This window comes from Musa acuminata, chromosome BXJ3-7 (assembly GCF_036884655.1).
Source record: "Musa acuminata AAA Group cultivar baxijiao chromosome BXJ3-7, Cavendish_Baxijiao_AAA, whole genome shotgun sequence".
Lineage (NCBI taxonomy): Eukaryota > Viridiplantae > Streptophyta > Magnoliopsida > Zingiberales > Musaceae > Musa > Musa acuminata.
The window spans coordinates 41805637-41946632 of NC_088355.1; the positions used below are offsets into that span (position 1 = coordinate 41805637).

At 38.2% G+C, this 140996-nt stretch overlaps 14 protein-coding genes across 42 annotated transcripts in view; 8 read left to right on the top strand and 6 right to left on the bottom strand.

The window, feature by feature from the left end:
* Positions 1–1090: 1090 nt before the first annotated feature.
* Positions 1091–16304, bottom strand: LOC135643649 (formin-like protein 5). The gene is made up of 18 exons (XM_065160875.1): positions 15924–16304; positions 14633–15336; positions 14341–14562; positions 10938–14260; positions 10705–10831; positions 8643–8714; positions 7812–7910; positions 7662–7703; positions 7146–7226; positions 7020–7070; positions 6857–6938; positions 6610–6704; positions 5989–6060; positions 5793–5909; positions 3429–3497; positions 3274–3340; positions 1885–2027; positions 1091–1792 (listed from the first exon to the last, which is right to left on the bottom strand). The coding sequence occupies exons 1-18, from the start codon at positions 15994–15996 to the stop codon at positions 1703–1705; spliced, it is 5529 nt and encodes a 1842-aa protein (XP_065016947.1). The 5' UTR covers positions 15997–16304; the 3' UTR covers positions 1091–1702.
* A 3983-nt stretch (positions 16305–20287) lies between these two features.
* Positions 20288–27239, top strand: LOC103992905 (uncharacterized). Its single transcript, XM_009412805.3, has 10 exons — positions 20288–20598; positions 22627–22983; positions 23385–23468; positions 23551–23826; positions 24518–24653; positions 24765–24927; positions 25041–25169; positions 25254–25448; positions 25812–25934; positions 26992–27239. The coding sequence occupies exons 2-10, from the start codon at positions 22650–22652 to the stop codon at positions 27118–27120; spliced, it is 1569 nt and encodes a 522-aa protein (XP_009411080.2). The 5' UTR covers positions 20288–20598; positions 22627–22649; the 3' UTR covers positions 27121–27239.
* An 852-nt stretch (positions 27240–28091) lies between these two features.
* LOC103992906 (protein IMPAIRED IN BABA-INDUCED STERILITY 1) lies at positions 28092–38175 on the bottom strand. Of its 2 annotated transcripts, XR_001979144.2 has the most exons (10): positions 37370–38175; positions 35457–35741; positions 35017–35334; positions 32443–32670; positions 30574–30671; positions 30066–30177; positions 29417–29941; positions 29208–29337; positions 28403–28616; positions 28092–28323 (listed from the first exon to the last, which is right to left on the bottom strand). XR_001979144.2 is itself a non-coding variant. In XM_009412806.3 (9 exons), the coding sequence occupies exons 1-9, from the start codon at positions 37736–37738 to the stop codon at positions 28597–28599; spliced, it is 2085 nt and encodes a 694-aa protein (XP_009411081.2). In that variant the 5' UTR covers positions 37739–38175; the 3' UTR covers positions 28092–28596. The 2 variants fall into 2 exon arrangements, 1 of the variants encoding a protein (XP_009411081.2); XM_009412806.3 differs by having other exon boundaries at positions 28092–28616.
* A 2873-nt stretch (positions 38176–41048) lies between these two features.
* On the bottom strand, positions 41049–49335 carry LOC135642104 (probable WRKY transcription factor 3). The gene is made up of 4 exons (XM_065157961.1): positions 48765–49335; positions 45649–46349; positions 45428–45568; positions 41049–41606 (listed from the first exon to the last, which is right to left on the bottom strand). Exons 1-4 carry the CDS (start codon positions 49260–49262, stop codon positions 41429–41431), a joined length of 1518 nt encoding a protein of 505 aa, XP_065014033.1. The 5' UTR covers positions 49263–49335; the 3' UTR covers positions 41049–41428.
* A 530-nt stretch (positions 49336–49865) lies between these two features.
* LOC135580894 (pentatricopeptide repeat-containing protein At4g21300-like) lies at positions 49866–55412 on the bottom strand. 8 transcript variants are annotated; one of them, XM_065157956.1, is made up of 5 exons: positions 54873–55412; positions 51752–54675; positions 50347–50606; positions 50220–50274; positions 49866–50146 (listed from the first exon to the last, which is right to left on the bottom strand). In XM_065157956.1, exon 2 carries the CDS (start codon positions 54590–54592, stop codon positions 52157–52159), a length of 2436 nt encoding a protein of 811 aa, XP_065014028.1. In that variant the 5' UTR covers positions 54593–54675; positions 54873–55412; the 3' UTR covers positions 49866–50146; positions 50220–50274; positions 50347–50606; positions 51752–52156. The 8 variants fall into 8 exon arrangements, with proteins under 8 accessions (XP_065014028.1, XP_065014032.1, XP_065014026.1 ...); XM_065157960.1 differs by lacking the exon at positions 50220–50274; XM_065157954.1 differs by having other exon boundaries at positions 49866–50274.
* A 3811-nt stretch (positions 55413–59223) lies between these two features.
* LOC135642121 (uncharacterized) lies at positions 59224–64754 on the top strand. Its single transcript, XM_065157990.1, has 6 exons — positions 59224–59928; positions 60184–60322; positions 60811–60872; positions 61389–61527; positions 62325–62514; positions 63565–64754. Exons 1-5 carry the CDS (start codon positions 59339–59341, stop codon positions 62457–62459), a joined length of 1065 nt encoding a protein of 354 aa, XP_065014062.1. The 5' UTR covers positions 59224–59338; the 3' UTR covers positions 62460–62514; positions 63565–64754.
* Positions 64755–65792: 1038 nt separating this feature from the next.
* Positions 65793–66493, top strand: LOC103992910 (nodulin-related protein 1). Its single transcript, XM_009412816.3, has one exon. The coding sequence runs from the start codon at positions 65915–65917 to the stop codon at positions 66326–66328; it is 414 nt and encodes a 137-aa protein (XP_009411091.2). The 5' UTR covers positions 65793–65914; the 3' UTR covers positions 66329–66493.
* Positions 66494–66645: 152 nt separating this feature from the next.
* On the top strand, positions 66646–69510 carry LOC103992911 (uncharacterized). 4 transcript variants are annotated; one of them, XM_018828742.2, is made up of 3 exons: positions 66646–67125; positions 67367–67462; positions 68207–69510. In XM_018828742.2, exon 3 carries the CDS (start codon positions 68324–68326, stop codon positions 69128–69130), a length of 807 nt encoding a protein of 268 aa, XP_018684287.2. In that variant the 5' UTR covers positions 66646–67125; positions 67367–67462; positions 68207–68323; the 3' UTR covers positions 69131–69510. The 4 variants fall into 4 exon arrangements, with proteins under 4 accessions (XP_018684287.2, XP_009411093.2, XP_009411094.2 ...); XM_009412818.3 differs by having other exon boundaries at positions 68286–69510; XM_009412819.3 differs by lacking the exon at positions 67367–67462.
* An 854-nt stretch (positions 69511–70364) lies between these two features.
* LOC135580903 (uncharacterized) lies at positions 70365–75102 on the top strand. Of its 8 annotated transcripts, none has more exons than XM_065159754.1 (3): positions 70366–70639; positions 70706–70976; positions 73015–75102. In XM_065159754.1, exon 3 carries the CDS (start codon positions 73075–73077, stop codon positions 74926–74928), a length of 1854 nt encoding a protein of 617 aa, XP_065015826.1. In that variant the 5' UTR covers positions 70366–70639; positions 70706–70976; positions 73015–73074; the 3' UTR covers positions 74929–75102. The 8 variants fall into 8 exon arrangements, with proteins under 8 accessions (XP_065015828.1, XP_065015826.1, XP_065015829.1 ...); XM_065159757.1 differs by having other exon boundaries at positions 70713–70976; XM_065159759.1 differs by having other exon boundaries at positions 70366–70615.
* Positions 75103–76367: 1265 nt separating this feature from the next.
* Positions 76368–102999, top strand: LOC135642444 (uncharacterized). 2 transcript variants are annotated; one of them, XM_065158599.1, is made up of 27 exons: positions 76368–76847; positions 76947–77303; positions 81179–81311; positions 82795–82970; positions 83881–83954; positions 85657–85692; positions 85821–85911; positions 86446–86505; positions 89872–90100; positions 90422–90618; positions 91739–91840; positions 92181–92291; positions 92592–92657; positions 92767–92865; positions 92980–93070; positions 93179–93255; positions 93380–93550; positions 93637–93741; positions 98085–98399; positions 99054–99238; positions 99314–99416; positions 99531–99676; positions 101105–101184; positions 101269–101435; positions 101990–102113; positions 102474–102699; positions 102776–102999. In XM_065158599.1, the coding sequence occupies exons 1-25, from the start codon at positions 76548–76550 to the stop codon at positions 102071–102073; spliced, it is 3555 nt and encodes a 1184-aa protein (XP_065014671.1). In that variant the 5' UTR covers positions 76368–76547; the 3' UTR covers positions 102074–102113; positions 102474–102699; positions 102776–102999. The 2 variants fall into 2 exon arrangements, with proteins under 2 accessions (XP_065014671.1, XP_065014672.1); XM_065158600.1 differs by having other exon boundaries at positions 102484–102699.
* Positions 103000–109479: 6480 nt separating this feature from the next.
* Positions 109480–117815, bottom strand: LOC135580912 (uncharacterized). 9 transcript variants are annotated; one of them, XM_065158385.1, is made up of 9 exons: positions 117729–117815; positions 117023–117107; positions 116789–116872; positions 116572–116674; positions 115746–116334; positions 114190–114325; positions 113935–114102; positions 113622–113732; positions 109480–110196 (listed from the first exon to the last, which is right to left on the bottom strand). In XM_065158385.1, the coding sequence occupies exons 3-9, from the start codon at positions 116807–116809 to the stop codon at positions 109975–109977; spliced, it is 1350 nt and encodes a 449-aa protein (XP_065014457.1). In that variant the 5' UTR covers positions 116810–116872; positions 117023–117107; positions 117729–117815; the 3' UTR covers positions 109480–109974. The 9 variants fall into 9 exon arrangements, with proteins under 9 accessions (XP_065014457.1, XP_065014459.1, XP_065014461.1 ...); XM_065158387.1 differs by having other exon boundaries at positions 117051–117107; positions 117587–117804; XM_065158389.1 differs by having other exon boundaries at positions 109480–110124; positions 117587–117804.
* An 8104-nt stretch (positions 117816–125919) lies between these two features.
* LOC135643358 (UDP-glucose 6-dehydrogenase 4-like) lies at positions 125920–128688 on the bottom strand. Its single transcript, XM_065160196.1, has 2 exons — positions 128531–128688; positions 125920–127622 (listed from the first exon to the last, which is right to left on the bottom strand). Exon 2 carries the CDS (start codon positions 127614–127616, stop codon positions 126174–126176), a length of 1443 nt encoding a protein of 480 aa, XP_065016268.1. The 5' UTR covers positions 127617–127622; positions 128531–128688; the 3' UTR covers positions 125920–126173.
* A 4236-nt stretch (positions 128689–132924) lies between these two features.
* LOC135643212 (microtubule-destabilizing protein 60-like) lies at positions 132925–138752 on the top strand. Its single transcript, XM_065159914.1, has 9 exons — positions 132925–133798; positions 133915–133963; positions 134104–134181; positions 135514–135633; positions 137015–137113; positions 137654–137713; positions 137805–137899; positions 138311–138376; positions 138580–138752. Exons 1-9 carry the CDS (start codon positions 133002–133004, stop codon positions 138599–138601), a joined length of 1386 nt encoding a protein of 461 aa, XP_065015986.1. The 5' UTR covers positions 132925–133001; the 3' UTR covers positions 138602–138752.
* A 525-nt stretch (positions 138753–139277) lies between these two features.
* Positions 139278–140996, top strand: part of LOC103992921 (biotin carboxyl carrier protein of acetyl-CoA carboxylase 1, chloroplastic) — a 3427-nt gene continuing 1708 nt past the window's right edge. Inside the window, exons 1-3 of one of the 2 annotated variants that reach the window (XM_065158810.1) lie at positions 139278–139596; positions 140388–140435; positions 140518–140684. In XM_065158810.1, coding sequence (XP_065014882.1) covers positions 139435–139596; positions 140388–140435; positions 140518–140684 — 377 coding nt within the window. In that variant the 5' untranslated portion in view covers positions 139278–139434. The remainder of the gene's footprint in view (positions 139597–140387; positions 140436–140517; positions 140685–140996) is intronic. The other variant, XM_065158809.1, reaches the window with a different exon arrangement.

Genomic DNA, 140996 nt, shown 5'->3' on the forward strand with positions numbered 1-140996 from the left:
TGCAACCCAAAGCCTCTCCCTCACCCTCTCTCTCTCCGCAGCGTCCCGTTGTCTGAAACCTAACACAATAACATCACCTCTCTCTTATAAGTGCCTTTCAGGATATGGAAATGTGAGTGGAGGGTACTGGTGGCAGAGAGAGAGAGAGAGACAGTGGCCATCATTACCTCCTGCAACTGTTACCGACTCATGCCCGAGGAACAGTGATACGTTGAAGTAACCGCTCAGCGAGAAACAACAGCTTCTTCACAGCCCAGCAGCTGACACACCTCCTCTGCTCTTCTGCTGCGTTCTTGAGACGGTTTGAGGGCAGAGGTACAGTGACCACTCGAGCCGTGCCTTCTGGACCGCCCGCTTTGTCCCTGTCCCAGCCTTTTCCTCGCCTGTACCGTGCGGGGGAATTATTCATCTTGCAGGCTGCCTTTGAAGGTCGCCGCAGAAAGTAAAGCTTGCTGGGCTCGCTTTGATGAAGCATGTGAAACAGTACGTGGCAAAAGGGCAGAGGGTGGTGGTGGAAGGGATGTGTCGCACGGCATGCCAAGTACGACGACAACGACATGTCCATCACACGCATGCACGTAAGTGAGCTTTGCATGTGTAGTTCTTTGGGCTCGGTCCGTGAAGTTTTCGATGATCTGCTTGAAATGGTTCGTCGGACTATGGCCATATTATTCGTATGAATCAGTGACTCTTCCTGTCAAGAAAAAAATCCTGTGCTCTCCTGAGAAGCAAATACAATAGTAGGAATCAAATGCGAAAGCAAAGTTTAAATTTACCTTCGTTTTCTTCATCTAAAGACTCCTTGTGTTCCTGCTTGGTAAGAGAAGAAAAAAGAAGACCACGAAGTGCTTCATAATTCCCTGAACTTGGAAGTATTCTTCTGTAGGCAAAAGAGATTACAGATTCTTTGTTTTCACATTCACTACTCTCGAAGCAGAAAAAATGTTGTACACAGTGGAAGAGGCCCACCTTGTTTGTTGATCTGTAGCTTCTTTGTACACCGATCAACAGATGTAGCTGCCATCGGAGTTCTGTGCTTCAGGCAGAAGAACAAATTTACTGATGATGACAATACATAGTCACATGCATCTTAGTCAGGAAAACTGGGCTCCATTAGAACCAATCTGATTAAAATTGGGCTCTACACAAATATTTACTTTCAGATCCCTTCTTACACACCTAGTTCATAATTTCTGAAGCCTGGCGGTACCCAAGCCACTGCAAGTGAGAAAATGGTAAGCGTGGGAACAAGAATCACACAAGTTCTCAAAAAGAAAAAATGGGGGGGTGGGGGGTTAAAAAAACCGAAAGAAAAGAAAAAAGGAGAAGGAATCAAATGAACCAAGGGGTTAGGTCTGTACAAGAATTAGAATACATAATCTGGGGATGCTTGACCGGTCAGGGTAATTGATCGATCTGACCTCTAATCTCCAAGTCACCTGTTGGCATGTAAGATCAGCAAAAAGCTGAAAGGCTTGCGGATGACATAGAGGTCAAGTTTACCACGATGGAGTAATCACTATTGTGACTCAGTACCACGACTTCAGTCCGAGGCTTGAACCAGTGTCTTTCATGCTTGAAGCAGTGCCTGGTTGCAGCACCATCTTCCTCCCAATCTGAACGGGGATCTTGCGTGGTGGTAATGCACAGATCCCCAGGAAGGTAGCACATGAGATGTAAGCCAAAATGAGGAAACTAGATATCATCTAACATCTTTTTCACGCCTGTTTGTATACTCGGTTCTCGTCTTTGCTTCCAGCAGCTGCTGGCTCAAGCTTGTTTCCTTTGAATCCTGTTGAAAAATAATTGGTAGCAGGGTGAGGAAATAGTGGACCACTCACTACGAACCACAGGAATCTCGAATGCAAATGGTCAAGCACCAACATTTTTACTACTTGGTGTTGAAGCTTTAGACTTTTCCATCTCTCTCTCCTTCTCAGCTTTCTTCTTCTCAAGCTCAGCTTGCTTGCAATTCTCCTGATGTGCCCGTCGGAACATCAAGACAAAGTTCAAAAGTGTAGAGATGACTGCATTAATAATCATCTGAATATCACTTTAACTTGGAAAGGAAAGGCACATAAAGAACTTGAGTAATAAGTGGATATATTTGTTTGCAAACACAATGCAAATTGTGAAATGGCACAAATATATTAAGATTGAGTAGAGCTGATCGCAAAAGAGCCAACTTAGCTAGGCACACACCATCATTATGGAAAGAAAAGAATCAAGCATGCCAAATTATAATCAACATAAGATTCTTGTCACATTGTATATTTCTTATTAATGTCATTTCCCATGAAATGGAAGTCCAAGGATATTCTCACTACCTCAAACTCATGTTTGGCTGCTATGTCAGAACAGCTTATACATAATATTTCACTGATATATCACAAACTTCTTTAATAACTTAGCCTTGTTGTAACTTTACTCTTGTTTTATTCTTGGTGAAAGTGTAGAGTTTTAAGGAATTTGATACATACACTTAGTTCTCACATGACTATTTTTTATTGTGAGACAGTCAGATCTAAGAAACCATGTTATATAACAACAAACCTGTGAAGTTCCAACTCTTTGGGGTCAACTACAAGGATTTTTAGCCGTCATTTACATCTTTAAAGAGTCGTGTCTTTAGTTTTTAGAGTCTTTAAATTTTATTTGTAGTTACTTTTTAAAGGTTTCTCTGTCTTCTCATAACACTAATAGTCAAGGAACCATTTTATACCTTTCTGAAAACAACAACCCTTGATATACCTTCCTAAATTTCCAAAGATCTGGGAAATTCCTAGAAAAAGTAGAAATGCCAAAATTTTTTTGGGAGGATCAACTTTCATCCCAAAAGGCATTGATAAGCAATGAGGCAGTAATGAAAACTTAAGCAAATGACCAATGAAAACACAACTTTGACGAATGAACCAATGAAAAGACAACTCTTAAATTCAATTCTGCACAGAAAAAAAAAGGCATCACCGGTCACCGCTAGACTGTCAGACAACACATAAAAGTTAAAAATAATTGGTAAATCAACAATATATTCAAGGAATATTGATGGCCTTTGGCTATTACAATTATCATGATGTTGGAGATGCAATCCCACAATTTGCCTAAACATACCAGCACAAATGTAGAAGAGGATAAACCTACTATTTTAGAGATTTAACATGCATCAGAAGAAGGTATTATGAACATAGATCATGCAAATAGGTTTCGATGCTTTAAAAAGAAAGATTGGAGCCTTTTATATAATGGAACTTATTCAGTAAGAAACTAGAAGACCTTGTTCAAAAGGGCAACGTGCAGGATCTTCACCAAAATATATGGCAAGGGCATCAGCATTTTTACCCTGTCAACACTCAAATATGTAAGATACATGACATGGTACACATTGAAGATCAGTCATATATGTTGTTAGCGACTAGCTGGCAACCCACCACTTCTTTATAGAGTGTCGTTAGTGATTGCACATCAGCTCCAGCGACAACAACAAACTCCTTCAAGGTCTACTCAATCAAAAGGGCAACGAGTTACAACAAAATTTGACAAACATGAAAATCCGGTCCAATCAGGAAAAGACATGGGAAATAAGCAACCAACCTTCATAAATCAGACTCAAATTTAATAATGACTTATCACTATTGTCATCATGTATATAAAGCATACAGTTTAGCTGGATATATATAAAAGCAAAATAAAGTTAGCTGTTTGATAAGCTAAAACGTGAGCAATGAATGATTTTTGACATGTGTTGCTTGAGTGATAAATGCAACAATGGATATGAAATAAGGTACCATTAAGCACTACTTAAAGAGAAATGCTAATTGGTCAAATTAAAGCCAAAAACAATAAATTTGATTCCAACTAGTAGGCTACTTGGGCAATTCTCAGCATTCTGTCTCTATCAAGTGCTATAACATTTAAGCAAAACAACAGAACATTGCATTATAGATCTATCAAGGGCCACAACCTTCCTTCAAAAATATATATCTTTGTGATTAATAGAGAAGTCTTCTGTTCTTCACGTCGTAGGCATCTCTAACATGAATTGCCATACAGTAGCCTTGCTGCAAGTATGGGTGCAGAGCTTTTTAACCATAGCAGTTATCTCATTCTTCAATAAGGCTCGCTGTCAGAAATCACATTCTCCTCGCACTTGGGAGCTCATGTTCCCATGTTTTATTTCATTCCCAGTGAGAGTTCTTTTCACCATTCCCTTGGAATATCAATTCACTATTTGTCACCTAGGGGTATCTAGCCTTGCAAGATGGCCCACTGCAAGTCTCAACAGATTCCATGTGCCCCATGCTAGCTAATCTGATCAGATCTAGCCATTAATGTTGGCCTAGTTGATTTTTTTTTATTTTCTGTTCAATGTTGTATATATGGTCTCCCAGTTGTGCCTTGGCATGCTGTTGGTAAACTGGCACATGCCAAGTGTTAGACAGCATTGCACCAGGCAAGGGTGACATGGCCCCTGCACGAGACTAAACCATTTGAAGCATCACCATTTAAAGTACAATTCAACATTCTTAGTGGCATACTAGATTATCAGTTCCATAAATCTAATGCAAATAATAAAGCACCTCTCAAGGACAAAATTTAGTAACCATTTGACTTAGTCCATAGTAGCTATAGATCAGCCTAATAGGCTTGGCAGCCTTGGTGTGAGGCCAAAAATAAACATGTAGAATTCATTTATTGGCTACTAATCCCACTAATTCTCACACGAAATAAAACAAAAATCTGTTTCATAGCTGAAGGCACAAGATACAACCATCACAGAACATGTTAAAGGTGCAAAAGAGGACAACATATAACTAGTGAACCTTTACAGATATAAATGACTTTCCAGATTTAAAATAGTTCCGCCTAAACTCCACAAATCAATCAAAGAAGCAATATTTACCAAACTGAAATACTCAACTCTCTACTTCATTTTATTTAAGATCACTAACTTAAGACAAGATTGGACCACATATCTCCCAAGTATTCCAGACCAGTTGCATGGATCCTGTTTTACCATCAAGCTTATATATGGCCACATGATTTCATGTCTCATTATCTTTTCCTATCTATACTACCAAGATACTTAACATCCTTGTGACTGTTGCCACTTCCAACTCTCTCGCTCCACCTTAGTTGTCCAAAAACATGGTCTCAAACAAGCATGCCAGAGCAATTTTAATAATTTCCAACCATTTTGTCTTCAATCGCTCCTCAGCTGGCACTGATTCCATTCATATACTTGTATCCGACTCCCCAACATGCATTTATAAATGAATTCTTCGAATCGGAGAAAAGAACCAATTACTAATGAAAAACTTTGCAGTCTAAACATGAGCAGCAAAGTAACATTAGAACTTGGCTCTGACCATCAATAGTCAATCCTCCATTTGATAGCATAACAAATTTTTACTTCTCCAATGTATCATATTACACAAAATATTTTCCTTCTCATGATGGACTATTCTTCCTGATATGCCAGTTCATCTGTTGCACCGATCAACAGAAAATTTGACTGCAGATCTGCATACACATCTAACAGAAAATCAATATGCCCAACATGCTCAAATAAATGGAAATATTATTCAGATGGCATGTGCATGTGCACTGAGATGTGGACAAGCATTCACACATGAGTTCTGTAATTAAAAGCAGAAAATTATAGAATTATTTCAGGGAGTAAAATTTTAAAAACGACAGTAGGTATTTGACGTTTTAAATGCTTATGAACAATTTTGCAAAATATACAACATAACTAAAATTATTAAATGATGATGATTTGAAGGATGCCATACTTTACGGAAAATTTCAGAGACAGGGCCATCCTTTTCAGATGCATTCAGCTCCAACTCAACCTTCTCCAGACCCTTGACAATGGCTTGCATTTCTTCAGCCAAGGATTTTAATTGTATCTGTATATAGCAACTTTTGGTCAAAGGTATTCTCTCATGCTGCAACTCACCAACAACAACGGAAAAAGCAAAGTAGAACCTTTGATGCAGCTTCCAAGCTAGTAAGGTCCTCATAAAAATCCAGAAGATGTGGAGATCTCAAAGCAAGCACCTGATTTCATAAAAAGAAGTTTTCTGACAAACTAAAAGAATTTAAATTCACTTTGACAGGATGAAAAATATGATCACAAAATAAGGACAACAGAACCAAAGCCAAAGGTTTCTGACAGTGTTATATCATTTACTGATTTATGTTTATGTAACCTCCATTCATTTACCAGCAACCCAAGCCATGCAAAATTAAACTTGTGGTTAAGTATTTTAAATCAATCAGTGGCCGTGATATTTTTCAATAATAGTCTTAAGTCTTAACTACTAGTCTAGATAATGGAAAGAAACATTAGCAAGGCCTTCCATTTATGGAGATAAACTAGCATGCATATCTATCTTAACATATTCAAAAGAAGGCATCTGCAGTATCATCGCAGAAGAAAATATTACAATATAGACATTTTCCTTAATAATAATAAAGCAGCAAAATAAAAATTAGATATGAACAGTCAGTGGGTATCTTCAATAAAATTGAAAGCATGTCCAATCATACAAAAAGCAAGAACAATGCTAACAAAATGAAAAATACTTAAGAAATCATGTGCTGTACCTTGCACAAATAGTGCATAAGCGTCATTTTGTTATTAGTAGCACGGGTATCAGTAAGTTTAAGAATACTGTCCAAACGAAAGCCAATTGCTGAGCCTGCAAGTTAAACCAAAACGTTGCTTTAAATGAAGGTATATTAGAGAATGGATTTTAGTTTTTTGCTTTTTATAGTTGCACAGACTCTTAGTATCTCAAACCAACCACAAATATACAAGAAACAGATAACTTCCGATGTACATGAAAGATACCTCTTGCAGTTCCTTGATTTAAGGTATTACCAAGGAAAAGAATTTTCTTCATGATTTCTTTCAATTTGATAGAGTTGCGAATCTAACAAGCCAATTGTCATAAAGGTTAGTGCCAAAATCATATAAATCAAGAAGCAAATGCATTGAACTCCTCAAGACACACCTGTTCACAAGCAGAGTCTATGGTGTTCAGACTCTTTCTAAGATCAGAAACCTGGAAAAGGTGGGGAAATGGGATCCTTATCCATCAAGTTACTTAACAACAAAAACAAAATAGATAAAGTACAACCTGAGAGACGAACTGAATCTTGAAAGAAAAAACTCTTAATTTAGATTCCACTCGCGGAACTTTCATCAACTCCAAGAAATACTGCACCATGAAAATTTCAAAATGAATAATTTTTATGACATAATTTGCAAAGAAAGATTCAACAAGCATTGGATAAAATATTTGGATAAACAATAATACTAAACAGCATTACCCTGGTCGGAATCCAGTTAATATGATGCCTCTTCTCCTAAATGCTACAGCTAATCTATAATTAGCCTTAATCTAAACTGAGTTAATCAGTCATTACAAATTTGTATAATTTTGGAGACATAATACAACATTTTTTCATAAGTTTATGTTAATCTTTAAAGTTTAAACTAATAGAGATTAGGGAGAATATTATTTCATCCATATGATAATCAGAATTTAGTTTCTACACAGAAGATGTTTGGAACTTTACTACATAAGTGGGACTATAGTTAACTTTGTGTGAAAATACACCAAGACCAAACTGACAGCAGCCGGGTACTTTACCTGCTCACACTTTCCAAGTTTTTCCTTGTCACCGGTATAGCCCTACCAACCAAAACCAGAAAAAAAACTAAATAAAACATAAGAACCTAAATTGAAGGAGCAAAGAAAATATCTTAAGAAAATTGTGAATGGAATAATTGTAACATGCACCTTGAGAAGCTCCATTTCCTCTTTGGTTGGACAAAACTTAATGAGATTTTCTACTTGGTCAACATCTAAAATGGAATCATCCAATGCTAAAGCAGCACTCTGAGGTAACAGCTATAACATTAGGGTCACTTCCAAATCAATACAACCGATATGTTGAATATTTGTGCCTAGCTTGTTGACGGAAATCATGATAAAAGACAATAACTCAGTTTTTTATGCAAGCTTGTAAGAATGGATGATGTATGCCAGCATAAATAGTGCATGTATTTAGCTACTGAGTAGCATTTTTTACAAAAAAATGCATTAATATGAGCTCGAATCTGTACTGAAGAACATTTCTCTGCTTGCAATTTGCAACAAATTCATTATGTAAGAAATACTTGCTGTTGAACATTTATTACTGCACGGAATAAATTACTTTTTATCGGGAGATGGTAACAGATTTCAGTACCTACTGAAACAAAAAAGTAAAATTTGACCTATAAAATTCTCTGCAACCTTCTTTCTTTATCCCCTAAGACTAAAAGGTAGAACAAATTTCCATTAAATACTAATCGCATAAAGCCCATATATTAATGTTATATCAAAGATAAAGTACCAAAGTACATTTCATGCTTAGTGTGGTCAACAATTAATACATACAGACCCAGTGTAACCTTGAGTTAAGCTCTTGTCCAAAATGCATAATCAGATGTCTTGTGGTTAGAAGTAATGGATGGAAAATAATCAAGAGCAAGAGTGGTGCATCATGAAATTTGTATCAACAATATATTAAAAGAGCAAAAAAGGCAAAATAAATAAACATAACATAAGACTCCACCTTTAACGTACCATCAAATCAGGAAGTGGCATCTTGACTTTTGTCAGCATGATTTCAGTATTGTTGGCGCGCCTTAATTCAATCTATAAACAAAGTCGATACAAAGAGCTCATTAATTAAAAGATAAACAGAAGAAGAAATGTATGCGAGTGGCCTGAAATCACTGAACAAGCTCTCAATTTGTACTGTAATCAAGTCCAGAACATCAATTGGCCTAAGATAATGGCAAGGTCTAATTTTAGTTAGTTATGTTAAGCCAAGTTTTGACAAACAGAGAGGACTGATACGTATCACCCAATAAATACCACACATGGCCCATTGTCCAATTTTGGACCGTCCACATGTGATACAGGGTGTACTGCATGGTTTTCCTTTTATCCCAAAAGAGACCCCTGATGCCTCTCTCTCTCTCTCTCATCCACATGTGATTCTCCTCGTGTGCCTGCTGTTGCGCAACTTGCATTCATATGCTGAGATAATCCCAAACAATGCCTAACGCACTTGCTGACAAGCTAAGCCCCTATCATGTGCCAGAAATATATGTATGAATCATTTAAAGAACTCAGGAAAAGTATCACATTGAATACTTATCCTTATATCAGATCCATCTCCATGGAAGAATAGTGCTGCATATTTCACCAAGAAACTGCCATCATACCCATAATTTATTAATAAAAGTGAGAATTTGGTATAAGAAAGAAATATTTTACTTAACACAAAGATTTAGAACCAAAAACTTTGTGGTTGTGTCCTTTGTTTATAATCAGACAGTAGAATTACAAAGTTCAAGCAACAGTGGCAAATTACTAACACAGAACATATATCATAGTTGACAAAAGATTGACACCTAAAAGATTAGGCCATTTGCAATTTCTACCTGTATTTTGCTCATGACAACGCCTAAATTTTGGACAAGCACTATAAGATTCAAGAGTTTGGCAAATAGTCGCCAAGGTCATTAAACCCCCAACCAAAACCCCCAAATGAAAATCCAGGTCTCATGTATTGGTTCACTGGTCTTGTTCATCCCACATAGCAATCTTAGGGGTATCCATCAAGAAAAAAGAAGAGGAAGAGAAGCAGGGGGTGGATGTGTCTACAGCCCCTGTCCAGTTGAAAAGAAATAAGGAGAAGAGGACAACACAAGACCATGAGTCTGGCATAATCAGACTCCATGCCCTCTATCACTGCCCTTCTGCATCAATTTTCACAGTGACATGATGCATGGAAGGAAACATGTTTCACTCTCTCATCACAGATTCCTTTGCTGTGAGGAGTTACAAGATCTGAATCCCATAGGTCATGTGCAGCTCTTCTGATTATACTATTTGATGAGAAGAAAAAGGAGCATAAGAGAAGAGTAGAAGAGTGAATGAAGAGGAGAGGAGAGATGAAGAAGACAAAAGGAGAAAAAAGAGAAACAAAAATATTTTCAAAATAGCATTAAAAATAGATAATCCTGTTTTTGGTTTTGAAATATATATATATATATATATATATATATATATATATTACAATTAACATATATAAAAATGGACAAACAACTGAAAGCAAACCCAACCTAAAATGCTGACCCAATTAACACCCACCCTGATCCTATAAACCTGCACAGCTATCAGACCATATAACTAAACCGTGTACCATAGTAGACCATGACCCAAATAACTATTGTTTGACACTAAAAACTTGATTTACCAGTTCCTCTTTCTTTCTGCTCATAATACAACCAACATGCAGTGTTTACCAAATTCCTATGGCATTACCTAGTGAGTCAACAAGGTATCAGATCTAGAGCAAATTTTGCAAGGTAGAGGTCTCAGGTTCAAGTCCCATGGCATAAACATCATCTTTATTAAATCCTTTTCTTTGTCGACTTGATTTCATCCCACTTCTCCCATTTGTCTCCATGTGCCCCAATGAATTGATGCTTCTTTTTTTGTGTATGTTTAGATGGAGAAGCATTACAGTGGACAACGACAAGTTGAACAAGCAACTGAAAAACTATAAATGAACAATGAAAAACTTTCCGTCTCTTAAAGTGTAATATTCAGGTTTCAGATAACAGTGACTTACTAAGTGAACTTTATCAGATTTTGATCCAAGAGATTTGCGACGCCCGTCAGATTTAGAGCTATCATCTTTTTTAGGGACCACTGCAGAGAAGAGGCTTTCAAGTTCTGACACATCAAATTCTGAAGCACTGCATATATATGATTAAATAGAATGAGGAAGAATATCCAAAATAAAAGCAACTATAGAAAAGATGAATGTTACAAGAAAAATATAAAACTTGTGCACTTAAATACCTTAAAGCATCACCAGATCTCTGTAGTTCAGCCCATAAGCTTCCTTGAACAGCTCTTGTTACTTTCACCCAATGCAGCGGCTTCAACAATGACCTACGCGGTGCCAAATTTGATGAATTTAAGGCTGCAGAACGTGTAAGTCCACGTCCTCTTGCCCCATTTGGCGATAATCCTCTAGCGTCAGCTTGAGAACTGGATGGAGGAGGTGGTGGAGCACCAGGTGCTCTAGGTGGGGCTGGTGGAGGAGGTGTACGTGCTCCAGGAGGAGGCGGTGGAGGAGGTGTACGTCCTCCAGGAGGAGGCGGTGGCGGAGGGGCACTACCACGTGGACCTGGAGGAGGGGGTGGAGGAGGAGCACTACCACGTGGACCTGGAGGAGGGGGTGGAAGTGGGACATTACCTCGTGACCCAGGAGGAGGCGGTGGAGGAGGGGCACCACCACGTAGAACTGGAGGAGGCGGTGGTGGTGGGGCATTGACTCGTGAGCCAGGAGGAGGTGGAGGACCTGGCGGAGGTGGTGGAGGAGGAGCACCACTACGTGGGCCAAGATGCAGTGGTGGAGGTGGTGGAGGAGGAGCACCACTACATGGACCAGGTACAGGAGGAGGAGGAGGAGGTGGTGGTGGAGGTGTTGTACCACCATATAGGCCAGGAGGAGGAGGTGGTGGAGGGGGTGGAGATGGAGTTCCACGAACTGAAGGAGGTGGTGAGGTGGTGGCACCATTGGGAAACTTTGATGAACTTGAGTAAGGCATAGGAGGTGGTGGTGGAGGAGGAGGTACTGATGGAGGACTTTTAACAGAAGCCCTTGGCAATGGAGGAGGTGGAGGAGGAGGAGGAACCAATGGTTTTCCTCCGCGATTTGGTGGCAGTGATGGCGGTGGTGGTGGAGGAGGGGCACATGATGTATTTCTCATAGGAGGTGGTGGTGGAGGTGGAGGTGAGCTTCTAACTGAAGTTCCTAAAAACATGATAGAAGGTGGTGACAGAGGAGGGGGAGGAGGTGGTGGTGGTGGTGACAATGGTGAAGAATCAGTGGATGTTCTTGCTGTCATAGGTTGAGAAGGAGGAATTTTAGACACTAAACCTTCGAGCCGTGGAGGAAGAGGAGGCGGTGGAGGGGGACCTCTACTAGATGCTCCTGAGGGCAAAGATGGTGGTGGCATGGATGGAGGTGAGGAAGGTGATGCATACAAGTCAATTTTATTGCGTGGAGGAGGTGGTGGCGGAGGTGGAGGAGGTGGTGGAGGAGCCTTTACAGTGGCTTTGGTTTGTGAAGCTGAAGTTTGGGAAGGCTGCAGAAATGAACTATATAAGACTCCAGATGAGGAAGGTGGTGGTGGTGGTGGTGGTGGGGCTGGCGGGGTTGGTGGTAATAAATGATGTGTGGAGTAAGCAGATGTGGCTTTAGCTCCTCCGATCTTCAACGGTGGTGGTGGTGGTGCAGGAGGAGGGTTAAAATGGCCATTAGCAAAATATGAACTTGTTGGAGTACTAATAGAAAGGGGTGGAGGTGGGGGTGGGGGTGGGGGTGGGGGTGGGGTGGGGGTATTATGAGCTTGCAACTTAGGAGGGGTTGAATGCTCGCCACAAGCAGGTGGAGGTACCACCAAAGCAGATAGAGGTGCTTCCTCAATTGGAGATAACACATGACATATAGAAGATTGAACTGACAACTGCAGGGAAGATGCAGCTTTATCTGCACAAGCTGGAGTTTCAGACACCACTGCAACTTTACCACTTATATAACCTTGATAAGCTGCAGAAATGGCTAGAGCAGCTGGTGCACTGTTATACCTGGATGGAGGGTGAGAAGGCAAATGCACTGAAGTAGCATCAGAGTCTTTTCCTGGTGAGATCCACCTAGCAACTGTCTTTGCCTGTCTCGAGCTTTGTTGATCTGCTGCAGATTCCTGCTGTTTAACCATTGTCTTAGATACTAGGGAATCAGGTCGTTTTGTGCCTGATGATGGTTTCTCTGGCATGGTATACGAAGATATTTCTAGAGTCTGCTTCTCTTCACCATTTCCAAATTTCTGATTGAGAATTTTGGGCTGTGTCTTGCTTTGAGCAACAACTTTGTCTGGCTCCCTTTTGCACTCCAGTTTAACTTCTTGTGATATACCCTGGTTTCCTTGATTGTGACCCTTGTCAAGCAGAGTTTTCCTGGTAGTAATATTCTCTTGATTGAACCTTGACTTTATTTTTTCAGGTCTGTTGTCAGCATCATGTGTCGAAGTCAAAATTTGTGTCTTGCAAGTCTTGGTACATGAGGTCATTGTCTTCTCAGAGGCCAGGCCAGATGCATCTTGCTCAATATTGTATGTTTCAGCTATATTCTTCTCTTCAACATCAAGTGCAATAATGTCCTTCACTTCATGTTGAGAGTTGCTGACCTCTACTATATTCTTCTCCTCACAAGTAACTGTGTAATCCATATACTCTTTGCTGATAATCTTGCCAGTACTACTGCAAGCAATGGGAGGAAATTTGGTCATTGTTTCTTCTGTCACACCTGGAATTCTCAATGCACTTTCACTATAATGTTCGACTTTATCTTGATAGGTGCTACTGTGGGTCTCTCTTTCAGGAAGATGTTTGGCCAGACTGGGAATTTCACCAATATAATTAGATCTTGTTTCAGAAATGTTCTCTGAGCCATGTTTATAGTCACCATTTTCCCATTTTCTTTCAGTTGTATCTGGAGCTTCTGTATCAACAAAATTATGTGTCATATTCACCAAACCTGTAACAGTCTCAGTCTCCTGCTTAAGATTGTTAATCTTCATTAGATCGTTTTCTTCACCCAGTGAAGTAGCAGTTCCTTTTTTGTCCTGTTGCAATGTGCTGCATTCTATCATTTTCTTCTCTTCGATCTGAACCATACATTCTGAAGTGACTGATTTCACCATTACAAATTCATCATCATGCTCACATTTGTCAGATTCAGAACTAGTCTTAGCTGGACCATGCATGCTACAGGTTTCTATCATGATATATTTGCCATCTGTTTCTGTCAACTTTTGGGAAACCCTTGTCTCTGAATCCTCTTCAGCTTTGCTTGTCTCAAACCTACTCCTTGCTTCACCAGTCAAATTACAGATTTCCACTATTGAACTCCCATCATCAACGGATGTTGCATTTCTAAATGTAGTAGCTTCAGTATCTCGATTCACATTTTGCCAGTCAGCATTGGTAAATATCTCTTCAGCCTCAAAAAACTCCTCTGTCTCTGTGAAAGCACCTTCTGTTTCATCACCATCTTCAATCAGCGATTCCGTGCTTGAATCAGATTCAAAAGCATCAAATTCTGAAAATATTACCTGGTTCATGCATAACGTGTGTTTAAATTCAAAATCCTGCGAGGTAGAAATGGACAAACTAGGGAAAAATAGGCACCTACCTCAGCTTTGAAATCTCTAGAAAAATGAACCTTCGTATTCCACACAACGTCAATTTCCTCACGAGACAGCATCAGAATATTAGATTGGATAAAGGCTGTATTGAACATAACCCTGAACATTATCTCCTCATGTTCCAGATCTTTATCCAGATGGATGCATTCAACAACTACATCTCCTTGCACACGACAACGAGTATTTAATTTTACTGGTGCAGCCTCCGCCTGCAGTGAGAGTCCAACACCCAGTAAATTCGAAGAGCAATGTCGTTGAGATGGAAGAAATGAGTATTACCTGTTTGTAGTGCCGAACATGCTTCTTGGTCTTAGGTGTTGCAAAAAGAATCTTCGCGTTCCTACTATTGGGAACCAATGGGTCTTGACCATAAATGCGAATCATCGGCCTGCAACCTCCTTCTCCATCAAAATTAGGTATGACCCTAAGAATCAAGCGATTCAAAATTAGGGGCATATCTTTTGGAGGCCATTCTGGTGCATTTCCTCCTCTAGATATGTACTGAAGATATCTTTGGTGAGATGGTTGTGGGTTTAAGGGCGACAAAACATGGAGTAGCTCCTTAGGGGCTTGTTTATACACCATTTCAAGAGTCTTTTGCTCACCAGTGTACTGTTTTCTATAAAGAAGTAAGCCAGCAAGCATGAAGGCTAGCATGGGCCAGCCTCCTCTCTCACAGTGCATCAACAACACATTTTGTTGCCCTTCCAATGACAGCCAGCTCTCACTCGACTTCAAGAAGTGGTGGATCATCTCCAAAGGAAGCAAAGGACATCCTTCATACTGTAGGGGATAGTCCATGACCGTCATACCATACTCAGTTAAAATATCTGAAATTTGGCTCCTTTGATCCCCCTCTCTAAAATTAAATACCATGAAGGAAGCATCTGGAAAATAATCCTGCAGTTGAGAGACTATGCCATTCATGTAGACCTTGTAGGCATCTTCACCAAGAGTTTCCGTTGAGAAGCAGCAGTCGAACACTACAACACAGCCATTCAAAAATCTCAGCACGTATTCATAAAGATAAAAAAAAATACACTTCGAAACTTTGATCTTTTCGAAAGAGTAATCAAGAAACTGAAGAGAAGGGTGTATAACAAGATAAAAAGGATTGAGAAGGCCACGCTAATTGCAAAACCAACATAAGACTATAACGCCCAAAAGGAAATCCAGTACTAACTAAAAAAACTTTGGAGTTTGATATTTCAATGACTTTGCAGCATTTTGTTTTCTAAGATCAAATTAGTAAGTTTTATCAATTTAAAAATCCTCTAGAGTACGATGGCTAAAAGCGCAGTACATTTTAATTCTCCGGAATGATTCAACTGTCTTCAAGAGCTTCTGCCTTTGCCGAGGGGAAAGAAGTAGCTGAAGAGTATTACGCCCAAAACGTCCGACAATCAGCCATATCAAACAAATTCAAGAACCGAATGCTAATCGAAATCTCAAATTGTGAAGCAAACCCGCCAGATTCCTCAAATTACCCCTCAAAAACCAATCAACCCGCAAAACCCACTAATTTCCTAAAGATGAATTATACTTTTAGGTCAAGGGAAAGAGGATATACCATAGACTCTTTCCGAAATCTCCAACAGCCGATCCGGCGGCTTCCGGTAGAAGAGCCTCCTGAACAACGCCATCCGCCGGCGCTGCCACCGGCAGCCAACGCTGCTCCCCCCGTCGGATCCAAACCCGAGACCTCGACCACCAACCGATCAATTCAATCGCCCGCTCCACCTCACCGCGACCGGAAATCCGATCGCGGCCGCGAGCTACCCCTCCGATCGAGCAGCTCTTCCAGGGGCGAGATCGTTGTCGAGATCGGTCGATCGCGAGGGTTTCGCCCTCACCACTACAGGGAAAAGCGAGAACAAAGAATAATCAGAGACCGACTCCTTTGGGTTTTCTTCCGCCCCCTTTTCTTTTTCGTTTTTTACTGTTTTGAAGACGGACGAAGCTGCAGTTGTAGTCTGGGAGGGGAACGGGGTTTTGTGCCGTAGCTCGGCGTCACGGGACGAGTGGTAGATGAATGGTCAGGATCCGCGTCGACGGCGCATCGGACGGTGGATATCGCGGTTGAGTTGGGAACTTCCCGACGTAGGAGACTGCGACGGACACGTGCCGGTGAGTTAGCGAAAAATAAAAAGGCCCTTCGGACAAGTCGACCATTAGATTATGCGGAGTGATGTACTGCGGGCGTAAAAGTCGGCCAAACGAATCATGCGCTGTCTTAACGGGTCTTTATTTAGACGGTAGCGGATCGGATTATTTAATCACGATTGATCTTCGCACATCGATGAATCCTTATTATGTACACGTTTATTCTGATTGGATCATGCCGTGCGCATCTTCCATTAGAGGAAACCGCCCCCGGCAAATCATGATCCGGTCATCAAGATTTATCCATCCCAACAAGGAACTGTGTGTGTCGCTCAGACTGGTTGAATCACCCGTGAAGGATTCCGCAGGTGGTGTACGCCCCGGTGGAGGGCCACGTGAACGTGGTCACACATCACGCTCGACAACTTTGCCATCGGTGATACGGTAATGCTATACTCGACGGAGGATACTTACGTGGGAACCGTCCTTGTCATTCATCGGATGACTTGGACCGTCTCCAAAACATGATGGCTCACGCATCACGTCAGACGTGGCCACGTCATCATCCCCTTTACAAAACCCGGGGTGACTCACCCCTGCTTGGAAGGGAACTATAACGATCATTTATTTGTGGGTGCTGAAGGGGACAAGTCTTCTTTGTCGAAGGCAACAACGCCACACATCATGAGATATCAGAGTGCGCGCCAAACCATCATAGATGTCGAGAACTGAATCATTTCGGTCGCCAAATGTTGTATTGTGGGACGATCATAAATGGTTTCACCACAAGTATTTTGATGTAGCAATGCTTTAGGAATCGTGCTCCGTGAATCTCAATCCCCAACCGTTCACATCAGAAGTCTGTTGTGAGTCGTATCCAACATGTGCTCACATCATGCCGCGATCTCTTTTAGGTGGGAAGACATGATCGCCTTGTTCCTGAGTCGATGACAAGTGGCCATATGCACGTGATAAAGTTGCAGGAACCGCTAAAGATCGATATTGCCGTTCTTCTGCTTTCTTCATGGAGATGGGAGCTCATCGCGTCTGATGTTGCTTTGAGATTCGCGAATCATGAACTTGATCTATGTCTGCGAATTTTAAAGCTTATCCGTCGGAGGCCAAACAAAATCATTTACGGGGTGCGTGTTAGGGGGATATGGGCCTTAACTGGGATGGGCTGCTTTGGGGGTTCACCAAAGCCGACACTAGTCAGATTAGAGCCTTTTATTGCCCAAAGATTTGTTGACTTGTAGTCAATAAATTTCTAATTAGGGAAAAAAAATATATCATAGAAATGTGAGAAGATTCAATTGAAGTATTGATCTCATTATCCTGCAAGTCACATGGTTTTGTGAAAAGGAAGAGGCCAATGGCGCCAAGTACGGAAGCAGCATTACGTTTGGGAAAGCAGACAATGGTTCTTGTCGAGGTAGCAACAGGGGATATTCCCTACAATTTTGAATCGCCAGGCTCGATTTCATTTCACTTGTTTCAGAATGCAGCCTTGATTTCAATGCCATGATGACGATAAACTAATGCACGATGGCTAGGGAAGTTTGAATAGGAACAGGTGGTGGCAAGTGCAAGAAAACAACAGTATGTTACAAGCAACAACTGGATGCATTCAATGTTGCCAATGAATTGCCACCACAGCCATTGACTCATTCCAAGTGTACTTGAAAGCAGGCGAGAGAGAGAGAGAGAGAGAGCTTAGTTATATGGCTGATGCCAGGGAATTGAAGGTGTCCTCCATGTGTATCCTTGTGCTCCCAAAGAAGCCAGCACGATGGGCATTGGAGTTGGTAAGCACTTTGATTGGCTGGTTGGATTTGCTGACCATAGTTCTCACTCTGCAAACCATTGGCTGAAAGCAATCATAGGGATATACGTCAAGTTTTCATCTTCACAGTTCCTTCTGTTCAGCTTTTTTTTTTTGCATGATTTTTGACATTCATGCGTGCTATGATCACGATTTTTCATGAATAATGCAAGTGATGAGACCATCCTAATCGAGAGATTTAAAGTTATATGAAGTTAATATGGTGAACTGAGTTCTTTGTACTTGCTAAAAATTAAATAGTCATTATTAGGTATGCAGGGAGAAGTCTGCTCATCTATCCTCATACCGACGACTGTAGCAGAAGTCTTTTTGTACTAAGCAATAGTGCTTATTGGTTTTGTCCATCAACCTAACACCACTATTCCTGACAGTTCCAAATCAAAGACATGGATGAGACATGAACTGATGAGCAAGTTAGGTAGAAGGAATTCCACAGGTGACTCACTGTAAATGGCATATATCATTTGACTACTGGTTAGCTGCAAGACACTCACTCATTTGTGCATCTAAGCTGCTATCAGATGTCAAGATTAGTAGTCAGCACAGCTCACTCATAGCTTAGATTTGCATTGCCAATGGTTTAGTGGCATTGAGCTATCTGCCCAGCTCATCATCAAACCAATGATAGCCCATAATCAAATTAGGCAATGCAGGTGAGGACTTAGCTACTTCTCACAAAATTGTGGTTTTAGGTGGCTTTGATTCCCACTGCCACTACCACCACAAGGCAAGTGGCCCTATGTCATTGAATTCAGCCAGTCCCAATTATTGAACCACCTTTAGAATGCTGTCCTCAGCTCTTTTCTTCACTATTAGCCACTGCTTTATGGGCGGTTTTAGGAGAATCATGCATCAGTGTCTTTGCATGATCAGCTTTACCTTTTCATAAGCAGAATCAATGATATGTTTAAGGTGACCTGCTCGGATAGTGATCCTGTAACAATGGTTTTTGGCTCTGATAGACTTCCTACCATATAATTTGACGTCCTTCAGATATACCAACAGATATCCTATCTGCATCACCTCCTTTTACTTTTCTCTTCTGAGCCAATTATGTTCAATCTTGATACTTGCAAGTCTCATCTCCAACACATGATCATGAAGCCATGTTCTGGCATTGAGAGTGGAAGAGGCCATGAGCCCATGTTTCACTATTCTGACGTAAAAAGGAGCTCCTTTACATGGAGTCGCAGCTGGTGGTGCCTGTGGTCATTTCATGTCCTAGTTCATCATGGAAACCAGGAACGCGAGGACCAAGTCGCTGTCTTACTACAAAGTCATTGCAAAGCCACCAGGAACTATTCATTCCCAGACATCAATGACAGGGACGAGCCAACAGACGAGGAGGGCAAGGGAAAGCGAAGTGCGGGGAGAGCTAAAGATAACAAAAAGGCAACCCCCAAGCGTGCAGCCATCTCCATCCAACGAAGAAAACGAAGTGGTAACAGACAAGAGAGGAGCCGACAGAGGACCACCCAACACAATAACACAGCCATGAAAGGAAGCTGAGCCTTTGAAGTGAGCCGGAGAAAATAAAATTCTAGTGCACCAGACTCCGATCAATGAGACATTGTTTCCGAAACTACAGGCATCACAACAAGTAAATGCACACGGTTCACGCGACATGTGAAGGAGAAAAAGATTTAATGTCATGTAAAAATGCTTATGAACTATTTGTTTTATGATTTTGAGTCTCGTGAAGAATGCATAGTTTACGAATCTTTCGACACCGATATGTAAAATAGCTTTTATATTGGCCTTTTGCATTTGGTTGTACAGAAAGTATCATTAATTTCTTTGTTTTTTGGGCGAAATTATGGCTTTTATGACGTGAATGTATACATAAAATGCATGTATCAAAAACATATACGATGATTCGATGTATGTAAACATCCATTCATTTGACGGAGGGAGGAAGACGATGCATCGAAGAAAGGACACGGACCACGTCACCTTGTTCTTTGTTGGTTTCTGGGTTTCTGCATCTCCCGTTGCACGTGTGGAGAGAGACTTGGGAGTTGGACGCCTGCAAGCTTTGCTCGAGCGATGCTGCGAGCTATAAATAGATGAAGAAGAAGCGGAGCCATTCTCTTCTCCCGTCTCCTCTCCTCGTCGCCCGGAGTTGCAGAAAGGGAACATCTTTCTGGAACTTCTGCCACCTCTGTGAATCTTACAGTGTATCTAGATTGATGTAGTTTCGTGTTACGGGAGCATATCTGTATCGCACGTCTCTGGATCGTGCTTCGTCTCCGTCAAATGTGTTGTGGATGTTAGAAGGCTTCAAACCAGCGCCTCACAGGTATCTCCCTCTATCACTTCGCCTCTGCCTCTAGTATGTGCTACTTGAGTCGAGAGATCATATTCCCCTGTTTTTTGGGGCTAAAATATGTCTTGTCGGTAGCTGGGATGTGAGTTGTTTATGGTTCGAACCTCGTCGTTGGATTAAGAGCAGAAGCTAAAAATGACAAATTTCGGGGAGAGCAACCATCAAAATCATCTTTTTTTTTTTTTTTGTGGGCGAAACATTGGCTACCCCGTGGCCTCCAGCTGTGTTTGTCTCTCGAGGGATTGTTCATATTTTTTTCGATCGACAATATACTATTCCCTTCATCTTTTTAAGTCTCATTGTGCGGTCTAATCAATTAAATGCTTTTATGTCCTTCGTGGGTTGTGGTCATTATTTGATGCTTACATTTGTCGTTCCTTAATCTCGTTGACATTATTTTCCGACCCTCGTTTTTTTTTTCCTTCTTCCTGCGAAGAAGCATTTCATTTTTCTGGGTTACGTTAATTTCTATTTTATCTGTCTTAAAACTATAATTCTCCTTCTCTTCATATGGAGTCTTGTTGCGTTTCTTGTGCTAATCTTCTTTTTCTTTTCAAGTCAAAGTCTTTCCACTTTGCTCTAGTTGTTGTGTGTGATTCTGATGTACTTGTTTGTCTCGTGCTTGAGAGTTCTTTAATAATTAGTTCCAGACCGCTTCTCTTTCGCCATGAGGCAATAACTGGTGGAACAACTGCTTTATTTGGCTTTCTCATATTGTAATTTAGTCCTTTTTTCTCTTTTGTTGAAACAGCCATAAGCTTTGCTTTATAAACCCACCAAGTGAGGTAAGAAGTTCTTGGAGTTAACACGCTTTATTTGTAAAAACTAAAACAGTGTTCGATCTTTCTTGAATAATCGGAATATGATTTTGTTGCCATGTGGTGACAAACCAAATCATCATTTTCTTTGCTAAAGTTTCTTTCTCTTTTTTAACTTCCCATTCTTGAAATTTCAATGTTGGAACAGTTTGGTTGCATTTGGAGTTACGTGCAGTGAAACAATGCATTAAACCAGGTTAATCACGCAGTTATGTTATAACTTTATGTGAAGAAAAAATCACATACAAATAGTAGTAACATAGTACTACCAGCTCAAGATCTAAAATCAGAAAAGAAGAAACCAAGACAATAATAAAAGAAAGACTATATTGAACTTCTCATGATACTTATAAGATCTTAATTCCAACTCTAGACTTGATTCCTTTAGATTTGGATCCTCTGAACCTAGGTACTGTAGACCTGAGTGTTTTACACTGCTAGATACCATCCCTTACACTAGGATAAAAATATCTCAATTGATCATATTGATTTATTTGATTCTATGAAAATTCTACCACCTCATCTAAAAAGGTTGTCTAAAACTGTTATCGACTGTTTTACAAGACGAAGCCTCTTAAAAGCTCTCCATAACTTTAATTTTCACACTTTCATGTAAAAGGACAAAGAAACACAACCTGGCAGCCCCTTGATGTTGCCTGATTGGGTTTTCTCCATTAATTGAAGTTTGTTATGCTAGTTAGCTTTCTAAAAATCTGGGTAAATCTCCTTTCCTTTTACTACTGAAAGAGATCTTGAATCTTCTACTGTTTTTTTTTTTAAATTTGGTTTTTGTTTTTTCCTTTTTTTTTTTTGTCTCTTGATTCGAAGTGACAAAGTAGCTTTGACACATTGAAGTGCCTGCTGTTGAAGATATTTATGGCTTAGGTTACAAAATTTGAAACTATATTTGAATGGACCAACAGAATTCTATGGCATTTGTTGTACAACTAACCTTTTGCAAAGAAAATATTTAAGATTTTTAAAAATAATGATCAGTTATTAGTAACTTGTCTGCAGATGATTCAACTCTCAATTTAAAATTGGCTGGTTTTCATCCTATCGCCCTTAAAGCATATTCATATGACTTTTAGTTTTGGTCTCTCTCTCTTGCAGTTTGTATAGTATATCTTGAGGTTCTCATATAAAATTTGAATATTTCTTAAGGCTTCTTCCTTGGTATCAGGCACCCTATATTTGAGTGATATCATGGGCGCATGTGTATCAAAATCAAGAAATAGATCCGGATCTCTGAAGTACTCTCTTCGATCCAGAAAATGCTTTCTTCAATCCAAAAAATGCTTTCTTCGTTCCAGAAAATGCTCTCTTCGATCCAGAAAATGCCATGGAAAGATTTTGGATCCCATTCCTGATGCTTCTAAAATTCACATTGCTGATGCTGAAAATCGCTCGACTGATTTCGCTTTTAGTGAATTTGTTCATGTTGAGACTGCTGCGGCAACTTATAAAAGATCTGAGGTTTCCAATTTGACATTCCATCTCACCCAGTTACAGTGGCACCACAATCAGATGGATGCTAATGGTACCCTTCTTCAGCTCGTAGACGTCTGTTTTGATCTAAAAACTACACTATTGATTCTTGTAGACATTGGAGATATATGTTTCTTTATCTAGAATTGCAATCAGATATAGAAACATAAACACGGATGAGTGATGAGTATAATTAACTCCATCAACCAACAAAGCAATTGCCTTGCATTAGGTTTTTCATTTTGTTGACAAACGTAGTCCGTTTAGTTATATGAAATAACAGCATCTCGAGGGAAATTTAGATGTCCTGACAGCATTTGCTAATGATATATCTAAGCAAGACCAGTGATCATATGCTTCTCTTAATAATCTGAGTGTTCCACATTTATGCTCACTTTCTAAACTTTATATTCCATACAATTTTATGCGATGAATAATTAACTGTGTTTGTAGGGATTTGCCAAGAAGAATCATGGTTTGACTCTGTCAGTATTTTAGAATCTGAGTCTGATGATGATGTTGTCAGTGTCCATGGAGGTAGTGTATATCTAAGTTATAGATTATGGCTGCATCTAGCAGCCTTTCCAGCTAGTCATGAGTTAATTTCCATTGTCTGCAGACTCAATTCCATCAGTAAATCCAATTGGGACACAAACATTGCAGTATGGAAATGCTTCACGCTTTAACAAACATTCCAAAGAAGGACATGAGACAGAGGACAAATCTCGTGTCAACAAGACATCATCTTGTGTGTGCAAGTTAGTCCCTTCTGTCAGTTTTAATGACAAAATACAACAGCCAAACACGTGCCTACCGTGTCAAAAGAAAAGGTCAGCAGTTATCAACCTTTCTTACAAGAGGAAGTCTTTTGATGGAGAAGAGCTGACTGAATTCTGTAAGTAACACACTTCTGATTTCCATGTAACTCAACCGGTGTTTGAATGTTAATTCTTTATTTTGCCTTCCACAAATAAGATGCATGGAGGCATTTGCATGGCTGTCTACCAGTGTTGATTATTGGACATGAAATATGTTGAGCTCATGGTATCCTGAAGGTTTAATAATAAACGTGCTGCCCTATGTTAGTTGTTTTCTTTTTCGATCATTAATATGAATATTTCAAATATGGCATGGAATCTACCTCAATAAAAATGGTTGTTTTATTCCATAGATGACTTCTCAAATGAAAGATTCATAGTTAATGGGTATTATTTCCCCCCCATTCCCCATCTGGTGCTTGTGAACTTTTGGGTTATACATGATACAGAACTCTGCTTAAGTAAATTGGAGGCATTACTGTAGTGATTTGATATCTTGAGCACAATTCAAATATCTCTTTTGTGGCTTCACATGCTCGCTAGTGCCTTCTTGGTTACATGTGTTATTAATTTCCTACATGTCGAGTTTTGTGATTTTCCATTCTTTCTAGCTACTGCATGTACTCTCATATGGCAAATTCATATTATTTAAATTAGACACTCTTACGCAACTTTGCAATGTGGAAATATTGGCATCAATGTCATGTTTCCTCATTTTGTTCTCCAGTGATGTTACCCATTGCTCTTTCTGGCTTTTTGATTTATTAGGTGCGTCAAAAAGATTCCTATATCATCCGAAAGGAGGATTAGTCATTCCATGTTCTCCCAGTGGAAAATCAAGTCCTGGATGCTGGTCCTTTCTTGAACCTTCAACTTTTAAGCTTCGTGGAGAAAGCTATTTCAGGCATGAATATGTAGATTTCTTGCTTTTGCATTAATTTGTAGCAGTTTGTTGGTAACAACATTTTTCTACTTTACTAATTTGAGTTGCACCTTATTTGAAAATCTTATACAGAGATAAAAAGAAATGTCCTGCTCCAAACTATGCACCATATTATCCAATCGGTGTAGACTTGTTTGTATGTCCACAAAAGATACATCACATTGCCCAACATATTGAGCTTCCATATGTTAAACCTCATGAGAAAGTTCCTTCACTCCTAATTGCCAATATTCAGGTGCAGTTGGCAACTTTCTCAGGAGTTGATTGTTAGTAGTGCCGCATATTCACTTGACCGATAGTCTGTCTTCGCTAGCAGCAAATGGTATGACACCTTATACTTTCATGCAGATGCCTACTTATCCAGCCGCAATGTTTCTCAGCGATAGTGATGGGGAGGGGATGAGCCTTGTATTGTATTTTAAAATTTCTGAATGTTATGATAAAGAAGTTTCTTCTAGCCTCCAAGATTTAATAAGGGTAACATTTGTTTCATTGGTAACTTGATGTTTTGTAGTTGGCAATATTAAGTAGTTACACCTTATAATTTCTTGCCTTCTGCAGAGGTTTATTGATGATGAAACCGAAAAGGTTAAAGGGTTTGCAATGGAGTCTAGCATTCCATTTAGAGAGCGATTGAAAATAATGGTTGGGGTGGTTAATCCAGAGGATCTTCTCTTGAGTGCAGCAGAAAAGAAGCTGATACAAGCATATAATGGGAAGCCAGTGCTTTCACGCCCTCAGCACAATTTTTACTCGGTAAGCAAAGCACACGGTTCTTCTTTTTTGTTTAATGTGCCAAACCTGTGGTAGATGTCATATCCAAATTGAATCGATTATTGTTTGCAATTAGTAATGACCATTAAATAAATTTACCAATTTTGCTTCTTATATTTGTTTGATAAATATTCGCTACTACTCCAAGGCTTCAACTCGATATGAACATGTTACTGCAGCACTTACTGTTCACTTTGCAAGTTGGTCATGTTGGCAATGCCTGTTTGCACCAGCACACACAAAAGTGCACATTTTATTGTTTGATATGCATCAAAAATATTTTGAAAAACAAAGACAGAAATGTTTCTATTTTAAGCAATGATCGTCATACGCTTTACATTACAGGGAGCAAACTACTTTGAGATTGATCTCGATATACATCGCTTTAGCTATATATCAAGAAAGGGGCTTGAAGCATTTCGAGAACGTCTAAAACATGGGATCCTTGATTTGGGTCTGACAATCCAGGTAATAATATTAAATGCATATTCACAGAGATTAGAAACATCTATGTCTGGTTTGACTTTACTTTTCTTGCAAGACTTTTTAATGACACACTAGTCTTGCCTCAACTTTTAACTTGTCTATGCCATGAAGGATTTCTTGATTTAGTGATCAGCTGCTTCGGAGTTTCTTGATATAAACTTCAGCAATCTAACACAATGTGATTTGGATATGCCATGCTTAGACACAATTACATAGGTGAATATAAGTGCCACAAGAGAAACATGCGTTGAGCTTAAGCCAGAGCCCCAAATAGCATCTCTGATTTGCTTGAGGTGGCTCTTTGTTATGTCATTACTACTAGATCTCGAGTGTCAATGGTCAAACACCATATGTAGAAGCTTTTGTGCAAGCTACTCCTTATATGATAGAACTGGCAAAACCAATCGGACCGATAAGCTATTGGTAGACAGGATAATGCCTATCATTCGATATCATTATAAAAATAAAAATATTTAAATACCAATTAGTACTGATCATTATGGTATAATATCAATATCAGCATTTGGTAAGGGCTAATAAATACCAGCCGATATGTTCGGACCGGTATTTGAAACCTTGCATAAGAGTACTAGAAAGATCATGTTAAAACCATGAATTGGTGATCACCATCCAAGTATTTGAAGACATCCATATCATAGGATTGGTGGTTGGTCAACACTCAACAGTTGTGTTGTCACATCCAAAACTAGGAGAGAACATTGCCTACGGAGATGATTGCATACTAATTTTGTGGTTCACATAACTTCAAATCTTTTGATCAAAATCAATCAAGGAAACCAAGAGGCAGGTGCTATGTTGGAACTCTTGGTGAGGGATGATGTTGAACTAAAATGGAATGATTTCAAGACCCAGCAGTCCAGTGCAGGAAACTGCACTGTGAAGAGGATCCTAACCGTAAAATTTCAGTTTGATAGAAAAAATTAAGACCATAGTTTCATGTAATCTGGAAATTGAACTTATCCGTTCGGTATTCTCATTCTTCTACTATGATGAACTAACTACATCTAAAACAATGCAGGCACAGAAGCCGGAGGAGCTCCCGGAGCAGATCCTTTGTTGTCTGAGACTAAACAAGATTGATTTCGTCAATCATGGGCAGATTCCAACCATCGTCGCGCTCGATGATGATCGATCCAGATCCATTTGATCACATGGAATGTGCTAGTGCAAAACAAAGTAGTTTTCTCTTTTAGTAAAGACTGCAACCTATATGTAATCCCTCTTTACCTAACTCTCAATAAACCAATAAATACTTTGAGAACTCCATTTTTTTTTCTTTCTTCCAGCGTACTTTTACATGTGAGAAGTTGATAACCAGCCATTAATAAGCCTACATGAATTATGCATACTGTATAATAGAACAATAAATGGTAAATAATAGATCAACGAAAAGAACACAAATCCAGCTTTGAGTCTCATTGAAACGGTTCTTTGCTTCTTTTTTTGTTGTTTTTGTGGTTGTGGTTAAAAGAGCCAATCAGCTATATTGATGTATCAAAATACTGTCGACGGTGTATAATATTTCAGCAAACCCTGTTGTTTACTTACCAAAGTATAAAAAATATCTCTGAGTTCGCGATAGTATTTTGAATCTTCAGGGTTGACACCACTCTTCTTTTCAGAATTTGCATCAGTGCATTTGGAAATTTGGAATTAGTCCCAATGTGACAGCATAAATAGAGAACTTTGTCTGGATATTTACAGCCCTATGTTTCTTCAAGAAACTGTTTGATGGTCAGACCATCTCAAACAGGACAAACTGTTAGCTATATATGTGTCGCAAGTCATGAGCTCATATTGCATAACCAACAAAAGGAATGCTTTTATAGTGGACCAGACAGGAAGAGGTCAAACCTCACAAACCATCCAATGCAATGGCTGAGCATTGCTGCCTCTATTCGATCATGCCTTTATGAAGATATACAGAGTGATCACAGAAACAGGACACAGAACCATATTCAAGTTGGCACTTTGTTTGTTTGCAAGTACTTGTTCAGTACCAAAGACTGCCATCTTCCATTTACAGATCTCTTGAAATCCGAGAAGGATAACTTGTCTTAGGCTGACGATTTCAAAGTTGTGAATACAATATGATCCACAACTGCAAAATTTAGACCATTGGCAAAATAATGCTTGATTTCTCTGTTGAACATCCAGCATACATGATCATTTACATCAAAAGTGGATGGAAATTGAACTAATCCCATCAATGCACAAAGGAATCATGGCTCTATATATTTGATTATTACAAAAAATTGGCTCCATTCGAGCCTTCGCAATTGGATTCACATCCAAAAAATTGATTTGTCTCATCATATTTCGAACTTTTTGAACGGAAAAGCTTTGATTCCTGCCAGCAACCAAGTTAGATGAATCAGATACCACAATAGGTGCAATTTATCAGCAGGTAGTAGACTTTGTTAACTGACTTAATTTTCTCTCACTAGTCGCATGGAACCTGATGTAGCAGCTTATCCATTATATCAGATATCACTGTTGGGATCAGCCAGACATTAATCCTTTTATGTCTGGAAAGATGCTGGTCACATAATTTTCTTGATCCAAGGTGTTTGTTTTGCTTCAGTATGTTCCTACTCCAATAAAAAGAACCCACCCTGGCCCTCTATTTTCCTTGCTTTCTCCCTGCCATTGTAAACCAGCCAATCAGAACCAATTTCATTCTGTAGAAACATAAAACTGAATGAAGAGTCTAAAGGAAACATTTCTTATGCCTTACATGACAATTAATTAAACTGAGACTAAAATTATAAGCATAGCAAAATCCAATTAACTGAACTACAATAATACTATGTCAAAATATCAGGTGCAATGCTGAAATGGCACCAGTAGTAGATTGTGTAAATTTCATAAGAGTTTAACAGATCATCAACTTTCTCAAGTGTTATTCAATTATTCTTTTATTTTTTAGATCAAGGATGTTTTGGCAACAGATATGTGGTCAATCTAGGATTATTAATAATAACAATTGAGAGAAAAAAACTCGATGTGTTATAAAAGCTGTAACAAGAGCAAGGATTCTACTCAGCTATTGACGAGGCATATAATAACACTCCTTTCGGAAGCACATAACTTTAACTGATTACTAATGCCTATATTAGCCAAGAAAAAACAATCTGAGGTTCAAGAGATTAAGGCTTGTTCTAATTCACTTCCTTTCCGCATAAATACTATAAATTTGCAAAAGAGATGTTGAAAAATGGGATCTCTATATACCTCTTTGGAACCATGATCTCCTAATTGCTTGACGCATGTGGCGTTCATGCTTCTGTAAAAGCTCATCAACCTTGTGAGATTCAGACAATAAAGGTCCTGAAAACTCAATTCTGTCTTGATCATGGAAACCCTGAGATTTATCAAGAAAAGCTAAGTTACGAGTCAAGACAATGCAGTGTAAAACATAAAACCTGCCAAACAATTTGTACCAAATTGTTATGCCGCATTGACAATGGATCTCCCTTATATAGGGCTCCTGAAAACTCCTGAGAATAGTATACGTCAGAAGGGTCAAGTGAGTCTGGATGTTCTAACTGTGTCCACCTTTTCAGCATTGCACGTTTTGCCAACTCATGGGGCACATGGCTTTTTGAAACAACAGGCACATCACCATTTTCTTGTCCCTTGAACTCATGCTTACTTTTAACATTTTCAATACAGGATGGATCTCTTTCATAAGAAAGATGGCTTTTTGAGCTACACCTACTGCCAGATCTACCATATGCATGACCTTCTCCCTGCATTTTTGCCCATGCAAAGCCGCTAGAAGCAGAAACACATAAAGGCCCTGATAAAGCAAAATCCTCCTGGGAGCTGCACGCACTGTGACCTTCATTTGGATGTTTGATCAATGGCAATGGCTGGAGATCTACAAACAATCCAGTTTCACCATCTACTCTCAAACAATCTTTCTTTACATTGCCACTGCTGGTTACAGCATTGATCTGTGACTCCTGAAAAATAAAACCAAACACAAGACAAACAAAACATGTATTCTCCCAAAATTAAAATCCATCATAACTTTTTCTCCTCCATCAACTTCTAAAAGATTTTGCGAGCGTGAAAGAAGCAAATTACCTCTTTGCTGTCTGTTATCCTACTGAGCCCACCTGCTGCCCGTGAAGCTCTATTTGCTCTCAATGGTCTTCTTGTGGCTTCCGATCCTCGGCCTCTACTAGCACCTCTTATCCTGAGGCGACAAAAACTATCAAAATTGACTGCAGAATAACTAGATGCCATATGCTTCAATATATAGGTTTCCTTTAGAATATCAGGTCTTAGAACATAAGAGTAGATCCTCCAAGAACCTTAAAAAGCTTAAAAATCAGTTAATGACTGAAATGGATACCATCTTTTTATAATTAACAGAAAGAAACAGTTTGATTTTTTTTATGGCTTCGTGTTAACATGAAAAAAAAACTTCTGTTTTTGCAAGTTTGCATGGGCATTAACAATTTTGTGAAGAAGCATATGTCATAAATTTTTTTCTTAGCACCTTAAGAAAATATGCAGAGAAACATGACATTTAGGATAACTTTGTAGATTCTTCTACATCTAATTGACAACCATAGCTGGCTAGAGTTACCTGCGAGTCTCATCACGACTCTTTGCATCTATCTCTTTGGTGGGTGGGTATTTTGACAAACTTGAGGGCTCACAAGCATAAGGCTTTGTTCTGAAATACTGAAAAAACACATAGAGGAAACATAAAATGTAAAGACAAGTTAAATTGCAAAAGGTGAAATATAGTTATCATGAATATGAATGTTTTTAGAAAAGAAAGGTGTATCCACTTAGAGAAAGTCTATGATAGGGTTCTTAGAGATTTATTACGGTAGGTTTTAGAAAAAAAAGGTATATCTATTAATTATATTAATGTTATTAAAGATATATATGATGATATAGCTACTAGTGTTGGAACTATAGGGAGTGTGTCTAGTAAGTTTTCTATTAGCATAAGATTGCATCAATGATCCGTATTAAATTTATACATTTTCGCATTGATAATGGATAAATTTACGAGTCATTAACATGATATGACTCCTTAGTGTATGTTATTTGTTGATGATATTGTCTTAGTTAATGAGAGCCTAGGTGGAATTAATTATAAACTTGAGCTATGAAGAAAATTCTTAGAAACTAAAGGTTTTAGATTAAATAAAACTAAAACTGAATATGTGAGATGCAATTTTAGTAAATCTAAGAACATACAAGAGAATATAGTTAAGTTGGATGGATAAAAAGTTCCTTTAAGTAAAAGCCTTAGGTATCTTGAATTAATTATTCAACAAAATGGAGAGATCAATGAAGATATTCTTCATAGAATAACAACATAATGGTTAATATGGCGAGAAGCATCAGGAGTCTTATGTGATCATCATGTATCTTTGAGATTAAAAGAAAAAGTTTATAAAATGATTGTGAGACCAATAATAATTTATAGATCTAAATGTTGGGCAATTAAGAAACATGTACAAAAAATTTATGTTGTCGAGATGAGAATGTTGAAATGGATGTGCAAAGTTACTAGGAAAGATATAAAAAGAAATACTTTTATTTGTGAACAACTAGATATCGTTTTAATAGATGATGAAATGAGAGAAAATTGTTTAAGATGGTATTGGCATGATTAATGAGAGAAAATCATTTAAGATTTAACCTCTGAATACGGTAGTCAAAAGAGGTGAAATGATTAATATCCGTGATACAATGAGAGGTAGAGGAAGACCTAAACAAATTTTAATAGAAACTATAAATAAAGATTTAAGTACCCTAATCTTAACTAAGCATATGGCTTTTTATAAATTTCAATAGCGATCACAGATCCATGTAACCGACCCCAAATAGCCGGGACTTACAGCTTTGTTGCTGTTGTTGTTATTGTATGAATATAAATGTTTTTAATGACACAATTTTCATTTGACGGATAAACTACCAACTTAAGGAGTTTCCAGAACATGTATATGTAGAATATGTTGTGGGACCACCATACAAAAATTTGATGTCTTGAATGACCTAAAATGAAGGGCAACTTCCAATTGTTTTGTATATATGTTATTCTTAATTTATGATACACAAGAACTTTACAGATTCTTTTTATACTGCAGCCTAGATCCTAAGCAGGTTGTTTCTGATGGTTAACCACCTGTTCCTTTGTTATTTCCTTTTTACACTTAGTTATTTAGCTATGACAGAGAATCTTGGTCTCAAACATCTACATGATACATGTAATTTGGAATTGCTAATTTTGTGTTTTTCTATACACTCCATATTACGATCTTAGTTACTGGTTTTGCATTTTTCTTTTCAACCCAAATAAAGCTAAAAAAGGAAAGAAATCTATTGACAAAGAAATGAAGACGAAAAACATTCCACAGGAGCTAACAGCAAATGATGGAAGGGCTATGTTTCTCAAAAGAATTCAATTTTAAGAACTTTTAAGGCATATACTCACCTCTGCTTCAAGAGAACTGGTGGCAGTACCACGCTTATAAGGTTCAATAGACAGAAATGTTTCTAACAAGCTAATGGCACTTCCTGGTAAACTTTTGAATGTCTCCTGGAGAATATTTTCGTAAGGATGATGAGGTCTGAAGATCGTAGCATGGGCCAACGTGGACTTATTCCAGTACTCATCCGGAGGGGAACCGCAAAGTTTAAAGATTTTATGTAATTGTTCAACCTGAAAGACATACATCTTCAACTGAGAAAAACAAGACATAAATCTTCCATAACTTTGAGAGTAAATGATTAGACATTTACCATAAAAATAAATGAGAAAAATACTTCAAATCAACAAGCTGCAAGTGAGAAATGAGTATATCCCACAAATGACAGGTATGAAATGTTCTGCACATTTCCAGATATTCTAATGACGATGAATCTTCTATCAACAGACATTTCCACTAGCGTGTAACATCATATGGTCAACATACTTCTGAGATGAGGAACTAACATATGCTGATCGTTCTGAATGAGACACAGAATGATATCTTTGTATGCATATGTTAGTTGAAACTGAAGACGTGCAGCTGTACTAGTCACTCATGTGTCTGAGGCTACTGACATTATATGTTAATTTCTTCACATATGCATGTGTAATGGATTCTAGTGTATAATCTTACAGAAAAGAGGATTTGGCACTGTTTGTGCAATATGCAATTAGGAGATCTTTAGAAAAGAGACTTGTTTGTTGCTTGGCTCAAGCAATAACTCCTAAGCTGCTGTTCTAACACATTTATCAGCTCTTGGTCCACCCAAAATTTCATTATTCAAAATAAAACTCAAAAGAGACTAGTGCCCTCAAGGCTGCCATTTTGAGATGACATCTAGGAAGCAGTTTCAAAAGACCTCTTAACACAAGCCAGCCAACTTTTCTTAGACCCATTAAGAAAAAAATTGGTAACATATAACAATTCCAGATGTCTTCCACACGCATCTACACAAATATATATTTGAGGCTTTATAACCAGTTAAGACCTAATACCACAATCTCATACCTCATGACTTTCTGAAGGGGATGCATGAAGAGTCAGCCAGTATGTTACACATAACATGAACAACACTGCCACTTCACCCCTACCTCCAGAAAAATTTAAGGTACTTATAGTAGACAACCATAAACTCTGTTACCAGAGGTCTCTGTTGCTCTTCAGGATTGTTGTTATATCTGGAGTTTAACACAACAAAGAACGAAAGAAAGAACATACACTAATAATATTTGTGAAGAGATGAAGATACACTAGAAAAAAAGAACTTTAGACTAAGACCAAGAATAAACAAGAAATATTTACATTCACGAACAATTAGGTGTATCTTCTATAGAAGACAAAATGACCATTTAAATGGTATTGACATGTATAAAGGAAGGATTTGGATGACCTAGACAAGAAGAATCAATGAATATTGATAGCATGAGAAGAGGTAGAGGGAGACATAAAAAGAAAAGGAAATTTTGTTACTCTTAGCTTGACTAGTGAGATTCTACTACGTTGATATCAATGGTAGAAAAAAAATAGTTGAGATATTATGTCTTCTTGTAGTCTAGCAGTAGGATTTGAGAAGGATTTGACATTAAAGAAGACTCAAGTAAAAATAAGTTAATCTCCCCATTGACATTTTTGGTATAATTAACTTTCCACAAGCATACAAGGAAAAAGGAAGTTTCATTCTAAAATGTTCCTCCCAGCTACCGACCTCTCAATATTACATGTTCACTTTCTACATGCAACAACAACAAGAAAAAGAAACCATAATGTTCCAACTATTTGGGCCTGGCCACATGTTTGTTTTTTCACCATTGAGCTATATACAAAACAATTTCATAAGTAAAATAAAGAATATTCAAATATTTATATGTTGTTTCTTATAAAGTTTTTCTAGGTTCCTGTCAATCTCTCCACATACAACTCATACTAATCGTGTCACATTTTCTAACTACCATATAGATTCCTTTAGAACATGTTCATACCATCTTCAATAATTTTATCTTATTTTATCCTCTCTCAGAACTATGTCTAATTATTCACGAAGGAAAACATATTTACTTTAGTAGTACCAAGAATGCACCTTAGATGATCCAGTTTCGATGCCACCTTGATTTGCTACTTTGATTTAAAAACGAATCCATTATAAAACCTCTCTCTCTCTCTCTCTCTCTCTCTCTCTCTCTCTCTCTCTCTCTCTTCTGATTAGTAGACCTTTGTTCTACACCCTAGAGGATAACACACAATCACAAGAACCACTAAAACTGCATAAGAAGAATGCGATATATCATTTGATCATCCCACCGGATGCTAACTTTACAACTAAAGACAATGATCATGTTTAATATCATCCTAGACAAAGTTGGTTTCTAATACCATTTCCTTTTATTGCTTTTGTGAAGTAATTAATAATTAAAGCTGGTTTCTAATAAATAAAACTTACTCGTTCATTGTTTCGATTTACATGATCTTTTTCTTTTCTCCTTGTTTCATGATGGTAACAGGCAACAGTTACACAATCTTTGAGCATTCAAGGTTATTACCTCGGTTCTGCCTTGCAAGATGGGTCTTCCAATAAACATTTCTGCAAATACACAGCCAACACTCCACAAATCTACAGTTTCTTCATAGTCAGTTGAACCCAATAATAGTTCAGGTGGCCGGTACCATAGAGTCACAACACGGCCAGTTAATCGTTGTTTATGCCCATGACTGAAGAAGTTTGCGAGACCAAAATCAGCGATTTTCAGAACCCCCTCATTGTTGACTAGAATATTTGCTCCCTTTATGTCACGATGAATAATACCACGCAAATGGCAATGCTCAAGTCCAGATAACATCTGTTGCATATAGCACTTGATCTGCAATTTAGGGACACAGAAAAACAATTTTCTGGTCAGAAGTGTTTACAAGTTTGAATATGTTATCCCAAGCAAATTGAAGGCACATTGTTCATACAGGCATTCAGAGAATATGTTCAAACCTGTGATTCAGAGAATTTAATGTCAGGAGAGGACGAAAGACCAGAAAGATCATGTTCCATATATTCAAATACAAGGTAGAGACTGCATGATAACTGAGAGGTAATCAAACCTTCCAGCTTCACAATATTTGGATGGTCAAGCCTTCGTAGTATCTTTATTTCCCTTGCCATGAACCTAACACTCTCTGGCTCAAAATTGTCAAAGCGGACCTTCTTCAAGGCAACAATCTTGCCAGTGTCGAGATCACGTGCTCTAAACACACTGCTATAAGTACCTTGTCCAATCTTCACATGCAGAAGACAATTAACATTAAACCAAATTAAGCCAGAAAATACTCATGCAGGAACCAACCAAGTTTTTTTAAAGAAAATTTAGCAAACTTAACTATCCAGAGCCAATATATGATCACTCAAACAACAAGCTGTTGTGAATTGGCTGAATGTCTCAAGATCTCCAAGCCGATGAATGCCTAATCTAAGTTTATGATGTTTTTACCTGAAGCGCTCTTAGTACAACGAGTATGATAGAGATAATAATGGCATAAACATTATCTAATAGAGCTTAGCACTTGATTAATAACAAACTTAATTATACTTATCACGTGTAAAAGTATTTAAAAGAAAATTGTCCTCAACAATTGAACCGTATAGCAAAAGTAGCTAGACCATCTATCTATCTGAGTCAAATTAATATGGTACATTCGTTAGGCCAATTTCTCAGTTAATTGGAAAACATGAAAGTGGTGCCTACAGGCTCCAACTCAGTTATAGGGAATGCAAGAAACATTTTCTCCTGGGATGGTAACAGTTATCACTGCAATTATATCATTCCTAAAATAAAAGATTTTCAGATTCCAAACAAAAACATGATACATAAGCTCAAATTGTGATAACCTAGAAGTTTGAAGGCCTGAGTTGAATGAAAGATTGAACCCCTTTGATGCATCTAATCTTAACTCAAGAAAGTTACATAACATCAAAGGATAACAAAACTCTGCTTGTGAGCAGAATTTAGCTTGTGAAGTAGAAAACTAGATGCAGAACCATCTAGTAATTCCCTGATGTTGGATCGCTAAAAGCTTCCTTTTTCTTTCACTTGACAAAATTGCTGATGAAACTTTGTTATTAGTATGAAGATTAAAAAAAAATTTTGAATGTGTCAAAGGACAAGAACCTAAAGAATGGAAGTACAGGAGGGAATATTTTAAGAAAGAAAACTATTCTATCAAAATGAGATTGAACAACTCTCAGAAGATCAAATTGGCTATGAGATTGAACATCTCACACACATGCATCCCCCACCAAAAAAATTAAAAAAGAAAAAAGAAAAAGCTATCCAGTATTTTTCTCCACAAAAAGCAAGAAGATGAAAACACCAACATTAAATAACATAAATGTTTGATTTAAAATAGTAAAATAGATAATCCTACAGGGAATATGGAACATTTAACAAAAAATACACTATATCTTGTCCTGAGCTTTAGTGACGAGATGAGGATAAATGAGAGAATGTGGCAAGAAACAAATGGAAGTTGCCAAATTAAGATACATGCGCTGGTCAATATTTGTTTCTTGAGGGTACGATACTAAAATTCCAAGCAAAAGCAATTTGTTATGGTATCACCTCATTGATCTAATTTGAAACCAGGTTGCAGAATCAAAGAAGCTATTATAATCCACTCATCAAGCAACAAAAACAGAAGCAAATTGAGAGAAATTTTGGTCAAAAATAATATCAAAAGATAATTACATAGTTAAATGGCACAAATCTACATTAGTCATATCACGAAACAGACCACACAAGGTTCCTATGCAACACATTCTTAATTGCGCTACGAAGACAATGCAGCCCAAAACCAAAAAAAAAAAAATGATATGCAGATTTTTAGGCCGTCATGGATCTAAGAATTTACCTTCTCCAGCTTCTCAAAAGAGTCAGCTTTTAGGGGCACCCAACCGTGAATTGCTTCCCCAGCGACGACACTGAGCCAAGAGGGCCATCCGGCGGTAACCTGCTCCCCTTCTATGTGCTTGTGAAGGTTCCCCGGCCGAAAACTCTGTAATCTCGTACTATCGGAGTTCGGCTTCTCATATTCCTTCGATTCGAGGCTATCCAATTCCACCTTCCTCTCCGGATATCCCCGCTCGGTTCCCTGTCCGGTCTGATGCCGCAGCGAGCACGCCAAGATCGGTCCCGACCGCTCCCGGTGGTCACGTAGGAAACCGGAGGAATCGACCGCCGGGGTCACGGAGACCGCATTCTTCGACGAGACGCAACCCATCCCTGGCCGAGGCTATGGCATCGGCCAGGCCTCCGGGGGCAACAAAGGCCTGTGTTCAGGGAAATCGGGGGCTGAATTCGGGAGGGCAAGAAGCTCTTCGGACAGGGGAAAAGGGGGAGGGGGATCGCCCGAAACCACGATGAGGCAAGATCGGGTGGCCCGGAGATCCAAAATGGCCGTAAGCACCCCTAGAAGCATAAAAAGGAGAGAGCTTTCTGCCCCTCTTCTCCTAATTTCTCCACAAACTCTCTCGGGACACTTCTTTCTCGCGAGATTAGCGGGAGATGGGGAGATCTGGGGGACCTCGCGGTGGATGAGCAAAAGCGACCGACCGAAATCAACGCGGGAACGAGTGAGAGAGAAGTGTGGGAGATGGTGGAGAATTGTAGCCGTTATTCATCGGTCATCTCTCGCGGCTTCTTACGGTGCCCAATTAATTTGCAATCTCTGTTGACGCAACGGTGGGGATGGCAACGAGTCAAAAATGAGGGGGGAATTTGTGTTGCCTTTGACCGGTGGAGATTAATTACGACCTAATCAACATCTTTATCAGATCATGAGTTAATTATAAATTAATTTATAATTAATTATCTTTAGCATCTCGATATTTATATTTATATTTTTTAAAATTATGTTCAATGATTTTAAATGATAAACTTTATAATATTTTCGTTAGTAAAATTGACGATCTAAAAAAATTTTAAATATTTTATTTTTATAAATATAAAAATCTTAATATAAATTTTAAAAAATATAAGAATCAAAATACTAAGAATAACTAATTATAATAGATAATATGTAATTCAATTTTTTTCTATTTCATTAATATTTGGAGATCATATCTTTTTCCACTGAATGTGGATCTCTCTCTCTCTCTCTCTCTCCTCTTTCTAAGATGGGGCTTGTGATGAGTTGGGGCCCACATTTGGTCACAAGCTTTGGTGGGACCAAGGCAACACAATTACTTTGGGTATCAACATTAAACAGGCTTAATTATGTTGAAAGTTTCATGAGGAGTCCATTCACTCTTTTGGAGTCAGTCCATTGTGGAGCCTCAAACAGGAGTTAGGTCATGAGGGTGATATTTCTGCTGCTTAACTTTCAAGGCAAGTATTGAAATTTGACAGAAAATTTTTTTCTGAGATAAAAAAGTTGAAAATCATTGACTGCCTCCTGATTCATCAGTTTATGGCAGTCAGAATTAAAGAAGAAGAAGAAGAAGAAGAAGAAGAAGAAGAAGAAGAAGAATAGAACAGACTTGGTAATTCTCTTTGGGGTTTGCCAGATGTGTCCCCTTGTTTGATGTATTCTTTAGGTGAAGAAGTAATCAAACCCTCCCATTGTTTCATCTGATAACAAGAACAAATTTTTTTTTGTGCCATGGACAATCAGTACTCTTTATAAGAGGACAAAAGATTATATCTGGTCCAAACAAAAATGATAAAAAACTTTGGAAAGCAATGAGCATCATATTGTTTGCAATTTTAGTCTGTAAACAAAAAAACAGAGTACAGAGAAACAGCAAAACAGAGAATAGAAAGGGTGCTTAAAGACTAACATGTTATTGCTTTAAGATTATGTCTTAAGCTCTACCTTTGCATCTTCATGGATAGGCATCATTGTGGCCACCTATTACCCAACAGCTTCTTTTCATCACCATATCTTCTCCTTTTATTTAAGGAAAGGAAGAAGACACTCTTTTGTCATGTGAAACACTTTTAAGGCATCTCATTTGAGTGTTCACATATCTCTATGATTGAGAAGCATGGAGACATGCCTGTGGTTCTGAAATGAGATTTTAGAGTACAATAGAATTGGATCGATGGCTTCAAACATCCTCACAATACTAGGATGGACAGGACAAGTCATTGAAGTCCCATCTGTGTTCATCAATGTCCTTGGAGAAGCCAAATTCTCCTCATGGTCAGGTTTGGTCCTTTTCATCACATGTTGCATCTTTTATTTCTTTTTTTTTCTTTTGTTGTCTTCTACTCTTTTGCTAGGTCCTCCAGGTTGTTTCAAGCACCACCAAGGTTGCTCTTTCATCAGAACTGGAGGATGTCATGCTTAGTACCACAATCAGTGTTATCCACAATGAGTTCTAGGCAAAACATATTAATAAACTTAACCCAAGAATATGATCAGAAAAGATCAGGTAAGTCATACTTGTAAAACTCAAAATTAACTGAAAATGAAAATGAAGATATATACTAGTAGAAAACTAGTGATATGGGGATAAGGTTGGGTATAGCTCTATCCTTGTATAATTAAGTAATGTCAGTATTCTATTCAAAGAGAAAAGAAAAAGAACCAGTGACTAAGGGGGAAAAGTCATATGAAGCTCTCATCTTAAAGGACTAATTAATGTCATTACTCTCTTCAAAAGGGAAAGACAGATAAAGGCCCCAAAGGGTAAAGTTTGACTGCAAAATAGTTTGCAGGATATGAGATGGAGATATTCATTCACTGGGAGGACCAACAACATAATCATTGTCCAACAACTGCAAAGCATGTAAACAATGGGCAAAGAACCTAATGGATGATGTTCCTTGTGGTGGTCAGTGTGTCCCATAAACAGGATATTTACTTGACAAAATATGTGCAGATTCCCTTCCTCAACATAAAGAATCAGATCATTGTCTCCACTGTTTCTGACTAGTCCTAAAAATAATGTCCCTCTTGTTGTGCACACTACCTTGCCCAAGTATATTTCAACCATTATCCTACTATTTTTACCAGAGTGCCATAAAGCTTGCAGAGTTGCATTGAGGGAGCATAAAACAATATAATCTCAAGAATTCAAGGTTAGGAAACTAACCTGAAATACAGTGGTAGAAATTATTACTCCATCCTTCTCTCTTCAGGAAAAGCCTATTCATGCCTACAGAGTTTTGCCTCCGGTATCACTTCGAATCGTGATTCATATTCATTCATCTTTACCCGAGGTTTCCTTTGATCAAGGAACTGAGCTTTGCTGCTTATGTTGGAGAATTTACACTGCAAGTTACAAGTGATCTTAGAAACATAAATTTATAGAACCAGGTTGATGACGACAGAGTACTGAATAAAACACTTGGAACCAAATACAAACGAACCAGAATGAGATGTCAAAGGAAAATACAAGTACCAGAAGTCTCTTCAACAATGCAGTCTGTCTTCCTGAAAGTAACTGTTCCCAAGATACGGATGCTATGGATGTAACAATTACAAATACTATACTCAATTAGCTTTAAAAATTAGTGACAGAGATAGTGCAGCATTACACACAAGCTTCCACTGCAAGAATTAGGACTTTAAAGGAAAAATAATATACAACAATTTGCTTCTTTTTATGTTGTACAAAAGATATACAACAGTGGATGTCAATTCCTTGAGCAGGAACCAAAAGAAATGCACAATTAAGCAATAATCATCAAGGGTGGACATGAGTGGGTACATAAATAGCACAAAAGAAAAAAAGTAAGGGCTAGGTCACATAAAGTTACATAAGAACCTGATAAGCACAATGTAGGTGTGCTGCTGAACTTACTTTTAAGCCATCGCGACCAAGAAATGCAGCACATTACAGTGTGAGCTTTGCTCCATAAATTAAGATCATAACAGCAAAAGCTAAAGAAACTAGGTGTTCTCGTGTTCTTTCTTCAAGGTAGACAATTGCAGCTTCATAGACACAAGGGAAACTTGATCAGATCATGCATTTTTTAAAGCAGCACCAGAAGTTACTGTGTCATGGCTGCTTTTTCTAGCAGCTGGCACATCATGGTTATGTTTTCCCTCATATGTTGTTATTACAGCCTTGGGATCTGTTGGTGATCTCTCAATATGCTTCCTGACATTGCATCCTGCAAAAGTGCACTTATAATAGCTCCTGCATTGAAATAAGAAGTATTAAACTATATGAAGGCCTTGCAGATAGTCATTTTAAAAATGCTTGAGCAACAGTTTCAAATCTTATGAGGCAAGCAACAACTAATTTAACAGACAAAAATAGCAACATCGAGGCAAGACACTATTGAACATAATGACCGAAAACAAATTAGGAGATCCAAATTGAAACTTGCTATCAGACAAAGTATCATCCTAGGAATGTATGAACATGTGGTATGTTGACCCACGCTAGAGATGTTGATTTCTAGATAGGCCAACTTTTGGCCTATGTGGCAGAAAGGTATCAGCATGTCCCCTGTGCTGTAAGACATTTAATCTCAGACCTAGGAGATAAAAAACCTAGAAACTACAAGTGCTTTATGCCTTAGTACCTATAGTTTAAAGGAAAAAACAAAAAATTTACAGTGCCAATATGAACTAGTGTGCTAGAACATATCATGTGGAGTTTACTTTCATCTTCCATAATTCCGATATTTATATTGATTCTCTTGAACACATAGAAAGCAAAATTTATCGATATGGGTGGTGCTTCTAAATCATAAATTAAACCAAAACATGTAGTGTGCCTAAATGTTGTTCATTTTCATTTCGTGCACTTTTTATTTGGTTGATGTATGGGTAAGAGACCATCAGAGACATAATTATTTATTTTGAGGAATTTTAATAAATTTATCTAGTCTCTGAACTCATGAGTTCTTAATATAAATTTTAGTCATATATGTTATAGCAATGACTATCATTTGAGCAACACCGACCCTTACCAGCCAGCATGGTGAACATGGAATCAGCACTGGTACTTCCCTCATTGAATCAATATCTTTGGCAAGACCCTTTATAAGGTCTTGTCTTCTTTTTCCAGTGTCTAATACAAATATACATATCTCATACAGTCCCCATGATAGAGGTAAGTAGTCTATTTTATTTGTTCTTTTGGCTTTTTACTGGCAACACAAATGTCTGCAAAACACAGGCTAATAGCAGTCATGGTGCTAGAAGCCATATGGTATAGTGGTGGACTGCAGCTAGTGCAACTATAGGAGCTATGTCTTCATCCTCCTGCAAGGAAACTGGAATATAAATAACTTCAATATGGGAAAAAATCAAATCGATGGATAAAATACCTCAGATTGTCATCAAAGTGTCAGGATGTAAAACAAGAAAAGATAAATGGATTATGTCACTAAAGCTAAAACTGTATAGTTGTTAAACAAAATGTTTTCAAGTGATTTATACTGCTAAAAGAAAAATATCTAAAAACATTTACTCAGTTGTAGTTATGGTGGCGTTCATGAACTGGATTTAGATAATCATGTCTAACATTCTTTTTCCAGAAACATTTTTCCTTAAAATGAAATCTCCAGAGAAAAATGAGATCACGAATATCAAAAATTGCTACATTCTCATTCCATTGCCCTTCTTTTTATTGTTGAATTATTTCATTTTAATCTTCTTCTGAAAATTCTCACTGCCTCCTTTAAATTTCTTATTGTCATGTCTAATCATATCAAGACACTTAAGTTTCTCATCTGCTTTCAACTTAATTTAGACCATTTTTGTGACTTTGGTGGTTCAGTAACTTGAGGCCAATCTCAATACAATGGTATGTTTGCTCCTTTGCAACATGAAAGATCAGATTTCGAGTCATGGAAACCACCTGTCTATCTTTAGTGGCAAGACCCTTACCAGACCCAATAATGAGAGAGCCTCATGCACTGCACGAGTACACTCTTTTTGTTTTTGGTGGTTTTGTAACTTTTGTGGTGCCCAAAAGGTGTTCCAGTCCATTGCTCTAGGAAGTTGTCATAGTTCTTGCAAAATGTTTATGTTCTTGTTATTCGAAATTTATAAATCACATTGCACATCGTTTGCTCTGAAAGAAGTTTGTGTGCACCAATCTAAAAACTGAAATTATTAGTCCCAGACCATGATTTAGCAGGCAGCCACAAGCTTCGAGTTGTATATTATATGCTTCTCATGTCCTTTTAGATGTGTCGAATACTTTTAAGAAATATTCGCCTTACCGGTCCATATCGGTGTACTGATCGACCATCAGTATGATATGTACCCGAGGCGTACTAACATACCATATATTAGTATGACAAAGGCATACCGATGGTATGGTAAAATAATAAAAAATAGCTCCAAAAATTTCTTTAAAAAAATTATATTAGGGTTTTTAAGTTAGAAATAATATAAATTTAATGAAATTTAGTAAAAATAATCTAAATTAAGAAAGAATAATGACACATATCTTTTTCGAATTTTAAGGAGTAGCTTTGTGATACGTTTCGGATCATACTTTCGTTAACATTGAATTATCTACAAATAAATAATTTAAATTATTAGATTATTTTTTAAAACAACTTAAACTTTAAGATTCAAATGAATTAAGTAATCAATCGATGGATACACTTGGTTCTACCGCAAAAAAAATAATGAGACTCCACAGGCAATGAATCGAGTTCCTCGATCTTATGTATATGTATATCAATTTAATATGTTTGTCGAACCCAATCCTAAAATTGATCCCACGACATAAAATATTAGTACATCGTATGTCATTGGTGCATCAATACGACGATAGCCAAAGTCTGATCATCGTGAACCACATGTTCGAGGTGGCTCCTGAGGCAAGGATGATTGTGGCATGTATTGGTGCAGAGTATAAAAAATGTTAGAACTTCTGCTTTCGCCATTGATCTACTACTCTATATTATAAAATTGATCATCAACTATTGCTCAAAGAAGAATGACCAACTATTACCGTACTGCTGTTGGTCATAAGATTCTCCATAATATAACGATTGTGAATACGATGAGCTTCGCTCTGTGTCTAAATCTTGTAGGCTCTGTTGCATCTACTCAAAATCATCTACTACCTTCCCCTTTCCCTTCTGCGTATAAACTTGACCAGTACCTAGTCCAGCTCTATAATCTGAATCTTAGGTGATGTGTAAAATACAACTCCTCAATCTATGAACCACTCTCAAATTGTGTAGATGGGATCATCGACTCCCTAGTGTCACCTCCATCATCGGTCGAGAAATTGTTGTATGTATCTAGAGTGCGTAGGTTGTTAAATGCGATTGAGAATGTGCCTCGTCGCCCGGCTCGATTCTCTAAGAGAGTTAAGAGATTAAAAGAGTGAAATTGGTTGAAAAATGGTGAAGCTAAAGGTTCAAAAACTCTTTCTTATGGTTCAAACGATCAAATTAACCATTTGAAACAGGGCAATCTCAGCTCTTAATTAGTAACAGACGAAATCCAACTGTTACCGATCAATATAGACCATGTATCGCCCAATACAGGGTCATATAATGGATACCACCCGATATATGGTCGTTTGTGTACCGATCCCCTATCAAATCGATACGTACCACCCATACCAGGTGGTACAACTCGGTACAGCGAACCCTGCCCAGGAATGGTAAGTGTTTCATGTCCCACTGTAAATCTTTGAAGCTTAAGCTACTACCTTGTACATATATTGTACTAAGAAAAACATAAAAAACCTAGGATATTTGTCAGGCCTTTTCTCTTTAAGCAATTTAGTGCCCTAGTTCTTTTCATATTTGTAATTTTTAAGAACAAAGAAACTCCGATGGCTATACTAATATGACAAAACTTTATACTTTGCAAAATGCTCATTTAATATGGCAACTTTCTGCAAGCACTTGCAATTTAAGAGCTAACTTCAAAGACAAAAATTCAGAAGTAATACCATAATATACATCTAGTGTACACATAAAGCATAATATTGCATTGAAAGTACATCACAAAATTGTATAGTCAAGATATTACCTTGGATGAGGATTTCCTTTCACTACTTTTTGCCCGTATTTACGCCATCTAAACCCATCATCCAAAAGATCAACCTCACTTCTTGTCTGCACAATGATCCTAGGCTCAGTCAATGTCTTCTGAGAAGAAGCTGCCATGTTCCTGAGAATCAGCCGAAGATAATATCATGAGATGTAGAATAATGAGAATATATATAGTTTTAGGGTGTATCTCATATATACCTTCTTTTAGGTTCACGTTCACCATCATCTCCCACATCTGCCTTAACATCAGCCACTTCTTCGCCATCAGTTGACCCAGATATTTGTTCAGGCGTCTCATAACCAGATTCTTGATCTTTTCTGGTAATTGGAACAACCTTTATGTTGTTTAGTTTGCCAAAATTTCCATCATGATCCAGAGAGACTAGGTTAGGATTATCAAGGTTTCCATTTGTCTCATGTGATCTGCTAGGCAAACTGCCACCTTCCTTGGCACGCTTATTTGGTAGAGGGCATTGATGATTATGTTGGCCCTTGTAGATTATCTCGGTTACTTGACCATCTACTGAGCGTTCTACCTTTTTCTTAACTGGGCAGTTTGGATTGGTGCATTTATAATAACTCCTAGGATATTCACTCCCTTTCACAACCTTCTGACCATACTTCCGCCAATTGTAGCCATCATGCACAGGTTTATCAACAATGGTTGTAGTAGGTTGGGATCTTTGGTCAGATTGGAAACCTTCTGCAGATTCTAATACAGTATCAATTGGTTTAAGAGTAGGTATCTTTGGGATTAGTTGCTGTGGTGAGGAAGTAGTTGCTGCTGCTGTTAAGAAAGGTGATGGGAATTCTGCCTGACTTGACATTCTAAACTGAGATTGTGCAGCCTGGGCTGTGACTTGAGCAAGGACCTCTTGGTGGGACATTGCAAAATTCCCCTACAGGGATCGTAGCGTAAGATGCAATCAGCAATTGATGAATTTATAAACTAAATTGTTTCATAGAGAAGAACACCATTAACAAATCAGTATAAAGTTTATTCACATGTACCTTAACCTTCACAAACAAGTCATAGCCTAATAATAACATGACTCCAAAGACAATACTTTAGCAGTTCAAGATATCTGCTTAGTGAAATAGTGAAGTTCCGAAGCTGGAAAAACACGATGCCAATTTTTGTTTCTTAAGTAAAGTGGAAGAAAGAAAAAAAGATGTGTGAACATCTACTTTGAGCAAAATATTGGTTTTCCAGGATGAATCATAAGATGTGCCCAGCTAGTTGTCTAAATAAGCGCAATTTTATTTAGGTTGCGTATTACAACTTTTGCATATGATTTGAGGGTTTGGCTGAAATGTAAAACAACCACCACAATTATAATCAGTAAAACATAAATTCTACATCAAGTTTAACTATTCAAATCAAATTTTTTCTCCATATATAATAGTTATATCTACCTACCAAAAAGAAGCAAATTATAATGCTTCTTAAGCTTGTCCGTAAGGACGATCATCTCTACTAAAAGCTGCAGAATGATTCTTTTTATGTGTGCTACTGCAAGATGCCTAAAGATGCAAAGGTTTTGAAGATGGTTTCTTGACCCCATTAAATTCAGCTTTTAGAGAGAGAAAAGGGGTGGGGGAGGGGGAGTGTGTGCACGGGGACAGGAGAGGGGAGCAAGGGAAGGCCAACAAAACTGTAAAACCTGAAGAAACAATGATTGTCGAGCCATTGCTCACTGTTAACTAGTGGGGGCTTCTTGTACCTAAATTATTTCCTTATGAAAGGATTCCTCATTTGATCTTCAATGCAATTAATTGTTCTTGTTCCTAAGTGTCTTCCAATGCTTTTGACTAAAGTGCACTCTAAATATTGCCAACACTAAGTTAATTGAATCAAGCACATAGACAAGAAACCTTAATCTTTTTAGTAGCTTGGTAGAAGTTTATTTGATTTGTCACTACTCATGCAACTTTCTGGGAAGGTTAATGATATTGCAACAAGTTGAGAGAAAGTTCTCTGCAGAGCAGAACCATGAATGACAAAATTTGGCCAATATCATTAAAAAGGTTCATGACATAACACTTGTGTTGGTGACCCCTTCCATTACATTAGTGACACTGGAATAGACCTTACCAAGCCTCTAAATAGCAAAGTGACATCAATAGAAAGGTGTCTCTGTCTATTATGACATCTACAAGCATAATTATTTAGCTAAAGCTCTACCAAGCAATCAACATTACTTCAAACGTTGTGTCATTGAGACTCAATGTATCATATAACCTGAACTAATGAGATAACTTAAACCATTAGCCTAAAATACTTAAGCCGAAGTCATTAGTAATACACCCATCAAATCCTTTTAAATCAATCTTAATCATTGTCCACTTTTGATGTGGGGCTAAATCCGACATTACATTATGCTCATGCAAGGCATATGTTTGTCTTAAGCTAGAAAGAAGAGGATTTCTTGCTATCAGTCTAATGCATTTTGCTTGATGAACCACCAAAGACATGACTTGCCAAAAGGGAGACCATTTCAAACCTTGCCTTCATCGGCCACAATTATCATAGTTGACCAAACAAACAATCTGATTTTATTATTTCAAATAATCATCATTTGGCACAGATGAAAATCATTCACTATTTCAATCGATCACCTTGACAATGTTCAAATTCTTGCCATATACCTTACACTATTTAAAATCCCTATGCTCACCAGCAATGCTACATTACTTCAATCGATCACCTTGATATTCTTGCCATTTACTTTTTTGTAAACATTATTGTAAATCCCTATGCAGGCCATCTATGCTAACAATTTAACCACTTTAGAGTTCCTTACCATGCTCAGCATTCGACAACCTCAGCAACAAAGAACATCAAGATCAAGTACCATTTACTGCAAAATAAAGAACCCTACTTTGCATTCTTCTCTAGGGCCTAAATGCTTATACCTTCCTGAAGCAGTAGACCAAGACAGTTCTGCTGATAGTCTACATCGACAAGAGGAGTGCTATGATAAAGAAAACAAGGTGAGTTGAGTAGGAGTCTATCACATCATATCATCTTTTATGAATACCAATTGTAGCTCCAATATGACAGAGTAACTGAAATTAAATAAATTCAATTTGTGTAAAAAATAGATATTCAAAATTATTAGTAAACCACATGTAATTAGGAAACTCAGGAAGTAGCAGTCTTTCATGGTAATAGATAGAAACTTGAACGGCAAAGTTCAACACATATTTATCACTATCATCCCAACATGCACCAGACATCCACACATTTTCCCCATCAACGAAACACAGGAAACAAATTCGCAACAAGATGAAATTTTTGGTGAATCACGTACCAGGCCAGATGAGAAGAACGCAGGAGAATCAAGCAAGCTCGCAGGGCTCAACCCTGGCGGTACAGTGAAATATTGCGGCTGGCTAATCGCCAGACTCGGCGGCCTATTCTGCCCCAACAGGACCAACCCGCCACCGCTCTCCAGTTCCCCACCGCTGGAGCGCTTCTCCACCTCCTTCCCCTGTTCCCCCGCGGAGCCCACCGTCCTCCTCGCCGCTGCCACCGGAGAATTCATCGCACCGACGAGCAGCTGAGTGAAGGACCGGCACTCCGATTCGGGGTCATCCGCGAAGAAGCTCGACACCAGCGTCAACGGGCCGGGGCTCACCTCGGAGGCGCCCGCGCCGCCGCCGCCGCAGTGGAAAAGGCTCTCGAGGGCGAAACGGGGAGGGAGGGTTATGGTGGGCCGCGGTGGCGCCCCCGCCCTCGGAGCCACCGGCGCCGGCGCCGCGGCATCACCTTCACGGACTGTCTCGCCGCCGCCGTTCTCCTCCTTCATCAGATCGTACAAAACCGCTCTCCGTCACTCTCTTACCGATAATTATAACCGAGAGCTACAAATGGAAGAATGGAGACTCCCTCCAAATTAACGATCGAATGGAGTAAAAAAGGAAAAGTTGACTTCAGACGCCACTGGATCATAATTACAATACTACCCATCACCATCTTTTTCTTAACGAATGTATACCCTTTGCGGTGACGCCAATTATGAGGTGTCTTCCAATTAAACGACGATGGTGGAGGGCGTTCTGGGAACTACACTAAATGCGTTGGCGGCGGAGTGGCTGTGAGGTCGCGCGATCACCCGGAGGGAGAGGCACAAGCACAGTGACCGAACACTTCGTTGGATTCTTGATCACGACACATTCTATATTGATTTGATCGGTAAAAACACAAAGCGACAAGGAGAGGGGAAAAGCAAAAGATTTCTTCTCCTTGAGATTTCGGGTCGGTGGTGTTCCAATGGTGATCGCATGAAACACGTTTACCACGATCGCAGGACGCTGAGCGATACTTGTCATTAGAACCCAACGCTATCGACGCTTGCGTTCTAACAACAGCACCAACAATCCAAATACAACAAAAATTAAAATTTAAGATCTTGAAAATAACAGAATATTCTTTATCGTAATAGGTACAAGTTGCAAGGTCATACATGATAATTAGTACCTGAATTCGCTCTGTATTCTACCTACATCCAGAAACAACTGGTGGAAGAATAATCATGTAACGGTGGCACGTCTAATCATCTCAGTCCATCTCCGAAGTCCGAATAATCATGTTAACATCCATCATTGGTGGCTTCAGACTCCAAATGCTCAACGCTCTTCAGGACATACTGATGCTGCTCCGTTCCTTCTTAAAGAAGGGTTCGCAGAAACACTGCCAAGCAAATTAAACCGCATTTCCCCTTGAGCTCAGAAAGAGACCATAAGAATTTTTCACATAGTCATACCATATCTTTTACTGCTTGCCTTGGAATAAAGCGGCCACTCAAGAACACTTGGGTGCTGAGCAAGAAAGACTTTATAATAAGCTGGACTCTCCCAGAATAGATGATAATTTATTTGGCCAGCACTTACCTGGTTCAGTCGAACAAGCTTTGATAATCTTGCTTCTTTAGCATCGGAGGTAAAGTATGATCCTAGGTAATTAACTGTTGAGCATCCTTCAGCAGAATGAAAGATGATATCCAAAGCCTGTTGTTTCTGATTTGCAGGAATTTCACAGAAGAACACTCTTGATTTTCATTTTGTTTGCAGCCAGACCCAATGTGAAAGAAAATGCTATCAGAGCTTCAACTTTTTTCTTCTTATTGATCACTTCTGAATCTCGTAACTTCCTATATAGAACAATGAAATAAGAATTTGCATCAAAAGTAACTTCAAAGAATTAAAATTTTCAAACAAAATTTTGTTTAAATAAAGATCTATCATCTATCCATTTATATTATATGATGGCAGCAGGTGACCGTTGCTTAGTCCTAATAGCAAGTCATCTTCAAGAAATGTCACCTAAAAATGATCAATCTGGTGTTTTGTGGAACAACATAATTTGTCCACTACGCCCAGCAGTTGAGAAATGTAATACAGAAAGACCAAAACTCCGTAGAGTCGTTTTAATATCCTCCAAGATATGAGCAGTAGCAGAAAAATCTGCAAGAAGGGAAATATCCTCAATGCCTCACATTATCTTTTGAAAAACTTAATATCTTTGAACTAGTCGGGCAAACCATCAACAAAAATAAGCAAATACCCCCTTTCTTTCTGCTTTTCTACTTCGTCCACCTCCTCTTCCTCCTCCCTCCTCTTCTTCCACTTCCTTCTTCCTACCCCCACTCCCCCTCAGCAGACGATAACCGTGGTGCAGTCCAGTGTACCATGTGTTGGTATGCAAACCCGATGGGTACCAATCCGGCCATGGAATGACACAAGTTCAGTACCCTAAGTTGCATTCCTTGCTGGCATACCCCCACTTAATTCTCTTTCTCTTTTCTCCTTCCTCTTCTTATGTCATGCAGCTCTGCTCCACCACGTCGGCGCTTCCTTCCGGTTGCCACTGTCACACTCCTATCCTCCTCCACTGCTTATCTGCGTAGCCATCTTTCTTCCACTTTATGGTACAACTCCTCTTCCACCTCTCTCTCTCACTCTCTCTCAAACACACACAGAACGACCAATGGTAACTAGTACCAGCACATACTGGCACTCGACACTAATCTAACAAAACTGGGGACCTTTTGCTCTACATTATCAAACAGTATGGAGTTTCTAAAATCCAAAATCCACAACCAGATATGAAACATTTTTAAATTACTTGTATCATCAAAGGACACAGATAGAATCTACCTTACGTAGAAGCAAGATAGTTAAGATTACTACAAAAATATTAGAATTTGTACATCTAACCGTAGATCTTATTTATTCTTTGACAAATTTTCTGTTATGAGAAAATGATAAAAAACAGTCCATTTTAAGAGTAACTTACCGTACCATGGAGTAACTTACTGTGTCAGAAGTGCTCCACAAACTGGTTAACAAGAAATCCTTTGGATGTACCCCAAGTAAAGATCAGCCAGTGCAATAGGAACATGTCTGAATCACTTGATCAACTGAACAACTCATAGGAACTCTTTCTATCACCATATATCATGAATGTCATTGACAAGTAGACACAAATTTGACAGATTTGATACTTGAGGTTATTCAGCATCGTGCTCCACCTCCATCTTGTATAAAATCTTAGTTCCATAGAATTTCAATAACTCGATTTTCCTACATGGCATGCTTTACTAGAGAGTTGACCGAATGACCAGCAGATTCTTTTCCATCGAAGAAAATCCAAGAGTCAATTGAAATTCTTAATTGTAACTTGAAAGATTCCTCTAGGGCTTCAATCGCCACAAGCACACTCATTCAGTTCAACCAAGCTATAGCCAGGTATCTTCGCCAATCCTCTTTGTCTAGCTGTAGTCCACACTTTTGCAGCTTCATTCCAGTTACCAGACTGAGCATATACATTTGACATGAGAGCATAAGTACCTGACACCTGGGGCTCTAGGTCTAGGAGTTCCTGCCCAATCAGTTCCCCTAGTTTTGTGTTCTTATGGACCTTGCAAGCAGCAAGTAGAGTGCACATTGCACTGGCCCTGTCTCTTAATGGAGAGCACTTCACCAAATTGTATGCTTCTTCAAGTTGACCTGCTCGACCAAGTAAATCAACCATGCAGTTGTAATGCTCTTCTTGTGGGGCAACCAAATAATCTGAATTCATGGAACTAAAGATGCGCCAACCCTCTTCAACCAGCCCAGCATGGCTGCAAGCTGAAAGCACAGAACTGAATGTCAACTCATCCGGCTTCAAATTTTCCCTTTGCATTTGACTAAACATCTCAAGCACTTGTGTACAGTAGCCATGAATGCCATATGCAGCAATCATCGTATTCCATGATGCCAGTTCAGGTCTTGTCATACCTTTAAATACAGCTTCTGCAACATCTACTCTTCCACACTTTGCATATGTAAGTATCAGAGAATTCATGGTGGCAATATCTTCTACCAGACAAGTTCTGTAAATATACCCATGAATTTCTTGAACTGGTTCTGAACTACCCAGTTGAGCATGTGCCTGAAGTAGAGTTACAATGACAGGTGAATCAGGCTCTTCACCTGTTCTCTGCATTTTCTGAAACATTGCAGTAGCTTCATCAGCAAGACCAATATTTACATAACCCATCATCATCACCGTCCATGAAACCAAGTCTTTATCTGTTATCAAATTGAAAATCATCTTCGCATTCTCAATTTGCCCACACTTTGCATACATGTGCATGATCAAATTGGAAACATCTAAATCTAATTCAAGTCCATATCTGATCACAATACCATGAACCCACCTGCCTTTTCTTGCATCTCCCACATCAGAAAATGCTGATAATAGACTCACCACTGTTGCAAAGTTTGGTCTTGCAGCTTCCCTAATCATATCACTGAACATGTTAATAGCCTCTTCAACTAACCCATTGTGGAGATAACCATAAATCATGACATTGTACACTATTGTATCTCTGCAGATCAGATGATCAAACAATATCCTTGCTCTTTTCATTTTATAGCACTTGGAGTACAGCTCAATGAGAGTGGTGGTCAGAACTTCATCAAGTTGAATATTTCTTCTCATTATGTAGGCATGAAGACTTGTGGTGTGCTGCACCAGATTCCAATTAGAACAAGCTGACAGCACATTTGCCAAGGTGATGGAATCTGGAAAAAGATTATTGTCTTGCATCATAAGACAGAAATATTTTAAAGCTTCAGAACTCTGCCCAAGTTGACTAAGCCTAGCTATCAGTGCATTCCATGACGCAACAGTCTTTTTCTTCGTTTGCCTAAGAACAGAAGCTGCTATGGAAATGGCACCACATTTAGCATACATATCCACGAGACTGGTCAGCAGGACCTCATCTGAGACACCAATCCCTCTCCTGAGGGCATAGCAATGGACTGAACGGCCCTGTTCAAGTTCTCGTAACTGCCCTGCTGCCTGAAGCAAGCTCACAAGGGTCACCCTGTTTGCATTTAGCCCTTCCCTGTGCATGACAGTAACAATTTCAAATGCCCCCCGTGCATTGAGATCAGTAAATTCTGCATATCCAGTAACCATTGCTGTATAAACAACAACATCCTTATCTATGATCTCTATAAATGCTCGTTCTGCATCCTTGATACTTCCAAATTTGAAGTATAAAGCAATTAGTGAAGAACCAATAAACCTATCATCATTTAGACCAACCTTGAAGGCATCTACATGGACAGATCTTCCGAACTCTATGTTCATGAGTTCCATACAACTCTTTAAACCAAAATTAATAGCTGAACTAGCAACATCAATTCCTTTATACTTTATATTTAAGTACAACATAAGAACTTCCTCAAAATGGCCAGCTCTAAAGTAGCTAACAATAGCAGAATTCCAAAGAGCAATATTTTTGTTCACAGTCTTATGGAATACCCATCTAGATTCAGCTAAACCACCAAACTTAGCATAACAATTCAAGAGCTTGGATTGAAGATAACTGTTATCTACAAGTCCATGAGTGAAAATGCGAGCATGAATCTTTCTTAGCAATCTGATATCCGTGCATGCTTGCAGACAAGACACGAACCTCTCTGTGGCATAGAACTTGCGCAATGACAAATTTTCACTAGTACATCCACATAGTTTCCTTGAACAAGTCGCAAGGGGTGAGAACTGGAGAATCTTTTTCAGTGGTAATCTGAACTCAATAGAAGAAGGCAGCATTTTGTTTTCTAATTTAAAATGGACCATTCTGATTTAAATTGAACTGGTTTATTTTCCTTCGAAAGCATTAAGTTGTTGCCATCAAACAACAAAGAGAATACCAAACGAATCTGATTGGAAAAGACTTATTTAGTAATGTAGAAAAGAAAAGCCCAATCTTTAAGAACAGATCAAAACCAGAAGAAGAGAGAACAAAATTGAACCAATCAAAAGGTTTCCTTCCTAAACATCTACATATACGTATAAAAGCAGAGAAATAGGAGACCTTTAAATTTGGAACACCAACGCTCCCTAATTATATATCTACCTTGGAAGAAATAAAAGGGAAAGACTGTGAAAATTTTGCCATTAAATCGGATCGGATGGTTTAGTTAACCGTCAAATCATGATAATTAAAGGGGTGCCTCCATCCCATCGACTCCGTGAACCCTCTTGAGATCATTGAATCCACCTCCGCCGCCGTCACCGTCGCGTGGCGGCGATGCCGGGACCCGGGTTGACAAGGAGAGAAGACGGAGCTACCCTCCGATCCATCTCGACGTTGAGGGCGTAGCTTAGGGGGTCGTACCTGAAAAAATCAGATGAGACCCCGCGCCGATGATTCACCCCGCTGCAGCGGGAGGAAAGCCCAGGCACTTCCCACGGTTATCCCGCAGCTCGTGCATCTTGGGCCAGATCCGCGAGGCCGACAGGATCAGCAGCCGAGCCGCTCGCTCGCCGTACGGGGTTCTCGTAGATCCCCGTCGTCGGGGGGTTCTCGCAGATCCCCGCCGTCCGGCAGCGCGGAAGCAGTCGGTGGAGCAGCGGTGGTGGTGCTACGGGTGTTAGGGTTTAGGTTCTAAATGTGAATTTTGTTTTATAAATCGATTAAATTGAAATATTATAATATTATTATTTATTTTTATCATCAGCTCTAATTCAATAAAAAAAAATTTACTATCAAAAACCTCATATTTTGTGTTAGAGAAAAAAAGTGGTTGACATTCTAATCGTGAATGCGATTAGTCGAAAACCGAAATCTAAGAGTGTGAATGTGATTAGTCAAAAAAAAAAAAAAAAAAAGGTCTAACCCGATTTCATTATGTTGAGAATGTAATTTTATATTTTGTTGTAGAGGGGACTAATCTCTAACCACCCTAACGGTTTTTCTCTTGGCTTTTTGTCCACGTCGGCAACATGAGAGACAACTCATAACCGCCTATCTTGCACTTGTTTTGACTCTTGTTTTACAGACAGACGGGTGGAAGGTGACCTGAATCTTTTCCTCCTATCAAGGACTCCACATGATGGTTAGGTTGAAAAAGCGAAAAGTGAAACGGTAGAAACAAGCTCATTTCAATTAGTATCATAAGGACGGTGAAAAAAAGGATTTCCTCAACTGAGTAGCGATATTTCCTTGTATAGTTGAGGAAATCTCAATCTGCTATGCAGTTGAGAAAATCTCTCTATTATCATATGTGATAGATGATGATTGACTGATAGTGTAGTCTTCATCATTTATTACCCTTTCGCAAGGCATACTTCAGGGCTCTTACGAGAGAGGTTCGAAGTGCAACATTTAGTTCTTCCGACATGAGTGCGTTTGGGATTGCCTCCCTAGTATTGTTGGTGGCAATCCATTGCTAACTTGTCCCTCGTGGCATCGAAGGGCACATGTTGGTTAGGAAGAATCAAGTTTTTCGATCTCTCTATCTCTTTGCAACCTCTACGTCACAAACGAAGATAGGGGTTGGCCTTTTTGACCTCCACACCTCCGACGAAGACGGGGTCGGCCATCTCGACCTTAATGCCTTGTGTATATTTTGCCCTCTATTATGGTAAATTTCTTCTCACGTTGGTCAGGTTTTCCCAACTCATGTCTCTTGGACATATTTTGCATTATACCTCTACTATAACAAACTTCTTATGTGGATTAGGTTTTTCTAACTCATGCGCTTCTGGTATATTTTGCCTTTTGCCTCTACCATAGTGGATTTTTTCTCATAGGAGTTAGGTTTTCTCACCACGAGCATATTTTGTTTTGTACTTCGTTGTAGCAAATCTCTTCTCATGCAGGTCAGGTTTTCTCGACTCATGTGCCATCATCGTGGTTCGAGTTAAAGTACTCCATCACTTCCTCTTTGAAGATAATTTTTGAGTTATTCTCCATCCATGGGCACTTTTCAATGGTTGCTCAAACGTAAACTTTATGACCCGAGGACTGATTTTCTTCTAAGGCGGGTCCACCAATTATAACGTTAATATATCTCTTCATCGACCCTTGAGATCAGGTCGAAGCTTCCCAATGCCTTCAGATAAACTACCCGAGGTGTCTTTGACAAATGAGTTATTTAATCCATTCTTTCAAGTCACAATAATCTTTTATGTATGGTCATAATGTCGATAGAAATAATAGTACTTAGATCTATCTTTCTTTACTAGCAGAGTCTTTATCGGTAGAAAACCTTTTAAGAGTCCCTTATCTTTTATCTATAAAAGGACTCTAGTTCTAGTTATATTCAAGAGGGTTAACTCAGACCTTGGGCGAGGCAACTCGAGTCATTTGCTTCTTCTTCGTCGTAGTGACCTTAGGGTCGAGGCAAATTGAAGCTACTCCTGTCTTGGTCTTTTATGTGTCTCCTCATGTTTACCTTAACGATAATATATTGTTGGCCCTCTAGAGTACCTTATGTACTGTCGCTAGAGCCATCTCTACCCATGACAAAAAAAAACGAGAGGGCTTGAGTCCTATCATGAAGGTATGTTTTATAAGTGATGAATGAGCATCTTGCATGTCTCGAATTTTATTTATGAACCAAGCAAAGCATTATACTAATAGCCTCAGGTGTATACTCTCGAGGAAGTAAAGCTCAAATTTCATAACTAGCTGAGCAAAGGAATTGAAAGAGAATGACTTCAAAAAGGCATACTGTTCTTGTGTTTGACCTCTTAATGTGGTAAAAAAAATATGGCATACTAGAGCATCTAAAGTGTCACATACAATAACATTTGAGCACAGAAAACAGCAATGTGCTCTAATGGGTTGGTACTACCATCAAATGCCTCAAATGATAGGAGACAGAAGTTGGTCATGATCAACTCCTCTTTGATATCTTTAGTGAATGACAATTGACTTGAGATGGGGTTGATTGGCCATTCACATCTGGATCATTGGAATTCTCATTTATCTCCTCCAAGCACTGATCTATTTATCGTAGTTGGATCCTAAAAGAATCATTCGTTAAATATATTGACTAGGTCTAGAATTCAGGTAGAGCAGAGTTGTGGTGTCATGGTTCGTTGAACTCTACGATTAGAGAATGAGGTACTTCCTTGACCGATGGTTCAATGGGCCTCGGTGCTCTTAAAATATTGGTATTGTATCGGGTAGGAGGACCCCAACGGACATCGATGCTTGTGGTGGTTGAGCTACTGATCATGGTTGATATGAGAACATCACTTATTGGGCTAATTATAGCAAGGCCTGAGCAATCATGCACATTATTGTATGTATTTATTGGGTGAGGTTCAAGAACATCTTAGTGGGGATGAGTTGTGACTTTGGGTCACCCTTGGGTCATTGAACATATACCAATATCGCATTGGTGTTTGCACTATGGTGGATGCATCCGCGTGTGAAAAGGTTGTCTACTGTCCCTTTGAATGAAAGTACTATGGGTCAGGAGGAGGGCCTCCTCGTCAGGTGCTTGTTAAGAGGGTTAGTAGGTAGACATTCCTGCAACATCGGGCCCTCCTTCTAGCGTAAAAAATATTAGGGAAAAAAGTTGTTGACAACTTAGTCAGCTCGATGTTATCTGAACTCGTATACATAGAGTTGTCTAAGGTGGAAATGTCAAGCTATTGGAGTATCACTTGCATGAAGACCGAGGTTAAGAGAGGTCTCTTGACCCGATCCATATGATACCCAAGTTAGTAATCGAAAGTATGTAAGTGTGGACATGAGTGGTCAAGTAAGCTTCATTAAAAAGGTATATTTGTCCCCTTTTATAATGTTCAAAATGAGTATTCATACATGGTCATAAAAGATAAGAAGGAAACTTATGATTATCTTTCTAGTCATTAAGGGTAAGAATGAAGTTACGATTGCCTTATTTGGAACTTCGTCCACGTAGGTAGATGAGCAGAGATATGACCTTTGTCTTCTCATCTCTTTTTGCACATCACGTGACAATTACGATGATGATTAATCGATAGTATATTCCCTATCACGAGGAAATGAACATGGTTAGATGACAACGAGCGACATTAAATTAAGGTAACACAGAATGGGTACTGATTAGTGAAAGAAAGTATAAGCTATGAGTGATGATTGACGATAATGAGTGTAGATTGGGAAGCGTCGACAACAGTAAGATGCATAGGGGATCGACCATAAGAATTATGGAGAAAAAAAAAGATAAAATTAAAATTAATAAAACAAAAAATAAAATATTATTTTATTAATTTTTTAGAAAAAATGAATAGTAAAAAATTATCAATAGTAGGAAGGGAATCACTAAAAAAAAAATCTCCATGTAAAACCAATTAGGGTGCCGTCGGAGAAAAATTGAATAGTAAATTTTTTTTAAGGTAAAATGCCCATACTCTTTTTTTTTATTTGAGAAATCAATTGATCGTCAAATAAGTATTTCAATATTGCAAAAGTGAACCATTGAGCTGTATACATGTGCCTCTGTCGGAATTGAGACGCTATCTAATTCCGAGAATCACAAGCGGCGGCCCGTCTTCTTCTTCCGGGGTTCCTCTTTCTCGGGGCTCGTAGCCGTGTTTCAAATGAGAACCTCAACCCTAATCGCTAGCTCCGCTTCCTCCTCCTTCCGCTCCGCCATACGGTCCAAGCGGCCATTCCCTTCCCTGAGTCCCTCCTTTCTCGCCTTCACCGCCTCAGCTCCTCTCCGCTCTCTGGGGTTAGGCCTTCGTGGACCCAATCCGTCCTTCTGCAAACCCTTCTCCTCCCCATGGTCCTCAGCTGCCGAGGCCGCCGAGGACCCCGCTGACTCCTCGGACGACACCGTCGAGGAGTTGCTTAACCGAGGAGAGGACCGCATCCACCAGCTGATGAAGATGGAACGAAGGTCCGAACCCGAGGGCGGCAGCCACCGCGGCCGGTGGTTCCCTTACCGCGACCTCTTCAAATCCGGGAACGCGGCACTCGGGAGCCGCGAGGTGATAGCGGCGCTCGACCCCTACATCCTGGACGCTAGGAAGGAGAGGATCCGTAGGGCGGTTGAGAACCGGAGCTATTCCGTGTGCTTGGTGGTCGAAGGGCTTACGGATTTTGGGAACGTCTCGGCGGCGTTCCGGTCGGCGGATGCGCTTGGAATCCAGTCGGTTCATGTTATTTCAAAGGACAGCAGGAAAAGGTGCAACCAGTTCTGAGGTGAAAGATCGTCTTTTTGTTAACCGATACATGTTGTAATATTATCTATACAGTCCTGAGTAATATCATCTCTTAAACTAGTGAGTGTTGTCAAGATGAGCCTCAGATTTTGTCGTAAAACTTATCGATTGCATCTTAAGCTAAAGATTAAGATTTTAAGGGACTGGGGTACTTGTATTTCGTGAAATTTGTGCCTTGTGGTTGATCATGTCCAGATTTCTTGTCTATGCTTGAACAGGTATCGAGACAATCGCCATGTTAGCATGGGTGCTGAGAAATGGTTGGACATTGAGCTCTGGAATTCACCTACAGATTGCTTTACAGCTTTGAAAAATCGTGGTTATCGAATTGTGGCAACTCATTTGGGGATTCATGCGGTATAAGAAACTTCTTGCGTCTTGCTTGAACTTCTAATAGAACTTACCGTCATCTCCAATTTTATTATATTAATCATTAATATTAGAGGGAAGACAAAAATTGTAAATTAAGTAGTCCAGTTTTCTGTTTGAGTTCCTTTTAGAACACTATAGTACAATTGCCAGGATTTGTTTGCTCCCTTGTTTATGGTTAATGTACCATGTTTTCTTCAACACTGGCAACATCTATTGTCAAAGATTGTTTGGAAAATATATTGCTTCCTTTTTACAACCACCAACTTTAAGACTAATTCTGCTTTAACTTATAAGTGGAAATATTGCCAAGAGATTTGCTGGTGTCCATAACTGGTTCAAATTATAAACAACTTCATGAATATCTCTCTAATTTCATTTTTTTAATGAACCGAAGTAGATTACTTCATTTTCTATTTAGAGCTTATTTGATTTTTCTGTTACCAGTTATCTAATAACTTGAACTGGTTTTGTAGGCTTCCATCTATGAGATGGATTGGTCACTTCCAGTCGCAATAGTTGTTGGAAATGAACACATGTAAGTACACCATGCACATAGATCATTGCCCCTGTCTTTTCAAAATAAATTTTGGTTAAGATCAATAGTCTCAGTTACCTTGCTTCCTTGATGACACTGTGGACATCTTTTCTTGGTGGCAATGTGGAATGTTGCTGCATTTTCCTAGTAATGCTTCTTTTATCTTCTAGCTGAGCCTAGAACATTAGCTTAAACACTGAGAACAATCAACATCCATCATGATATGATCTGTTAGAATCTGTGGTCTAAATTTCACTCTGCAATTGCAATTGTCGAACTTACATTGTTCCATAACATTGTAATTTAAATGTTGTGTGTAACTGTTAACATTATCCTTTTTTTTTTTAGCTCTGCTAAGTCGGATATCCCTTTTTTTCCTAGACATCAGCAACAAGTCAGTTCATGTGCATTAGGATGAAGTTTTCATTTTGGCAACATAAATAGTGACTATATTTGAATCAGCAATTATCTACATTACTTGACTGTAACCAGATAGTTTCACATGTTTGACTATAGGGGTATAACTGAAGAGGCTTTGCAGCTATCTGACATGCACTGTAGCATTCCGATGAAAGGAATGGTTGATTCTTTCAATGTTTCAGTTGCAGCAGGCATACTCATGCACCATGCTGTTTGTGATAGAATTTCTCGTCTGGTAAGTTGTGGTATCTGCCAGATAAATTACAACTCTTGGTTCTCCACTATAAGAAATATGTGTGTTTTTGACTTTTTCTGTTGTTTTGATATCTTTTACTCATGATGAACTCAAATTAAGTAATTGATGATTTTGAATATGCTTCCGTGGATCAGTCAGCAAAATAGGGATTTCTTACCACTTGTTCAAAAGTTGGTTTTACTGGAACCTATGTGACAGTCCAACTCAATTGATTCAAATTAAGAAACTCTGAAGTTGGGTACATGGTTTGATGGTAATCTTTTGAATGCTGCCAAATTTGTGCTTGATAAAACCTTCATAAGGGAGGGGCCCGTGTGGAAGCCTGGAAGATCAGTTGGCAAGCAACAAGCCTGTATGTTGATTTGAGTTGTGAACCTATTGAATGTATTGTCATGAGCAATCTTTACAGGGTTCTAGTTCTGGCAAGAAAGAGTAGGAAGAGGCAGGAGATGGGTTGCACTAATAAGATCATGCTCTTTGTTTGAGTGATATTCTTAGGATTTCTTTTGAACTTAGGTAATGTGAACTATAAACTAACTTGTCTGAAAAGTGAGGACCTAATTACATCACTGCCAATCTTCCACACATGAAAGCTTGTGCCATTTGTGCAGTGTTGTGGCTTTGTTGTAGAACACACTTAAATACATCAACAGAGATGTGAATTAGAGCTGAAGGGTGGATTTCTGTTTACGCATCTTACACATTTGTTGGTCATATAACTGTAAATAGAATGAGTACTAAATTATTGTCATCCTGAACCCTAGTACTACCTGCAGGGTTGCCATGGGGATTTGACATCTGAAGAAAGTCAGATTCTGCAAGCAGAATTTTATTTGCGCCACAGAGAAACTACCATTGGGATTGTTCATGAGTATGCAAAAAGGATGGAAGGGCTCCTAGGCAAGCAATGAAAGCACTAGTTGAGCAAGATGACGGAACTTAATCTTGAACTGGACAAGTACCCAGGTAGATTTGCTTTCATTGTTTTGTACTTCACCTGAATGGCTACATTGTTTCTTCCAATATCCCTTTTCTTTTTTTTGTCTCTTAAGGAGACTAATGCAAATTCCTGTTTTTCCATTGACTTTAAAAAAAAAAATCATATTTGAAACCATTAGCAGAAAGGAAGCATAAGGTTATTGAAATCGATGATTTCATATTGTGTATATTACAGTTCTCGCCTTGAGGAATTTGTACTTCGGGAAGTATAGATCTGTGGAAGACTGGTGCAAAATAAAAAGGATTTATTCAAAACTTGACACATACTACTGTTTGTCAACCTCAAAACAACTATATATATCTTTTTTGCTAGATCTAGCAAAGGAAAACCTGGATAGACCTATCTAGTATTAATATGGAAGCCGAGTCTGCTAATAGAATGATCTGCCCATAGTTCCTTGAAATTTATGCTCATGTGACTAGAACAACCTTGATGAAAATTTATGGAGCCAATTCCATGTAGGCAGGTACTTCAGCATCACAGATTATCATTGATAACCTTGTTTGCAAGCCTGCTTGAGTTAAGTACTGATGATTAATTTGAATTTTATGGGTAGCAAATGGAATTCCAAATAAAACTTCATATAATGTTGCAAATGCAGACTTTGTTGAACATTTCAAATATATAAAGAAAGCACGGGTTAGTTGAACCGGCCAGGATATGCTCAAATAATATTCTGCTATTGTTGAACATACTTCCTGCTGAGAGTATAATGATAGAACCACGAAGTTGCACCCATAAGAAGCTGTTGTCATTATGCTTGTGTTGTAGATATTACACATCAGTGTTTGCACAAGGTATATAAAGATAACCTGAGATATCTTGCTTTTGCCTTGTCGTATAATTTTCTCACTTTTAATCATACCTTTTTGTTGCTAAAATTTGTGTATACTGCAAGGCCACATTGACATGCAAGATTCTCTGTGGGCATCCCCCAAGTTTCTCTTCTCTTGAACATATAGGGACATGATTCTAACGTACTCTTACCTTTTCTTATCATCTACAATTTGTCACAGATTTACCTTCCGCTAGAGTTATTCTTCCAAGCTCGCAGTGTTGATGCAATCTCTATTTGGAGCTACTGATGTCATGGATTTGTGAGAGGCTTCCATATGGCATCTGTTGATTGTGCAAGCATGATGATGTATGCAAATTCCACTTACCAGAGGTCAAAATTTTGCTCCTGAAACGGGCAACAAGTACATTTTTTCAGCAAAAATGTTATATTCCCTTCTATTACATCAATCATCAATATATGCATTAGCATGTTGTGAAAATTTCTGTTACAAAAAAACATAAAGTCACCAATTCATGGGAGCTTTCTTGTCTCAGTTTGAATTATGAACAAGAAATATTCTCTCATATCTGATGCTCCAGATGTGACTTGTTCAATCATTTAACTGCCTGAAGGCAGATTGGTTGTTTGTTCTTTTTCAATTGTAGCTTATTCTCAAAATTCTTATTTCTCTTTCTTAAGATTAGATACATTGAAGGAATCATACACCATTTTATTGCAATGGATTTTGTGTTCTTTATGTTTTCAAGAAGATTCTTTGACTAAAATTTCTACATATATTGAAGACAGGTACTCCAACAATTTACGATGACCTGAGAGCCCATGCTTGTTCCAACATTGCGCACCCAAAAGAGCCCTGTCCCTGCACGAGACCATGGAAGATGCAGCATAAGAAAGGTCAAGTCAGTTTAAACAAGCATCACGTACCAGAGAAAGGTTTCAAACTGAAGCAGCCTTTCATGACCCGTGATCTAATTACGGAAGACAATGCCACAATGCAACAAGGAGAAGAAGGGTAGTTGGTAGAACCAGGTGACACAAAGGGGTGACCTGAGAACACAGACGAAGTGGCAAGTCTCGGTTTGGCACTTGATTCTGTGTTCTCCGGTAGCACTCCTTTGCGATCTACCTCTTTCATCTGTGCAAACAACGCTGGCCATGGTCGTGGAGAAGGAACTTTGATCTCTCTCTCTCTCTCTCTCTCTCTCTCTCTCGACACATAATCTGTTTAGTTACTTGCGGTGGACGTTCTGCTTCGGTCTTTCCTGATACCCTTTATATATCGGCTGTTGACAGATCATTGGGTTGTCATAGTGTTGACATATTGACGACACTCGGAAGGTGTCGTCACTTTCCAAGAAAAACAAAGAAAATACGATCTTGATGTCAGGAAATAAATCAAAATTTTCATCTCGGCATTTTATTTGCAATATACAGCAATACTTTGGTAATATAAAGAATTAATTAAAGGATAGATTTTAGGAAAAAATATGTAAGTTTGAGAATTTTTCATAGAGTATCTTAATTTAAAAATAAAATTTGTATACCGCTCTTGATTATATAAAAAGATCATTTTACTTTTGCTTACATTGAATCTATTGCCACCTTCGTTAAACCGTTGTCACCCAGTGATGGAGGTGTCTGTGCAGTCTCTTCGTCATCAATCGTCGACAAAGAGGGGAGGAGGTGCACCCTCTCATTGTTGGTGGTGGGCAAAAAAGGAGAAGTGTAATTATAGCTTGTCCTCTCTCACAACCTTTGTTATTAGTCACGGAGGGACTGCAGAGGTTACGCTTTCGTTGTTAGTTCCAAGGTCCGTCATATCGTATCGTACCGGAGTTTCGACCCAGACTCGGTACGGTACCGGTGTACACCCTGGTGTATCGATATTATAGCAGTGCTACAGTGTAGCACTGTAGCGGTACAGGACGGTCCACGTACCGAGTACCTGACGGACCGATACGTACCGCCCGATACGACCGGTACGCTTCGGTACGACAGACACTAGTCAGTTCAACGAGATTCATATGCTTTTGTAATTGGGGATGATCAGTGGGGGTAGTGTTCAATAGGAGGACAGAATGATTATTTAAGAAAGAAATAATGCTATGCGAAAATTTTTCAACATAAAAAATTATCAAATTTAGTGGTTTTTTAAAATTTGCTCTTAATTAAATCGATGAGAATAAATAAATAAAATAAGATATACACGTAATTGGTAATAAAAAATGGACCGGGCAAATATAAAATAAAATAATAATAATTAATGATGCAAAAATATTCTAAAAAATTGTTGTACCAAAGTGTAATTTTGCTTCACTGCATACGTGTCCAAACCGTGTAGAAGTCAAAACACGCTGATTCCGCTGATAAAAGAAGCTTCGTGGATCGTCTCCGTCGCTGTCTTCCACACAAAGTTAGGATTGATATATACACATCACCCATTGGAGGAAGAACCATCACTAACTCACCATCTCTCATCCTCTCTCAGCCAACTCCAAACTTTCAATCTTCGCCTCTCCTCACCACAAACTCCATCTCAAATTTCTTCTCGACAGCCGATCGATCTCATGGATACCGATCATGGCGACAACAGCGGCAAACACAGCTCTCAGAGCCACAAGGCTCACCCAAAACCAACCCAGCTCCTCTCCAGTGCCAAAGTAGTGGCCGACGCGGCCAAGTCTGCGCTCCACCACGAGACCGACAAGATCGACAAGGCCAAGGTCGCCGGCGCCGCCGGCGACATCCTCGGCGCGGCTTCTCACTACGCGAAGCTCGAGGAAGGGAAGCTGGGGAAGTACGTCGGACAAGCGGAGAATTACCTCCACCAGTACCACTCATCCCATTCCGCCCACTCCTCCACCACCTCCGCGGCCGCCCATTCTTCGTCGACCCACTCCACCGGCGAGGCTCATCACGGCGGCGGCGGCGGCCTGGAGGACTACATGAAGATGGCGCAAGGCTTCTTGAAGAAGCGTTGACTTCTCATCGTGAAGTTTCTTGGAACGTGAAGAAGCTTTTCTTCTTGGACTGGCGTGGATGACACGTTAGCCCGTGTGTTTACTTCTGTTGAATGAGTCTAAAGAAGATTGCCATCAAGGTGGTTGATTTGGTTCAATTTCTTGATAATTATTATTTTATTTCAATCCTTTTTTTTAATGAGATGAAGAACTATGTTATCGAGCAATATCCGATAATATGAGATGAAGAAAAAACATTCGTAGGGTTTTTATAGATGAATTAATGAGGTGGAGGAATAAAGTTATGATTGTTTATTATTATTTTTAGAGATTATTCATAGCAATCTTAAAAATAAATTTTATAAATAATAATTATAAAATATTATTATTTGGATGCTTACATGTATGGTTGCAACTAAGATGATGAAGACACAGTTTATGATGGCTCAATTAATCACGAAGCAAATCCCCCGAACGCGAGATGAGGATCGCGAACTCAAAGCTCTAATTAATCACGAAGAATGCAGCAATGTGGCGAACACGATGCTCAAATCAATCGAAGAACAAGACCGAAGAGGCCGACGCGGGCATTTCTCTCCCTTTTTCCAATCACTATCAGATCTCGAATAAATGGGAGATTAGTTTGTCGATAAGGACCTTCTCGTTTGCAAGTGAAGTTGTAGGGATACCATTCGATTCTGTGGTGAGAGAAGCCGGGGTGTGGATGCGGGATTCGGAGCTCTTCGTCTGGCTTCTTCGATCCTTCTTCCTCCCCTCTTGGTTCTGCGTTTAACTGCATCGCGGCAATTGGCGAGCAAGTCAGTACTTCCGATCTATTATTCGTTAATTGCTTCTTTTATCGCCAAAAACAAATGCTTTTTATATCGAAATTTCGTTTTTTTATGGAGGAATTTACTCTGTTTTTTTCTATTCTTATTCAAAGATGAGATTTTTTATATTGTTGATGTGGATGTTTTGTGAAAGTTTTCGTGGATTCTACATTTTAAAGCTGAATTATATGTAGTCATCAATTCATTGGTCTCCCGTTGGGGATTGTAGGGTTAGGGTTTGTTTGCCCTTTTTCGTTTCCTTTGATGATTTCGGGATGGATGCACAAGCGGCAACAAGCCTTTGTTGGAATGTGATATGGAATTGGTATACATTTTGAGCTTTTTGTTCATAACTTATTGTAGATTTCTCAGTTGCCGAGAGATATCTGATCATATAGTGTTGTAGCCGCTGGTATGTTAGAAAGAAAGAAAACAGTCCGATTTTGTTCCTTATAATATGGTCGGATCAGTCGATGACAGTGGCTTATTGAACGGTTCATTTCTGCATTGTAACTTTTGCTAGTATTATTCTAGCTTCATGTTGCATATTATCTAGCCTAATATGATATGCATTCATTCATTTATCTTTTTTTTCCTTTTTCTTTGGGTGATGACACCTGAATGACCTCTTCTGGTTGTGTTGCTTCCTTGGATATCATCCACAATGCATGTCTTCTCATTCAGACTGTCTAAGGGTCTCAAGTTTCATGTGTTCTTTACCTGACATCGTTTTCATAGAATGCACATTTCATAGAATCAATTGCCAATACATAAGCTTAGAACTTTAGGAGTTACAACTAAAGGGTTATACTAGATCCTAAGTTTTGTTTGGATACATATTTGGTATTCCGGGTACTGTGGTTGCATGGTAAGTTCAAAATAGTGTCATTATCATGAATTTTTTTTTTACATTATTCATGTCCATATTTGCAAACTTAAATATCTTCCTTGACATGCAATTCTCACAAAGTTATCTGTAATATCCACACCTATATTCGGTGTGCAAGGTCCTGTGCATGAGATATAATAAGAAACAAAATACTTTTAAAATGGTCACTTCTGGTTTCAGGTTTATTTTGCCAGACATTTGGAAGTTTGAATAACATTAGATTTGGATATTTTGACTGTCTCAACTCACCACTATGCAGTAAGCACAGACGCTGTCGGATTCTACCATCATCTCACGATGTGGAGTTTTGCATCACGTGCCATTGCTGGAAAACTAGGCTCAAAGAATTTCTGTTCAAGGAGTAGCAACCCAAATCCTGATCGTTCTGATGATGAGGTTTCTTCATGCATGAGGAAGGAAGAAGGTTTGGAATGCCCAATCTGCTGGGAGTCATTTAACATTGTTGAGAATGTGCCTTACGTCTTATGGTGTGGTCACACTCTATGCAAGAGTTGTGTTATGGGGCTTCAGTGGGCTGCAGTTAAAATCCCAACCTTGCCAATCCAGCTTCCCTTCTTCATATCCTGCCCATGGTGTAATCTCTCATCTTTCCGGCTGGTCTACAATGGTAATCTCATGTTTCCCCGGAAAAACTATTTCTTGCTGTGGATGGTTGAGAGCATGAATGGTGATAGGCTGAATTCTCAGTCCTCAATCCATGGGGAACGCCGACCTGTATGGACTTCCAGTAGCAATGTGATGGGGGGAAGTCATGCTTCTTACCAGCACATCCAAAGATCTCCACACACGCATACAGAACACTCCAACTCTAGCCAATTTCATGTGCATCTTGTAGGTAACTACTTCGGCACCGAGTGGATTCATGCTTCTTTCCGCAAGTCTCTGGCTTGTTTTATACAATTAACTGCCAAGTTCCCCCTTGTAATAATTTTCCTTCTCATAGTCCTTTATGCCATTCCTGCCAGTGCTATCATCTTAGCCCTTTATATCCTAATCACTGTCTTGTTTGGGTTGCCCTCCTTTTTGATGCTATACTTTGCATACCCTGGCTTGGATTGGCTTCTTAGAGAAATATTCACTTGACTGTTATTCCTCTGATCAACCCACACCACGACGACTCAATTATCGAAGGTTTATTTATCTGCTGTAGTGATTCACACAACAGTCATCTAGTGCTTGGTCTTTTGCTGAATGTATTGGCTTGCAACTTCTGCTGCACCTCAGGTTAGTCTACAATGAGAAGTCTGACCTTGACAGCAAATCTATATCACAGGCAGTAGCAGCACCATCACATTGCTGGACATTTAAATTTTCTACTTCATGATAGAGTCCCAATTCTTGTTGACTTTAATGCATGAGTCCTTTAATTATGTCACTTGATGTGCTAGTCTTCTTATATCATCTCCATTTTTGAGATATTTTGAACTTTATTTTATTAATGACATATGAGACACGTTCGGTTCCTTTGTTTTCTTATTACATTAAGCGTGCTATCAATTCATGGCATTGCCTGTGTTTTGGCTTTTTAATGGCCTTCTCAGAGCTCCTTGTAACTTTAAACTTGACAATAGAAACTCTATGTGGTAATTCAATTTCTTCACATGTTATTAGTAACACTTTTGATGTAAATGGCAATATTCCTTCTATCCAACCAAGATGGCAATTGTTGGTGACTTCCTGTGGTATGATGGTTAACATTTCTTCGGTTTTCTTCATCGATAGTTTTTGGAATGAAGCTTCAAACAGCCAGCTTGCGGATGGAACCAATAGATCATTCTCCGTGAATTCTGAAGTGCAAAACAAGGAGTTGGCAGTTGATTTCTGAGCAAATTGTTGTCTAATAATTTCGTAATTCTTGTAGTTTAATTTTTCTTTACCACTCAATATTAGTTGAATTTGATTATCCAAACCTAATAATCATATATTACGTCATAAAATTGTGTTTAAGATCATCGTTCATCTAATTTCTTTACTATTACTCTCTGAAGAATTCTAGCTCAGTAGCTCAGTCGCTGTTCTTGCCACTTTTTCTCTCTTAATCGGAACAGGAGGGGGAAATTTAGGAAACTGGTTCTAGTCATCATCTTACAACCTAATGGTGTTCGAAGATTTTGTGACAGTGCATGGAAGGAGTAATCGACATCCCTACTTCTTAGGCACCAATTCATTAAGTTGGTAGGTGAACGTCTGCAACTACTTTCCATTGCCAAATTAGATGAGATTTCACCATCACTCATCTAAATCAGTTAAGAGATTGCTTAGATACGATGGTTTGACGAGGTTGGATACGAAGATTTGACAGGCACAACCAATTAGATCATGTCGAACAAAGGTTGCTTTGTAATCGGATCTGGATTCGTGTCGCAGACGACAAAAAGTCAACTAAATCGCTCTAAGCACGCTTATCAAGCGATGCAAGTCAAACAAGTGCTTTCCTAAAACATGTTCTAGCACAATCCAGAACGGGAAGAACAAATATGGAAGACTGGTCCAGCTTTGGGTTCTTACGACCTTCGGCTGCGGGTCCAATGTCGCGTTCCTGTTCCTTGAAGCTGCGTTCTGCCGTGGGTCCTGCGCTCGATCCCTTGCAGCGTAACTGATGCTCCAGTGCTGTTTTCCTTTTCCTTTTCTGCGTTATATACTCTTTTTTATTGGCAGAGAGCAGTTTGGACTGCGAAGTTTGGAATTTGGAAGTCTCATCTACGAAGATCTCCAACAGCCAAATCGGACTGTTTCATCGGTGATATCTGCTGACCGACCTGTCCTTCACGCCACGTCTCCCCCCTCTGCTTCGCTCCTTTGGCTTCAGATGTGGTCCGTTCCTTCCACCATCCACACGCCATCTTTAAAGAACGCCTTGCCTGCTTGCACGATCTCTAAAGATCTTGTCTTCCGATGTTTGGATCCGCCTAAATCTATCGTCTTTACGGTGCGTTACAGATTTTATTTCTATTGTTATTCTCTTTTTTCAGATGAAAGGTCGATCCTTTCTTGGCGTTTCGATGCGTAAGATTTTTCTTCAAAGAGATCTTTCGGATTTTAGGTCACTTGTTTGTATTCTCCGTTGAAGATGATTTCTTTGGCTTTTAGCGAGAAGTGTGGAAAGGCGTGACCGTGATGCATGCTTAAAGTTGTCTTTTATTGAGAGGATATTGTTTTTGTTCCACTCCCATGCGTCTCGCTCTTCGGATAGCTTTTGTCCTCAGCAGCTTTCTTTGATTTGTACGGATCCTTTCCATAGTTCTTCCCTTCTCTCTCTCTCTCTCTCTCTCAGAGTTGCGAAACTGATAGGCTTATACGCTGTTCTTGCTGTTGTTTTTGTGGATTCTAGTATAGTTTGTACTTTGTTCTGATGTTAATAGCGAAGTGAGTCATGGTGTCGATGATCTCAGTGGTATTTTTTTTCCCTCTTACGTCAAAAAGGGTTTCATTACAAGACAATCCACCCTACAATCGATGTTCCATTATGGACATTATGTGAATCTTTATCGATATTCCTAAGAATTTCAATACTTGTCTCCTGTTCATCGGTATGGATTGGTGGGTTAGATGTGTTGCGTCAAGGAAGAAGGATCTAAAAAGTATACAGTATGAAAATGAAATTGCCTTCCCCCTCCTTGTTTCTCGACTCTTTCTTCCTCTTCCCTCATTTTTCTTTCTTCGGTTGGTTATATGTTTTCTACCTTACGCTTTTTAGTATTGTGATTCTTTAGTTCCTTCAATTTCTCTTCCATATTAATCTTGTTATGTATTCCAGAAACATTTTAATGTGATTTTTCCAGTCCACATATGAAAGGGATTTGTAGAACATGAAGGATAAACCTAGTCTGCCCCTCGTTGCCTTTCCTTTTCGAAGTTTGTTTGGTTGCAAATATCATAAGTAATGGACTTTTAAAGAAGCCTACATGTTTGCACCTGTTAGTTGACACTGCTGTTGTTTTCAAGATTTCCTTTCATCAGTCCCAGAGATGCAACATTGTAAAGTTATCTCTAGGAACATTTATGTTTTATGTTCAGTTTATGCTCTCATCAGATACAATTTAGTATGTGAATTGATCCTTTTAATCACATTATAGAATATTTGTGGCTGCTAAATCAGTGCCATTCTGGATCTCTTACATCTTTGAAGATATTCGTTTGCACTTATCTGGTTTTAGTGACATGTTGGCTCACCCAGCTGACAATTAGTTTTAATAACATATTAAAGTATTAGCATATAGTTGTGCATATTTGTTTCTGGTTTATGACTGTGGTCTTGTTTCTATTTTCTTAAGATGACCATCCAAAACAAGTATTTTGTGATTGAACACGATCATGTTTCTTGATGTTTTTGGGTAAAAGAGTGGAGTTTGCTAAATTTGTGAACAAATTTCAATATTGTACTTTTGTGCTTGTGTTTTTTTTTCCCAAACTTTTACCAGGTTGAGAACAAGTGATTCGCGATATGGCATTAATCTTCATTCCATCTTAAAATAAATCATTAGGTACCATATGGAACTTATTTGTGTGTGTGTGTATAGTGTCTCTAGTTTGGAACATTCTGGTTCACTAGATTCATAAGCCTACTAAGAGAATGGAAATGAGTATCTGCTATTTACCTCTCTAATTGTGATTTTCATTCCGAAAAAGAAAATGTGAATGCACCACACGATCAGCTATTTTGTCAATAAGATTCTGAAGCTCGTTGAAGTTTGTCATTTTTATGAAGTTGCTTATGTAGTTAAATGAAATGAGGTTCGCAAACTCCGTAGCATACCGTTCAGTCAGCTTGAGATTGTGCAATAGATTCTAGCATAAAAATACCAAGTAAGCATCGATCCCCATGACTCAAGTTGAACTGTGTTGTAATCTATGTATGACATGCACTTCAGTTTATGACAGTTGGTATCACGGAATTTGTCTAATGACTGCCTTTATGCCACAGAATGTTCTCTTGTATATAGTAATTTTTTTTCACACCTTTGCAGTGGCATGCATTGGTAGTTGCCGACTGGAGATCCTAGCCTCTTGTTCGTGTAACCAGAAGGATGGACAAGTATGTGATCTCAGTAAATCCAGGGATTGTTGAACCTAAAGGAGGAACGAGAAGATATTCAACTGGTGGAATGATTGTTAGAGGTTCAGTATCTCCTTCGAACGGTGATGAAAAATCTCTCCCTCATTACCTCAGAGCACCTAAAACCTCTTGTCATGATTATTGCAAGTATGGAACGAAGCATGATTTTGAAGCTAAGAATAAGGAACCAGTTCTTCATAAGTTGGGTAAAAAATCGCACCATGAGGATCCATATCAGATGAACCACTCGAATTCAGAAGGCAGAAGAAAGAGTCCTGCTATTAAGATGAAATCATCATCCCAAGTTAAACCAAAAGTCACCAAGCAGAAAGCTTTGCCACAATTGAAGGAATCCAGATTGGTGGAGGAACCAGTCAGCTTAAATTTGCAGTGTCCATCAGCGTCCCATAAAAGCAACACGGCTGTTGATCAGGTAACTCTTTCAAGGTCCTTGGAGAATGAGCAGATAAAAAATTCAGTAATTAATAAAAAAAGTGAACCAAAGATTTCATCTCACACAAAAGATTTGTGTCACAAGCCTAAGTTTGCTGATCAGCATCCATCTCCAGTCTATGAAAATGAAGCACATCCTATTGTAGCAAAGATTCTTAAGAAAACACGGACAAGAAGCAAAACTAAACCTGTTATGCACCAAAGATTTAAGCAAAGGCCTTTGGTGCCATCCAAGGTGGTAGATACTTCTTCGAAGCCTGCAAAGCCGCTGAAGACAAATAAGACTCCAGCAGCGCGGCTTGAATCTCCACTGACTGCTTCACTGGGCTTAAATGATAGCAGAAATGAGGGATGCAAGGTAAGTAACAGTCAAGGAAAGATGAAGATGGTAGAAAAGAAAATATTGAAACCACAAGTGCCTTCTCTATCTGCTAAGCCTGCTGACGATGGTGTCTTGAGCTTGAAGTCTAGGACATATCGCCATCGGAAGAAGCAAACTATCATGAAGAACCAAGAAACTGGAACGGCCAAACCTGATAAAGAAAACGATGAGGAAAAAGCAATTTATGTTATTGAGGCAAAAGCAGAGAGTGTTGGCTCAGATGGCTCACAACTGATATTGCCGAATGTGGAAAATGTGAATTTTGTTACCATGACACAGGAATCCTGGAAGCCAGAGAATGACAATCTAGATTCTGTACAGCATAATTCTCCAAAATCAAAATGTGTTGACTTGTATTTCCCGGAGCAAAAATCACCAAAGGCAGAGACTGTTGATTTGAATTGCCTTCATCAGATACTTAAAGATGATCGGTCATCCCAATCTGTGTCATCTGATAAGGAAGACACTGAAGAATCTGAGTCTTCTTGTACTGAATCAACTGGATCGGAGTCTGAAACTGAGGAAATAAAAAGCAGCAGCGACAGTAAATCTTTAAGGTCTGAAATGAGGCCAAAACAACCTCCTAGTTTTGATCCCGAAGACAACCATTCCTTGCCTTACAAGTTAAGGTTCAGAAGAGGTAAAGTTATTGAGAGCCAACCTGAAAGCAATGGCCCAAGAAGGCTTACATTCCGAAGAGGGAGAGTTGTGGCCGTGAATGGTAATGGTGGTCATGTCAGAAGGAAAAGCTTTCGGAGGATTGTAATTGATGATGAAGCTCTGAAGGATCCTGATCATGAAGCTCCAACCATTGTGCTGAGACATCAAGATATGCAAGAGAAGAAAGACGCCCAAGGTCTATTCAATAACGTGATCGAAGAAACTGCAAGCAAACTTGTTGAGAGCAGAAAGAGCAAGGTGAAAGCTCTGGTGGGTGCTTTTGAGACTGTGATCTCTCTCCAAGACAAGAAACCGGCATCTGCAATATGAGTCTTCAGTTGAAGGGCCTTTCTTTTTTGTTGTTTCTAATTAGCTGCTCGTCATGAAAGCGCAAAGTCTATGTTGTTGGCCATAACCAAGTGTTGAGAGCTTTCCTCGGGAAGAAAATGTATATCATAACATGGTTTCACTAATATATATATATATGAAGTGTGGTGACATTTATATTTGGCAACGTAAATTGGTTGAAGAGAGAGATTAGTTTTAAGAGAGAACTGTGAATGTTGCGAGAAGGATTTCATTCTCTTATCTGGTTTGCTGTCTATGGTGTCATGTACCAAATAAAAATGACCCACTTAAGTAGATGGACACATACTGATTCAAATTCAGCAAGTAGATATGTTTTATGTTGTTGACTAGTTTTTCATATTAAAATTTGACAGTTTATGTGTCAAATCTGTGAGTTAATGCATCTATTAAATACACTCATAGCTTCTTTCCTCTTTTTCCCTGTTACATTGTTTACATGTTTTAGGCCCAAATTTAGGGGTGCATCTTGGTGATGATATTTGATCTTGTTGGTTCAAGGCTCAAGAGGAGCATGAGGGACTCTTGTTTGGCTCCATAATTCACTCCATGAGGGACTATTGTTGGCTAAGCAGGAAAGGCTGAGGTATATCCAACTTGAGATGGATGCCTGAATTGCATATTCTGAAGAGGAAAACTAATCACCCAAGGATGATTAGTTTATATTATTATTATTATTATTATATCTAATATTATAAAAGATATATTTATATTATTAGATTGTATTATTATTATTATTATATATTATATATTTTTAAAGAAGATAATCCGTGTACTAACTAATTAGTCTCAGAGGCTCTAGTTTAATTTTGTATAAAGAGAAAATTGACCTTGGCCCTTTTTTTATTTTTTTTCTTTTTTGGATTATATCTCCGAAGCAATATTCAATTTTTAAAGTAATAGATTTACTTTTATTTTTAAAAATAAAATAGATGCTTTTTTTTAAAAAATTCTAACTTTGAGAATTTTTAGGTAATATTTAAAGTGATGTGAAAAGATCATTTTATTTTTATTTTCGTCGGACCCATTACTATCTCCTTCGAACTTATTATCCATATTTTTAAACAAGACTCTATGTCGGACTTGTCAAGCAGAAAATACGAAGGGGGAGGGGAGTTGGTTTATCTTCGCTCGTAGTCTTCGTCGTTGGATGACTCCGATGGAGAAGGATGACTAGTATGATAAAGGTATGACCATGGATAGAAGGCAATAATTGGTAAAAGTATAAGGATCATTCTATAAAAGAAAATATTATGAAAATTTTTCAAAATTGAAAGACCATATAATATTTTTTTTTTAAATTAAGAACTTTTTACAGGAATTGACCCCACAAAGAATCTCGGACATCGTCATTTCTCTTAAATCGATTAAATAACTACCATTCGACCGTGGCGTGTCTCAATCTCTGTTTTGAATCGCGTCTCCTCCCTCCCAGAAGCCGTCTTCCGCCGCGAAAACATCAACCCTTCCAGAAACCCTAATCTCCGATCGAAACCCCAACCTTCCATCCTTCTCATCTCATAATCGATTTCCCTTTCTTTCGGTGGATTTTGGAACTCGCTTTCGCTTCCTTCGGCGATTCGATGCAGATCACCGAGGAGCAGAGGAGGAGGGCGGAGGCGAACCGGCTAGCTGCCTTCGAGAAGCGGAAGCGGGCGGCGGAGGTAGCGGATGTCGAATCTTGGAAGCTCTCCAAGTGCCGCAACATGCCCAGCCCAGCGACGGTGGAAGCCGCTGTCACGCTGCGGCCGCTCTCCCCATTTCGGGCCGTCTTTGAGATCTGTTCTCCTGACGAGTTCTCTGTCACCCCGGAGCCTCTACAGGGTTCTTGGTTCCCCGGCGAGGCCGATTGTCTCCAGATCATCGAGACTTGCGTCTCATCGGTCTGCGCCTAATCTTTCACATCCAAGCAGATGATCTCTTTGCTCTCGTGCCGGTCAGTGACTTGCCAAATTCTTGACGGGCTTATGGTTGATTTCTAGGTTGTTCCTTTCTACCTCACGCTCAGCCAGGGTGGTCGAAGGACTTCTGTCTTCAAGCTTTCGGATCATGACTCAGTGTTGAGATGCATAAAGAAGTTAGCAGTGGTTGAACTGCAAGAAATCCCTTACACGACACGTTTGGTCGTTGAGAAGTTCTCACAGTCGGTAGGCAGTTGGTGGGTACCTTGCATGGAGGGCCACTACACGGAGGAACAAGTTGATGAGCTTCTTGGGAAACTACCCAAGTCTCTAAGAAATGCACTTCTTCCTTTTCAACTGGAAGGTGTTAGATTTGCACTTCGAAGGGGTGGGCGATGCCTTATTGCAGATGAAATGGGTCTAGGAAAGACTATACAGGTTGTTAATTGAAGATTATTGTTTTTGATCAGTTGTCCTGTTAACTTGGAAATTTACTATTTAAACAGACATATTGTTTATCCATGCTGTATTATCAAATTATCTTGTGTTACCGTTTACTGTCTATTTTCTATGTGATTTGCCTTAGATGCCTGAAACTGGAATTTTTTGTGGACAGTTTTTAAAATTTGAATTTATTGATTGTGGTTGATGAAATATTCAAATTTCAAGTCTTCCGCTTAATATCTATGTCAACATATAATTCGCAGTCCTTGGTTTATATGATTTCTGTGATAAATTATCTACATTATCATATATGCTTTTGGAACTGCTTCGGAAGTCTTATTTTTAGTTAACATAATATGAATTTTGAGATGGATGATGAGACATGGTTAAAATGGATGGCTGTGGTGCATTTTATTATTGTGAAACTTAAGTTTAGGTGGAACCTGGGAAGCATAGACACATCAATTTGGTGGACGTATCTATGTCAGACATGGAAACATCACCAACATGATTGGACACGTGTTCGACATGTGTATTTTTATTTATTTATTCTTTTTTATTTGGGACATGGCATATCTGTGTCGAACGCTTCTTCCATGCCCTTCCCCTTCCTCGCGTGACGCTTGCGTGCGACAATGAGTTGCATGGGCTTCACGTGATCACGGGGAAGCATGGAATTGAGGGAAATCGAGTCCATCTGCATCCATCAGCCACGGAAAGGTTGAAGCCATGATCACATGCACCATGACCCATTGGCGATCTCACCCCCATCGGTGACTTCACCAACCCCCACACATGACTTGCGATCACGCCCTTGGCGACCTAACCCCCATCGACGACTTCACTAGCTTCCATCACACGACTTGTGTGGTCGTGCCCTTGGCAACCCATCAGCGACTATCAATGCCCACGCACGACCCGTGCGGTCGCACCCTTGGCAACCCATTGGCGACCTCACCCTCATCGACGACTTCACTAGCACCCATTGCACGACCCCCCGCGGTCGCACCCTTGGCCACCCTCATCAGCCACCTCACCAGCACTTTCGTGGCCACGCCATTGATGACTTCACCAGCACCCATCGCGTGACCCCGTGGGGCCCCACCCTCAGCGGCCTAGCTCTTGGGTTTCCATTGGTGTCCCTATCGGCGATCCTTACAGTAAACAATAAACCTGTGACCTCGACCTCAGAAAGCCTTCTAAAGGCTTTCTGTATCTTTTTAGTATTTTTTTAAGAAATTGATGACCTTTTATATTTCCTAAATTACAATGCCACATAACTATACTAATTATGTTACTGTCTTTTATTAGTAATAAGTCATGTATAAAATTTATAACAGAAGTAAGTTACGTGGATATATACTAGGAATTTATTAAAAAAACCAAATGTATCATAAATTTTAAATATAAATATTATAAAATGCATATATATATATATATATATTAAAAATATGTATGTCCTTGCTGTGTCTGGATCCTAACTTTTGAAAAAATGACATGTCACCGTGTTCGTGTCGTGTCGTGTTGTGTCCATGGTCTGTGTCCTGTGTTTGTGTCTGCTTCTTAGGGTGGAACCACTGCCATAAAGAGACTATTTATGCTTAATTGGTAAATCAATGTTTAAGTGGTGATGGATGAGCAATGTTATTACAGAAAAAGCAACTGTTGCACTTCTTATAAGTTAGTTGTTTGATAAATTAGTGATAGGTATACGATCATCCATAGCTGCCCAAAGATTATTATGCATCAGTTAGGTGAAATAAATTGTTTGAAACTATAGGTGCTTCTGAAGGGAGAAAGGTCTGGATATAGCAGGCATGTCTTTATGCTTAACAGAGCATGTGCTATTACTGGGGATATTTGGTTGTGTCCATGTACCTGAACAAGATTATTGTGATCCACAAGTTCTTCCTTTTTTCCTTGACTTTTATTGCATATAATAGTGCCACATTGTTCTACATGAATATATTATCAAAAGGAATCACATGCATGATATTTGGTAGTGTTCTTGGGTAGTATTCTTATGGAGCTGTGCTTCTTTTCTGTGCCAAAGGACACACCAAAGTTCACATCAATTGGTTCTTGAGATCTAGGGATTTCTAGATATCTGATCAATATGAGATAAAAATTTTTTGAGATCCCATATTGAGAAAATGTTCTTTCTTGAATTTGCAGCCATCTTTCAGGTTATAAAATTTATGAAAGAATCAACCTCGAATCTCCATTCTGTTCAGTAAACAAAGATTCAGAAGTTTGATTTTGATCTGAAATTCCTCTCTGGCCTCTAATATTCAAAATCAATGTTCTCAGTAATGCACCTTTTGATACATTGAAGTCCTTCTAAGTTCTAAGAGTTATTAAGCTTGTGATTTGATGCAATCCATAATCAAGCAGGATTAAATTAGGTTTTGGTTGAGTTCTACTTAAGTGAAGTTTTAGTTCTAGTGGTATTTTTTATTTTGATTATTTTTAGAATTTTTTTTAATGAGCATTTTTAGGAAGTCTCTGAACTTCTACATTAGGTTATTTTGATATTTGTCTCCAGTTAGGATATGATTTGGAAAATTATCAAGTCAATTTGGGGAGTTTAATTCCTTTTCAGATTAACTGTTTCGGTATTTGGGATGACAAATTTCCCAAGAGAAGAAACTCTTATCCCACAAGTTTGCTTAGTGTAAAATTTAGACCTCATTGGGATTTGGGTTGAAAAAATCTGTACATTATAGAATCATCAAAGGACATTAGATATTTATGACCGTGTGAATTAATGAAATGAGGGTTTGCTGGCCTTCAACCGTGTCCTTTATTGTAGAACTTTATGTAGTATCTTCATTGTACTGCACCTTTTATATTTTGTTTCTTCTGCTACCATAACTATCACATCCCATCTATTTATACTTTTTTTAATTATTTTTATTGTTTTCTTTAATATATTTTTACTTCAATTTACTACCTTGCATTTTTTATGACTAGAATATCATAAGTTTACTTACAACCAAGGTTTGAAAAACTGGTTGACTCTGATATGGATCCACCAATCTGGATTAGGATCGGCCAATTTGGATCGGGATTGGTCATACTGATAGAATGGTGCCAAAGGAAAAGATCTACTTGCTTATTATAGTCCATCATTGGATGAGAAAATGGAGAAGCAGGAGGAGAAGAAAAATGACTCACTTGGCATGTGTAAAGAAAACCTTGTGCTTCCTTTTCCACCATGATATGAGAGTCCTATTAAGATTTCTAATTCATGCTGGTATTAGTGTTTTGAGTCATTTATTGATCTCTAATTAGCTTAGATTGTATTGCTCCACCAATGCCTTAAGATAGTCTTGACCCTTTGAGGTCCTGTTGTGGGATGTCATTGGTTTCTGTTATTCATATTTATCTTCAATAGTAAACTCTTATGCAGGAATTTGCTGTTTGTTGTGATTTTTCGTAACCCTGGATCACAGTTATGGCCTTATGAGACACAGAGACAAATTGATCGAGCTCATGTACTTGTGATATGGAACATGGATTGACAGCTGGAATTGCTCAATTAATTGACAGCTGGAACATGGATTTAGATGCAAATATAGTACTTAAAAGAGTGTTTGGAAGTGTCGTGTGAACCTTAAGATGGTAAGGTACGACCGAGTTATGATTACATTGCAGAAAGTATGGGAAAGAGTCTTGCCGCAAAACTTTTATAACAATTACAAATTTATAATGCATTTACTAGTTGTTTTGCCCAAATATTCAACAAACATTATCCATGTTCGTAAGACATTGCTGTATTTATGGTATTTGATACAGAATTGAGTTGCATGATATAGCTATTGGCTGAATTTTTTAATATTTTTATGTGTTCATCGAATATTTTGCAGGCAATCTCAGTAGCAAGTTGCTTCAGTGATGAAGGCCCTGTCCTAATTGTTTGTCCAGCTGTCTTGCGATTTTCATGGGCTGAGGAATTAGAGCACTGGCTTCCCACCCTTTTACCAAAGGATATCCATCTTGGTACTTTCCAAAGAACATGCATGTATGAAGTAGATTAGTAGTTTTTTAGGAGCACAAAGTGCAATCAAGGGTTTGGTTAGCCTGGTTTGGTTTTATGACCATTTGCTTTCACTTTTTGCATGACAAATTTAAAAACATGTCTTTGAAAAGTTTGACCATCTTGGTTTACATGAATGTTGCTTTGTATGTTTAATTGCAATTTGCAACAGTGGTTTCTTTTATTTTCTGATTCTCTTCTGCTTCCTGCTTTTAAGTTATATATAATAAACCTCGATATCTTTATTTTCTTTCATATGGAGGTTCCTTTGATTTTTACGATGAAACAAATATATGACCTCTAGGTTGCAGTATACTTCTCTCAGTTTTCTTCTTTACTCAAATTTGCAGTTCTTAATTCTTATCACGTATTGGTACCTGACATATTGTTAATTCTTTATTTTTCTTGTGCGTTTTTAGAAATAATGTGTCTATGAAGATGCTAATCGTTGAAACTCTTTAACACTGCCAATGTGGCCAAGGATCTCTTGAAAGATAGAAATATGCAAAAATTGGTTTCTTGCCACATAGGTTTCTTTTGTTTCTGTGGACCTTATGGCAGTTGTAATCTGGATATTTTTTCCTAAGCAAAATTTCTTTGCCAATGTTTATATTATTAACTTTATCATGACAAGTTTTGGCTGTTACTTGATTTGTTTTTGCAGGCTTCATAGGTTTTTAATAAACAAAGGATGATTTTGGATTCAAGAATATTATGAGGCACAAAAGTAGATGATTTATAGTTCTTCTATGCTCTTAATTACTTGAATCAAATTCATTTCTACTGATGTGGCAGGCTGCATTTTGTTTATTGCATGCTCATGATAAGTTATGAATCAGCAGATAAAAAAATATATTTGTGCCTAGCACTATAATCAACTCTGAATTTGGGGGTGATTACTAGATTAAATATTTCTTAACTTTAAAGTTAACCACACATCTTTGTTTAGACTCCTGAGCTACTGAGCCTGTGTTTCACTCCAATCATATTTATCTGTAAGCCTAGCAGGATGCTTAATCTTGCGTGCAGTTTGATGTTAAAAAAAAGGAATATCTGAAACTTTAGTTCACATGTTATGACTATCAACCATAACAAAGAAAAACAAAAGTGATGAGCAGCAAGTGTCATGTTATGATTTACCTTTCATCTTGTTTGCTCTTTGGTGTTGATTATACTTTCTATACGAGTTACTTAAAAATTGATGCATTATGTAAATGGTTATATTTTTTGTACTGGAGCTATTTCATTTAAGAATTTGATGTAGTACTTGAACTTTCAAAACAGACCTGATTCATATAAGGTACCCTGGATATTTAATTCATTGGGCATTGAGTTCTCTTCTTTTTTTTGGGACAATTCAGGGTTTTGAGATTTCCTCTTAAGATGCTTGTTGAAAACCAGTAAGAATTTGAAGATGCTTATTCCTTTATTATTTTCTTTTCTCAGTATTTGGTCATCGAGATAATCTTGACTACTTGGAAAGGCATCCAAAGGTGGTTGTTGTTTCATATACAATGTTGAATCGTTTGCAGAAGACTATGTTGGAAAGAAATTGGTCACTTATGATTGTCGATGAATCACATAATGTACGCTGCACAAAGAAACAAATGGAGTCAGAAGAGGTACCTTAGTTTGAATCTACTGGGTTATTATTGCAGTTAATTCTTCGGTAGCATAGCTTCTAATTTTGATGTTCAGCTTTTATTGAGCTTTGGGTTAATTGCTTTGAATTTTTTTCATATCAAGAGTTTATGCTGTATTCTCTATGTAGGCAATACAAAAAAAGAGTGTGGTTGTCTTGAATCTGTAGAATCATCCCTCTTTCCCTTCATCCATCTCTCTTTCCCTCCTACGCAAATTTCTTCCAATTTTTACGAGTTTGTTAAAAAGAGAAGCCTAATTTCTCAAGAAGAATATTTGAATTGAAGATGCAACGGCTAATGTCTTCGAAATTAAGTCCAAACTCCTATTTCTTAGCTTGATGACTTAATTTAGAGGCATGATCTAAGTTACTTGTTTGATTACACCTAATTTAGTGCTTGATCCACAAAGATCAACGCTCAAACTATGTAATATATGTTGTTTTGTGAACTTGAACCACTTAAGTTATATGAATCTTGATAACATTAGGTAGGAAACACTCATGAGATAGGACTTTTTGAGGGTTTGGCCATTTGAAACCCCTAAAAAAGGGTATCAGGTCATGCCGATAAATCATGTGTCAGGACACCCGGTACATACCAGACCCACGTCAATTTGGCCAGGGATCGTCATGGGTCTGCTATGCAAACTGTCAAACCATGGTCCGTTTATCTTGTCTTTACTTAATATCTAGTCACTGTAACTGCCATGGTCAAAGTTGAAATTTAATGGAAGTGGCAAATCGGCACCTGAAGTCTGTGTTCATGGTTGAGATTCTTAAACTTTTTGTGCAAACGTGGAAAATTTAGCTTTTTGGTTCCTCACCATTTGATCCGATGGAAGATTGTTCATAGTTTAGCTTGACTTTTTCTTCCTTTGTTTATATGACAGACAAAATCTGTACTTGCATTGGCAGCAAAGATCAAGCGCATCATTCTACTTTCAGGGACACCTTCTTTGTCAAGGTTATATTTCAACAGAAATTGAATCCCTTGTTAGTGCAACCTATAATTCATGATTGCTTTTTTTATTGCATATATTTAAACTTAGTAATCTATAATCCTCCAACACCATGGGACAAAATCACATACTTCATTGAAATTGAATTATATTTTACAAGTAAGCTTTGGTCATAGTAGTGGCTATTTGACCATGAGCGTTGATAAAAAATGGGAGTCGAAGAAAATTTATGAGGAATAACATCATTAAAAGTCAACGCAGAAGATTGGCCAATATGATTTCATATGGCACATTGCTTCCTAAGTTGAGTGCACTACTGTAATAGCGAGGCTAAAAGTGATCTTGATATGGTACAGAATCTGTTTGAGACTTGATTTAGCAATTATTCCACATAAGAGAAGGATATCATCTGCAAGATCGAGGTATGTGAAGATGCAGCTGAGGCATCTCATTCGAAATATATTTAACCCTCCATGATCAATTATGTTGGTGAGGACATACATAAGTAAGGTTGCTAGGTGGGATGGGGATCTCCTTGCCTAGGACCTTTCCTTTGATCAAATAAGTTACATGGTTAATACTTGAGAAGCACTCATAAGATTTAGGATGTAACCTGAGAGAGTTATTTCCTGTCAAAGGCCCTGAATATGAAGATGTCGAGGATAAAGGTTTATTTGATTTCATTGAGAGCATTCGTGAAGTCAAGCTAAGCATAAGACTTCTTATGTTTAGTTTCTTACAACAGTACATGAGCGCCTGAGAACTCATGAGGCAAGTCAGAAAAATCTTAGTAAGGTGGACTGGCACTCCAATATGAGCAAGAAGGCTCAAGGTAAGCCAGTTAACTGACACTTAAGCCAGAATCTAGCAATTAACAATAATAAATTTGTAAGTCTTGAGGTCTTGTAGGCTACCTCAAGCATGTGAGTGAATTTTAGTAGTATTTGAATGTTTTAATGTCTGTGGATCATATAGGAACACCGTTAACTTGAAAATACTGAATCTGTAATGTTTCTATACTTTTGGAAGAACAGAATGGCAAGCTATTAAAGGTTGATCTTTTTTCTTAATTTTTGAAATCCATCTCTCTGGTATGGTACGTGGTTACTCGAGATGCTTGAAACAATTGCAAATGTTTAAATTTGATAAGTGTGTATGGTAGCTCCTAAAAAAATTATAAGTTTATATGCATGGTTCCACTAGACTCATTGGATGGACATCGGAGTGTTGTATTCCGTTCTTCTTGATTTCTTTTAGGATTAAGTGCTAGTGATAGCCACAAAAACGTGATTTGTAATCTCATTTCGTGACAGTTAAAGCTAATCTCTTCTGTGTCTACTCAAGACCTGGTAATAAACAATCTTTGCTTTGAAGCAAATTGACAATCATGAGCAGTATTCCAAACATTTCCTTGCTTGTGGTTGTCTGGGTTTAAAATCTTTAAGATCAAAATGAAGGATGAGATAGGATCATGATCTTACAAAACTTTGAGACATGCAGCAAGTGCATTCTATTCTAAGCATTGCCGTATGATGATTGTCACACTTAGCTTATTCCAATCAGCATAGACAGTAGCCTTATCCATTTCCTATATTCGCTACATTTGTTGCTAATTTTATTGCTTTTGCTTGGTATCGATTTTTTTCTTGTTCTATCTTTTATCCAGTTTCTAGTTTCTTACTTGTGGTTTTTGCTAGGTGATCATAGGCCCTATGACATTTACCATCAGATCAATATGTTATGGTGCGTTTATCTTTGATAGTGATTTTATCTATTTTTGAATTTGAGTTGTACAAGATAATATGAGCTTCCTGGAGTTTTCATCCTCATAATATATTCTTTGCAATCCATTTCTCAATATTGGACTTCAGGCCTGGGTTGCTTGGAAAGGATAAGTATGAATTTGCAAAGAGTTATTGCTCAGTCAAACTTGTTCAGCGCTCTCATGGGGTTGTTTTTAAGGTACCTGGCATTTATTCAGTACCATTAGACTTACGTTGTTTTGGAATTCAATTTTTGTTGTTGGTGTAGATAGATTATTTTATTTCCTTTAGCACACATTTTGATAACATGCCGGTACATTATGTACTCACCAACATGGTTCACAATGGGATCTGTGTCAGCTGGCACAACTTTATGGGGTCTCAGTTCATTCTCAGACAGTACAAGAGCCTTTGCCAATATTGTGCTTACCTCTGAAAAATTCAAAACTATTATGTAGATTACATTAACGTATGCTATGATCATGTGTGATAAAACCACTTTGCCTTTTACTACACATGCACCAATCTTCAATTGGCTTGAACAAGCCAGTAAAGTGCAAAAATTTTAAAGTTTTTTTATAATCATGACATTTGTACAAGAGTATTAGTTTAAATATTATCAAATATAACTTCTTTATATATTCTCTTTTGTGTCCTTTTGATTTCATTGTAGTTTGATTATAAGTTCTTGCATTTTTTTCTTGTTATGTCTCATCTTCTCACTTTCATGCAGGACTTTTCAAAGGGTATCAGACTGGGAGAGTTAAATATACTACTTGGGCAAACCGTGATGGTTAGTTCTTACCCAACTAACTTCTTGTAGGTGTACTTATTTTAAAATCATCTGATCAATTTTTATCCAGATATATTACTGTGAAGAATAAAGTTTCTAGCTGGTAAGTATAGGTTAATGTGATATGTTGATTAGAAGGTAGCTGTGAATAAGATGATGAAAAGCAAATATGTTCTCTTGCTACACTTTATTCTAGATGTTGTGCAATCTCCAAAAATGTGATCTATTTTTAAGCTTAACTTGTTAGATGCTCGAACATGCCAAGCCACTTAGTTATTTTTGTCTGTAGTTTACTGTACTATTGATTGCAAAACAGATGGCATTGTGCTTGGTTGTGGTGCAGTGCCTTCATTTTTCTCATAAAGGCGCTCAAAGTTTAGCTTTTAACCAGTAAACTGGGCTAATACATTTAAGCATCTTCTTGGACCTTTTAAACAAAGAAAGACTTCCCATTTTGTTTTGCATTTGTGAGAATGAAGAAATAGTCTGACTGGTCAGTTGTGTGGGCTTAGTGGAAAACAGGATTACAGAAAGACTTGGAAGAATAGATTAAGTCTTCACAGGAGTTGAATTTTAATGGGAGAAAAAAACATAAAAAATATAAATACTAGTATAATGCTTTTGATTATTAAACAAAATATAAAACATATGAGCATGGCAGAATTGTTATGGATGAATGTTGTAATACACAATATAAAACACAATATAATTGAACTTTACAAGTGTTGTAATGCACATTGTTCAACAAACCAAGGCAGATAAGTATGCATGGGCAGGCCAACAGTGATTTAAAAAACGTTAGGCGCCAAAAGACATCAAGATCCCAAAACGCCTGAAGCGCTAGGTGCTCGCCTAGGCAGTCGCTTGAGTGAAGCGAGGTGCTCTAAAATATTAAAATATTAAAATATATAATATAATTATTTAAATAAAAATATGATATTAAATTAAAAATATACTATTAACAGTATATTACTTAAGTTAGAGGGGGAGAAAAAATATTCTCTGAAATATAAAAATATAAAAATATATTATATAATTAAAAAATATAATTATTTAAATAAAATATGATATTAATTTTAAAATGTACTGTTAATAGTATATTACTTAAAGTTAGAGGGGGGAGAAAAAAATGTTAACAGTAACAGAGGGAGATAATAGCAGTGGCGGAGGATTAGTTTAAGATAGTTACAGCAATGCTGCAAATGATAGTAGCGGCAGCGAGGAAAGCTACGGACAGTAGTAGCGACAGTGGCGAAAGCTGCAGACAGTAGCGACGAAAGCTACGGACAATAGCAGTGGCAACGACAAAAGTTCTAGAGGGCATCCGTAAGTGGCGGAGGAACCTACCATCCTTTCCCTCGATAGTGGAAGGAAGCGACAATAGAAGGAAGCTACGGGGGTCGTAAAACTCATCTGTCGACAACAGAGGAAGGCATTGTATGCTACGTCTACGGCGGAGGAAGTGGCAAAAAGCATCGATGATGGAGGCAGAAGCAGAACTGGGGTTCCTCGGGGTCGCACGAGCGTGAAGCATGGCTTTTGAGGTAAGAAACTATGAACCGAACCAAACTTAAACATGTTCGGTTCGCTTAATTGAACTGGGCGCTTGCTTGAAGTGCGCAGCGCCTGGGTTTGGGCGAGCACCCAGGCGACACCTCCGCCTGGTCCACACATGAGGCGCTCGGGCCTCGCCTCACCTCGCCCGAGGGCTTAGGCGAGCGCCTGAGCGCCTATTTAAATCATTGTAGACCGATATGCACCACTTGGCGAATACTTGTTTGCTCGTGGATTGGGACATGGACCACCCTTTTTCAGGCAATCTAGTCTGCTTTTGGGGTTTGTTTTCTTTTTTCTGATTTTTGGTTGTTGACCCATCAATTTAGGGTATCTGAGCAGACCCAGGCAATCTGGTCTCGGAAAGCCACATGGTCACATTGTAGGCTTGCTGACTTGCGGCTAAGCACTGCCCACCTCCCCCTGCAGCTACACCTCTTGGTATGTCTCTTCTTTTTAGGGAAAGAAATGATGTATCTAACATTATATCTTGCTTGAGATTTTTAAGGATTAGAAACAAAGTCTTAGCACAAACATTAAAAGAAAACAAACATGGACTTTGTGCAGCATGTAGTTCACTTCAAAGTGTTTCCATTTGTAGCATGTATCTAGTGAGTTGGTTTCTCAAAGTATTTTCAAACATGGCAACCGATTTTCTACTTTTAATGTTAAAGATGTTGGTGGACTTACTGTGGAGAACTTTTTAAAACTTGATGTTCATTGTAGATTCTGTTTTAGGTTATATTACTGAGCATGTTCCATATATTGGGACCAATATTAGGTCACCACGAAGATGGTGATGGGTCATATTAGATAGACATGATCAGTTAGCTCAAACTGTTGGATGAGATTTCAGTCCGGAAAAAAAAATTGAGAATAGAGAGAAAATAAAGACAAATTGAGAACTAACAAATTTAGCCGGTGCCATAAATCTCTTTGGTAGCCAACAAAAACTTTAATGAAAATATAATTGTTCAAATACTCTATTGAATAACTTCAAGTTGATCAAACCTAGTTAAAATATAGCTGATTTGAAGTTTGATGATTGATGGCAGAATAAATAAGTTTATGTTAAATTATGATTGTACAAACCTGAATCAGCATTCGATTAATTGTATACACGGTTTATAATTAGATTGGATCTATTGGATTACTTGCAAGTCCCAAACTTGATCAAAATGTGGATTCTTGTTGGATCAAAGTAAAATTACATGAAATGTGTGAAAATCAAGTATGTTTTTGCTCAGTTTCTGTTGAATAGATTTGGGTTTTGGACTACTGATTGTAACTTCTCTTGAACTATGTGATTAAATTGAACCGAAATGAATTGTGTATTTTACCAGATTGAATTAGATTGGCTGGTATCCATCTAGATAGGTTGGTATGAGTTGATCTCAGGTTGGATCTGGTGATCTATCTGGTCTTTTTTTGTGAATTGACTATGGCTTATTAATTAAGCTTTTCTGTGTGAAGTTCAAATTGAGTTTTCTAGGTTAGGGATTGGCTGTAAAATCTGGTTGCACAGATTGAGTTTTCTAGGATAGGGATTGGCTCTAAATTCTGGTTGGCATACTCCAGAATGATTAATGATAATGTGCTTTAATAGAGTCCTGCAGATTATCTGTAACCAAATTTATGATCTAATTAAGATATAACCTGCCTTTGACCATGCTTCCTTTAGTTCATTTGATGATTTGTCATGGCCCATCGACTGGAGGATCAATTGCTCCTTTTTTCTTTCATTTTACATTTCTTACTTTAATAACAATTTGAATGTTGTTTTACTGACAACTCTTTCTGTTCATGTTATAGGTAAGGCGTTTGAAGGAACATGTATTAACACAACTACCACCCAAGCGTCGCCAAATTGTATGGGTGGTGCTGAAGGCAGCTGATATTCTTCTAGCAACATCATCATGTTCTACAAGTGGCACAATGGTCATGGATGGAGAATCCAGAAAGGAATCTTTTGTAGATTGTTTTTCTGACCAAGATAAATATGATGGAGATCAGAAACTGGAGAAATATGATGCCTGTCCAGGTGAAATTTTTCTTGAGTACATGGATTTCTTTGTTTTTGTTTCCTATCTGCTGTTTTGCATGCATCTGTCTGCATGAAGCACCAGCTAGCTTGTTGCTTGAGTTTTTTTTATTTCACTTAGTAGCAGTCATCATGTATGCGAAATTTATTATCCATGTGATCGTTGTTGGTTCAGATGTTACGTTACTATTGATGACTCTAATTAGCCATTAGTATGCTTCTGTTTTGTTGATTTCAAGTGATCATAACTATTCTTTAGTTTCACTGAGTTGGTGACATGTTGATGTGTTTCAGTTATTTCATTTCTCTGTCTTTTTTCAGGCACTGAGTGCAGAAAATCTCAAAAGCATCTTTCCCATCAAGAAATTGGCATCGCAAAATTATCTGGATTTCGTGAGTGGTTCTCCAATCATTTCATATTTAGAGAATCAGAGGATGTAGATAGTGTAGAGATGGGACTTTGTTCTCAGAAAACAATAATATTTGCTCATCATTTAAAGGTTCTAGATGGAATACAGGTGAGACATGTACTTTTTAGCATTTATTATTATTGATATTGTTCTATATGAAAAAATTGAATATTTGAAGAAATTATTAATAACTATGAAGAACAGACACAGACACAGCATACGGAAATATGGATACACTGGCATTACAGGCAATTGATAGATGTGTTTTTTTTGTATAGTATTGTAATTTTTTCTGATAAATATCACAGAGATCATAATATGTGAGAATTTATAAGAAACGGAACAACCATTCTTGTAGATACTTCAAGGAACTTTCTGGCATGTGTCAAATTGTATTCTGTCAATTTCATGTCCAACACTTATCCAGTATGGTTACAAGTTACAACAATATTTGAAGTATCGATATTTGATTGGCTATTTGAAGTATCAATATTTCATTGGCGATAATTTACTAAGAAAAAAATTAACGTGAGCGGTGTTTGGTTCATAAAAATCACTGCCTTCTTTACATAGAAGTTAAGTGAATCTCCGTCGCAGTGTGCTTGTACTCAAATGTATTCTTTTGTTTGTGTGTGTGTGTGTGTCATATGATATATGCTTTTCAGTGCTTGTCTTAGTTTCTGAACATAGTCACTGAAAGTGATTTTTCTTTTAAAAAATCATTTTGAAATAGACAATCTACAACCTTATGATTTTTCTCCTTTATGAGTAAAATGGCTAGGGTTCATATTGTGAAAAAAGACAACAGAACTTTTGATTTTTTTATTCATTTTGAAGAGGCATGGAGTATGCCACTAAAGACTGCATAAATAAGACACTCATCCTTGTATTGTTGTTAATTGTTATAACAGCAACCTTGCAACTCAGGGTAATGTATAAGACATAAATAACAGTTCTTGACTGGAATTGTCAAATCTTCAGTTTCCAACAATAGAAACTATGTATCTCCCTTGGCTTTTTATTTGACATTGATCTTCTCAAACTTGATGATAGCCCAATTGTAAGGGTGTGATCATGATATCATGGTACTTGTTCCCAGCTTTAAAGTGTTGTTCATGTTATGTTCTTTTTTTTTCCCTTTGTGGAAGCCTCTAACAAATTTTAAACATGAAGCTTGATGTAGAATTATGTGCTTTTTACCTTTATTCTTTATACCTGTATCTTTTAGGCATTTATATGTGAGAAAGGGATTAAATTCGTTCGACTTGATGGCAACGTACTTGGTAGAGAGAGGAAACATGCTGTTGAAGCTTTTCGTTTCTCAACAGAGGTAACTTTATTCTTCCTAGCTGAATCTTTTAGGTATTTATATGTGGCAAGGGTAAAAAGTATTTGTTCACCTTGATGGCAAGACACTTGGTAGAGAGAGGAATGTTATTGTTAAATCATTTTGTTTCTTGACAGAGATTTATTTTGCAGCTTATTTGTCACCAATATTGGCAAAGATGAAACTTTATTAGTTCAGTGATGATGATTTCTTTGGAATTCATTACCATATATAGTTGTATTTGGAGGAATGCTTCTTAGTTTCTTTTTCTTATAAAATTATTATGATAATTTCTTTTTTTTTGTAACAATTAGATGTTTATTGTTACTTGCGCCCATACTAGGTGATGATTGCAATAATTGGAATAACTGTCGGAAGCTGTGGGCTAGACTTTTCATCGGCACAGAATGTCATCTTCTTAGAGCTGCCAGAAACTTCAGCAGAAATGATTCAGGCTAGTCTTTTCAGCTTACATTAGTAACATTATGTAAAAAGAATATCTGACTTGGAATTTATGTTGTGCTGGGGAGAAATTTGTATTTTTATTATTTTGTTTTTCTATTCTGTATAAATAACTTCCTTATTTTACTGCCATCACAAGCCTCTGCTGACCAGGTATAGAGAAAACTAATAACTTTTATGTAGGAGGGAAGAGAAGGAAAATCCTTGTCTATCAGAAACTTACATAGGGTGTATTAAGAAAATTTATATCATACTGTATCATCATAAACTATACACTTACAATGTCTTAAAGGCTGAAGATAGAGCTCATAGGCAAGGGCAAAGTAATGCGGTCAACATTTACATTTTTTGTGCAAAGGTATCTTCTTTCAGAATGTGCAAGCATACTTCTCAACATGTTCACATGAATGTATTTGTTTTATTTCCTCAAATGGTATTTATTAACTGATAAGTTTAACATGCATCAGGGTACATCTGATGAATCACGGTGGCTGCACTTAAATAAGAGTTTCTTTTGTTGTTCATCCATGACTAATGGGAAAAAGTATGCCATAAAACAGATAGAGGTCATCTGTCAACTTCTTCTGATAAGTGTTTAATATTGAGATGAATCTAGTATCACGTTTATCTTTAATTGAACTCCATGGCTCTCTCTCTCCTTAATTTAACTGAATTGACAGGTGGGCTCAGTTCTTCACCTGAAATATAATGATAATTCTCTGAGCGATTCTTCTATGGGAATTTCCACAGTTGACCTGAGTAGAAGTTCAGGTACTGTTCTCTTCAAAATGTGGGAATATAATTAAGGAGGACTAGACAAAGCATACTATGGATTTGTTATTCACAGAAAAGAAGTTGACAAATCTGACACTGGCACAGTCAAGCAGACTATGCAAGCTATTGAAATGTATAACATAACAGCTCAAGGCAATGAAAGCAGTGTTCAACATAATCAGGTATGAATGTGCATCTGTTTTTAGATGGTTTTTCCTTTTTTCATATTATTTATCTCGTTTCTGAATTTCCTTGGTTATCATGAATTATTATTTGGTTTTTAAGTTCTCAAATCTCTTTCTTTAGACTACCAAGGATCACGATATGGATGGCGAGGAGCATTCTTTGATACATGAAAATCAAAATATCGATGGCCATGGAGAACATGCAGAACAATCTAACACTGATTCTATCTGCAAAACAATAAAATCATACAATGACACACAGTTTGATTTGTTGGAGAATAGTGCCTTTGAGGTGTGTATTTGATAACTTTAATTTAAGCAATTCAACTGCTTGAATTCTTATAGTGATAAATAAATTGTTCCTCCTCTAATTCACAGGAGAAGCTACTCTCTGGAATGTCAAATGATGTTGAGGTTGTAGTACCCGAGCCAGTAATAGTTGATGAGCATTACAATACTCAAGCAGAGTGGCTTCGGTTTGAGGTAATAATACTTCATGTTTGGATTTTTTTTTAAGGTAACCTTTCAATTAGTAGACTAAAGTTTGATTACATTGTTGCAAGTGATCAAGGTGTTAAACTCCTCCCCCTTGTTTTGACAAAGCTTTCAAACCTGACTAAAAAGGCTAACTGATGTGCAATGTAGTTCTCAGTCCTGCTTACATAGCTGAATTGAACCACTTGTACAAGGCATTCAAGATGCAAAATATGTTTGATGATTGCCTTAAGGTGCCAAGGAGCATTGGAGGATCTGTTCAAAACACCAACATCAAATTTGACCCAAATCTGTCATAATCCTAGCCAAGAAGCACACAGTATTCCTTTGTACATAGCATGGCATTCAGCATGAGAACTATTCTGAAGCTCAATGAACGTCGAACAGCCACGAAATGATCCTGATTGTTCAATTTGCTAACGAAATCCCTGCATCACTAGCATCCAAGTGAAAAGAACCATCATAGTTCATGATGCAATTATAGGATGAGAAATTTGGGGGAGAACAAATGCTAGGAGAGCCATGTGTGTGGGGTAGTCCCTCAGAATGGTTTTAGGTTGCAATATAGTCATTAGTGGTAGATACCACTTTACACCTAACGAATGGAGGACCTGGCCTAGTGGTTGTGGTATAGAGTCATTTCTGTCGAGCCAAAGGCACCAATGGGGGTGACATAATACGTAGCATATGTCAAGCAGTGTCTTGATCAAGGTTCGCAATACCGTACCATACCGGTATTTCGATCTGGGCTCGGTACCGGTACGATACGGTATACCGAGCGGTACACCCAGGTGTACCGAGCACTGTAGCAACACTACAGTGCAGTGCTACAGTACTACAGTACTCTCGGACCGGTAATAGTCGGTCCGCGTACCGACAACCTGTCAGCTCGGTACGGCAGACCCTGGTCTTGATACTGCTCTTGACCCTCACAGAGTGTTGCCCCATTTCCTCAAATGACTTGAAGTTATAGTCAAGTTTAGCAGTGATTAGGTCTCAAAGTTCCTGAGCAACTCCGCAATAGAAGAAGATATGATTTGGAGAATCAGAATCCAATTTAGAAACAGGGCAAGGATCTCTTTGGCAATAAAGAATAATGGAAGGCAAGATCATAAGTAGGAAGCCTGTTCCACAAAAAGGTTGTTCATCTCATTAATATTCATAAAAGTAGGCCAGATAGAGACTGGTAAGTTGTCAATTTAGGAGTCATGTAATATGTTGATGTCGGTGCCTGTACCAACCCCTTTTAGGGAAACCCAAGCAAGGAGGAAAGGTTCTTCATAGACCAAGAGCAGTTTGAGTGACAGGTAGGGCTTCAAGGTTTTAAATCACCATATTTAGCCCTAAGAATGTGGACCCAAAGAAAATCAGCTTTGTTGATGAGGCAAAATCCTTTTAGCAGAAATGGTTCTTTTGACTGTCAAGTGGTCTCTTAGGCCCAAACCTCCAAGGACTTTAGGAGAAGTGGCTCTTTCCCAGCTTATTAAATTAAGCTTGTTTTTATCCATGGATCTATTCCAAAAAACCTCCTAGATATACGAACTACTCTTTTAAGCACTTTGTCGAATACGTTCATATTCATGAGGGTATGAATGAGGATAGAGTTGATGACAAAGTTGATTAGCACGGCAGAGGCCAAAATCCCTATCCAGCCCTGTGCCACCCGGGGGGTTCCAGGGTGCTGAGATGGTTGACGTTTAGCGCCGCTCGCTGCGGTCGTTGCAGCATGTGAAAATGGCCCAAAAACAGGCCAAAACTGGCCATTTTTGGCCGCATCGGTGAGCGGCGGACAGCGAGGGGCGACACCCTCCCTGTTATCCGAAAACCCCATCCAGCCCTGTGCCACCCGGTATAGTGTCAAGCTGACATGTTTGATATTAGGATAGCATTTTTTTGGGAAAAGGATTTCAGACTTGGAGACATTGATTTTGAGGCTAGTGAAAGAGGAAAACAGATCCAGAGCTTAGAGAAGATTGCAGGAGGTGTGAGTAGCACAAATTGCAATGAGGAAGGCGTCAGCTCTTTGGATGCCACAAAATCTTAAAAAACAGAGGATAAAATTTGGATTATGATGATGAAGAGATACGGGGAAATAGGATCACCTTGCTTAATGCCTTTTTTGCTAGGGAACCAGTGAGAGAGGATACCATCAATGAGACATGCAAACTGGGGGAGGAGATGCATGAGTTAATGTAGTCAGTATATTTTGTGGAGAAGTTTATTTTCCTTAGGGTTTTGTTGATGGTAGTCCATGAGATAGAATGAAAAGTTTTTGGGAGGTCGAACTTTATAAGAATGAGAGGGTTTTTGCTAGTGGACTTAGCCATTGTATGAGCAAGCTCATTAGCGATGAAGATGTTATTGGATATTTCTACCTTTCACAAAAGTGAATTGCTCATGAGCGATGAGAAAGTTGAGTTTACTTTTGATATGGTTGGAGAGAACTATAGTAAGGAGATTGTAAAGGACATTGCAGAGAGAGGTTGGACAGAAATCTTCAATAGTGAAGGGGTTATTTTTCTTAGGATAAAAATGAGGAAGCTCCTGCCCCATTCCTTTGGAAGACAAAAATTTTCATGAATGTTAGAACAGCATCATATATTTGATGTTTGATCTTGTCCCATAAGAATCTATATAATTCAACAGTAATGCCATCAGGACCTGATTTTTTCCAAGGTCCATGTCCAAGAGAGCATTATGGATTTCAAGTAGAGTGAAAGGTTGGTTTAAGTCCAATTGATCAGAGGGGAATAAATGAGGAAGGGCAAAGCATTTAGTTCAAACATCCTTGGTAGCTTTCTTGTTTTGAGTCCAGAGGCTAAGGTATGAGAGGCAAACTGGTTGACAATACAATGATTATCATAGATAGTCTGACCATACTCAAGAACCAGAAAGCGAATGACATTCTTTCTTCTCCTAAAGGAGGAAAGCTGGTGAAAAAACTAACTATTTCTATCGCCATCTTCGACCCATTTGAGTTTTAAGCCTTATTCCATCAGTAAAGATGATTATGTCTGTTTGAGGCAATGAGCTTGTTGTTGAGGGATTGTAATTTGCTTTTGTCCAAGTCAGAAAGATACAGTTGGTGTCCTTGGATTCTGAAGAAGTGATTTCCTCTAAAGGTTTGTTTTATTTTGTAGTCAAGTTTGCCCCATTAACTTTTCACCATTTGGATAGGGAATGAGAGAGGTGGGGAGGCTTCAAGTCGATGGAGCCCCAAGTATTAGGGTAGTTGAAGAATCATTCTATGCATTCTCAACAATCTGGGAGACCTCATCATATTGACAGACCTCCCAAGAGGATTGACATCTACAAGAACGGCGAATTATCAGATGTAACACAGGGTAGGTGTTTAACATTAGAGTTTGGAAAAACAGAAAGCCAGTAAGCGTTCATCAAAGCATGGTCAAGTCCTGCTAAAGTTCTGGAACTCCCATACCTGTTGTTGCTGCAGGGAAAGCAGGGTCCTTGAAAACCAATATCTTTAAGGCCAGCAGAAAAGGGATTTACGGTATCTTAACATCGTATGCCTGTACTGTTGTGCAGAATAGTGAACAATGAACAATGTATGGTATGCTTGTACAGAATAGTGAGAACATATTGACATTCCCAGTAATCTAAGATTCCAGGCTATATGTATTGCCATTATTCAACATGTCTAGAAGCCTTATATAGTTAATTTGTATCTTTCATCTATATTTCATCTATATTATATATAACAACAACAAAGCTATAAATCGCAACTATTTGGGGTTGATTAACATGGATGTCGTTTAATTCTGTAAAAGCAATATCCTTAGAAATATGTGTGAGGATGCACTTCTATGTTGATTTGAAATATGTGATAGGTCTTGCAACTATCAGATCAATGTTGATGTACATAGACATGATGCATATTTGGCAATGTTTATGCATTGCGGCTTCACAGTGATTTTTTTAATATGTTCTATGGATGCAATTATTATATTTTTCATTTTTAATATGCAAATGTCGTTGATCTGAAATACCAAGCCTTTTTACAAATTTTGGTAGGTAATCATGCATTGAGCTCTCTTTTTTTGGCGAACTTTATGGTTCTAATTACATTTCTGTAGTTTAGACAAGAAACTTCCATTTTTCTCATTTAGTAGAGAGCTATTTGGCAATTTGGCATTGGGACAATTTGCTGGTGGGATAGGCACAAGCAGATCTTGATAGTCTAATCAGTATACTGAACTACTATTTCTGTTTATTGTAATTGTTAAAACTCATATTTTTGTTACTCTTGTTTTCAGTAATTCAACCAGTAATCAGTTAAATCATATTCTTCTTTTTTTAATGATATTTGTTAGGTGAGCCAATATACAGGGCGGGTTCACTTGTACATTTGCATTCCTGGAACGGATGAAAGACCTAGACCAATTTTTGAAAATTTTCGTCCAGAGGAATTAAAGTCAATCTTAGTTTCTGCTGGTAATACATTTAAGGAAGCAAGTCCAGAAACCCTGAAGACAAATCCTGCTTACTGGAATGTTATCAAGAAATTTTTTGAAGAATGGAATGGTTTAAGGCCTATTGAGCGGAATAAACTTCTTGGAAAGCCTCTACAACTTCCTCTTATTGCTGAGCTTTGCTATTTGAAAGATAGCATCAACCATGTTCATGGAGTATGTAGCTTAACTTTCACCATTTTTAAGAAAATGCATATGCTCTGCCTTTTTTATTTTGGTGTTGTTTGTTTAGAAGTTTCCTGAAAATTATTTTTTACCTGGACATACTAGAGTAACTCCCAAACTCTTTTAAAGGACAATTTCTTTTCTTATTTATTAGAGGAACATAGTTGGATCACTGGGAAAGCAGGTAGAGATGTCAGATGTCTGATATCAACATGAAATGATGGCATACTGATGTTTTAAACTTTTGCATAATGGGAGTGTGATGATAATGTATTAGCATGATATGTGGTGAATGGCTTGGATTGGTTTATCCTTTGTACATGCCCGCATCACTCCAGGCCTACAGCACTGGTGCGCCTTTCAGCCATGCACCAAACCACATGACCAGCGTGGACTAGACCTTTAACATGCTTCAGATGGTTACAGATCATTTGCTCACTGCTGTTCATCTTTAATCAATAAATGTCTCTTGCACATCCTGAGCTTGAGTTTGATAATGTTAGTATTGACTATGTTAATAGGATATGGTTCACCACTATGGTAAATTATGTTATGGAATAGGCCTTGATTCGTGTTCCGCTAATAAAATATCTGAATTTGTCAGTATTATTACTTGCGTTAGATGTTTGGAAAAAATTGTTGCAGGGATTGCTGAGAGGTGGAAGTAATAGACGGGTTACCCCTTTAAGTGATATTAGCTGTCCTTTACCGGAAAATTCATTCTGGAAGAAGATTACTCTACATCATGGTGCTGCAAAGGAAAGAGAGTACAAGCAGGCCTGGACCACAGAAGATGTACCTCTTTGTAAACTTTGCCAAGACCCTTGCAAGTAAGTATTGTTAGCTATGAATTTAGTTGAATTTGCACTGCTATCATCTGGTGATCAAAGGCTACTTGTATCCAGTGGAAAGCTTGCAAAAGCACCCGAATACTTTGAAGATCTATTTTGTAACCTGAGTTGCTTTCAAGAATACCGGATAAGAACTAGTCGAAGCGCCCTTCGGGAGGTCAGTGACTACAGTTAGCTAGAACTATGCATAAGTTAGGGCTTTCAAAATTGTTTTTCTTATGCCACATATAAACATATGACGTGCAATTATCTGAAATTGGTGGTACATCAGGCACTTTTCCAAATAGAAAATGGTGTATGTACACATTGCAAGCTGGATTGTCACGAACTAGTCAAATGTATAAGACCTTTATCCAAATCTCGGCGGAAGGAATACATTGAAAAAGTTGCTCCAAAGTTGGCACAAAAGAAGAAGTTGTAAGTGATCCTGTGTAAAACAAGTTTCACTCCTTTTGTGATTTTAGCTGTTTGTTTTTACTTTTTTAACAGTGTATGATCCATCTAAAGAAGTTATAACTGGACTACAATCCATCTAACTCGAGAACTTGTAGCTGAAGTTGCTAGGTCGAGATGCGCCATGATTCCTGGATTTATTTGTTTTTGTCAATTACTTTTGATGTTTCTAGTGTCAATGCTATAAATAGAGTTGGTCCTTCATAATATATCCTATTTTTTATGCAACTTTGCTATGTCTAAATGTTACTGGAAGGTAATGACAATCCTAATTCTCCTGTCCTGTATGTTTGTTATGTTTTGTGGACTAATCAAGCACCTATTCCACTCGACCTGCAGCTTGCTTCATACTACCTGGATGGAATTACTGTCTGGTACTTGGCTTTGATTAATAAATTAATTCCTATGCCTATAGTCTTTGACCTTGTCGTCCACTGAACATGAATGAGGAATTTCATTGATTCTCTTATTCGGCTATAGCTACATTTGGTTGCAAATGGTTCTTCTCTCTGGACTTTATTAGTGAACATGGACATAAATCATGATATTCATGTAAAATGAATCATGATGTAGACTGTATTATCTAGATTGAGTGCAGGAATTTATTTTGCGAACAATATTGCTTCAAAATCTAAATTGGTTTAACAAAATAGTGTCCAGATAAGTCATCTTTACATATCTTAGCATAAGTATCTGTAAATTTCATTGGTTCCTAAAATTAAAAAAACCAACTGGCTACTAGGCCAGGCTAGTTAACCAAAAAATCAGCTGGTTGGTTAGCTTGTCTTTAAATATATCTGATTTGCACCCTCTCGTAGTTCTCGAAAAATTCAAAATGGTCTGCACAATTGACTTGGTCCTCCATGTGAGCTGCATGTGACAATTCAGGACTCTAGCTAGCAACTCTTGAGTCAGTCTCCAGAATGATAGAAGTCAATGTCCTGTTTGCACTCTGAGTTCCTTCAAAAAGAACCGTGGTTTAGTGTACTGACACCAACATAGTAGTTATCAACCCTGCACAAACAATGGCACATTATGGTAATGGATGAATAATCCAACTCCTTAGGAGTCGCCTTAGGTAGAGCTAAATGATGTGAATCATTGGTGTATCCAATCCCAAATAGTTGGAAGTTGGGACTATAGGTTTGTTGTGTCATTTTGTTTGCTTGGGATATTTTTGTCTAGTTTCTTAGTTACTAAACAAAAAGAAATTTATAAAGTTAAAGCACTATAAGAATGGATCTTGGCTAGGAGTGAGGAACAAACAAAATATGAAGAAGATTCTGGAGTGATTGACATGCACCTTTTACAAGCTTTCCTACTAGTTGTTCAATTTGGGTCTTTTTGGGCATATGGTCTGACTTCTGGAACATGTTGTGTGTACCACTTCAGGCTTGATAAGCTTGTCCATGAACCAACTGAGGGGAATGCCTGGCATGCAGACCACATAATTCCGGTATACAAGGGAGGAGGTAGAATACTGATTAAACCATTTTTATTTGCTCCTCCTGTGATTGTTTCAGAAAGCTAATCTTTTAAGTGTTTGTAAATGACAGGTGAATGTAGCCTAGAAAATATGAGAACCTTGTGTGTGGCCTGTCATTCGGAGGTCACCATGGCTCAACAAGATGAACGACGCTTAGAAAGGATGCAGGCCAAAAAGCAACTAAAAATAGCCATGAAGGAACTGGAAAATATTAAACCTTTTAACTCTACTGCTGATGTTAGTATTAGATTATTGAATCTGATCTGGAAATTTATTTTTTCTTTTTTATTTCATTTTGTTAACAGCCGGATTAATCGAGAGCCTATGAATTTTTATGTAAATTCTGCTTCCATTTTGCATAAGCTAAATATTGAGAAATGTTAGAAATAGGGACTGTATTACAGAAAATCAAACATGGCACTGGAAGTAGGAATAGACTTCTAGAGTGGGCTTCCAATTTTTGTTTCTGTTGCAATGGACAGGTATTTTTATCAGAAAGTAATGAACTTGATGGTGGGACTTAGCTTAGTAGCAGGATGCAGTTAGTAGTTCATTCTATGTATCTACTTTAGTCCTAATTAAATTGTACAGTTTATAGCTATCAATATAAATGTCACTATTTTTTTCTTGATCAACAATAATGCACTAAGATCTTGTTCTAGACATGGAAATGTGAATCTTGTAAAAATGAACATATTGACCCTGAACAGGCTAGAACAACTATGTTTGATCAACATTATGCCATCTAATTTCCAGATTTGTTTAAACTTTTGTTTTAATGATTATTTTAGGAAGGTGGAGATAAACAGGTTGCTGAAGAAGACCCTCTGTTCGTCAAGGTCCCTGGTAGTGTTTATTCGAGAAATGAGCAATGAAGATTCGAAAACTTCATTGAAATGCTGCATCCTAGAGCTGGTCAGTGTTCTAACATTTTTCAGCCATTAGCTCTGTAGCATCATTTATAATGCTGTATGATTTCAGGAACATCATTTTAAGTGGCTTGACTTAACTATTTCATTGTAAACCTCATAAATGGCCTAATAGCTATTTTTCTTGATGTAATCTGAAGAATATGAAGAGAGAGAAAGTTAAAACTGCAGGCTGCTGATGTAGGCAACTGCAAGTTTCTTTTCCTCGTTTTTATTCTTTTGGCTATGTGAATGAAATATCTATTCTGATGTCTTTGATCTAAAATTCACTTTGAGCATATGCAACTTTGTCATGTATTATATTCATAACTTACCATGCATTATTTATTAGTTCTGTTGTTCAAAGGACTTTTTAGGGAAGTAGACTTGGAGAAGCGGGAGGAAAACGTACTGTAGAACAAGATGGAATTACTTCCAGAGGAATGTTTATAGCGTCTCCTAGAAGATAGAAACAGCCATGATTGTGACCTGGGTCGTGGTGTCCCCACAGAGCTTTATCTGATTTCGACTACGTCCGCTGCCTTCCATGAGCATCCAGTGCTACAGCTTTGGCACGCACTTGTATTCACAAGGTACTGTTCTTTACAGTCATTGTGGTCATTCTGTACATAGCATCACTCTTCTTTATCGATTATGATATTTTTGCAGAAATTTCTGGAAGCTGAAGAATTAGAAATCAAAGAAGAAACAATCTGGTGGCCAGCCGAAGGATGTTTGCGATTTCATTTAAAGATCACACCAGGAGGGTAAAAAAATGAAATTTAAAACGTTGACGCCATTGAAGATGAGATATGTCGTTCTGTTCCGTCTTATTCTTTTCTTTTGGGGAGGGGAGGTTAGATGAATATTGTGGTGTTTCTTTATGTTTCGGAGTTTGGTGTATGCATTTTCAATTTGATGATCCAAGATTGGTTTCTAAAGAAGGATTCTTCTTGCTAAGTTTAGAATAACTATTGAAATTGATGATGAGTAATGTGATTTCACATAAATTCAAGGGTTAATTATAGATTATTCTAGGTAGTTAGACATTTTGAATATTCTGATTGTTGGGTTTAAAAAATTTATATTAAAATTCTTATAGTTATGAAAATAAAATATGTAATTTTATTTACTTTAATGTCATTGATTTTATCGACAAAAGTATAAAAATAGATAAAAATTTTTAATGTCATAATTATGTTTTTAGTGGTGATAAACGATGACGTTGGTGGGGGTCATGAGTGGTTGTTGTGGATAAGGAGAGAGAGCGACGGTGAGACGAAGGAAGAGGAGGAAGTGGATGATATAGATATCAACGTTTTACATTTGTATTAATGTCACTCAATAATTGTGTTGACGTTAATGCATATGTAGAGCATTGCTTAGCATTTACATTGATGTCGACATAGATACCAAGCAACATTGCTCTATATATGTGTTGATATCGATAATGATGCAGGGAAGGGTGCATTAATCTATATTTGTGCAAGTGTCGATGCAAATGCTAAGAGCATTGACATTTGTTGTTGTTCTCTTCTTTTTCTTCCTTTGTCTCATCTCTTGTTGTTGTTTTTTCTCTTCATCCACAATAGCCACTCATAGCATCTAATGGCATCATCGTTTGTCACCATCGAAAACATAATTATAATATTAAAATTATTTTTTTACCTATCATTTTCATGCTTTCGTTGGTAAAATCGACAACATTAGAATAAATAAAATTAGATATTTTATTTTTATAACTATAGAAATTCTAATATATATTTTTTTAAATCTAGGGATCGGGGTGCTAAAGAGATCTAACTACAAAGTACCAAAGTCATGTCGTTTGGGCTGAACGTAAGGGCAACGTACCAAAGGATGATAAATAAAATGTTCAAGCACCAGATCGAGAGGAATGTTAAAGTATACGTAAACGATATGATAATTAAGAGTAGAATGACCGACTCATATTTGTTAAAGTTGGCTAAAACTTTTCAAATCTTAAAGAGGTATAACATGCGTCATAATCCGACCAAGTGCGCTTTCGAATTTAGCTTGGGAAAGTTCCTCGAGTTCATCATGCACTAGAGGGGATAGATGCAAATCCCGAAAAGGCACGAGCTATATTGGAGATATGCCTACCTCGGTCGATCAAAGAAGTCCAACAGCTAATGGGACGAATAGCAGCACTGAGCCGATTCCTACCCTTCTTTCGAGCCCTAAAGGACCCAAAGGGTTTCTTGTGGACCTAGGAGTGTCAGGAGGCTTTCGAAAGGCTAAAGCACTACCTCGCCCAACTATCATAGTTCTCCACCTTGGAAGAAAATCTCAATCTCTACCTCATTGTCATCGACCTGGTTGTCAGCTCCGTGCTAGTCCGAGATGACACAGGAATTCAAAAGCCTATTTATTACGTTAGCCATATCTTGAGTGGACTCGGGGAGCGATATTCACCTATAAAGCAACTAGCATTTGCACTAGTGCTCGTGGCGAGAACGCTTCGCCCATACTTTCAAGTGTATGTCATACAGGTCATTACCGATTAACCACTCAGATAAGCAATGTCTTGATTTTACGTTTTGAGGCGACTGCTAAAATGGTCCATAAAGCTGAATGAGTTTGACATACGATACGTGTCGATGGCCACCACAAAAGCCTAGGCCTTGGCATATTTTATCTCAGAGTTAACTCCCCTGCTTGAAGATGACAACCATACCCCCACGATGTGGATATTATTTGTTGACGGCTCAACTACCTCGGAGAGGGGCGATGCCAACCTTGTCTTAAAGGGCCCAAACCAATAGGTGCACAAGCAAGCCCTCCAATTCGAGTTCAAAATTTCTAACAATGAAACCAAATATGAGACACTTCTCTTGGGACTCCAACTTGCCTGGAAACTCTAAGTCCAAGAACTGACGATGTTTAATGATTCACAACTAGTCATAAGCTAGGTAGAGGGAAGCTATGAAACCCGAGATGCGATCATGGCAATGTACCTCACTGAGGTGCAAAGATTAGCTCACAGCTTCTCCCAACTCCATGTGTTTTGAGTTCCCCACGAAGAAAATACTCAAGCAGATGTGCTTGCCTGATTGGCGTCTACCCGGACTCTCGAACAAGGTTGGCTGTTGGTCAAGACGCTATCGACCCGAACCATTGAGAAGTTCAACATGGCCATGGTTAAGGAGGAATCGAGCTGGATGGATGAGATCCCATACTAAAAGAAAGACGAGACACTCCCAATTGACATTGCAATGGCCCGAAGAGTCAAACACCACCAAACATGATATTGCTTAATTAATGATCGTATGTATTGCAGGTCCTTTATCCAACCGCTCCTCGGATGCTTGACTCTTCAAGAAGCTGAGAAGGTGCTTACTAAGGTGCAAGAGGGTATTTGTGGAGAGCACATTGGTAAACGAACTCTCGCCTTCAAGGCACTTTAGCAAGGGTTCTACTGGCCAACACTACATAAAAATGCGATTACTTATGCTCAAAAAGTGCCACATGTGCCAAGAATTTGCTTGGATACCATGTCAACTAGTAGTCCCCTTGAGCTCGATCGATTGTGGGTGGTGATTTAACCCAAATGAGGATTGGACTTTCTCGGGCCCTTCCTGTCGGCTTTGGGCCAACGAAGGTTCCTTATCGTGGGGGTTGATTAGTTCATGAAATGGGTAGAAGCCAAGCCATTGGCATCAATAACCGAGAAACAAGTTGAGGGATTTGTATGAAAGAATATCATCACTTGCATCGGGATCCTAAAGGCCCTCATCACAAATAATGGGACTTAGTTCAACAACTTGAAATTCAGATAATTCTATCAGTCTTATGGAATTCAACTAAGATTCAACTCGGTGACTTATCCTCAAACCCATGGTCTTGTTGAGGTCATCAACCAAGCCATTCTCAAAGGTCTCAGAAAGCGAGTCGTCCGATTAAAGGGTACCTAGGTGGACGTGTTGCTATGCATCCTTTGGGCTTCCCAAACGATACCTAAGATCGGATTGGAAGAATCATCATTTAGCTTAGCCTTCAGTATCGAGGCTATCTTGCCACCCAAGATAGTCTTCCTGACCCATTATGTTGAAAACTTCAATGAGAAAGCCTATCAGGCAGGACTTCGAGCCGGACTCGACCTAGTCAATAAGACCCGAGCAGTTACACACCTACGAATGCTGAGATATAAGAAGGTGATGGCCAAGCTCTATGATTGAGATATTCGCCCTTGGGGAATTTGGTTGGGAGACATGGTGCCCTGTAAGGTCAAGATAAGTGACCTAACTTGATCCCAAGGCAAGTTGACACCAAATTGGGAATGATCATACTGAGTTATCAAAGTCATCCGAGACGGGACATATCTCCTCGGGACAATAGAAGGTGTAGCATTACTAAGATCATGACATATCTCAAACTTAAAGAAGTTTTATCCTTAAGGCCCCCCTCGGGGTTCGGTCAAGGTACACTTCAAACTTGCAATACATGTTAAACAAAGGGAAGGCGCTACTTCATTACTCCAAGAAGCATTACATTAAATAGATTGGATCTCTACAACCAAAATAAGATACCGATCTATATAAACAAAAAAAGAACCAGGAACTAGCATCACAATTTCAAAAGCGATTCGACAATAGATCAGGCATCCGAACAAGGTGGTGAGTCAAGTTATCATCAAAAGGCATCTTGCTTTCCATCTGGACGTTCTGGTCCTCGAGGTAGTCGATCAATAGGTTCTCCTCAAGCTCCAACTTGGGATTCCTCGCCTTAAAGCAGACTAAGGCGACCATGTATCCAAACTTGTACAAGGCAACCCACGACCTCTCCAGCCCCTTTCTAATCCTACAGATGCCTTGTAATCGATGACCGACTCCTCCCGATACCTCAGCACCTTACCCAACTCGGCCTCCGACATCTCCCCCAACCCTTGAGCTTGCTCCTTCATCGCAATAGCCTTTCCCTCAAGTTTCGAGTTGTGTGCCTTCACCAAGTCCAATTCTCAACGAGCCCCAATAGCTCATCCTCCATGGTTACTGCCCTAGACCTCCAACTATTTAGTAAGGGTAGCAAGCTCTCGCTCGGCTTCCTCCAGCTTTCATGCCAACTCGACCCCCTAAGCATTTGCCTTATCAATGGCAGTGATAGAAGGGTCAACTTTTGCCTTCTTTAACTTCTCGACCTTTGCCTGAAGGTCATCATTTTCTTGAGCCTACTAGTCAATAACGACATTAACATCTCATACCTGACCAAGGAAGGTCATCACATAGAAATGGTGCCATAAAAGTAATGACGAGAAGTTAAACAAAAAAAAAAAACATTCGAGAAAGCCAACTATGGCTCGGCTTACCAGACTCGACCTGCGTGAAGAAAAATTTACTATGGTAAAAGGTTGGGCCAAATGGCGCCTACGACGCATGAGTCAAGAAAAAACTGACTCGCGCTAAGCAAAATCCACTACGGTGAATGCACAAAGGGAAATGAGCTCAAGACGCATGAGTCAGAAAGACCCGATCTGCGTGAAGAGAAATCCACTATGACAGAAGGTCGAGCCAAATGATGCCTGAGGCGCACGAGTAAAAAAGAATCCAACTCGTGCCAAGCGAAATCCACTATGGCAAAGGTACAAGACGAAATGCGCCCAACATGCATGAGTCGAGAAGACCCAACTCGCATGAAATTAAATATGTTACAATGGAGGGTCAGGCTAAATGGCACCCGAGGCGCATGAATTGAGAAAAATCTGGCTCGTACCAAGCAAAATCCACTAGCATGGAAGCACAAGGCAAAATTCACCTAAGACGTGTGAATCAGGAAGACCTAACTAGTGTGAAGAGAAACCTGCTACAATGGAGGATTGGGCCAAATGACACCTGAGGCACATGAGTCCAGAAAAATCCGACCTACGCTAAGTGAAATCTGCCATGACGGAGTGGCAAGGCATAATATACTCGAGACACCTAATTTGGAAAAACTTAACCCACAAGATAAGATCCCTAGTGATCCCATGTTGAAAAAATTAAACGACATGTTTCGAACGTAAGAGCCCTGAAGCACACCTTTCGGGGGGAAACAAATGATAGAGAATATATAATTAGCTAGCCACTGTCCGCCATGCAAACACCACATAAGGCTCATGGGGGTAAAGACTCAAATGACCCAACACTCGCTTGCTTGCGTAGATAGAAGTCTAAGAGGCAGCTCAAGTAGGTTACCAAGCTGTCTGCCTTAAGGTATATTCACAAGAATATTCTCGAGAGTTCAAGGACAACTTAGGTCAATTATCAAACTACCTCCTTTAAGAAATATTCACAAGAATATTCGCGAGAGTCCAAGAGGTAGTTCGATATGATTACAAACTACTTTCATTGTAAAATATTCATAGGAATATTTCCGAGAGTTCAAGGGGCAACTCGAGTCAGTTATACATCCCTTGTAAAATCTTTATGGGACATTCCGTCTCCTCAAGATCATGTATAAAAACATACCCTCAACTCTAGACGAGGAACTCAGAGTTAAAGAAGTGGACTTCAATACTAACTTAAGTGTTAGAAAGATCAACTCAAGAAGCTTCTATCGACTCCGATCTTCATGTATGTAACGACTCAAGAGAAAGCACTCTCCACTTCGGACGACTCCGCATATACGAATCAAGACCATGTCATACTAACAAAAATGTCAACGATTTTTTTTCCCTAATAATTATTTTATTAAAAAATTAATTTTGTTGTTTACATCATTAAAGAACGTAAGCATTTTTTTTATGAACATCAATTGATTTCCAAGAATTTTTGTTTTCTCATGAGTATAAATCATCCAACAAACAAAAATGAGTGAGCCTTTCTTATTTTGAATATTCAGCAAAGTTTGTGAAGAATATAATTAGCAAACAATATTATAACCAATTGCTCAAGACAATCATGGAGAGCAAGAAACTGCGTTCCAAAATAATAGAGCAATATAATATGTTATGACATTTGTGATCGTATAAATTTGACATTTAATTGAGGAAAAAATTATGGATCAAATAGTATTTTTGATAATGTGCCTCCTCATTATCCAACTACAAAAGTGAGCAAGGTCCCAAAATAAATTTATAACAGCTAGATGAATATATTACTATTAGTTTGAGCTTAAATACCTTGGGATGATTCTCGAAGTTCAATAAAGTTAATAGGCTGTTTATAAATCATGACAAATAATATTAGACCCAAGCATTTAGACATAAGAGACTCAAGTAAAAAAAATTAATTCTTTGAATAAGATTAGAATGTCATAACAACGTGAGATCATCATTCGGATATATTAATGAATTAGTTATTTCATAAAATAGCGGTAAAATGTTTAAGCAGTCATACCCGCACGTAATCAAGAATAATACCAGTTCATAAACTCGGTTCATTGAAAGCCTGGACAGGTTATATTTTAAGAAACTACAGCCCGACCATAGGATCACACCTAACATAAGGTCAGGCCATTTGTAGATGTACCATTTCATGAATCATTCTATCCCAATCCAATTCTTAACTAAAAATACCATTTCATGTAAGTAGATGTACAACATTTGCAGGATATACAAAACACGAACACAATTTTCTACCAAAACAGATTTCCTATTTGAGTTGTATCAACCACTTTTCAAGAATAATGCATCACCACAAAAGGTAACAATAGAAAAAACAATTGCTAACCTCTTCCCGACCAAAACCAATTTGCTGATAGGAAGCCATCTGTAGGATTTTGCACTCAGTAACCATCTGTTGTCCTTTGCAAGCATTATATTCAAACCTTGTGCCCATGAGGACAATAATCAGCGATCATTATCATCACAGATTCAGATACAAACTGCACTGATAACAATAATTAGACCAAGTGGTGGGCTTTTTCGGCCTTCATAAATCTTCCTTGATAACATCCTTATCCTTCTCAACATCATTAGTAGCTTCACTAGGATGCCACTCTAAAGTGTGATCTACCTCATTGTTGGCATAGACGACACCTAAAGCTTCAGTCTCCTTGGGTGCTTCGGTGTCCAAAATATTCTGTTTGATATTGCAACAACCAGAAGAGCAGGACTCAAAACTTGATTCCAAACCGAGGGCCTGGTCGAGCCTCTGATTTTAGCAGATCAAATTAGCAGGCAATCAGTAAATAAAGCAACTAGAGATCCTGGAGCAAATTAATTGTTCAAAAGATTGTTGAATGTAAAATATGCAGAGTAAGAACATCATTAGCTTGTATCCTAGTGACCAGTGCCTCCTTTTCTGGTGGGGTTGCTTTTGAGGCTTAAGTGGTGTTCACCTAGCATTCTATGCCAGTAATACCTTGTGTAGCAGCACAGTTTTCACTCCGCGTAAAATTAAGGTGGTTCAGGAGCGTCAAGCTGGTTCATGAGTAAATCAATTGATTTAGGCCACTTCATGTAGGGTTGCTTGTGGTATTTTCCTAGCATTCAATGCCAATTGTACTTTGTGAAGAACTGTGGGGTTGCTTTTGGGGCTTATGTGGTGTTTTCCTAGCAGTGGATTCCAGAAACACCTTGTGCAGCAGCACAGGTTTTGCTCACAAGAAGTGGAATGAATGTGATTCACTCAACTCATGTCGGTTCATGTGTCAATCAATTAATTCAGGCCACAACAAGCACAGGAAGACTCAGTGTTTGCAGCACTTACAGCACTGACTAAAATAATGAAATCACTAATTTATAAACAAACACCCGAGTCAAATTGATGATTTATCAAAAGAATCACACCTATACAGTATTGGATTTACATATTAATTAGACAATAACTACTATTCATATAAGTAAAGTTTTTTTGTGATGCAAAATTGCAAACATTACTGAGGTCTATAGTGGGAAGAAACAACTGAAATGACAAAAATCCTAAGCAAACCATATTGGACTGATGAAATACTTCCACTATTTGATAGATCTAAAATTCAGATTGAAACCTTTTGACTGAACAGGTATTGCTTAATTGAACATTTTTCACACAATGCCTAACAACAAATCATCAAATACAAAATTGCATCAACTTCTTAGAGTGAAGAGTGAATTAAACAAAAACAATTCATGCTTCCTTCCATGTCCCTTCTATGTTCTTGTACCTCCCTTGGTGCATAACGTGGAGCATGAATGATGGAGGTGATAGTTCAATCACTAGGAAATCAAGACAATGAGCAGATTTGATAATAGTCATTGAGCTCTGTTGATGGAACATCACTAGTCATACTAAGAGCTTTCAAGTCCTTCATTCATGTTACCAACAAAGTTCTTCATCTTCCAAATTAATTTGACTCGCCTCACCCATTATGTGCATCTACAATCTCCTATCAGCATGTCCATGATAACAAGAATAACAAGCCATGATATCCCAACTATTTAGGGTCCATTACATAGATCTTTAGCCATCAATGAGTTCGGTAACGCAATATCTCTAGTCAAATCAAGAGCATTCAAATCTCTTTTTATTTATTTCTAAGAGTCTTGTGTTATCCTTTAACTTATGCAACTGATCCTAATCTTCTTACTGTTTCTAACAAAATCTCTTGGGTCCCCATCTACCACACCTCACATCACTGCCTTAGATATTCTCTTGTTTTATCATTTATTGGGACAAGTACCTAATTGTTATCAAATCAAAACATTTGTTATTCTTCAACATGGAAATCCCACTTTTTTTTCTCTTAGTAGAAAAAATATGATTGCACTACCCAACTTTTACTCTATGAATAATATATTTATCAATATTTTCTTCTTTTTGAATGACACATACAAGACAGTTAAAATTTTTACTAGTAGGAACTTTTTCATCCATCTTAAATGCGGCTTAATTTCTTTTATTATTTTTCTAAAATTACATTCTATGTATTCAGTTTAGTCCCACTTAATTAGTTTCTAATATTTATCTTTATAACTCAAGTTCAAAAATTATACCAGCTACACTTTTTATCAGTAAAAATAATATCGTCAGCGAATAACATACAAGATAAGGGTATAACCTGGTATACAATCAGTAATTTTATCCATTACCTATGTTAAAATATATGGACTTATGGTGGACCCTTGATGTCGTAATCATTAACCCCTATAAGCCTAAATACTCTATCATACATATCATGAGATCATGTCAATATAATTACCATTACCACTTTTCTTTTATTAAACCCATGATCATAAATATCTAGAAACTCTATCATAAGTTTTTCTAAATCCATTAGTAGTATATGTGAATCTTTCTTCTTCTCTATATTTTTCATTTAAAATTTCAATAAATAATTAAGTATTGTGGTTGATCTTTGTTAGAACCCTTGCAGATTCTAAACTTGGGGTTGATCTCTTTAGGGGATCGGCCTCCTTGGAACTCTATAGGGGTTCCTCCCTCCAAGTTGCTGCTCAAAGGCTGCAGAAAAGATTCATCTATTGCTTATGAAAAGAGGAGGAATACATGACTATTTATAGGGATTCTAAACCCTAACTCCTACTCAAGACTCCTACTTCTAACCAACTCCTAATATGACTCCTACTCAAGACTCCTATTCCTTTACAAGTCCTTATTCTTCTCTAAGAAACAACCTCCTAACCCTAACCGACCTCTTCACCTCTTTAATAGGGGTCGGCTTAGGTAGGTTTTACATGAATGTCCCTCTCAATTAGGACTCTCCTAGCTAGAGTCCTAACAATCTTTCAGGCCTGAGACGAAACTGATTCATAGAGATACTCCTTTCGGCATGTCCAAACCACATTAGATGAATTTTATCATTTTAACTTCAATCAAAATAACTCATTAATTATTGAACGATATAAACATTTTTATTCTATGTTTCCTAGTGACCTAAAACCTCAACTCAATGGTAATAACTTCCTAGATATGCTATTTTATAATTACCCAACATTCTAAAATAATTAAACCCATAGTATACAATTTGAACGACCAGCAGTAAACAATTTGAATGACAAGCATAGGCTACAAATGCAAGCAAACTATGTTGGAGATACATTTGCATGAAAATAAATTAGAAAAAAAAAAACTGAAGTTGCATAAGGAAAAAGGTAGCATGATAGAAATGGGACATCAACAAGTAGAAAACATAAAATAAATCCCTACTTTGGACAAATAAAATATATTGATACTTTAGCCAAGTATTCTTCAGATCTTTAGGATAATTTGGCGAGTATTGGTGACTAGTAAGTCCAACCATGAAAACAACCACTTTGCTATGAGGCATAAGCCGACACACATTAAACCTCCCCAATTCCCACATGGTGGGAGCCTCCTCATAAAGTAGGCTGCCCTATTTACATGGTCTTCAGGTTTATAACTAGACATAATATCCTTTCAATTTTTAAATAATTATGTTCTCACCTGTAACAATCATGCAGGAGAAAATTTTCATCTTGCAAATCAATGTTATCATTATTTATATAATAAAGGAGATATAGAAGAAAAAAAGTCTCAGAGGACACCAGATTAAATCGAGAAATAGGTAATATTGTTATCTGAAAATAATATATATCAGAGGGATACTAGAAATATACCTCCAGTGCAGTCTTTAATCTCCTAATTTCCATGGACTGCTTTTCAGCTAGTTTATTTACTTCCTGGAAGTGCCTAAGGGCTGTAATAGATTTCTGTTGTTCTTTCTGCACCTGTAATACTCATAAACAAAAAAAAGTTATACATCTTACAATCTTTAAATTCAGCATAATTTCTTAAATGTGTTTAGAAGCTCAGCCGAAATTCTACATAGGTAGATACTAAAACTAGCCAGTCGGAAACCAGATTCTCACAATAATCAGCCAGAGATATAAAATTGTTCAGGGATTGCCAGTCTGAATAAATAGTTTATACCTGTGCCTCCAAATCTTGAACTCTCCTAATAGATGCTTCTTCAACAAGAGCTCGACGTCTGGATTCTAATTCGAGCATGTCTGTGAACTGGTATCTCAATTCAGCCATTTCTTGAGTAAGATCTTCTGCTTCTTCCTTGGCCTTAAGTTTTACTTCCCTTAGTTCTTCCTAGAATATTAAAGTAAAATACATCAGCAAAATGGACTTTCTTCATTTGCAAAGATGACAAAGAGTGCCATCTATTTATCATTAGACCTTAAGCTGATTGACTAGAAGATCAGATTCATGAATTTGTTTTGCCATCTTCTCTATTTCAGTCTTCACATGTTCATCTTGAGATGTTACAGCAGCTAGTTTCGCAGAGGATGGACCCAAATTCTCTGCAGAAGTGCTTTAAAAGAAAAGCATTTTTGTTACAACAAGAATTTAATGATTGAAAATTGATTCAATCTCATTAGATGCATCAGACCGAGAAATATCTGATGTCAGTAAATGTCAACCAAAAAACAATGAGAAGCCGAACAAGACACTAGCACCAACATAAATAATAAAGTTTCCAAGATTGTCAGTCATAGTGATGTAAACACAACTACGTGGCATACTACAAGATTACAAATATTCCCAACACCAATTGCATTAACGGATCATTGCATACATATGCATGCATGTTAAGTAAATTCTTAGCTGTTGAATTATACTTCACAAAATCATACAAGTATGGAATGACATCTCAATCAAGGATCACCTACTTAATGGTATGACGATGTGTTGATACCATTCCAATATGGTATCATTTCATGTTGTGCCAGTTGGGATGCCCTTGGAACAGTCAGTACAAGCCAAAAAGTAGAGTAGCTATATATCAACAGATTCAACACCTACAGAATGGTCAGCGTAGACTGTATCAATACCTTTCGAGCACAATACATTTCATCAGTGATAACACATGCCACATGCCCCATGACACAACAAGCGTCGACTCAGTCACCAAGCACTAGCCTCTTTTTTCTGTCTAACAATGATGTTGACAAAAAGTATTACAAGTGCAAACTAAAAGGAAAGGAAGGAAATGCAAACAGTATATTCTTATAAATTCTTTCACTGGCATGGCCTGATTATCGTATGATAATTTACCTAAATAGACTCCTTCAAAACGTTATCATATATAGAGCAACCCACTCGATAAACTCAATTTGGTTTATAATGGCCTAGAGACGTTTATTTTGCCATACAATGTAAACATGCAGCGATTTAATGTATAAGAAATTTGATAATCTTAAATCCTATAAAAGAATAAAAAGAACCTTCAAGAAGAAACAGAGAGCAATAGACATCAAACAAATTTCTATGAAACCAATACAAGCTTGCATATATCTCTCATTTCAACATCAACCGGCTAAAACTTTACTGACCATATGATAGAAACAATTTTCACTTGTTGCTATATGTCGATATATTTCAAAAACTGTGTTTCATGCCAAACATGGATTGAATTTTCTTAGGCATTAGGAACTCACATGACCTGATATAAATGCACGCTTCAAAGGATTAGATTGTTACTCTAGGTTGCCATTTTTAAGCAAATTTCTAGTGATGTAATAGAGAAAGAGAACAACTATCATAAATATGAACTTGCATCCAATATCAACATGAACATAATTCATGTAATCAGGTTTCAAAATGCAAACATAGAAGATAATAAATTATTGCTAAGTGATAAGATTTTAAGATGACAATTGCTGTCAAATGAATAATATACAAAAGACAGACAATAACAAATAAATATTCCTTCAAAAGAAAAACAATCATACCACATGTCTCTTGACAAAGGAAGCTCTTCCCTTAATTTAAGCAGGAAACTCCAATCCAGTTGATTGTCTAAATGGATACCCACTTTGCTATCTTGCCTCAGTCTCTTGTCAAGTTCAACAATAAGGGAAGATTGTTTAGCATTTCTCTCAAACAGAGTGTTTTTCTCATTTTCCAAACATCTAATCATCTGTTGCATCTCCTGAAGCTGAGTTTCAAGTATGTGCAACCGCTTGTCCACCCTGGTTTTTTCTTCAGCAAGTTGTTGCCCAAGTCTCTCTGCTTCAATGCATCTCTGCTCTAGAGAAGTAATGTCAAGTTTTAAACTCTCAATTTCACATTGTGAATCTAGAAGTGATGTCTCAAGGTTCTCTATTTGCAAGTCAGACTTTTTCAACTCATCCTCTTTATATTTCAATTCCTCAATCAAAATCATGCACCGAGAATCAGCTTGCACTAATTCCTCACTGATCAGCCTTAGCTTATCATTTAATCTTTCAGCTCCTGCAAGCTTCAGTTCAAGGCTCTCTACATGTTCAGCCATAAAATTTGCCTCTACATTCCGCAAATTCAATTGATCCTGCAAATATTCTGTATGGTTTTTAGTTAATGCTACACTAAATTGAGAATCCACAAGAACACAAAACCCAGGAATATTGACCTCTGAACACAAAATTTGCTAAAAAAGTATCATTGATCAACCGTTGGTAGTTTAAAATTAATAGCATTTAACCTATCTATCAACATACAAGCAACAGATAAATTTTTATCCTGATGGAATATGATGATAACTAGTAAAGAAGAGCTTGGTAGATGCTTCTTAGCTACCTATCTCTTGGTGGCAGTTCCTCAACTCCCCTTCCAATTTCTCAATGTGCATCCTGTCCTGGCTACAGGCTGCTGATACTCCTATTTCATCCAATCCCGATCGCTGTAACGACAAAATCTTGGACTAAAATAAGGATGTGCTCAAGTAAATAATATTGCAATCATATTGTGCTGCTAACATCACAATAATGGAAATGTTGTCAAAGGGGTGAGTTACATTGTTAAACATCTTCCTCATCACTGAAGTTAAGCAGCATTGCCACTGTATTCATTTTCGAAACTATGGGATATCTGGAATATACTGCATATGAGAGAACATAAACAGAAATGACTTGCTTAGTTCTTAATGTTTTCGTCCTAAATCCAAAGATAATCAACTTGACCAAATGGCAAATATGGAGCACGAACAAGAATCAACTTAGAAAATAAATTCTGCAGATTAAATACAAACCAGCTTAGAGAACCAGCAAAGCGCTGACCTGACCCAGATAAGCTAATTATGTATGGCTAGAGTTGGGTCTGAAGATCGTAATTATCTGACATCAGAATAACATACAAGTTTAATAGCCCAACTTTTTGGATCAATAAAGAACTTATATGATGAACTCAATAAAAATCACAGAAATGAAAAATAAATGCATTTGTCGATAAAGGAAAAGAAAAAACACAGAGAAATAAGCATGTACAGTAACAGAGCGATCCATCTGACACTCAAAATATGCAAAAGCGCGAGTAAAAATATCTGCAGTTGTTTACATATTTCAACAAATTAGCAGACTACAAACGTAATAGCACTGCATCGGTCGAAACAGCTTTCCTCCTCGAAACGAATAGCTATTACAATCAAAAGGAACTGGGGAGAAACCTAGAAACAAACATTTGCGACTCTTCGCCTAGATCGAAAAGGAGAACGGCAACATGAAATTAGTAATCACTATGGAACTCATCAAACAACACGCCCAATTTAATCGAAGAGAAAAAAATACAATAAATTCAAGAAAAGGGAAAGAATAACCTGACTACAAACGGGAGATCAAACGATCAATCGGGCGATAACTCACGTCTAAACAACTGAAATCAAAGATGACGGCAAAGAGCGAGTGCAAACTGAGGGGAGAATGCAGGAAGATCGGGGAGAGACGAATCCCCAAACTCACTCGAGGAATTTAGGGGTTTCGTCCGAGCACAGAAGGATGGATCGTTTCAGTTCAATCCACGTCTTGTTGGGATGCCGTGCGGCGTTTAGATTGGTGGATGATTAGTATTAATGGGGGTAAATAAGGCTCGTAGACCAACTTAACCAACCGGGTCGGGTTGAAATTGAACCGCGGCGCTCAGTGACGGAAATGCGTGCTTCCGCGGAAAACCCGACCCGTCATCCCCTCGAGTCGGATCGTGATCGACATTTGACCCATGAATGCATATGAGTCATATTAACCGATTCGGGTCGGATAAAACCAGTGACTTTTGTTGATGATTAATATCCCTACAAGGATTATATCTGTATAATTCTTAAAGCTCGACCAACACTTGTTGTGTCAATTCAAAATTAAATTTTTCTACTACATTTTGCAGTTATATGCTTTACGTTGATCGATACTTTGAGGAGATTTCCAAACAATCTGCAATGAAAGCTTCTCTCGAATTATGGATACAAATTTCTTTTAGATTTTATAATGTGTTCAAGCTAAAATTGCATATATTTGCCTCTCTCAGGTTCCTGTAGTCTTAAGACACTCCGCTCAATCTTAACATGTTGTGCTTGTGCAGTTTGCTGTAGAGTTTATGGTCATAGTTTCTTTTTGTATAGGCTTGAGTTCCACGTATCAACATTATGTCCAACATTTAGAATAATCAACTATGAGCAGAAAACCTGTTATGAAGCAGTTTAATTGCCTTTAATACTTGACGAATTCAGAAGGTTTTTCCAATGAACCACATTAACGCACTGATGCACAGATACATCGAGGCCAGAAATGTGTTGAGTTACAAGGTCAAAAGTAATTTTTAGAAAACCAAATATGGCATTCAGATGAACTAGCAATTCGTGTTTTCCTCTCACAGCAAGAATGAATGGAGTACGATACCCTAGCAGATAATGCAACACACAAAGTATATAAGAGTGGCGGAGGCTGTTAGAATATGTGGTCCTTTTATAATTGAATAAGATATATAATAGAATAATTAAGTGGGTTCTGTTTAGATATTTTAGCCAAGACTAAGTCCACTGAACGATTCCTCGGAGATATCCTTGAGGAAATCTTCTGAGAGATCTCATCGTAGACTCTCTGCTCTTGCTCTCGCCTATAAAAGGACAGGATCTCTAGGGGTTCGCGGACAGTTATTCCCCTCGACTCTCTCCCCAAAACCTTCTAAGGATAGGAAGAGAGGAGAAAGGGTCTACTCTCCTTGCACTCCTTCAGATTGCGTGCGATTGGATTAAAGACGATTGGATTAAAGACGGTGCTTGCAGCTATCTTGGATTAAAGACGGTGCTTAGCAGATCAACGGGATCTCTGAACATATGGCATCAAAAGGTACGCATCGTATTATTAGATCTATGCATTGATTTCAATTCTGGCATATAGGTTATTTCCGCATTAATGACATTAGCATAATTACATATCTTTATGCTTACAATTGGTATCAGAGCCTAGTTTTTTTGAAATCATGCATTAGATCTGTAAATTAATTTACGATGCATAATTACCTTTATCTTCCAAGAACTGCTAAGCAGTAATGGTCACCGTCGTCCTCGCTGCAAATTTGCGATTACGCCGAGTAGCGTACGCATTACAGAACTCGTCCCCGTCCCGTCCCATATGCGGACATCACAGAACCCATCCCATATGCGAACATCACAGAACCTGTCCCATATGCGACGGCATCACAGAACCCCATCCGTGCGACGGCATCACAGAACCCCATCCGTGCGACGGCATCACAGAACCCCTTCCGTGCGACGACATCACAGAACTCCGGTCGTACACAGAATCCGTCCATGTGACGGTCGGCCGCACGCAAGCAGACAGCCCAGGTGGCGGCCATGCGTGAGTTGGCTGTGCACACGCGGCGGTCGCGTGCTGGCAGCAGCCACCCGCGGGCAGGAACCGCCGTAGCGGCAGCGGCCGCACGTGAGCAGTAGCAACCCCGCGGCGGCAGCGCCGTGGCGGCAGTGGCCGCGTACAGGCTAGAACTGCCACTGGCAGCCGCAGGCAGCAGCGGCAGCGTCGCTCGCGCAGGCGACGGCGGCGGCGATGGCAGATTAGGGTTTTGGCATATTTACGTTTTTGCCCTCAAGGCTGGGTTTTAAAAAAATTACAGTTTTACCCTTTGCAAATATCGTAATTATCAACATATTTATGGTTTTGCCCTCGGGTCTAATTTCTGCCAAATTACAGTTCTGTCATTCGCATATTTTCGATTTATATCCTATCAAATATTTTCGGTTTTTATCATTATGAAATTGAGAAATTTAGGTTATATTCTCAATTATAAAATTAATAAATATCATTTATTATAATTATGATTAATTTTAATCATGATTATATTTTTTGATTATTTGATTGGATTTAATTTTGATTAAAAAAAATATAAATTATGGTTTACTTTATGGTTTTCTCATATGAATTATTCATTATATATGTGGTAAATAAAATTAAAATCCAATTATTGTTTTTGGAATTTTCATTTATTTATTCACATGTATATGCTTGAAATTATCATATGAGTTTTATTAATGTTTAATAATTATTATTGTTATTTTATTATTGAACTATTTTACATTATTGTTTAATAATTATTATGGTTATTTATTATTGAACTGTTTTGCATTAATATTCAATAATTATTATTGTTTTTTTATTATTAAATTATTTTGCATTATGTTCAATAATTATTATTGTTATTTTATTATTGAATTGTTTTGCATTATTGTTCAATAATTATTATGGTTATTTATTATTGAATTATTTTACATTAAATTTTAATAATTATTATTGTTATTTATTATTGAATTGCTTTGCATTAATGTTCAGTAATTGTTATGGTTATTTATTATTGAATTGCTTTACATAAATATTCAATAATTATTATTGTTATTTTATTATTGAACTGCTTAGCAAAATTAAAGAAATATTGATGAATATTATTTGTAATTTATTTCCTTAAGTTTTATCCGACTAGTAGCTGCCAAAGTGGCCTAGGGTGATAGACTTTTGTGATATGAATTACAATAAAAGTTTTATCATTTATAGGATATTTTTATTTTATATCATGGCATTAGTCTTGTAGCAACCAAAGTGACCTGGACTAATGACTTATAAAATAATATTAAAGAATTAGTCCTAAATGATATTAAAGAAATAATATTCATAATGGCATATATAATTATGAGATTTAGATAATCCCAAAGGAGAATCTAATTCAAATAATTATGTGATGGGGTAGGATATACTATTTTAGATATCCTTGCAGTTTAGGGTTGTATACCCGAAGGTAACAATACCTATTCCTCAAGGATGGTATCACTCCTCCAAAAATATTTTTGAGTGAACACTAGATATGTCAATATTTCACCCAAAGGTGTAATATAGATGATATCAATAGTTCATCAATTTTTTTGACAAACTCAAAGCATTAATGTTGTTATATATCTTTTTGCAGTGGTACTTCCGCATATACATTCATATGCTTCAAGTGTCCCTGTACTTTCTGGATCAAATTATTCAGAATGGTTAGAGCATGTGTAATTCACACTGGGTGTATTAGATCTTGATCTAACATTACTTGTTGAAAAGCTTGCAGACTTGACTGATGAAAATACTGCAGAACAAGTTAATGAAATGAAGGCTTGGGAAAGATCTGATAGGCTTAGTTTAATGTTCATAAGAATGACAATTGCAAATAACATAAAGACTTCATTACCGATTGCAACTAGCGCAAAGGAATATTTAAAGGTTATTGAAGACAGATTTAAATCTGTTGATAAGTCATTGGCTGGCACATTGATGAAAGAACTGACTACGGCTCAGTATGATGGTACTCAGGAATTCAAGATCATATTCTCAATATGGCTGACAAAGCTGCAAAACTTAAAACATTAGGCATGAATGTTGATGAATCCTTCCTTGTGCAATTTATTCTCAATTCTCTTCCTTCTCAGTTTGGCCCATTCAAGATTCATTACAATACAAATAAGGATAAGTGGGACTTGAATGAGTTGACTAGCATGTGTGTTCAGGAAGAATTGAGATTAATGCAGGAAAATTCATATAATGTCATGACGACTACTCAAGGAGGTGGTAATAAGAAAAGAAAGTTAAAGCATCATCCATAAAAGATTTGCTAAGTTTGGAAATGTTAAACAGACTAATGAAAAGAAAGCCTTTACTGTAAAGTGCTTCTTTTGTGGCAAGAAAGGACATGTAAAGAAGGATTACATTAAACGCAAGACTTGTTCGAAAAGAAAGGTATTAACACGATCTTTGTATGTTTCGAATCAAACATTACAGAAGTTCCTTCTAACACTTGGTGGATTGATTCCGGTGCTTCAACTCATGTTACAAATAACATGCAGGGATTCCTTTCAATTCGGAAACCAAAAGAACATGAAAGATTCATCATTATGGGAAATCGTCTTAAAGAGAAAGTGATATCAATGGGAACTTATCGTCTACGCTTAGAGACGGGTCACTTGATGGATCTTGTTGACACATGTTATGTCCCTACAATTTCTAGAAATTTGATTTCTCTTTCTAGAATTGATGAGTTAGGATATTGTATTTCTTTTGGTAGTGGCAAACTCAGCATATTTTATGATTCAATAAAAGTTGGTTTTGGAATTCTGTGTGATGGTTTGTACAGAATTAATTTGGATCTTGAGTTTGCAAAGACACTAATGATCCTGTAATCAAATGTTGGATTGAAACGTAGTTTCAATAATGAAAAATCTTCCATATTGTGGCATAGACGATTGGGGCATATCTCCAAGGAAAGAATTGAAAGATTAGTGAAGGATAATATTTTGGAACATTTAGACTTCACTGATTTTGATATTTGTATAGATTGCATTAAGGGAAAGCAAACTAAACAAATAAAAAAAAATACCACAAGAAATAAAGAACTCCTTGAGATTATTCATACTGATATCTGCGGACCACTCCATATTCCTTGTTTTAGTGGAGAAAAATATTTCATCACATTTATAGATGATCTGTCTAGATATGGCAAAGTTTATCTAATACATGAAAAGTCTCAAGCCGTTGATACTCTTGAAGTATACATAAATGAGGTTGAGAGACAATTAGATAGAAAAGTTAAAATTGTCATATCTGACAGAGGTGGTGAATTTTATGGCAGATATGATGGATCTAGTCAGAATATTGGTCCTTTTGCTAGATTCCTAGAACAACGGGGTATTTGTGCTCAATATGCATTACCAGGTGTGCTACAGTAGAACGGTGTTGCTGAAAGGCGAAATCGTACTCTGATGGATATGGTTAGGAGCATGATGAGTTACTCCTCTGTACCTGAGTCGATGTGGGGTGAAGCTCTTAAGACAGCTATGTACATCTTGAACAGGGTTCCTAGTAAGTCAGTTTCATCGACTCCATTTGAGTTATGGACTGGTAAGAAGCCCAGTCTGAGACATCTACATATATGGGGGTGTCCTGCAGAGATAAGAGTATTCAATCCACATGAAAAGAAATTGGATCCAAGAACTATTTCAGGATATTTTATTGGTTATCCAGAAAAATCCAAGGGATACAGATTTTATTGCCCTAATCATAGTATGAGAATAGTAGAATCTGGTAATGCAAAATTCCTAGAAAATGACAAAATCAGTGGGAGTGAAAAATCTCGAAGGATTAATTTTGATATTGAGGAGATTCAGGTTAATTCTCCCATATCATCTCCTGTCCAAGAGATTGTTGTTCCTCAAATCAATGAGAGTATTGATGGGGGTGAACAACAAAATAATATCCAAGAACTCTCACATGATGTTGATGTCGCCGTTGATGATCTTGTAGAACAATCACAATTAGCAGATTTGAGAAGATCTCAAAGGAAAAGGAAACATGCCATTTCTGATGATTATCTTGTATATCTACAAGAATCAGATTATGATATAGGAATAAAAAGAGACCCCTTATCGTTTTCACAAGCCATAGAAAGTAACGATTCTGAAAAATGGTATGATGCAATGAAAGAAGAGTTAAAATCAATGGTACAGAATGATGTCTGGGATCTCGTTGAATTGCCCAATGATTGTAAAAGAGTCGGTTGTAAATGGGTCTTTAAGACAAAACGTGACTCAACGGGCAATATCGAACGATATAAAGCCAGACTTGTGGCCAAAGGTTTTTCTCATAAGGAAGGCATTGACTATAATGAGACTTTTTCTCCTGTTTCTAAAAAGGACTCATTGAGAATCGTTATGGCATTAGTAGCTCATTATGATCTTGAGTTGCATCAGATGGATGTAAAAACAGCATTTCTGAATGGGGATCTAGATGAGGAAATTTATATGGAACAACCCGAAGGATTCATAGAAAAGGGAAAAGAAATTTGGGCTTGTAAACTTAATAAATCCATTTATGGCCTTAAACAAGCTTCCAGACAATGGTATATAAAGTTTCATAATACCATTACTTCCTTCGGATTTAAGGAAAACACTGTTGATCAGTGTATATACCTGAAGGTAAGTGGGAGCAAGTTTATTATATCGGTCTTATATGTGGATGATATTTTACTTGCCAGTAGTGATCTTGGTTTATTGCACGAAACCAAGATATTTCTCAACAAGAACTTTAAGATGGTTGATATGAATGAGGCATCCTATGTCATTGGCATTGAGATATTCAGGGATAGATCTCAAGGATTATTAGGATTGTCTTAGAAAGGATATATTGATCGTATCTTGGAGAGATTTAATATGCAGCTTTGCTCAACCAATGATGTACCTATTACTAAAGGTGAAAAATTCAATCAAAACCAGTGCCCAAGAAATGACTTAGAAAAGAATCAAATAAAGAATATTCCTTATGGATGCGCAGTTGGAAGTCTACTATATGTTCAAACCTGTACAAGACCAGATATCAGTTTTGCAATTGCAATGCTGGGAAGATATCAAAGCAACCCAGGAATGGAACATTGGAAAGCTACAAAGAAAGTAATGAGATATCTACAAGGGACAAAAGATTATATGCTCACATACAGGAGATCTGATCAGCTTGAAGTAACTGGATATTCAGATGCTGATTTTGCAAATTGCCTCGACAGCAGGAAGTCCACTTCAGGATTTGTATTTATGTTAGCTGGTGGGGCAATTTCTTGGAAAAGTGCAAAGCAATCGCTTATTGCATCATCAACAATGGAAGCTGAATTTGTGGCATACTTTGAGGTCACAAATCAAGCTTTATGGCTGCGAAATTTTATCTCATGACTTGGTGTGGTCGACTCAATTGCCAAGCCGCTGAAGATATTTTGTGATAACACCGCAGTAGTTTTCTTCTCTAAGAATGACAAGTACTCTAGTGGTTCCAAGCACATTGAGATAAAGTATTTGGTGGTTAGAGAAAGAGTCCAAAAACAGCAAGTGTCAATTGAGAACTTGAGCACCACTATGATGATTGCTGATCCATTGACAAAAGCCTTACAGTGCAAAATATTCAAAGAACATGTTCTTAGAATGGGGCTTATGAGCAAGTCATAAAGGACATAGTGATGCATGTTTATGTGGATGCTATTATTGACATTTTACTTAATTAAAAGTTATCTGTTTCTGCTATCCTGTTTACATTTATGTTTATGCATATTATGGTTGAATGTAATAACAGGATTGTCTTGACAAAACAAATTACAGGGGTCATTATGGACTATGTTAGGAAAGACTAACAATGTTGTGGTACATAGAAGGGAGTATGACATTGATGAAATACAACCGCTATGACTCGCATTGATAGTTGGACTTAATATAGTATTATTGTGATTATTGGACTTATTGGCTTATTTTTTAAAACATGGTTATGTATAAAATGCTTTTCAAAATTTCTTGGAATCCAATTAGGTAAAATTATTTTCAAACAAATTTTGTTTTGTTTGTTTTGATTTTGTATCTCTTTTATATCTTAAATTTGTTTTGTTTGTTTTGATTTTGTATCTCTTTTATATCTTATCAATTAATGGGTCAAGTGGAAGAATGTTAGAATATGTGACCCTTTTATAATTGAATAAGATATATAATAGAATAACTAATTAGGTTCCGTTTAGATATTTTAGCCAAGACTAAGTCCACTACGGAACGATTCCTCGGAGCTTGCAGCTATCTTGGATTAAAGACGGTACTTAGCAGATTTCAATCCTGGCATATAGGTTATTTCCGCATTAATGACATTAGCATAATTACATATCTTTATGCTTACAGAGGCAGGACAACAGTGCAATCAACCATTCCCTGCCTAACTAAAATGTGAGGACAAAAGACAGAAAAATACCCAATACAAGACAATAGTTTTGAAGAATCCTCAGTTTGAAACTCAAAACCTAACCCTGATCCGTAAAGAGTCTTTTACGTATATCGCTCTCTACTGAGCTCCCAATTAGACCACAGCGGGCATGTCCTTGAGCCACGGATCCAATGGCTTCCCAATCGAGTAAACGATGAATCCAATCTCCCTTAGCTTCTCCGGATCCACCACATTGCGCCCATCAAAGATAAAAGCTGGTTTCTGCATGTTCTGGAAGATTTTTGCATAATCCAGCTTCCTGAACTCATCCCATTCAGTCAGAATGCAGACCCCATGTGCTCCCTTGGTGGCCTCGTATGCGTCCCAGGTCACTGTCACCTCCTTCACGGCTGTTGGGCTCATTGGCTGCAGGTGGATAGGGTGATCCCAGTCGAACTTATTCATAGCAAGATCACGCTGAATCTGGTCTTCAGATACTTGAGGATCGTAGATGCTAATCTTGGCCTTGTCCCCCAAAAGGCCCTTGCAAACATCAATGGCTGGCGTCTCCCTTGTGTCACCTGTGTCTTTCTTGAATGCAAACCCAAGTACAGCAATCTTCTTTCCAGAAACAGTATTGAACATGGAGGAAACCACCCGGTTCACAAACCTGCTTTTCTGGTAGTCATTGATCTTGATAACCTGCTTCCAGTAGTTGGCCACTTCTGGAAGACCATTGCATTCACAGATGTAGACCAAGTTAAGAATGTCCTTCTGGAAGCAGGAGCCACCAAATCCAACACTTGCATTCAAGAACTTAGGCCCAATTCTGGAGTCCTTCCCAACAGCATAAGCCACCTCAGATACATTTGCTCCTGTAGCCTCACAAAGTGCCGAAATGGCATTCACTGACGAGATCCTCTGAGCCAAGAAGGCATTGGCAGCGAGCTTGGATAGCTCAGCAGACCATAGATTGGTTGTAATAATTCTATCCTCAGGAACCCAATTGGCATAGACCTCCTTCAGTGCTTGGACAGCCTTCCAACCCTCCAGGGTCTCCCGCCCACCTATAAGCACTCGATCAGGGTTGAATAAATCCTGAATTGCTGTACCCTCTGCAAGGAACTCGGGGTTGGAGAGGATCTGGTAATTGATGCCTTTGCTGTTGTGGGTTAAGATCTTTTCGATCGCCTCAGCAGTCTTTACAGGGACAGTGGACTTCTCGACCACAATTTTGTCAGATTTTGAGACATCAGCGATCATGCGAGCTGCACTCTCCCAATAGGTAAGATCAGCAGCCTTCCCTGCACCAAGGCCACGGGTTTTGGTCGGAGTGTTGACTGAGACAAAGATGATATCAGCATCACAGATATGCTTCTCTACATCAGTACTGAAGAAGAGGTTCCTTCCTCGGCACTGCTTAACCACATCTTCAAGCCCTGGTTCATAGATTGGGAGTTGATCACTGTTCCATGCTGCAATGCGAGTGGCAGAGATGTCTACGACAACCACCACAACGGAGGGACATTTCAAGGCAATAACGGCCATGGTTGGGCCACCGACATAGCCAGCACCAATGCAGCAGATCTTCACCATCTTTGCCTGTCAAAATAGTTTGAACCAATTAAACAAACAACAGTAGAAGATAATCAGAAAATGCAAACATCTTCAGATTTAAATCATTCATGGTGGTGGTTCACCTCAAAACATTAAATCATACACGAAGGGGATCAGGTTGACAAAAGGTCCAAGTGACTAAACCTGCAACGTCTTCTTATTTGATTTCTTTGAAAATAACCAGAATTTAGGTGATCCAAGCAAGTCGATGTATATTAATTTCCCAAGACCAAACAATTGGAATTAGGAAAAGGACAATCAAAAGTTAGAAATTTCAAAAAATAAAAGGAGGTTACGAACTGGGTGAATAGAAGATCTTGAGATGAATAGATGGATCAAGGTCTAATTCTTTCGGTAGAAAATATTTTATAACTGTAGAAGAAAGACAAGAAGATGATCTCCCAGTGGAAGCTACTCAAGCACAAAGAAACCATGCATACGCATCAGATCTGAACATGGACAATCTGCGAATACCAATTTTACATAACAAACCTATCACGTGAGACTAATTGCTAAGGTACATTAGCATACACCACAGATCTGAACTTAAAGTGACATGATCTGTACAAATCTTCAGCTCCAGAGGCTGAAATATATGTAGATTTGGAACCAAACAATACTTCCCTAACAAATCTGATTCATTTCTTAATCATCCTAAGTTGTGAACCAACGGAACGAAACAAATAGATCTGTTGATCCAAAATACCAACTAACATCCCCATCCCAGATCAAGCACGGTAATTGGATCCACTCAAAATCTTGCACAAAAATAACAGATCTAAGCTCTGTCGCAAGACAAGGTGACTATTTGACACTTGGAAGAAGTCAAAGGATAATGGAGATTTGGCAATACAATCAAAAATAAGAAGCTTCAGATCGGGTGAGAGCATTACCTTCCGAGAGACTCCCGCTACTTTTCTTCAAGGGAGAGATCGGAATCAGCAGAGGCACAGTGAGATCTAAGATCCTAGAGAGAGAGAGACGGAGAGACAGCGAGGAAGAGAGAGGAAGTCTCCGTGGCGGAAGAAGCGGTGCGCTGCACCATCTTATATACCGAAAGGAGTCGCCGTCCCTCGTCTCCTTCGTCGAACTCACCGACAGCACGAAAAGTCAAGCGAACGCGTTGGTGAGCTGGACGACTCCTGATCTACCAAACACGAATTTTGATGAGCCAGAAAAATAAATATCCGTCTTTTAGATTAATCTTGGGCATAAATTTTCATTTGTTCGAGAAGGGCACGCATGTCATTCCACTGTCCACACACGTTGACAAAACATATGATATCATCCAATCAGGTTGACCGTCCACGTAATCATATCGGCCAGCTATAGACACATCATTTTAGATTTATTCGATGGGATTATTTCGAAGCTCAAGCCAATTAAAAATAAAAACTAATTTTTAAAATAAATAATTGATGGAAAATATATTAACGATCAATTATCTGACATATAAGCATGAAAATTATCATCAAAGGAAAAAGATCCAAATCATGCCCAACCCATCTATTGTATGGACAAAAGTTCAAGTCTGATCATTCAGGACTATCTCTCCTCTTACCGCTCATATGGACAAAACGTCAAGAGGGAGATATTGGAGCAGTTATAAGTTATCCTCTCCAATGCTAGATATAAAAAGTAATCTCCAGTACTATGTCGAAGAGCTATGCTTTTGAGGAAAACCCATACTAAAAAAAAACTTCGATCTTAATACCCAAGTCGAGAAATTTCCCTCAATATCGATCTTAGTGTATGTGGTTTCTTGGGAGCTCGATACTTCTATCTCGAAGTCACCTCGAACACTTATGCACCCTCGGGTTTGGACTATGTTAGGTTGACTCAAACGTCAACGATGATTTCCTCTACGATTTTTGGCGTTATAAGAAGGGTCTGATGCCGCAAGAACATCCATTCGTCAATTCCCCAACGAATGCTCTAGTGATGAGGCCCTACCTTCGACCCATAGCACTTTTATTTATGGGAGGCAACTTCCATCCTTCCTTCATGTTGACACGTACACTTTGACACAAATACTGATGTGGTACTAGTGTATATTCAATGACTCCGGTTTTTTACTCTCATGAACAATCTCAAGCCACATACTTATTTATGCTGAGGTATTATTGAATCTCACCCAGCAAGTATAGATGCTAATGAGTATGATGCAGGTGACTACCCCGCTCTTACTTTAGTTAGGCCAACAAGTAATGCCACCATCTCAACCGCAATCAATACCTTTAGCTCGTGAGCCTCCCCATTAGCAACCGTGACCTCCTCGGTGAGCTTCGAGTTACACATCCTCATTGAGTTCAATTCTCAAGTGAGCCATAGTAATTCATCCTCCATTCCTTGGTTGTTGCCTCGAACCTCTTTTAGCTATTTGGCAAGGCTAGCCAAGCATTGCTCGACGTCCTCTAGTTGACATGTCAACTTGGCCACTCGAGCCTCTGCCTCGATGACAACAAAAGAGGCTCTTCCCTCATTCTTCAAGTCTTCGACCTCTATCTAGAGATCATCGATTATGAGATATTACTAGTGAATGACGATACTATCATCCTAAACACAATCAATGAGGGTCGTCGTATAGTGGTGGTGCTATAAATAAAAAATGAATGTAAGTAAGGTGAAACCAAATGGGCTAGCCATGACCTAATTTACCATCACTTTGTTTTGGTAGTAAGTATCAATCAAAACCTCTGAGGAGGAGTAATAGATCTGCTTCGCCATCCCTAGACATAGAGACCCACGGTGGCACTACTCCATAGCCACACTCTCGCCCCACACCTTCTACATCTCTTTTAAGCCTTCCCACCTCAATCGTAGTAGTGCATCCGGGGTCGAGTCTAACAAATCAGCCATTTATAAAACCATAAAGGACAAGGGCTTCCCCTTGCATAATTCTAACATTAACCATGGCGTGCCCCTCTTTTTCCTTAAGAAAGACTTAGAACTTTGACATTCAAGAGGTGTAGGCATTTGTAATGGTAGGAGGGGCTCCCTCTCCCAAGACGACTCCTTAGGTGCATCATTCATCTAAGGTTACGAGACTTTCCTCACGACAACCTAATGTTTCTTTCTCGATTTGTCGGTGTCGCCATGATGATCAGACTGAAGTGAGCCCAAGGCCTTTATTAATGACTTACGAGCTATAGCCTAGGTCGGGCGGGGCTCTGTTGTGCTCATCGATGAGCCAAGGGCCTTCCTCTTTAAGGAGTGTATATACATGCCTATATAAGATTCAAATTATAAGACTAAAGATTGAAAAGAGATGTGGAGTGAAGCGATGGGAGGTTCAGGTCATACCCCGAGGAGCTAGGTTGAGACCTGTATTAATCAGCCAGCCATCATCTATCTTTTGGACTACCTTAAAGGAAGAGAGTATATCTCTTAGTTAAAGCATTTGACTCATCTTGTCATCTAATAAGAAGGGAGGGGTATTGTTAATGCAATGTGTCCACCATATGAGATTGAATCCCTAGTCTCGGCTTGAACTCACGAGAAAGAAGTGCTCTTTCTAACCTTTATGGTTGGAAGAGCACCACTAATCTTAAATCCTCCCCGAGCGACTAAGTAGTAGTCACTTTTCCCTTAGAGGTGCGGAGTGAAATGTGCTTGAGACATGTGAGTTAGGAAAACCTAACTTATACCAAGAAAAATCTACTATAGCAGAAATGCAAGGTGAAATGTGCCCAAGACGTATGAGTCTATAAAACTTGACTTATGCGAAAAGAAATCCACTATGGTAAAAACACATGGTAAAATATGCATGAGGCATGTAAGTCAGGAAAACCCAACCTGCACTAAAAGAAATCTGAAACAACGAAAGCATAGGGCGAAATGTGCTTAAGGCATATGAGTTAGGAAAACCAAACCATGTTAAGAGAAATCCACTATAACGAAGATGAAATGTGCCCGAGGCATCTGAGTTGAGAAAACCTAACCCATGCGAAGAGAAATCTAATACAGTAGAAAGTATATGGTGAAATGTGCCCGAGGTGTATAAGTTGAGAAAACCTGACTTGCCCCGAGAAAAATCCACCACAACAAAGGCATAGAGCGAAATATGCTTGAGGTATGTGAGTTGAAAAAACTTGACATGTACAAAGAGAAATCTACTATGGTGGAAGTGTAGGGTGAAACATGCCCGAGGCATGTGAGTCAAGAAAATCCGACACATGCTAAGAGAAATCCACCATGGCATCGCAAGACGAAATGTACTTAAGGCATGTAAGTAGACTCTCGCTCGACCAATGTTTGATGCCACGAAGGGGTAGATTAGCAATCGGCCTGTTGGATAAATTAAACATTGTATTTCGAGTCCCCAATAAGAGCCTCGAAGTACGTATTTGAGGGGTAAATGATAAGGAATATATTAACAGTTAACTATCATCCAACACATAAGCACCACATAAAAGCTATCGTGGAAGAAAAAAAGTTTAGGTTACCCCTCACTTATATGTTTGTGTGGATAAAAGTCTAAGGCATACCATTTGGGACTATCTTCCCCCGTTACCAATGTGGACAAAACGTCAAGAGAGGGGCGTTAGAGCAATTACAGGTTGTTCCTTCTAAGACTAGGTATAAAAGGTAATCTCTAATGCTATATCAGAAGGTTATTTTTTCAAGAAAAACCTATACCCAAAAAATAATCTTGGTATCTAACTTAAGCATCGAAGAGATCAGGTCAAAAATTTTCTCCTGACATCAATCTTAGTATTGGTGACATCTCGGGAGTTTGACCCTTCCCCCTCGAAGCCACCTTGTAGCCACTTCGATCACTATCTCAGACACTTAGTGCTTTTGGGTTTGGACCATATTGGGTTAACTCAAGCGTTAACTATGAATTTTATAATTAAAGTATTCTTTTATTTCATTCGAAATGATGAGAATCTCATACTTACCGTACGTTGATAAAAAATCAGAGATTTAATAATTAGATCGCATTTTATATTGATTGAAAATTTAAAATCTTAAAATTATTGAAAGGTAAAATTATGCCGATTTATCCCAGTATCTAAATGACAAGATATTATGCCGATTTAAAATCTTTAAATGAACCAAATAAATGTGACATGAATCAAACCGATCCGGTAGAAGATCTACTCCCTTGCATTACTTGCAAATTGTTCGAAGCTCAATCCGACGGCTGGGAATTGATCATTAATTCAAAATATATTGAATCGGAGCCGTACCGAGAACTAGCCGTTACAAATCGCCTTCCCGGAGCACCGCTCTCCCTTTAATTTCTGGAACCGATCGCTGTTTTCGTCCGTCAGAAACCCTAGGTGGAAGAACCAATCTTTCATCCGTTCCTTCACACTCCAATCCTTCCCCGATCGATTCCCGGCCTTGGAGGACCCGGAGATGGCGTCGCCCTCGAAGAAGACGCAAGCCTCCAGACCTCACGCCTCGGAGATGCTGAAGATTTACGAAAATTCCGATCCCAACATCCCGATCTCGCCCCCTCTTCCTTCTAAGAAACCGGTTAAATCTCCGTTGATTGGGTCGGCTCGGTCGAATAAGCCCATTCCGAAAACCCCTGGTCGGATCTTCGCGCCGCTGCCCCTGCCAGAGCGGGCCAGGAAGTTTATCGTCGCCAAGAAGAGTTCGAAGAGGGCGGGGAACGGCCTCGATTTTGAGAGGTGCCGGAAAGAAGCCTACGAGGCCCTCCGAGCATCGCAGGAAGAGTTCTTTAGGAGAGATCGTTCCTCCGATGTCGCCGAGGTAGCAGACTCGGCAATCAGTGAGGCCGACGGATCCATAGATGGAGCTGACAAGGACGGAACGGATGTGACGGAGAAGGCCTTGGATTCAGTGGTCGAGGATCTGGAGGGCGGTTCAGAAGCGAGAAACATGAGGAGCTTGGTGATGGAGGAGGCGATGAGTGGCATGCCTGAGCCGGGGTCTGGCCGTGTGAAGCATTTGGTCAAGGCATTTGAGAACTTCCTATCCATTTCGAAGGATGATGAGGCTGATAAGCACGAAGATAGGAAGCCAATGGTGTTGAATTGGGCACTTCCGGGATTTCAACCATCAACCAAGGTAGCAGCGGAGGCAGTAGCTTCTTCGACGTCCATTTTCTCTTCAGCTGGGTTCTTTCCGTCCAGAGAACTTGAGAAGAATTTGAGGTTATATTCTTCGGTGGAGAGTAATGGTGACAGGTTAGTGATACTTAAACTGTGAGAATGGAGTTTCTTGTTACTCTGTGCTGTTTTGTTGAGTATTCTTGGGCTTCCTTTAAGGATTGAATCTTAATTGACCAAAGTTCTGAATTTAGGTTCAGCTGGGGGAGAAGGACATCCGGAGGAGGAAGGAATAAACGTAATGTAAGAAAATATTCAGTTCTACATTTTTCTTTAGCAGTTCTACAATGTCGAATAGAGCTTCCTTTGCTCTTTTTCCTTATAAATTAGATCTCAAGCAAAAGAATATTGACTTTGACATCAAAAATGCTTCTACTTGCCAGAGTTCTGAATCTCTGAGGAGGAGCTGGAATAAGATGCTTAAAGTGACCAGCCAACATCCATTCAAATTGAGAACTGAGGTACACTGTCATACTAATTTCCTTAGCAAAGCATATCTATAATTACCTACAGAAGCAAGGATGGTTACTTTATCAGTTTTCTCACTATAAGAATGAAAACTAATATTTAACAGCTTTGTCACTATGTTTGTCGCAAAAAAATGCACATGATTATACAAGCAGTGAGGCAGAAACTTGAGTTTGTAAAGACGTAATGGATTGTCACCTGGTTTTGATCGGGCCCTTCGGTGGTAATCAGACTCTTATCTGACTTCAGGCCTGGAATCAGTACTACAATTGCACTAGCGATCAAATTCTATAAATTGTTCACCTGCTAGTTTTAGTTCACTGTGCATTCATCTTTAAATCGATGCAATTTGGACTGAGTATTTGGAAAAGAAGTATTATGATTGACTTATGAAAAAAATATATATCAAATTAGATATATGAAGCTAGTTGCAGGATGAGATTCACATTGATGATCTGATGGTGTTAGAGTTTTGTTGATACTGCAAGCTCTGGAAGTTTAAATGCTTGAAATGGCCATAACATGGCTTTCTTTGATTTTTAAGGTTTGGGCTTTCTGATCGGTAATGTTTCTCAAGAGATATAGAACTGTTTGTACATAGATTCTTATTTGTTTAGCCATCTACAGTAAAATAAATTTCTCTGTAGTAAAACCATGGAGAGTCATGTCATTTGAACTATATCCTTCACATTATCCTCCATAAGTAGAATTTATGCTAGAATGATAAACATGGGGTCATGGCTGATTATTCTCCTATGAGATGCTGCTTAATGCACAAGGCTTTTGCCAACATAATGTAATACAGTCTTATCTCTATAAGCAAAACAACATCTTTTGTTAGTTAAAACCTGGCCACTCGAGTTGCAAAAGAACAACTCTATTACGGCACAGGCCCATCCTCAAGGTTGAATATTGTCTTATTCTACTAAATTTGTCGTTATCTTTTTGAACCCTCATAGATGACTAGATAAAATGGTTTTGACAACTTTTATCGTATATGTGGAATGCAACTAATCTTAAATAGAATGCTTTTGTACCATCAAGGACATAGAGTTTTGTTATGCTCAATCTCCTATTCTTAGGCTTGCAAGAACATTATACAGCTCAGTCACAACACAATATCCAAGGCTGAAATAGTGAAAGTTGAGTCAATGTATCCACTACGTACTTCCCTTCATTTTTGTGTTAGCATGTTATTTCTGATAGAGGGTGACCAATTTCAGCCAAAGCATATAAGCTAGCACAAGTAATCTAGGACCTTCCTTCTTGTTGTTATTATTGTATGTAGGAATCCAAGTCAAGGAAATGTGTTTTACTGTTTACAGCAAAGAGGAAGGATTAAGGAAGAACAGTTTGTCAAGAAAGTGAAAGCAATGCTGTTGGAAGAGGAGAAGCAACAGATACCTATTGCTCAGGGCCTTCCATGGACCACAGATGAACCAGAGGTGACAACCTCTTTTAACTTCAAGTATTTAAAATAGTTGCTAATAGTAACATTCTATTTCATTAAAAAGAACAATATGTTTGACTTTGTGGTGGTCATGCTACAACTATATGTAATAATAAATCATTTTTAATTTTTCTCTATGTTTATTATGTTTGCAAACTGAATCATTTTTCTTGTTCACAACGTGTCCTTGTTGTATACTATATTTCAGAAATTTAACACAAAGTTCTAAATGACAATTTCATATGGTGGCTAAAAAATTATTTTGGCAAGATTGTTCAATTACCATAATGCTTCGTTTTTTGAATGTACTGCAATTTCACAAGCTTTTAGATTCTTATATTCACATTGAAGTTGAAGATATCTGTTCCAGTTTCAGTGAGATGTAGTTTTGTTTTTTTAATTTAAATATATTATGGAATTGAGCTTGGCCTTAAACTAATCCCATCACCTGGTGTGCAAGTCCTTTGTTGTTTAGTCTGAAGAAGCCCAAAGAAGTTACAGTTAACTGAAAGTGGGAATTCTAGGGCACACAAAGTGATTGTGATTACTTTTATCAAAAGAAGAATTGAATTGAGATAACTTTGTATACGTAGGAAGTTAAGACTCATAGTAGATTAAATGCTTCATTTGGTTGTGAATTATAGACTGTCTCAGTTTGCATTTAGTTTTTTACAGTTGTGAAGTCTCTCAATTTTCAACAACGAAGATTTATTTGTAATACCAAGGCTATCACATCTATGATTAACTCTAGGATTTGAATTTTAAGTTAATGGCAAAATATAACCTCTTTAAGCCAAAATTAAAATTTTTTATTATCTTAATCATAAATACCATAGTGATTTTCCATCAGAAGAACTACACACCCCCATTGTACTTTTTTCTTTTGTTGAATTTGCTACATTCACCAAGCACATTGATTTGAACTCAATTTTTATTTTGAAATTCCTAAGAGATGCTTGCTACTGTCACTGCCATATCTTCCAACTCGAGGACACCTCCATCTAGATCATTTGGCATATACAACAGGACATTTACATCTAGAAAGAACAGTCACAGAAGGCTCAATTAAACTATATGGGATCAAATATATGCATGGTATACTTGAATGATTTGTCGAGTCTAATATATGATAGCTTTCAGCAAGTTTAGCCAGAGTATGTAGAGATTTTGTACTAAAATTTATCATCTTTGGAATCAGACTAGGATTGCCACAAGTTACAATAATTTTGGACTGATATGAAATTGTAACTGAATATTTATTTTCCAAGTCAGACACTTGGATAACTAGTTTCTGTTTACAGATTACAGAATTTTCAATTCTGTGACATCACATTCTTGATTATTGCTCACATCTTTATTGCTGAAATGTTGTTTAGCACTTAGTGAAGCCCCCTGTAAAGGAGGGCACTGAGCCAATCGACATTGTTTTGCGTAGCGATGTGCGTGCTGCGGAAAGGGCTGAGTTTGATCAACTCGTAAGTTTTCTGAACGACTCTATTACCATCAGTTAAAAATCAGTAGAAATGCTTTACCATACTAAGGGATGGCAGCAGGTCAAGCTTTCTCAGGTAGTTGGGTCTTCTGACCTGCTTAAACTGGGTCTGAAAACGCTTTGATAGGTTTTAGAACGTGTCTGGATGGTAGAGTAGGCAGGCACCTGAGTCATGTTCGGGTTTAGGTAACTAGGTAGTCAGATTTTGGTACCTACCTATTGTCATTTCTAATGTGACCTAGGACTGATAGGATTGTGTATTTTTTATTGTTTAGTCTATCCATCACTTAAATCAGGTTCAAGTACCGGATTGATCCGGTCTGGGATGGGTTTGACAGGAAAGTAGGTATGAATGCTGGTTGCCAGTATGAATACTTGATGATTATTCAGATTTGAGTGAAATCTGTCGGTACCCAACCCGTTGCCCATCCCTAAGCATACTTCCATAGACATTGAATTAGCGACTATGTCAAGACATTAAGATGCTTTTGTTGCTTACTTACGAAATTTGACTTCTCTTCAGGTTGCCGAGCGGATGAACTTCGCTGAACAACTAAGATTGGAAAGGGAGATGAGGCAAAAGGTATTCCTAAATTACAAGAATTAGCTATGTTGTTTGTCAATTAATGTATGTTACATCAAGATTTATTATACATACCCAACAAATTATACAGTTAGAGGAAGAAGAAGAAATACGTCAGCTTAGAAGAGAGCTTGTGCCTAAAGCTCAGCCAATGCCATACTTTGATCGACCCTTCATCCCTAAAAAGTAAGTTTTCTGTCCAAAGCAAATCCATTCCATGATTTCTGCTAGCATGTTCTTTAAATTTTTTATAGACATATATAAATGATTTTGTTGTTTGTTAGCCGAGCTTCATAAAGAGCAAGACAGGTGACTGCTTATATATACAGTTGCCACCAATTAACTGAATCTAGTAGATTCGTAGTCTATCGTTTCTCTTGGAAAATGCTATATAGGTGGACTGACTGAATGATCAAAGTTTTTAGGACCTACATATATGAGCCCCAGTTATCAATTCTGTGAGCAGTGACATCACCCCTGACATTTTATGTACCATTCGTTCTATCCATCTAAAATACAATAACTTTTTAAAAATTATTTAGTTATTCATATTAATTACTTATTAATAAAACTGATTTTCTTTTTTGTATGTGAAAGGTCGGAAAGGCCTCGAACAATCCCAAAGGAGCCAAGATTTCACATCCGTCAAAGAAAGTCTTCATGGTATAGTTTTTATTTTTCCTAATAACATTACCACATTGACTATATTCATTTTGAAGTACCATGAAGAAACTTATTAGTTGTCTTTTAAGTGATAATTTTTTTATTATTATGGTTTAGGCTTCTTGTTTTTTTGAAGGCAAAAAAAAAAAAACATGACTTGGCATAACAACAAGACTGATACTTCTGTTGTTGGTCAACTCCAGTGCTCCGATGCTAGGAAGATGATGGACAATTACAAAGTTTATGCTGGTCCATGTTTCAGCAGATCGGAGTGCAGCCAGCAGGGAACTATTATTAATTCTTTCAAGGTTTTATCAGATCTGTATATAGGAATTATACTATTTCATAAAGGATCGAATCATGTTCCTTCCCAAAATTTTTAGTATGGTTTTATCTCTAGAACCAAAGAAAGAGGTGAGCCAGTGATAGCTATCTTCTTTCTCTATGTACTGCATCCAATTTGCCAGAATTATATGAGGTTTCACGATATATATATATATATATATATATATATATATATATATATATATATATATATATATATATATATATATATTCTTCCAATAACAAGAGATGTTGTTGGATAGTCAAAATTATCCATATATATAGAAGAATAAGACAGCTAAACAATAAAGTAATTTTATGAGTGACTCAAATATATTAAGATATTATATTTTGAGTGTGTTTTTTTTTCTAAAGCTTTCAAGTACTGGAAGATATATAAAACTAAAAAATATATTGTGGTGACTCTTGCAATGTTTAAATACGTCTCTCTCAACGGGGGCGTGCTGAGCACGTGAGAGCTCACAAACTTAGTGCGTTCGGGCCCATCATTCCCATCGGTTCCGTCGATCGGACGGCGTAGATCTCATCACCATGTCCAAGCAAAGCGCTTTCCCAACCCCCGTCCCTCTCGCGCTTCGGTATCTCCGCCATTTCGTTCTTGAAATCTCCGCTCCTCCCCCGGTCCGATCTCTTCGCTCCGTTCTGTCACTGGTCTCTTCCCTCTCCCTCTGCTCTCCTTTTGTTCCTCGCTGAGATCTTGGAGCCCTGGTCTGATGGCGTCTATCTCTGTTCCCTGCCCCAAGTGCTCTGTGACTGCTCGGTATGGCGCGTGGAGTCGGAATTGGATTAGAAAGTCCACTCCGCCGGACTCGTTTTTGAAGCCAGCGCCCGAGCCCTCTTCGCTTTCTGGATCTGCTTGGGTTCTTTCGTCAAAGGTGAATTATTGTTAATTCCTTTTTTTAGATCTTCAGGTTTTTATTTTCACTGTTCGATCGAAAGTTTTTGTTCTCAAGGCCTATTGTCGAAAGGGAACTGTACGAGGATTATTAGCCTCATACATCAACCATGCATCATCAGTTGGACTTCCAATTTTTGTCATCGTTATGGACATGAGAGGTTTAGCAGTTGCCCTGAGAGCATTCAGTAAATTTTCCATTTACGTAGTTATATAATTATTTATATTAGAACTAACAACAAATTTGGCAATTCGATCAGCAGTTTATCTACCTACAATTAGAAGACATTTCTAATTGGTCTCTTCCAAAAGTTTGTGCGATTCGGGCAACTTCTAAGGATAGAATTAGAGAAAAAAAGAGATTTAGGCTATTTCAGAAAACTACAATAATATTAGTAGTTGACTTTTAGTAAAAACATGTGAAACATTGTCGAGATAACTTGGATACAATGGCAATATTTTTGGTGGAAAATCCATGCTTTCAATGGTTTTGAAGATTAAGGACCAAGATCTGAAAGCAGTTATAGGCTTTGTGATCTTAAGGTTTCACAAGTAATAGTTGAAGAGGGAAAATCTCTGTGGCATCTTGTGTTCAATTATTGTTATTACATGCACACCTGTAGAATTTTTGACTTGTTTTGACATTTCTTTCTTTGTTATGAAGATATGTTAATTTGTGTTTTTCTTACTGTTTAGCAAATCCAGTTGCAACTCCTTTGATCATTTTTTTTCTGATAAGCTTTTCTTATAAGAATTACAATTCTCCTACAGGTTCCTAGTCGTCGACATTTTCCCATTCTAAAGGCCCATTTTCAGGAGGTATCAATTGACTATAATTCTAGTGGTTATTAAACAAAACTAAAGAATATTTCATTTGCTTTTATGTCTGTAATTATACCAGGTTGCTGTTGTGAGTTCATCAAATTCTTCGTCTTTGGTATCAACAAAGTCAGAGTCTACACCAATTAAAGGTGAAGATTCTAGTATGGTGGAGGAATCTGCTAATGAAGATGCGGTAACAGATACCACCATATCTGCATTTATGGCTGAAGTCTCAAATCTTGTTAAGTAAGATAACCCTTCTTTTTCCTTTTCTCCAAAAATGTTACCCTTTTTTCTCTCATATGCTCAAATTTATTTGGAAAATAAATGATGAAGCAAACAAGTAGAAGACTGTGAGATGAAGGTTGTCATTGCATGATAAGTACGAAACATCTACAAATTGTTTGATGCTGGAACCTGTAGGTTACTTCCAGGTGGTGGATAAGCAATGTTATCCCACAGAGATATCATGTATAATAAGCTTAATCTCTTACCAGCCTCAAGGTCTGGATCAGAACTCCGTCGTCAAAAGTACTTGGAACTACAACCACGGCCAAT

What these genes read in the sequence shown, in the direction of transcription:
- LOC103992905 (XM_009412805.3), top strand. Translation starts at nt 22,650, where the DNA reads ATGGGCGCATGTGTATCAAAATCAAGAAATAGATCCGGATCTCTGAAG. An exon ending in CGTGGAGAAAGCTATTTCAG is followed by an intron (nt 24,654 to 24,764) that starts GCATGAATATGT and finishes AATCTTATACAG; the next exon opens with AGATAAAAAGAAATGTCCTG. An exon ending in GCCTCCAAGATTTAATAAGG is followed by an intron (nt 25,170 to 25,253) that starts GTAACATTTGTT and finishes TGCCTTCTGCAG; the next exon opens with AGGTTTATTGATGATGAAAC.
- LOC103992906 (XM_009412806.3), bottom strand. Translation starts at nt 37,738, where the DNA reads ATGGGTTGCGTCTCGTCGAAGAATGCGGTCTCCGTGACCCCGGCGGTC. An exon ending in AGTCGTGATGAGACTCGCAG is followed by an intron (nt 30,178 to 30,573) that starts GTAACTCTAGCC and finishes TTGTCGCCTCAG; the next exon opens with GATAAGAGGTGCTAGTAGAG. An exon ending in GGATAACAGACAGCAAAGAG is followed by an intron (nt 29,942 to 30,065) that starts GTAATTTGCTTC and finishes TTTATTTTTCAG; the next exon opens with GAGTCACAGATCAATGCTGT.
- LOC135642444 (XM_065158599.1), top strand. Translation starts at nt 76,548, where the DNA reads ATGCAGATCACCGAGGAGCAGAGGAGGAGGGCGGAGGCGAACCGGCTA. An exon ending in GGGACACCTTCTTTGTCAAG is followed by an intron (nt 83,955 to 85,656) that starts GTTATATTTCAA and finishes AGGTGATCATAG; the next exon opens with GCCCTATGACATTTACCATC. An exon ending in GCAGTGTTCAACATAATCAG is followed by an intron (nt 93,256 to 93,379) that starts GTATGAATGTGC and finishes CTCTTTCTTTAG; the next exon opens with ACTACCAAGGATCACGATAT.
- LOC103992910 (XM_009412816.3), top strand. Translation starts at nt 65,915, where the DNA reads ATGGATACCGATCATGGCGACAACAGCGGCAAACACAGCTCTCAGAGC.
- LOC135642104 (XM_065157961.1), bottom strand. Translation starts at nt 49,262, where the DNA reads ATGAAGGAGGAGAACGGCGGCGGCGAGACAGTCCGTGAAGGTGATGCC. An exon ending in GAACGTGAACCTAAAAGAAG is followed by an intron (nt 45,569 to 45,648) that starts GTATATATGAGA and finishes GCTGATTCTCAG; the next exon opens with GAACATGGCAGCTTCTTCTC. An exon ending in AAAGGAAATCCTCATCCAAG is followed by an intron (nt 41,607 to 45,427) that starts GTAATATCTTGA and finishes ATTTCAATGCAG; the next exon opens with GAGCTATTATAAGTGCACTT.
- LOC135643212 (XM_065159914.1), top strand. Translation starts at nt 133,002, where the DNA reads ATGGCGTCGCCCTCGAAGAAGACGCAAGCCTCCAGACCTCACGCCTCG. An exon ending in GTGGAGAGTAATGGTGACAG is followed by an intron (nt 133,799 to 133,914) that starts GTTAGTGATACT and finishes TTCTGAATTTAG; the next exon opens with GTTCAGCTGGGGGAGAAGGA. An exon ending in CGTCAAAGAAAGTCTTCATG is followed by an intron (nt 138,377 to 138,579) that starts GTATAGTTTTTA and finishes GGTCAACTCCAG; the next exon opens with TGCTCCGATGCTAGGAAGAT.
- LOC135643649 (XM_065160875.1), bottom strand. Translation starts at nt 15,996, where the DNA reads ATGGCGTTGTTCAGGAGGCTCTTCTACCGGAAGCCGCCGGATCGGCTG. An exon ending in CTAGAGATTTCAAAGCTGAG is followed by an intron (nt 14,261 to 14,340) that starts GTAGGTGCCTAT and finishes TGCATGAACCAG; the next exon opens with GTAATATTTTCAGAATTTGA. An exon ending in TAGACTCTGCTTGTGAACAG is followed by an intron (nt 6,939 to 7,019) that starts GTGTGTCTTGAG and finishes TTGGCTTGTTAG; the next exon opens with ATTCGCAACTCTATCAAATT.
- LOC103992911 (XM_018828742.2), top strand. Translation starts at nt 68,324, where the DNA reads ATGTGGAGTTTTGCATCACGTGCCATTGCTGGAAAACTAGGCTCAAAG.
- LOC135642121 (XM_065157990.1), top strand. Translation starts at nt 59,339, where the DNA reads ATGAGAACCTCAACCCTAATCGCTAGCTCCGCTTCCTCCTCCTTCCGC. An exon ending in TCAAAGGACAGCAGGAAAAG is followed by an intron (nt 59,929 to 60,183) that starts GTGCAACCAGTT and finishes ATGCTTGAACAG; the next exon opens with GTATCGAGACAATCGCCATG. An exon ending in CTCATTTGGGGATTCATGCG is followed by an intron (nt 60,323 to 60,810) that starts GTATAAGAAACT and finishes CTGGTTTTGTAG; the next exon opens with GCTTCCATCTATGAGATGGA.
- LOC135580894 (XM_065157957.1), bottom strand. Translation starts at nt 54,592, where the DNA reads ATGGTCCATTTTAAATTAGAAAACAAAATGCTGCCTTCTTCTATTGAG.
- LOC135580912 (XM_065158385.1), bottom strand. Translation starts at nt 116,809, where the DNA reads ATGAGGAAGATGTTTAACAAT. An exon ending in TGAGGAAGATGTTTAACAAT is followed by an intron (nt 116,675 to 116,788) that starts GTAACTCACCCC and finishes TTGTCGTTACAG; the next exon opens with CGATCGGGATTGGATGAAAT. An exon ending in TTCAAGATTTGGAGGCACAG is followed by an intron (nt 113,733 to 113,934) that starts GTATAAACTATT and finishes TGAGTATTACAG; the next exon opens with GTGCAGAAAGAACAACAGAA.
- LOC135643358 (XM_065160196.1), bottom strand. Translation starts at nt 127,616, where the DNA reads ATGGTGAAGATCTGCTGCATTGGTGCTGGCTATGTCGGTGGCCCAACC.
- LOC135580903 (XM_065159756.1), top strand. Translation starts at nt 73,075, where the DNA reads ATGGACAAGTATGTGATCTCAGTAAATCCAGGGATTGTTGAACCTAAA.